General features: G+C 37.3%; 10 protein-coding genes across 18 annotated transcripts in view; 6 read left to right on the top strand and 4 right to left on the bottom strand.

Annotated features, from left to right (window-relative positions):
• The window catches only part of ebf1a (EBF transcription factor 1a), a 125,082-nt gene extending 119,364 nt beyond the window's left edge, over window positions 1-5,718 (top strand). The window contains exons 15-17 of one of the 2 annotated variants that reach the window (XM_084429813.1): window positions 362-556; window positions 1,593-1,664; window positions 4,735-4,863. In XM_084429813.1, coding sequence (XP_084285939.1) covers window positions 362-556; window positions 1,593-1,663 — 266 coding nt within the window. In that variant the 3' untranslated portion in view covers window position 1,664; window positions 4,735-4,863. Of the gene's footprint in view, window positions 1-361; window positions 557-1,592; window positions 1,665-4,734 lie in introns of both variants that reach the window. The other variant, XM_084429812.1, reaches the window with a different exon arrangement.
• Window positions 5,719-53,740: 48,022 nt separating this feature from the next.
• Window positions 53,741-69,525, top strand: clint1a (clathrin interactor 1a). The gene is made up of 12 exons (XM_084429804.1): window positions 53,741-54,051; window positions 58,026-58,130; window positions 58,277-58,373; window positions 58,452-58,560; window positions 58,673-58,837; window positions 59,852-60,035; window positions 60,280-60,496; window positions 60,730-60,814; window positions 62,842-62,919; window positions 64,663-64,934; window positions 66,710-66,890; window positions 67,841-69,525. The coding sequence occupies exons 1-12, from the start codon at window positions 54,011-54,013 to the stop codon at window positions 68,173-68,175; spliced, it is 1,869 nt and encodes a 622-aa protein (XP_084285930.1). The 5' UTR covers window positions 53,741-54,010; the 3' UTR covers window positions 68,176-69,525.
• lsm11 (LSM11, U7 small nuclear RNA associated) lies at window positions 69,439-72,181 on the bottom strand. The gene is made up of 4 exons (XM_084429805.1): window positions 71,690-72,181; window positions 71,412-71,551; window positions 71,215-71,298; window positions 69,439-71,048 (listed from the first exon to the last, which is right to left on the bottom strand). Exons 1-4 carry the CDS (start codon window positions 72,141-72,143, stop codon window positions 70,749-70,751), a joined length of 978 nt encoding a protein of 325 aa, XP_084285931.1. The 5' UTR covers window positions 72,144-72,181; the 3' UTR covers window positions 69,439-70,748.
• A 725-nt stretch (window positions 72,182-72,906) lies between these two features.
• Window positions 72,907-77,479, top strand: zbtb3 (zinc finger and BTB domain containing 3). Its single transcript, XM_084429620.1, has 2 exons — window positions 72,907-73,346; window positions 73,512-77,479. Exon 2 carries the CDS (start codon window positions 73,525-73,527, stop codon window positions 75,238-75,240), a length of 1,716 nt encoding a protein of 571 aa, XP_084285746.1. The 5' UTR covers window positions 72,907-73,346; window positions 73,512-73,524; the 3' UTR covers window positions 75,241-77,479.
• A 585-nt stretch (window positions 77,480-78,064) lies between these two features.
• Window positions 78,065-79,656, bottom strand: rnaseh2c (ribonuclease H2, subunit C). Its single transcript, XM_084429623.1, has 5 exons — window positions 79,492-79,656; window positions 78,821-78,974; window positions 78,626-78,738; window positions 78,414-78,533; window positions 78,065-78,290 (listed from the first exon to the last, which is right to left on the bottom strand). The coding sequence occupies exons 2-5, from the start codon at window positions 78,972-78,974 to the stop codon at window positions 78,267-78,269; spliced, it is 411 nt and encodes a 136-aa protein (XP_084285749.1). The 5' UTR covers window positions 79,492-79,656; the 3' UTR covers window positions 78,065-78,266.
• A 165-nt stretch (window positions 79,657-79,821) lies between these two features.
• On the top strand, window positions 79,822-82,684 carry trmt12 (tRNA methyltransferase 12 homolog). 2 transcript variants are annotated; one of them, XM_084429622.1, is made up of 7 exons: window positions 79,822-80,061; window positions 80,290-80,458; window positions 80,553-80,751; window positions 80,923-81,073; window positions 81,148-81,257; window positions 81,347-81,504; window positions 81,735-82,684. In XM_084429622.1, the coding sequence occupies exons 1-7, from the start codon at window positions 80,009-80,011 to the stop codon at window positions 82,110-82,112; spliced, it is 1,218 nt and encodes a 405-aa protein (XP_084285748.1). In that variant the 5' UTR covers window positions 79,822-80,008; the 3' UTR covers window positions 82,113-82,684. The 2 variants fall into 2 exon arrangements, with proteins under 2 accessions (XP_084285748.1, XP_084285747.1); XM_084429621.1 differs by lacking the exon at window positions 79,822-80,061 and having other exon boundaries at window positions 80,118-80,458; window positions 81,735-82,461.
• An 827-nt stretch (window positions 82,685-83,511) lies between these two features.
• sytl4 (synaptotagmin-like 4) lies at window positions 83,512-91,585 on the top strand. 7 transcript variants are annotated; one of them, XM_084429528.1, is made up of 19 exons: window positions 83,512-83,706; window positions 84,574-84,656; window positions 84,875-84,947; window positions 85,250-85,387; window positions 85,777-85,992; window positions 86,197-86,306; window positions 86,537-86,651; window positions 87,519-87,653; window positions 87,732-87,828; window positions 87,941-88,037; window positions 88,451-88,551; window positions 88,659-88,760; window positions 88,963-89,141; window positions 89,317-89,407; window positions 89,839-90,000; window positions 90,103-90,214; window positions 90,298-90,406; window positions 90,495-90,706; window positions 91,252-91,585. In XM_084429528.1, the coding sequence occupies exons 4-19, from the start codon at window positions 85,272-85,274 to the stop codon at window positions 91,392-91,394; spliced, it is 2,097 nt and encodes a 698-aa protein (XP_084285654.1). In that variant the 5' UTR covers window positions 83,512-83,706; window positions 84,574-84,656; window positions 84,875-84,947; window positions 85,250-85,271; the 3' UTR covers window positions 91,395-91,585. The 7 variants fall into 7 exon arrangements, with proteins under 7 accessions (XP_084285654.1, XP_084285651.1, XP_084285652.1 ...); XM_084429527.1 differs by having other exon boundaries at window positions 83,658-83,706; window positions 84,625-84,656; XM_084429525.1 differs by lacking the exon at window positions 84,574-84,656.
• Window positions 91,586-91,985: 400 nt separating this feature from the next.
• On the bottom strand, window positions 91,986-99,438 carry srpx2 (sushi-repeat containing protein X-linked 2). Its single transcript, XM_084429532.1, has 10 exons — window positions 99,174-99,438; window positions 95,762-95,842; window positions 95,482-95,673; window positions 95,152-95,328; window positions 94,883-95,006; window positions 94,681-94,802; window positions 94,160-94,339; window positions 93,787-93,920; window positions 93,578-93,699; window positions 91,986-92,354 (listed from the first exon to the last, which is right to left on the bottom strand). The coding sequence occupies exons 1-10, from the start codon at window positions 99,241-99,243 to the stop codon at window positions 92,174-92,176; spliced, it is 1,383 nt and encodes a 460-aa protein (XP_084285658.1). The 5' UTR covers window positions 99,244-99,438; the 3' UTR covers window positions 91,986-92,173.
• Window positions 99,439-101,908: 2,470 nt separating this feature from the next.
• LOC311303775 (protein phosphatase Slingshot homolog 3) lies at window positions 101,909-117,918 on the top strand. The gene is made up of 16 exons (XM_084430420.1): window positions 101,909-102,089; window positions 107,100-107,215; window positions 108,210-108,247; window positions 108,353-108,536; window positions 109,169-109,284; window positions 109,808-109,876; window positions 110,339-110,404; window positions 110,707-110,983; window positions 114,527-114,655; window positions 114,746-114,792; window positions 114,977-115,123; window positions 115,359-115,559; window positions 116,502-116,658; window positions 116,770-116,862; window positions 117,006-117,104; window positions 117,219-117,918. Exons 2-16 carry the CDS (start codon window positions 107,168-107,170, stop codon window positions 117,351-117,353), a joined length of 1,806 nt encoding a protein of 601 aa, XP_084286546.1. The 5' UTR covers window positions 101,909-102,089; window positions 107,100-107,167; the 3' UTR covers window positions 117,354-117,918.
• Window positions 117,919-120,853: 2,935 nt separating this feature from the next.
• On the bottom strand, window positions 120,854-122,317 carry mrpl18 (mitochondrial ribosomal protein L18). The gene is made up of 4 exons (XM_084429483.1): window positions 122,048-122,317; window positions 121,554-121,722; window positions 121,150-121,384; window positions 120,854-121,042 (listed from the first exon to the last, which is right to left on the bottom strand). The coding sequence occupies exons 1-4, from the start codon at window positions 122,142-122,144 to the stop codon at window positions 120,971-120,973; spliced, it is 573 nt and encodes a 190-aa protein (XP_084285609.1). The 5' UTR covers window positions 122,145-122,317; the 3' UTR covers window positions 120,854-120,970.
• Window positions 122,318-144,179: the final 21,862 nt, after the last annotated feature.

Genomic DNA, 144,179 nt, shown 5'->3' with positions numbered 1-144,179 from the left:
GCGGTAGAGACGGGGCAGGGGAGGGACCAGCGCTAATGTTGTTCTGAGAGGAGAAGATGTTGATCTGTGGATCTTGTGCAGTCAAAGAATACTATAAAAATATATAATTTGATATTAAATATACGGTAAATGTTCACATTTTCTTTTTTTAAACACTTGCTGAAAATTGCTACTGTTCCCCCCCCCCCCCCCCCCCCCCAAAAAAAATCTTCTAACATTTTCATCAGTGCCCATTATATAAATATTGGCCTATACTACACGAATATTTTTCATGGGTCTGTGTTCGGTCCCCTAGGACTATGAGGTTTGCTCTGACCTATCCTAAACCCATTTCCCTCTTTCGCTCATTCCTGTCCCTCAGTTGTTCCTTCCAGTCCCACCATGGCCTCCTCCACCAGTCTTCCCTCCAACTGCAGCAGTTCCTCAGGCATCTTCTCTTTCTCCCCGGCCAACATGGTGTCTGCAGTCAAACAGAAGAGCGCTTTTGCTCCCGTCGTGCGGCCTCAGACCTCTCCGCCCCCCACCTGCACCAGTGCCAACGGAAACGGCCTCCAAGGTGAGTGGAGCAGCAGAATATAAAGCTTGACCTATCCAAGAAAGCGCTAGCACAAATGTCAAAAATTAGGCTTAAATCTTAAAATACACAAATGTGATGAAGAGAAGGGTGCATATTTCGGTTTTGTGTATATACAGTTTTGGGTCAGTAAGAAGTTGTCATTTTTTCTGGGGGGAAAAAAATTCTTATGCTCACCAAGGCTGCATTCATTTGATTAAAATACAGGAAAAATGGTAATACTGTGAAATATTAATAAATAAATTGTTTTCTATTATTATATATTGTAAAATGTATATTCTTGTAATGCAAATCTGAATTTTCAGCATCATTGTTCCAATCTTCAGTGTCACACGATTCTTCAGAAATCATTCTAATATGCTGATTTGATGCTCAAGAAACATTTCTTATTATTATGAATGTTGAAATCAGTTTTGTTGCTTAATATTTTCGTGGAAACTGTGATATATATTTTTTTCAATATTTATTTGAAATAGAAATCTTTTGCAACAATCCAAGTCTATACTGTCACTTTTGATCAATTTAATGGTTTCATACTGAATAAAAGGAATAATTTCTTCAAAATGTACAAAATCTTACTGACCCCAAACTTTTAAATGGTACTATCTATATATGAACTGTTTTCATAGTCTTTTTAAATGGTGTGCTGTGCAGTATTATGTCTAAACGCTCTGTTCCAAATACTTTTTTCAAAAGTCTTCCATGTTTATATGACGTAAGGAATCTGTGCCTATGTAAAGCTTTCCAAATAGTCACTTATGAGGTTCCATTCCAGTTAAAAGGCAGCTGCCTATGTATGCGGTGATGCAGCTCACTTGTTTTGAAATAGCACTCGAGTGTTTGATCTACAACCTTCTAACACATAGACAGTTGTTAGTTTGCCCTAACTTGTGGTAATCTGTTTTTATATTGGCTTCTCTGACCCAATTCCGCTTGTTGTACTTAAAAATAATAACTCTCTCTCTCTGTTTCCTTCATCTTCCTTCCCCTTCCCCCTGCTTCCTCATTCTGCTTCCAGTAGATCAATCTTTTGTGGACTCTAGCAAGTACTCCACCGCCAGCTCCCTGCAGGGACTGGCCTTTTCCTGAAGTATGTTACACCTGTCTCACACTCTTTCTTCATCATCCTCTCTTTCTATCCATTAAGCCATCCATCAGCATGACTGTCAGAAGATCCTCTCCCTTCATCCTCCCTCATTCTCCTCGCTTCTGCTCGGTCACCAGGGGCCTGCTGCATGTCTCGCAGGGCATGCCATATGTGTTTTGTTTCCTGTCTGACTTCCTGTTTCCTGTGTCAAGTCCTGCTTAGAATTGCTTGTGGCTGTGGAGTGTAGAATACAAGGGTTAGTCAGTTAACTAACCATAAGTTCATCAGTATAAAAATATATAAAAATCCAAAAGGCGAATCTCAAGAAGAAATGTGCAGATGATATTAATACCCCACATTTTTATTAAGATATTTTGCTTTGTGACATTATTTTGAAGAATTAAGCACATTTCCCCATAAATTCGCATTACTGTAATGCAACACAATATCATTATCTTCACTGTAATATGAAGAAACTCAGAAATACAGTTAACCTGGGCATTTGGTTAAATAAAATAAAATAAAACAAAATAAACGTATGTGTATATACAGTATACTATTTATACTAAGGTGAAAATGTCAAATGTGCAGTTCAAACTAAATCTTAGTGATCCTAAAAATAACATATTTATTTAAAAAAATCTATATTTATTTTTATGAAGATTTTTTGGGACATTTCTTTAGCTTTCAGCTGTAGCCTGCTACATAAAAACACTCATGTGACGTCTATAAAGACATATGTTAACTGTTATCTGAAACAAAGCCACAATCAGCTTCCTCTGAGTTATGACAATTACTCTGCGTAGCATTTGGCCCTGGGTGTTGAGCTGAAATATTTAGACATCCACAGTGAGACAATATTAAAGTAATTGAGCGTTTGAGGCAGACATCTCTTATCTGCAAGCGTGGAGTGCTTCCTCTCCGTATGTTGATATGCACTCAGCACTCTGACCCGATGACCGATTGTCGGTCACCACTCATTTCTTTTCCATTTCAAATGAGGCAGAGACACTCAGGAAATAACCCAGGAATTAGAGATGAGAGACCAGGGAGAGGAAATCAATAGGAAGCCAATATGTTACATGAAAAATCTGGTGCGGTGATGTGGCCTGCTGAATGTGGAGAGCGATGGAGAGAGAAACCCGGCTCGGTGCTCATGGGACTTCCTTCCTCTTGGCCAATAATGAATAGAAGTGATACTAATGTTTGACTGAACATTGTTTAGTGTTTGAGAACAAAAATTATTTATCTAAGCTCAAGCTATTTTTGTTTAAGTGTCGGCAAGCACGTTAATTTGGGTCAGACTATGTATACTCTGCATGCACTTTTTATTAGCATAGCTGTTTGTTTGTAATTTGTCTCGAAAAAATGATGTCTGCATAAATGTGCGTCGGTCCCCATAGGCAACGTGGAATAAACACTCAGTCGCTCATCGAAACGCACAGTCAAATGAAAACAGCTTTAAATGACCTGTTTTTATTCAAGTCAGGTATATTATTTAAAATGTCTGGATTGGATTACACCAATGAAAGTCATTTTTAAGAGTATAAATAGCTAACAACAGCATGCGTACTCTTTTTAGCGCTCTGAGTTTGTCCTCTACGCTCTTGATGTAAATGAAAAGTCCCTCCGACTGTAAGAATATCCTGAACGTCTCCTCCGAACCCGTGGAGCTTTGTCCTCATGGGAGAGAAGCATTAGCTAATGCGTCGCAAAGCCGTCCTATAGTGTTATCACTAATTGGATTGATGAATTGTTCATATAATGGCTCCCTGATGGGGAGACTGATATACAGCCTGTAAAGCAAGTCACTATTTATCCTGACAATGACTCCAATTAAACACGGACGACCTGCAACCTTAGGTGGATCATACAGAATAAAGATTATCCTCACCCACTCGCAGGGAATTGTACATCCTTCTGATTAATGTACACCTTCAGTGTGATCGAAAGCACAGTGAATTATGGGATATACTTCTGCATTCGTTTAGTCTCTCTGTCCCTCCTTCAGCTGATTGAAGCCATGTTTCTACCCGGTTGTTTAGATGTGATCCATGTGCTTTTCTTAGCATAGATTTACTTTAAAACTATTTCAATCACGGAGTGATTTCAAACTCTCCGAGTGAATTATTTAACCAGCAATTATTGGCTAAGAATTAAAATAACATACATAAAAGACATGCTGCTGCAAGAATATATATATATATATATAAACAAAGCAGATCTTTAGGTGGTGCTGGGGAGGGAGGAGGAGGGTTAAACAGAATATTTGATAATGGGCGATCGCAATATATGGTTACATGGATTAGGAAGTACGTCTGGTTGGCTAATGTCACAGTGGACCAATCAGAGCTTGGTTAGAGTTTCATGACTGAATTATTTATTTAACCCTTAAACATGTATCCTGTTGTGCACGTTGCATACTGTTTAGTCCTCTTGTAGGAGGCATGAGAAAGAATTTTTAATCCAATAGTGTTATCAGTTTGCAGTATGTGGGTCACATGACTTGGTTCAAATTTTCTTGTGCTCGTTTTGTCAGTTTGACCTACATGTCCCAACATGTCCGCCCATGGTGCTGGACATTCTGACTTTGTAGAAAGTAGGCAAAACTAAATGAAAATTAAAAACAAGTAACTGAAATAAGTTTGATAAGTTGAAGCACTAAAATGACTAGAAATAAAAGTAAAACTGAACAAATAAAAATAAAAAATAAAAACATTATAACATAATTACATTTTTTTTGTCTAAAATTAAAATGAAACTCATATTAATAAACTATAACTGTGTATAAAAATAACACTGAACTTATTGTAATTTTCAGACATATATTGAAAAGTCAGCACAAAGCAGTACAGTATTTCAAACACCCTCTTTCTTTCTTTCTTTCTTTCTCTGTGCCAGGTTGACTGTAACACAAGGAAACAGTCTTATTTGTTCATATCGTTTGAATAAGACATGCTCTCCAGATGCTTTTCTTTTGGGATTGTTGCATGACATATGAAACCATGTCTTACCCTCCTTCTCTCTCTCTCTCTCTCTCTCTCTCTCTCTCTCTCTCTCTCCTCATGACTAGTGATCCCAGGGATGATTGTTCCTCCCATGTAGGGGCTCCTGGGCTGCTGAAGAGGCACATTTGATTTCAGCTCTCGCCAGAGACTCTACGGTCTGAGCTGAAGGCAATTTCTGGTGGAGGAGACATGAAAACTGAACTTTTAAAACTCAGGCCTTTTGACAAAGGAATCTCATTTTATGGGAAGAAAGTGTTTGTTTGCTTTTGTTTTTAAGCTAATTTTTGGACTGCTCTACCGAAGGACTTTCCCCCCCTGTGTTTTACCCATGCATAAAGGAGGGATGGATTTCTTTTTCATTAAATGATCACATGCCTTTTTTACAGACTGTATCACACAAACATGACACTTTGGGAGCGGGTGAATCCGTAATGTTCCTGAGAACAGTGACTGGCAACGGCACAGATCTCTGTTAATACTGACCAGTTTTTATACAAACAGACACATTAGTGCAAAATCCAAATGAGAACATTTAGGCCAACTGCTTGAACACAGAAAAGAAGAGGGGAGGTTTTTTTTGTCCCAGAGAGAAGCCAACAAATAGTTTGCCATAATCTTGTTTGTTTTCTTACTAAATGAAATAGTAGCGCCATACTCACTTCCCTGTTGTTATTTTTTGTGAAGAGTCATATGAAGCATCTGGGTACCAGCCGGTTTGGATGGCTATGATGTAGGAAAGTTATTTAAGAGTTATTAAATGCTGTCATGCTGTAATTTTTCAATGTCCAGATCCGTCCTCAAAGAGAAGAAAAAGCAACCTAATTACCGCAACAAATCAGTATTTATGTTCATGCAAATATTTGCTGCTAAATAGAGCAGAGATATGCAGTAAACAGATGGACTGAAGGAAAACGCCCTCAGTTGCCATGCCATTTAATAAAATAAAACAACGTTTAATTTTATGTGCTCAAAGAATGTGATGATTTTTTTTTTCCTTTTCTTTTTGTTTTTGCTTTGTCTATGAAAAAATGAAACTGTGATTATATCAATTTTACCGTGTTTGGTTTGCTGTGTTCACGAGTGAAGGATATAGGTTAAATGAAGTGTAAGAGCCGACTGTTAGAACAACCCGTATTTTTCTTTTTCTTTCAGTGTGTTTCTTTGGCTTGTTTTGGGGGGACATGACTTGAATTAGCAAAGTATTTTCATGTTTAGACAGCACTGTATGAAGAATGCTTTCCAAATGTGTCAAACACCCAACATACAGCAGTTTGATTGGCTAACTTTGGTAGTCGTCTATTTTTGTACATATACTTTCTGTTGCCAAAGTCTTTGTTTTATTTGTATTTATCTCAGAATGGCTTAAGGCAGCTCATAATAACACTGATGATCGGTTCATTTCACAAGTTACACAAAATCTCTCAAACTTCAGCAAACACAAATCAAGGATTCTGGACAAAAAAGAGGGGAGTCTCTGTAAAATATCCATATAAATAATGTATGTATATCCAGATTTTGTATATTCTTTTCTCCCCAACGTTACTTTGATTGTGGAAGGTTTTTAGTGATTATTTGTCCATATGTTCGCTTTAAACGCCGGCCTTGTGTTTATTGTCAATGTTTTTGTCTGCATTTAGGTCCATGTTTGTATCATGTCAAGCTTCCAATTTTTTAAGTTCCATTCATAAAAAAGCCATTGTCTATTTTTGTATAATTTGTAAGTTAAAAAGCAATTGTTTTCCTTATGGAATTTTTAATGTATGGCAAAAAAGTAGCATCTCACAGCATTTAGTTATGTAGATTTTTTTTTTTTTTTTTTTTTACAAATTATATATATATATAAATATATAAATGATGAATATATAAATCTATATCTTTTTCTTTAAAGGCTTACAGAACCTGTACTATTGTAATAATATGCATGGGCTCTTCTCTGAGAGTGATGGTTTTATTTTGCGTGTCAAACCTTGGAGGACGTCTTTGATGAAGTTTTAACCTACGTTCTTTTTCGTCTTTTCTTTTCTTTTATTTATGCCTGCTTATAAATCTGTCTATTCCATTTTCTCTCTCTCACGCTTATCAGTACCAGCAGTATAGATGCCTTAACAATGCAAACCCATAAGCGTACAATCACTTGTACAGACTTCACAACCACCATCACCAATAACAGTGACCACAGAGTTCCTTAAGGGATTTCTTTCCGGAAAAAAAAGCACAAATCGGTCTGTTTTACCTAAAGCGAGGAGGGTTAAATGAATTATTTGTCCTTTTTCTGTTGTTTGTTTATGAAGGAAAATGAAAGGGAACTTGAAGGAATATAAAGAGAGATTATATGATTCATATTTTATGTGTTTGCTGGTGGGATGGGTTGCACTTTCTCATTAATTTAAAGCAAAAGTCTGCCTTTTTTTCATTCGTTTATGTCTGCTGCGTTCACGAGAGGGGTAGAAGCTCAAAGCCATATTCTACAGTGTCACCGTTGGCTCGGAGGGGACGTTCACTTTAGCTGGAGGTGCATGTGAACCTGCATGTTCTGGGTCGTGGTATGTTGTTCGTGCTGCAGCACTCTGTAAGGTACCGTTCACGTATTTCTCGCCCCGAGCAAAGTGACTCGATACCAGAGCACAACGCCTTGCCCCCAGAGCTGACGTGCTGCTGACTCCCAGTCTAACGCTGTGTCTAAATCTACTGTCAGCCGAATCGGCCCTCGATGATCGGTCTTCAGGGCTCTTTTATGAATGGTTTAAGTGCTGTCTCCTGTAATGTATGTCTGCACTCTGCCATCTAACAGAAAATGGCTTTTAATATGCTGATTTGGGGTTTGTGTGAGGACTTTTTATCAGAAATGACTGATGATTGAGCTTTCATGATGTTTTTCTTTCCATATGTGGCTGTTACACATTGGTTACTTTGTCAGCAGCTCCGTCGCAATGATTAAGATGGACTTATTATAAAACGACAAGCATTTGTAGGACACAAGACTCGAACCAAAAAGATGGTCTCCTTTTTTCTGCCTCCTATTCTTTTTTTTTTTTTGACTGGATACACACTGAACCGTTCTGTTGATAGGCAAACTCAAGACAAAAACTACTGTATAGATTGTTATCATTTTTGATGAAAGCTGTAAAATAACTTTTCAAAGTTCACAATATTAAATTAAAGTTACTTCTTGTCTGTGATTCTTTTTGTCTTCCTTGAGCTTTTCTTCCAGAAGCAGGTGTTTCGGGGGCATGTTAGGATCATAGACGTAATAAACGTAACCCAGCATGTTATTTTTGTGCCATCTTATCGCCAACAGATGTCTGATTGTTTGTTATCTCCGGGGAGCGATCTCTCATTGGGCCCAGCCCACTTTCCTTCTACCCCAACCCGCCGATTCCCCTTAAAGTAGCACATTTTAATTAGCCCCATTCATTAAATTATTATATACCTGAAAGCATAATGAATGTAGGAAAACATGTTAATGATGGGCTCCTCAACTTATTAATTGAACTGTGCATTGCATTTAATTGACTCATCATTTGCATTTGCAGTCATCAGCAAAAATTAATATCTCTTTTTTTTTTTTTTTTACTTAGCATATTTAATTTAAGATGCTCTTGATCTGATTAGCTTGTAAAAGTCACTGAGAGGATTCTGCTGACCCGATTGCATGAGGGCAAACTCCACCTCAGCACAGGGCTTGAAAGAGAGCTTCACATGACCCTGAAACATTAGTGAAATGCAAGATTGAATCGTTAATATCATTAGCCATTAAATCAAAACACGGCCTGTTGTTTCAGTGGGAATCGCTGGTGTTTTAAGGCCTGAATCGTTAGTTGTCTGTTTGCTGAAGTAAAGAGAGGACCACAAATGAGCTGAAAGAGTTCTGTAGATTATAATTTATGATGCATTATAAAAGTGTTTTGTCATGTAAAAATGTGATTTATGTGAGGGCATTTAAATGAACTGTTTTATGTAATGTGAGTGAATACACCTCAATATATTATGCAAAGAATAATTTAGAAATATGTCAGATCAAGTAGGAATAGCTCTTGAAGTAAAATAAAAAAACTTAAATCATGACAACTCTCTGAATAGTTTTAACATGTTATTGAATATAGCAATGTTAATGTATTTGGTCTTGGTATAGGGGCCTCATTTATAAAATGTTACATAGAAAGTGTCCTACATTTTATCTTACGATCATTTCTCAAATGTGCGTATGTGTGATTTAGAGAACCAGCGTACGCACAAAAAAACATGCATACGCGCCGTTATCCAGAAGTGAAATTTATAAATCTCAAATGATCTTGAAATTGTGCGCTGCTGAATGGTTTGTCATTAATGTCATTAACATATAACAACGTCCAAATCCTTTACTTGACAATGTTGAGCAGCAAGAATTGCATAGATTTTCAAATACCTTCAGTACTCCAACGCTCTGCCACAAGTAAAAGTGCGTACGTCTGCTTAGACCCTATACTGTAAAAAAATTCTAACCTCCCCAACTCAAAATTTTCTAGTGACTGGTCACATCTAAATTTTTCAATTGTCGCAAGTGAAATTCTGTAAATTATCAAATTAAATTTACAGATTTTCACTTGGGCCAAATGAAAAATTTAGATGTGATCAGTCACTAGAAAATTTTGAGTTGGGAAGGTTAGACATTTTTTACAGTGTGAAGTGGCGCTTTAAGCACTTTTCCACGTCACAGACCAACGCTATCTCACGACCAATTCGTACGAATTCGTACGAATGATGAAAAGTTGGCTAATTCGTACTAATTCGTACGACCTCACTCGTACGAATTTGTACGATTTGTCTAAACCCACGTGATGGGTAGGTTTAGGGGCGGGTTCAGGGGTATGAATTCAAACGAATTGGCCAATTCGTAAAATATCTACGATTTTGCAAAAATCTTACTAATTCGTACGAGTCAGGTCGTATGAATTCGTACGAATAAGCCACCTCGTAGAATTTGTACGTTTTCCCGTGAGATCGGGCTCCACAGACCGTTTTTTATAAATATGAACTTTGGCGTGGATTTTAGCGTACGCACAGATTTGATCTTAGAGTGTTTTATAAATAAGCCCTTAGATCTGCTGAACTTGCTACTGCTAACAGAAATACAGACACACTGTTGTGAGAATGTAAGACATGTTGCTGCTGCTGCATAAATAGACATAGGCTACGTAAATTCCAAAGCAGGTGGAGCTGGGGAAGGTGGAGGGTTTCAGAAGAATTTTGATAGCACATCGTAGGAATATCTTACAGCAAACCATTAACCAGACTGTTTAAATGTTGAGGAAGCAATCTCATTGGCTGCAGGAGTCCAATCAGCTTGTGACATGCGGTAATGCTGCTTTATAATGAGGCCTATATGTATAAGTCTGATCTTTGAATTCATTGAATTGCCACCTGGTTCCTAATGTCTCAGTGTTTTAGAGTCGCTAATTATCAGTTTTATGTCAGTATTTTTGTTCAGCCAGTTGCCATAAGATGGCAGAGCTTTGGATAGCCATTAGCTAATGGATTATTGAGAGACATGGCCACCCCCCTCGCCCCAAACCTTCAGTCCACACCCTGCAGTGAGGCACTTAGCAAACAAAGCCCTCTTTGAACATTAAACATCACAAGTGAAGGATTGCTTATGTCCCCTTCTCGTTCTCTCTCTCTCTTTCTCTCTCACTGTGTCTTTTTCTCTCTTTCCGTCACTCTGCTCACTCTCTCTTCGTCACTGATCCCGGGGGAAGACTGTCTGGAAGCTAATGCACAGGAATGAGTGATAGATGACAATTTGAACAGAGGTGTGTGCGCATCTCTCTCCACTTGTCATTGTTGACATTCGCAGACAGAAACTCTATAGAGCAAATCAGCCTCTTCCAGTGTTAATGAGTGAGCTGATTATTTTTATATGGCACTTATAAAGCTGACACATCAGAGCATGAGTACTTAGCACCCAGAGGAAAATTTATATTTCTCAGTGGTTGCCCTTTCAGTTCGCAGTTTTGTGTCATTTAAGTAGCGCCTTGCTTCTCTTAAAATTCATTGGAAGAAATATAAATGGTCACAAATAAGAAAACTGTGGGTGTACAATAAGAGCAATAAAAAGAATGTGGATACCAAAGATCAGATCATGTGGAGAGTTTAAATAATAATAATAAAAAAATATCCATCTATCTATCCATCAATCCATCCATATAATTTGTTATTTGTTAGTTTGTATATGAATATATAATATTGTAAACATAAGCATTAGTGCATGTAATTATTAGTCATGCAGGGAATGTTCTTTACTGCACAGATACCTGCTCAAAAACATTTCAGATTATACCTTGAGATAAAGACTAATACATGCAGGATCTACCTCAGCCCAAACCAAATAAATAAATTAATAAATAAAGCGGATCGTCTCCAGCTCTTCCCATGAGCAGGGATAGAGGGGGAGAGGAGAGCTGAAAGGCATCTTTGAGAGGGAAAACAGGGGTCCCACTGGGGAGTTTGGGGAGAACGGAGAAAAGGAGAAAACAAGGAAAGAGCAAGACAAAGACGGCGAACTGAAAAGAGGAAAAAATTTGAATGAATAAAAAGCCACAAGAGAGAAGGAGAGGACACAATACAGAGAGAAACGGAGAGCGAGCGAGTGAGAGGGTCCTCATAGTCCACAGAGAGATACCAGAGATCAGAGAGGGATGTTCGAACTGATGCGGGAAGGCGTCAAAAGAGAGAAGGAAATGCTGCCTGGTACCTGAGCGTGGGGGTACAGGTTGGGGGGTGGCCCTCCTGGGACACGCAGGCCTGTCATCGCAACACAAAAACACTGCAGGCCGAGCCATGGGGATAGTGGGATGTGGGGAATAAGGGGCAGGAGGGGTTGGGACTGTGTTTCAGCCCAGGGGCCTCTTCAGGCACAGAGACACTTCACACACAATAATGCAGCCAATGCAAACTCAAATGTCCTTTACATGACTCCACTGTTGACTCATAAAGGACATGCATTGTCAAAACATTTGGCTCCAAATGATGAGTGACAATTCCCTTTTGGAGGTAGAATTGAATTGGATGCAGTATCATGGCTGTGAAATAAAGACAGCTTGAAATCATTGTTCAAATGTTTTTCAATATGAAGTTTCAGTTTCAAGCACAAAGTCAGTGTTTGTTACATTTTATTAGCCTATATATTGTTGTATGTTATTATATACCATTTTAATAATCTTACATTTATGTTATAATATTTAATAACAATCCGCCCAAAAAAACACCAGAAGAAGATGAAGACGTCCGTAACACTGTCACAGTTGAGACGGCGCAAGTTCATCCGTCAAATCTGAATTAACCGACAGTGTTTTGCGTGCGGACCACACAACTGACCAAGACTCACTGGAAAAAACGTAGCTTACCTGTGGCAAAATTTAGGCAAAACGCAAAATACGTACCAATATGTAGGCTATATCACTGCAGTTTCTAAGGGGAATTCATAATTCACACACAATTATGATTACTGGGGCAGATTATGGATTAATAAAGACTTGTTTTACACAAATGCGTTCACACAGAATGCAATTTTGCTGTTAAAAAACCTAGACGCAGGTCAGTGGAATAAAATAAAAAGGTCTTGAGATGCATTTTTTAAACCTTGAGCTTCTTTTAACTTGAGCGGCCTTGTCATTGCGTGGTTCGCTGAAATGGATGCCAGACAAGAGCGCAAAAGTCAAACTTGTCTGTCTAGATCACATTGAAAAGCAACCCAGTAGAATTAAAAAAACACTTTCTCTGAGACTGGCCCCTTAGACTTTTAAAAATGTGCTGCAAGAGCCTGCGTTCCTTGCCAGGACTGTCAACAGTTTTCTTTTGCTGTGTGAACGTGGTTATAGACAATGACTGTTTACATCATTTTAGAGTGTTTATTGTCATTTTCATTTAAGGCTTTCTATGTTAAGTCCTAATATAACAATGACTAGTGAGAGGTTATAAAATGTGTTTTTCTCTAGGTTAATATTCTAAACAGTCATATTCATACTGGTGCATGTTTGTCTATAATGGCTAATTCTGATATAGGCTTGATTTGCAAAAGCCTTTCAGATTTTTTTTTGCATTGTAGACAGTTCCCTCTAGACATGACAGGAGATTTACTGCTATTAACATGCTCTCGGATAAAGGGCAAAAGCATAAATCAGGATTTACTTCATATCCTGCACATCAGAGTCCATCTTCAGCATTTTGAAGTCTGAGTCGCATCCTCCACCGCGTCACCTACGTATGTAATCTGTGTAGTTTTATACATTTTAAGAAATAATTCACCCAAGAAGGAAAGTTCTGTCATCATGTACTCACCAACGTGTTTTTAAAGAATGTACTGGTCGGGCTTCTGCATATTATTGCAATAAATGCAGGCAGAAGCTTTCAGGCTCTTCTGAAGTCATATGATAGATTTGTTTGAGAAATTTACCGATTAACTTCCCCTAAACTTCTGCTCCCTCCACTGCAAATAGATCATTGAGTAACCCAAGAGCTGGATCAGTCCAAATTGCAAAAGAATCTTGAAGGGGTCATTCGCACAGAACGCTGCTTTTCCATTGTTTTCAATGCAAGCACACGCTAGACGTGTTTGATCATTGTGCTCACGTCGACGATCATCTACGGTCAACTATCATATACTATACCATTCAAAACTTTATATTCAGTAAGATTTTTAAATGTTTTTGAAAGAAATCTCTTATGCTCACCAACAGTCATTTTGTGAATTATTATTACAACATTTTAACATTTTAATTGAAAAATATAATTTATCTAAATTTCCAGCATCATTACTCCAGTCTTCAGTGTTGATCCATCAGAAATCATTCTAATATGCTGATTTTCTGCCCAAGAAACATTTATTTTCAATGTTGAAGATAGTTGAATTGCTTTTCTTTCTTTCTTTTTTTTAAAGAAATGAAAGATGTTAAATTAAAGAAGTTAAACCCAAATTTTGAACGGTATGTCTTATGATCTTACGAAAGACTTACGAAAGTATATTGAAGCACCAAAATATTCAATGAGTATATAACCAACAAAGACTTGCAATCTGATTTGCTTATGTTCTGATTCAGAATCACTTTATCAGAATTTACTTTTCATACTCTTTTACAGTTACTGATCTGGTACTGGCTTGTAAAGGGCAGTCTATGGCTATAGTGATTGCAACTCTACCGCTTTCATTTTACTCACAGTCTCTGTGTTATACAATGCAAAAGGTGCAATCCTAACTGCACAGAAATACAGTGGTGGCACTGTCCATTTAACACTGTGGTTTACCTAAGCTCCACTGTGGGGCTTTGATTTAAGTTTCACCTTAATCAGAACACCCACAGTAGGTGTTCCAGCGTGAACCCGAATGTGCTGTGGCCGGGGCTCGCGGTGCCGCTTGTTGTGTTTGATATTTATTCTAATTGCTGCGGGTAATTTGCTGTGAGTAGGACTAATGAGAGGGTCGGAGGGACCTAATGGATGACGGAGGCTGCATTTAGCCGTTTAGATATCACAGGTGGCACCACAGAGAATGAGGCAACGTGAACTCTGTTAGACAAACCTGCATATATTACTGTTCGTTTGATTGCTCTGGCTATTCTCACCTCCTGCTGCGGCTGCCAATTGGCTGTGATTCAGTAAATTGACTGCAGAGTGGCAGAGGAGTGAGATAGCTGAATTATGAATGTGGAGCCATTAGTACAGGTATCGGTGTGTTTAGCTGTTTATTCCATGACAGTAATTATTTATCACAATGTGTGGTTATGATTACAACATCATAAAGGAGATAAATGGACAGGGACGCCACGATAAATCCACAAAGCTAATAGAGCATGTGCATTTACAGGAGTGCATTACGCATCGGGGATCTTTGGATTTTCTGATAACTGATCGATCTAAGTGACCTCTTATAACCTTCATCAACAAAACATATTCCATAACAGCTACATGTGATGACAGAACTCTTAAAGGGACAGGTCACCCAAAAAATAAAAAATAAAAAAAATTTTAATAAAAAAAGTCATAATTTTCTCTGACTTTCTTTCTTTTGCATACAAAAGCAGGTATTTTGAAGAATGTTTTTAACCATAAAATGAAAGTCAATGGGGTCCAAAAGATTGAAACCTCTTCAGGGTGATTCAAAACCCCACTGTGAAATTTCCCCGCTACTTTCCAAATAAGTAGACAAAATATTAATTTGACATATTTTATTACCTCAAGATGACTCGCAGTACCTGCTTGAGCTGGCGCGATTGAAGAATCAGAATTGAGGATTGCATGGAGCCGTGAAAAAAATATAAATGAATGATGCATGGTTCTGCACTAAGCATGGACAAGTTTGTGAAAGGACTGCCAGTGCCAGGTAAATGTAAAACAATGAATCTGCTTTAAACGTCACACCAAACACCTGTAGCAAATAGAACCCATTATAATCATTGAAGCTGCCGGCTACACCGGATACGGCGCTGTGCGATAGGACATCATTTCTGACAGTAAACTGATGCCCTGTTATATTTCTGACGTACTCCAAGCGCTCACTCAACTTCTGACAGCCAGGACAAATGGATTTGCAACATTCGCTTTGCCACGTCCAGTCTAGACAACCTCCATACAAAAAAAAAAAAAAAAGACTGAAGCGTATCTCGCCCTCATAGACACCAGTACAACGGTGGGTAATGAAGAGAGACCAGTGTGTTATGAACTGTTGTAATACTGTATTAATTATAATGCTTTAAATAAATCGTATAGGATTTTGCAAACAAAGTCACGTCTGATAGCGTCTTTATGTGGGTGCATGGAGGTGAGGGGCTTCAAAATATTTTTCTCTTCACTGTATAAACCAATAAAACACAGAGACATACACAATGACTGAATTCTCATGAGAGAACTATCCTTTTAAACTTAGACAAAAATTGTTTACTTGTGTCCTGTCCGATCCTATGTGAGCGTCCCAATTGAGCACTATATTGGCAAAATAAATGATCACTGTCGTGTAGAGCACTGACTCTTTGTGACGTTTGGACATGGACCAAATCAGCCCTTGATTTGTTCTTAATGGGGTCAGAATGGAAGTTTGTTCATTTGACAGGATTCTCCATTGACAGAGACACATTGATTGATGCTTTGTAGTGATTTCCCATGTTATGTATTCTTTTCTTTTAATTACGTTTCCCAAGCATCATTAAGTGCCATTATACTATAATGACAGAACTGCAGAGTCACAAGACAAGCTAATTGGTGATTAATGTTGTGTATCAGTGATGGAAGATTTGCAATTTAATGAAACAGTTCTGTATTTAAATGCTGAATTCGTACAAACGTAAATCTCAAGGACAGATATAGTGAATGTGATTCTGTCGTATCTATCTACGAACCATGACATCAAGACAAAACATGCCCCAGCTGGTCTTGTATCAATATACAAAACCTTGCAAAAGGAATTATGGTTTATTAAAGCGGGCCGGTTTTCGTTGTTTTATAAATACGGTGAGAGGAAAATAAATACTCGCGTTTGTTTTCTCTTCCTCGTTGCCCCTGTTTCTCTCTGTCTGTTTTTTTTTTTGCATCTTTATACAGGCCTCATAGTTTACATGTCCGTCCATCCATCTCCGCTTCATGTGTGTGTGTATGTGATTGTGAAATATCTATCTTTCCATCCACACATCCATCCTCGCCACCACCCCCGTGCTCCGTCTTGGCGTGTTCATACCCCGCTCCTGGCTCATCTCCTCTGGGCTGGAGGGCTTGTGAAAGCCTCCTGTTTACAGGCCCTGTTGCCCACTAAAATCAGCTACAGATTCCCATTAATTTCTGCTTGTTGGTGTTGTACCCCAGCCAATGAAACAGTGTGTGACCACCGCACAGCCCTATCCACTTTGGAGCGGAGGCTGCCAAGGCGCCGTTTAACCCTGTGTGCTTGAGAGGGCAGGCACATATAACTCTTCCTAATGTATTGTCCCTCGTATGGGCTTCGACAGCCCCTTCTACTTGTGCGGCGCTATTCATTACCGCTAATTTGACGTGTTTACGGCCAGCCTTCCTTATATTAGATACTTAAAGGAATCGATTGGGCTTAAATCGAAACACCTCCAGCCGCACAAACATGTCAATACGGAGATGAGTGCTTAATCTCAAGGACCAAGGAACTTATGTCCGGGGGGAGGAAACTCTGCAGATCTAATTTATGTACGTATCCCAATTACGATCAAGTGTGTGTTGGTGTGTTGAAGAAGCTCTTGCTCGTGTCCTCAGGGCATATACAGTTCTGTACTGTTTCGAGGTAATGCCTTCCAGTCTGTCCGCATGCACAGTGTGATATGGACCTTTTTGTGAATGAGTTCATCTGCGGGGAGGGAGATAGGATAATGGGGATTCTCCATGACTTTGGAGCTCTGGGAATCATTATATGAAGACATGAATTTGGCATTTCATAACCTCAGTAAACAGCGAGGTGCGATGTGGTCGCTGTGTGCTTGTTTATTTGTGTGTATAAGGGTGCATAACGGACAGAAGGTGAGAATAATACAACTGTTATTATCACACACTACAGCTATTATCTGTTAGGTCACTGACAGATTTTAAACACACATGCAGGTAACCCTGACACAAAGAAGGGCCTAAAATATAATGAAAAAGGTGGGAAAATATGATATCGAACACCCACGGCTATTATGGAGGCAATAGCGGTCTGTGTGTGGTGTAGTGTTGCCTCAAACTTGTCTAATGGCTTCCAGACCTGCAGGTCAACTGCGTGTTTCTCCATCATTCTGACGTCTTGGCTGTACTATTGGGCTCAATCTAATCATGGTGCCCAAATGCCCTGCGGGCTTTACAGTGTGCTGTTGATGCCCTTCACCTTCATTCTGAGTTCCAATGAGCGGGAAGCCAGGTTCGAGTCTCACAGGCACTATGCAGTACAGTTGTAAAACTACATACTCGTCGCCACGCTGCTGTTTGGCACTTTTTTGTGGACCGTTCATTGGCTTTTTTCATCTTGGAGTGAATGGTGAGTGAAAACGGTGCCAAAATGAGCCGATTTTACATGGTTTATGGATTTATTTTCATCAAAATGATGATAAACGTTAGATTCTTTCCACCGCCGATTCACAGCATGAGGAAACTGCTCAGAAAGGCAAACACTCTGAGCTGAGTTTTATAATGAACTCGAGGGCAGTAACTCTTCCACCTACCCCCACCCCCGAGGCCAAGCTTTCTGTAGCCCACTTCCATTCTGTGTTTTTCTTCTTCATTCTTTCTTTTTTGGCTGGGTGGGGGGCATCCAGAGGAAGCAAAAAAAAAAAAGGAGAGCGCAGCACATATTTCAGATTTATGAAGTTTGGACACTCCTCGCGTTCCAACATGAGAAAGAGAGAGGGAGAGAAATCCTCATCTGGAAATAATTAGACTTTTTCTTTTTTTTTTGTCGTCCTCTCAGTATTAACGCAACATGACAGCCTGTAAGCATTTTTGTGCCATATTTCAAAGTTATGGTTTATAAACATCTGGTGAAGCTCTCTCTTGCGCACTCTTGGGAAAAGGGGATCTTTTTTCCACATTGCGCTCTGTTTGTATTGGGCTCAGGAAGGTGAGAAAGTCCAGCGATGTAAGAGGCCGTTGTTCTGCGCTGGATAGAGAGATGGAGCAGGGGGCATTGGGTGGGAGGCAGGTATGAAACACTCTGGCCTCTCTCAGACCTACAGCTTCCTCAAAGAGCCTGTAACAAGCTGCCACACGCACATTAACAGCCACGCTAAATGCCCCCAGTAGTCCTGAGCTTAGCCAGACCACTGTGTCGTATGAAGCAGTCATCTGTCATTCTGCCTCCCCATTTTTCCTCACTTTTTTCGGAATCATTAAAGATTGAAGATTAAAGAAAAATAGATTGCGTAGCAGATGCATTGTTCCGCCAATGCAGATGAAATATCATACTAAAACTCTCTGATTGAGTTTTCCTTCAGTAAAGAATTGATGAACAGTTATTTTTACTGACTCAAAAGTGCAACCAGTGTTCAGTTTGATTCCTGAACAAATGGCTCTTATGGTACATCAAAACACCGTAGTCCGTGTCCCGTACGAATAACTCTAACAAGTCAGTTTTCTTTTTAGTGAATCAAAAATATAATGCATAGCCAGTGTGGTTCAATTCCAGAATGTATGACTAATGAGTTTGATGAATCAAACACATATCATAAACAGAATCGAATTCCAATATTTATTCCTAAAATAACTAAAAAACTCGTTAATGATACTGTTACAGAACCAGGATCGTTAAACACGTTACGATTCTCTATTTCGCACAACATTGGGTTCAGTTTCTCATGTATGTCATAGTATTCTGTGTATCATTTTCTTGCTTCTCACATAAAAATGCAACCCCTAGATTGACCGCTTCAGTTTCACATTTTCTTGTGCAATACGAAGGTTTGTGTTTCGTATGCATGATTTTGCCAGATGCTCCGGTGGTCCTCGCCTGTGAAGTAGTACTCGGTCTATTTTTGAACCTCCATCTTGTAAAGTGCTCATGGGAATATTTTAAAAGTCATGCTTCTTGTAAAAAAAAAATACCCTATATGTATTTGACAATGCTCTCTTTCCTTTCACCAGCAACAAAGGATACATTGATTATCCCTCTAAAAGAAATTCTGTCCCGCCGCGGACCAGTGTCTGATGTGTTTTTCTTGGCTTGCTCAAGTTAAACTTTTGTCATTCACTCAGCATATTTTAACAAATTAGAAACATTAGAAACCCAAACCATGGTGATGTTTTGGTTTCGACATTTCAGTTCCACAATTACATTTTAAAACACAACCAAATTGTTTGACAGCAGAATTGAAAAACTTAAAACAACTATCTATATTTGAAACACATGCTTTTGGAATTGAAACTCACAGCGCCATTAAGGTCATGTGAATGCTTGCTGCTTTGTCATATGACCGGTGTTATGTATTTTTCCCTCTGTAATAAAGATAGCTGTTACAGTGCATACTAACGGAGGGGAATCAGGCTCCTATTTCTATGCACTTTTGCTGAACTAACTTAAATGTACTTCCTTTATGAAAGCTGCCTGGTATCACTGACACAGCCACTCGCAGACTCAACTCACAGTCTGATCACATAGAAATCGAGTGAAACAAAGCATTGCAGTCTATATTGAGGAACAATATACTAACAAGCAGTGAAGCGCAATGAGAACGCTCTTTGTCAGTGCTGTTTTCTCATCAGGAGTGACCTGTTTTTCCTGGCCCTTCTATGAAGTTTGTCTTGTATTTCAGCCAGATGGACAGAGTTGCCCATGGTCAGCGCGCACACAATGGCCAATAGGATCAATTTCTTGTGGGCTGCATATTTAGCCTTTTGTCTATCGATAACTCTCTCCATACCTCTTTAAATCTATAAAGTCCATAAGTTAAACTTCCTTTTGATATGGATGTGGAAGTGTTTGTTTTTATTTTTTGTTCTTCCTCAGGATGCTTGTCCTGATGTTGATGTGCTCTGGAGACAGTCTTTGTTTTTGTTATAGACTGTTGAGAAATTGTATCTGAATGGGGTATTAAGATAACAGCAAATACATAAAACTTAGAGATGGACTTACAGTGAGTGGCCCCAGAAAGTATTTAGGACACTTAAAGGGGCATTTCACCCATTTGAACATTGTTTTTTATTTAAAGTGGGTCATATATGTAGTCGAAATGTAAAAGAAATTTTGAATTTGGTGCCTTTGTGACCGAGAAAAGACAAAAAATAACTTCAGGACGCATTTGTATGAAAGACAACAACTCCCACAATGCACCACATTGCACAGCTCCGCAAGCCACTCCCACTAATCCAGAAAGCGCATATCTGCCTATAAGAGAAATCAATCTTCCGTCTACAAGGATAGCTACCACCAGAGCTTGAAATTAATTTCACACAAAATGTCTAGTTAGTTGGCGAACTCATTAGTGCATTACTCCTCGTTTGTATTTCTTTCGAAAAGGTGAATTATTGCATGGTACCTGGATGTTCAGTCAGAACATATGCGGTGCGAAACTAGGAAACTAGTTCACAACACAAACGTCCGTGTCCTCGTCTGATTCAGAGATTTCGTCCAGGAGAAATTGTCATCGTTGAAAATCTTTGCCACAGACGGACTCTATCTCTGTGTTCGTAGCGGTTCGTAGTTGCATAGTGAGATCACCGGCGCCACCAGTCCGCCCTAACTCGAGCCAGTCCGGGCTCCTCGTCCGCGGCAGGCAGGTCTTCTGCCTCGGCTGCTCTTCGCTACAATGCGGCTTGTAAAGGTAGCCACAAACACCTGATTCAAGCATCAGACTTCCGAAATCCTCTTCCTCTAGTCTATATCATATTGAGTACTCTCCTCCGCTATTGTCATAACTTTACATCTGTCTCCACAGCGCCTGTTAGCTTAGCTTCAAACAAGATGGAGGATATTGCTTTCAGTTTCAGAGAGTAAAGTCCCACCCACTGATCTGTAATAGGTCTGTAGCGTGAGCGGGTCCCGCCCCCTGGGAAAGATGAGGAACGAGTGCTTGTAGTCTCAACAGAAATCCCCCCCTCTTACACTTCCTCCTACAATGACGCAAAATGGCGATTTTTGCGTCATTGTAGGAGGAAGTGTAAGAGGTAAATAACGGATTTCTCCCGTCTCAGGGGAAAATGAGAGAGTGTTGCACAACCATTCAATAGTATGACTGGGTTTCTAACAATGCAAAGCTTAATGCAAATGGGTGAAGTGTTAGCCTAGAAATCTAGACGCACCCTAGCGGCAGCACAATTATTTTGCAGCCAGGGTGGGTCTAGCAACTCTCAATAGACCTTTTTGCTGCAAAAACCTAAATTGGGTCAGGCCAATCACGTCGTGTATAGAGTAGGCGGGGGTGGGCTTAACATATGACGACAGAGTTGCGACGGTTCCTGCCACTTGAAAACAAAGAATGGCTGCTGCGGATGAAGAACAACGGTCTTTCGAATCGGCTTTGACTGCAACTCTGGAGGACTTGGAGTTAAGTTTTTCTTTGAGAAAAGAACAAAGAACGGCACTTAAGTCATTCTTAAAAAAAGGAAGATGTGTTCGTAGTTTTGTCGGCCAGATTTAAAAGTTGAATCTATCAACTAACGTTAGCTCCGCTGTTGGGAAAACGCTCTGGTTGGTTGAAGCGCTGTCCTATTGTGTGCAGAGGGAATTTGAAAGACAGCCGTTTATCCCGCCCATCAGATTGACCGTGTCTATGGTGAGTTGCCAGACTAAACATCTTGATGTACGTCTGGCTTGCCAGGCTAGTGAAGTGTCCCTTTAAGTCACTCGTGAAATGTTTGAATTTCATTGCAATAGATAATAACTTTTCTGAACTTTTCCTTTCTTTTTTAAATGACACATTTAAGAACCAATGAGTGTCAAATACCTTATATATTTTGAAAGCATACAAACTTATTAATATTTAGTTATTTATTTGTTTGAAAGTGTGCTGTTTTTATTTGAAATACATTGCATGGGTTTTCCATTTTGTTGTATATGTCTACTGCAATAACATTTAGATACTTTTTGGGCCACTGTACCTAAATTTTTTGAAAATGATAGTTTTCTGTTGCGAACAGTGATTTAAATGTGCACAATTTGATCTAGCGCTGCTGAGTGAGATTCCTAGTGTGCTAGTGTGCTAAAAACTGTGCTTACAGACAGCTCAGCCAAATCCCCTTCTAAAACACATTTCAGAACTATATTTGATATTTACTGATTTTTCCAACACTACATAAATCTGTGAGCTATAATTATGATAGTAACACGCTATATTAGTCTGTCACTCAGTATGTTCTCCATACGCCTCACCCTCCTTCTCTCTCTCTCTCTCTCTCTCTCTCTCTCTCTCTCTCTCTCTCTCTCTCTCTACTGAATGCCAAACAAAAGTACCTTAATGTGCTGGGAGAGAGAGATTATAGCATTTTTATTGAGAACATGTGGAAATAATTCTCTTGTAATCTCCTGTAATTGTAAGTCTGATATTAGGACGGGCTGGAGTTCATTTTCACTAACATCTCAACTGACTGAGTTATTATATCACATTTGTGGTCCAAGCAAATGATGTAGCCATTTGTATGAAAGGTCCATTAAAGTGTTTTGTAGGAACTGGCTAAGATGTTCATGTTGAACAAGTTAACATGTGTTGAAAAAAAATATTGTCAATGTACTTTGTCAACTCGCTGTGCTATTTTTTCTCCCTCTCTTAGAGTGATAGAACCCTCTCTGAGCTCAAGGTTAAAGTGAAATGTCAACTAATCAGAGTTTGTAAAATAAGGACCTCTTGGCCAGGCAAGCCAGGTGACAGCTGCTCATAAACCTACAGGAATAGTTTACCTAATAATGATTCAGTGAACTGGACTAAACAGTCTTTAATTGACAACAACTCATTCACAAACAGGGCATTGCTAATTAACATGCAGAAGAAAGATTCTCAGTGATAAACATTTTTATTATTTAAAAAAAAAAAGAAAAAAGAAAAAAAAGAATCTAATATTCATCTAACATGCACTGCTAAGATGACTTACTCTCGCTGATATTGCGTAATATTAATGGCGCATGAAAATTGCCCTTATTTTGCCTCTCCTTATCATGGTCAATTTGCAATTAATGCATTGGAACACTTTACTATGAGAATAATGTAGACAGATAATTACACAATATCTGCCCTTCATTACTCCACCTTAACCAGGACTTAATGAGAAATTCATTACCCATTTCCACATTTCCCTGCTGCCCATGTCTTCAAGGCATACACTCAGCATACATTATCTCTTCTTTTGCTATCAACAGCAAAATCCTCAACCTCTGTCTTTCCTCAGTAAAGATCAGAGGATTATTTGCCAGCATGAATACTAAACACGAGAACAGAGAGTTCAACTTTATCCAAAGCAAAGATATCACACAAATTCTGATGAGCTATCAAGGAATAATCTACCAATCCAGACTCTCAAGCTAAACTACTGCGTGCAGATCGTTTTTGTATTTGAAATCAGCATATTGTCATATTGGTGAGAACGGACAATGAACAGAACAAAACACAGGGCTTAAATACCAGAGCAAACGAATTAATGAAACTGAAACACAGGAAACTGAACTAAAGCACATGTCAAACCCACCCAAAACATAAACAGACATAGATTACCTGTAAAATGAATCCTTTTTTATTGCCTGTGTGTGAAGGGGTTGTAATCTCACATTAAAATGATCCACTTTGCGGGTTTTGCTATTACCTCGGAAAGCAAGTATTCTTATTTTTATGTGAAGGTGCCGGGTCGGATTTACCGCGAAATCCAGTGACGTGACCTGCATGCGCGCTCCCGAGCCTCTCGCCTCGTCTACTGACTTTGCACTCAACAGCGACGACACTGCAACTTATGACATGGACTTATGACTTATGCAACTCATGACATGTCTGATAACACTAAGAAACAACCTGCTCCCAGCACAACACAGACTCCAACACAAACTCCACATATTGATAAAAAACAATCTGCTGAAGCTCGTAAGGCCAGACGTGAATCGGATCAACTTCGGACGAAAACACGGATCAACATCGGCAGGGCATTTGAATCATGGAGAAACCTTATCTACAAAACTAGAATGTACATTTCCTGAAGAAAATGTGAAGTGGTGCTTGCAGTGGCAAAATTCGGCACGGTTGCTAGGGTTCCATACTTATCATGGTACGAGCATGGAGCATTAGTTCAATGTCAAGCTGATAAAAGCTGATAAAAGTAGCCTATTATTGTAACGTTGCAGTGGGAGTTTACCTGAGTTTCCAGCATGTTGTGTGATGCTTTCTCCTGTTGCGTCTCAGTCTGGCCGGTACCCAGAGTGCTCGCTCATGAGTTCGAGCACGCGCACGAGCACTCGCTTGTAAACTTATTGGTTGCAATCTGAAACGTCACCGCTAGAGGCCGCTGAAAACTACATATAGCCCCTTTAATAGCAGACATCAAAAATACAAAGAGTCCAACAGAGGAGGGGGGTGGGGACTTAGGAGATGAGCGCAGGACTGGACCACTGAGCAACCATAGGAACCAGGGCGGAGACAACGGTGGGAGAATCCAGGGAGGAGACGGGCGGCCAAGGAAGTCAAGGAAGAGTCAACAGGAGGAGCCCGGGTGGAACCCCCAGCAGGAATCCCAGGATGTAAGCCCACGGAGGAGCCATGGTGGACTTGACAGGCAGAACCAGGGGGACGACCGACCGAGATGAAGCCCATGGTGTTGGAGACCCAGGCGGAGTCGAGGAGGCAAAGAGACTGGGCGACACAGAAGCTCCTGGAGACGGGAACGAGTGGCAGAGGCGAAGCCAAGGTGCCGGAGGACTGAGGCGGAGCTGGTGTGCCCAAGGACTGAGATAGAGCCAGAGGGAAGGTGTAGCCCGACAGAGCCAAAGAGGTGGAGGGACCAGACTAAGGCCCGTAAGTCCATCGCAACGGCAGAATGACAGCTGACCAAGGCAGAGCCGGAGGGACGAGGAAGCCTGGTGGAGCTGTAGGAACGATGGTCCCAGGTGTGGGACTGTGTTTTTTTTGTTTTTTTTTTTTTATCAAATAAATGCAGCATAGGTGAACATAGGAAACTTCTTTCAAAAACATTAAGAAATCTTACTGACCCCATATATCAAAACAGTTTAGACCTAGGATAATAGTGCCTATACAGTTGCAGGAAAAAGTATGCAAAGCTTTTCTGGATGTCTGCTGAAATTGGTCTTAAAACTACATTTGAACTAAATCACAACAGTTGACAAACAGTCTGCTTAAGATTAAGAACTGCTGATTTGCATAAAGCAAGAAAGAGTTACAGAAATATCCGAGTCTTTATGTCTATGGTAAGACAAACTATACATAAGTGGAGAAAGTTCAGCATTGTTGCTGCTCTCCATAGGAGTGGGCGTCCTACAAAGTTGACTGATAGATCATAGTGCAGAATACGTATGATACCAAGTCCAAATCATAGTCTCTGCTGCACCAATTTAACTGATATAAATACTAGTGTAGAATATTGCATAGAAACCGTGTCTATTCCTCGTTTAGTGAGATCAAATAATAAATCTACTGCAGGATCTAGGAAAAATCTAATTGTTATTAAAACAGAAAATGTTGCTATTAGTAAACAAAAACAATTTCTAAAGCTAGGTCTTCTAAACATTAGATCACTCACACCTAAGGCAGTTATTGTAAATGAAATAGTCACAGATAATAGCTTCGATGTACTTTGCCTAACTGAAACCTGGCTTAAACCAAATGATTATTTCGGTCTAAATGAGTCTGCTCCTCCTGGATACTCCTATAAGCATGAGCCCCGTCTGATTGGTCGTGGCGGTGGTGTTGCGACAATTTATAGAGATATTCTCAATGTTACTCAGAAAGCGGGTTATAAGTTTATTTCGTTTGAAGTACTTGTACTAAATGTTACGCTCTTAGATGTTAGAAAAACATCCCTATTATCTCTAGCCTTGGCTACCGTATATAGACCGCCTGGGCCTTACGCTGATTTCCTAAAAGAGTTTGCAGATTTTCTCTCAGACCTATTAGTCAATGTCGATAAAGCATTAATTGTTGGAGATTTTAACATACACGTAGATAATCCAAATGATGCGTTAGGGGCTGCGTTTACAGATTTATTAAATTCATTTGGGGTCAAGCAAAACGTCACCGGACCAACTCATCGTCTTAATCATACACTCGATTTAATTATATCACATGGAACCGATCCAACCGATATAGATATTATACCGCAAAGTGATGAAGTCACTGACCATTACATGGTAACTTGCATATTACGTACTGCTGTAATATGTCATGCGGCGCCGCGTTATCAACCAGGCAGAACAATCCTTCCATCCACCATAGATAATTTCTCAAATTGCTTATCCGATCTGTCTCAGCTGCTGCCTGAACCCAAACAAACAGATGAACTAGAAGAACTAACTAGCACTATGAGCACTATTCTCTCTAGAACATTGGATGTTGTTGCACCTATTAGATTAAAAAAGGTCAGAGAGAAAATTAAAGCACCGTGGTACAACAATACCACGCATGTTCTAAAGAGAGAAACCCGTATTTTAGAGCGTAAATGGAAACAAACTAATTTAGAGGTCTTTAGAATCGCGTGGAAAGACAGTATGTCACGTTATAAAAAGGCCCTAAAAGCAGCCAGGGCTGAGCACCTCCGCAAACTAATAGAAAATAACCAAAATAATCCAAGGTTTTTATTTAACACCGTGGCTAGACTAACAAATAAACAGACATCACCCGAACAAAATATCCCGTTACAGTTTAGTAGTAATGATTTTATGAAGTTCTTCACTGAGAAAATAGAAAACATCAGAACCACAATTGTAAACGTTCAATCTTCAGTTGCGCCTTATAATTCAGCCTTAATTATCACCCCGCAAGAACAATTACAGTGCTTTACAACTATAGAACAAATAGAGTTAAATAAACTTATCACTTCCTCTAAAACAACAACATGTTTATTAGATCCGATACCAACTAAACTACTGAAAGAAGTGTTACCTGTAGTGGAAGAGCCTCTCCTTAATATTATTAACTCGTCTTTATCTTTAGGTCATGTTCCAAGAACATTTAAACTGGCAGTTATAAAACCTCTCATTAAGAAACCACAATTAGATCATAATAACCTAGCAAATTATAGACCCATTTCAAATCTTCCATTTATGTCTAAAATATTAGAAAAAGTGGTGTCCGCTCAATTGTGTTCTTTCTTGCAAGAAAATGATATCTATGAGAAGTTTCAGTCTGGTTTCAGGCCGCACCATAGCACTGAAACTGCGCTCGTTAAAATCACAAATGATTTACTTTTAGCTTCTGACCAAGGCTGTATCTCAATACTAGTTTTACTTGATCTTAGTGCTGCGTTCGATACTATAGATCACACAATACTCTTAGATCGACTACAAAATTATACTGGTGTTCAAGGACAAGCATTAAGCTGGTTTAGATCATACTTATCTGACCGCTACCATTTTGTCTATTTAAATGGAGAAAAATCGATCATAACTCCAGTAAACTATGGAGTGCCGCAGGGATCTGTGTTAGGCCCTCTATTATTCTCAGTATATATGATGCCACTTGGAAATATTATAAGGAAACATGGAATTAGTTTCCATTGTTATGCTGATGACACTCAAATATATATTTCATCACGGCCAGATGAAAACGATAAATTATCCAAATTGACAGAGTGTGTTAAAGATATAAAAGATTGGATGACGCGTAATTTTCTTTTATTAAATCCAGACAAAACAGAGGTACTACTTATCGGTTCAAAAAACCGCCCACAAAACCTCTCGCAATACAACTTTAATATAGTAGGATGTCCTGTTACTTTATCCTCTACAGTAAAAGACCTGGGTGTTATACTCGATTGCAACCTGTCTTTCAAAAATCATATTTCATATGTTACAAAAACCGCCTTTTTCCACCTTAGAAACATTGCTAAGCTACGTAATATGCTATCAGTTTCTGATGCAGAAAAGTTAGTTCATGCATTCATGACCTCGAGACTAGATTACTGTAATGCTTTATTAGCCGGTTGTCCTGCATCCTCAATTAACAAGCTACAGTTAGTCCAAAATGCCGCCGCTAGAGTTCTTACTAGATCAAGAAAAATATAAAGGATTTTATGTTTTTTATATTTCAAGTATTCTGTGGATAGATGAAACCAAAGGTTGTTTTATAAAAGAAAAAGGCTCAGCACACAAACATCTCATCCCAACTATAAAGTACTACAGTAGATGGAGGGGCTATGATGGTTTGTGGCTGCTTGTTGCCTCAGGGCATGGACAGCTTGCTATCATCGACAGAACAAGTTTATCAGGATATTTTGCAGGAAAATGTAAGGCCATCTGTCCACCAATTGACACTCAACAGAAGTTGGGTGATGCAACAAGACAGTTACCCAAAGCACAGGAATAAACCAAGTTTTGTAAAAAGAAATGGTGCAGAAAACCCTCCTGAATGATGCGCAAGTCTGACCTGCAATTACAGGAAACGTTAGGTAGGCTAAATGTTATTGTCGCCTAAAGAGCGCCAACCAGTTATTAGATCAAAGGGTTGACATGTTTTTGCACTGTGAATCTTTACATGGTGTGTTCAATAAAGACATGGAAATGTCCAGAAATTGCTATTTGTTTTAGCAGACTTTGATGAAGATTAAATCAAATTTGTGAACTAATCTTTCAGAATGGTTTTGTAAACAAACAATTGATTCAGTGTAAAGATTGGACAAATTATTCATTCATGAAATCAGACACTACTACTTTTCACTCGCAAATGTTTTCAGTGAACATCTTTGAATCTCTTCGATTTTTTTTAAAGCCTATTATACAGTGACCGAGAGAACCGCTGCAACTGAAGAAAACACATGCAAATAGAAAAAAACACCAGTAAATTAAGAAAACATCTTCATCAGTTTGACAACACATGTGCTGCAATTGCTCACAACGCAACCAAATGCAGAAACACGCTGCACACAGTGCACAGACCGCAATGGAAATGTTTCAGGGGGACCCCAAAAAGTGACGAATCGGGCTGGGACGTGCTTATTGTTCAATGTCTACTCATCAGTGGTGTTGACGATCACCTGAAAGGTGAGTTTTTTGTTTACTTTAACCTCCCGATCGTATGTGCGTTGTGAGTATCTGCAGCGTGTTTCTGAATTTGGTTGCGTTGTGAGCATATATATATGATATATATCATTTAACATCAACTCTCTTTGCCACCGTATATTACACCGTATTTGCATTCCTTTTGAAATCCTTTTTATCCAATTTATATAGAAATGCAGGTAAATCTAAAGGTTCACTTACTTTTTCCTGCAACTGTAGCAGGAAAACCAGCCAAACCAGGCGCAGTCAATCCTCAACCTTGGCCAAAACTTCTGCTCATTACAGTAAGACTCCAATGCAAACCACATGTTTCATATTTTTTTATTCGGTCTTCTCTTTATCAATTTTCATCTGACTGATTGGATCAAAAGCAAAGAAGAGTAAAACCCTGATCTTGGATTTTGAACCGTTAGCCTGTGAATGATAGGCCAAACACCTTCCTTAATTGCATTTTTTTTTTTTTTCTTGTAGTGTCTCAATTTATTTCTGAAAATCCAAAGCACATACTCTGCTTTTTTATGATGGATGGTGCCGCAGAAGAGGTTCAGCTCCAGGAAGGCACGAGGTGCTGTGATTAACGATGCTGCATGGAGTCCCACCGGAGCCCAAGAGGATGATACAGTTGTGTGAAAACAGCTGCTTCTGTGAGGAGATAGAGGGCTCCAGGCAGGAGGCACAACCCTCCGACTCACACCACGGACCTGTCAAGATGGAAACACAAGCAACGAGGGGTGGGCTGCAGCGTTAGAGAATATGAGGAGGCTGAAGGTCACAGAGGAAGAAGAGGCACGATTTGATCCAATATTAGACTAAGGGCGATTACAGTGAGAGGAAGCAGAAGGATCTCAACACAAAAAGTTTAAAGCAACAAACTCAGTAATGACTCTTCAAAAGAGTGCCCTGCAGTGCACTGGCCAGGTATAACTACTGTTTATACTCTATTGTCAAGGTGTTTTGTGCACCCCGTTATATTTTTCCGATTATATCCAATCATCCGTCACAGAGACAGGGCAGGTGTTATTTATGTCAGACCTGTATGTGCTGCAGAAGTGGGGTGACTTTGGCAAGAAAACTTTTCATAAGCTTCTTCATCTTAAAGGGTTAGTTCAGCCAAAAATGAAAATTCTGTCAGTAATTACTCACCCTCATGTTGTTCCAACCCCGTAAGGCTTTCGCTCATCTTCGGAAAACAAATTAAGATATTTTTGATGAAATCTGAGAGCTGGCTCACTCCTTCATAGGCTGCTAGGTAATCGATATCTGCCATCCCAGAAAAGTTAGTAAAGGCATTGTTAAAATAGTTAAATAGTTAAAATAGCGACGAGAATACTTTGTGCGCAAAAAAACAACAACAAGTGAAACTGAGTGAGTTAACGGAGTGTAACCGCAGCGCTTCTGGGTTGTACGTCAAAACGTAGGCTCACTATTGGCCGACGCTGGTCATGTGTTTGATGCTGGCCAATAGTGAGCCAGAAGCGCTGCTACACTACGTAAACTCACATCAGAGGCCCACACAGAAGAAAATGAATAGTTGCATAAAGTCGTTATTTATTTATTTTTGCACACAAAAAGTATTCTCGTTGCTTGATAAACTTAAGGTTGAGCCACTGTAGTCACTTGGACTATTCTAATGATGTCTTTACTAACTTTTCTGGGCTGGCAGATGCAATCACCTAGCAGCCTATGAAGGAGTGAGTCAGCTCTCAGATTTCATCAAAAATATCTTAATTTGTGTTCCGAAGATGAATGAAAGCCTTACGGGGTTGGAACAACATGAGGGTGAGTAATTACTGACAGAATTTTCATTTTTGGGTGAATTGACGCTTTAAAGTTCAAATATACATCTAATGGGCACTAAGAATTTATTAACCAAACTCATTCTGAATGACACCTTCTACATTAGCCAGATATACTAACACACTTAAGGCCCATTCACACTACGATAACTATAAAGATAACTATAACTATATTAGTATCCACACCAATGCACATTAATGCTCTGTTTATTACTGTTGCAATTATGTCATCTGCTGCTTTAAATACTCAAGCTCTTTAAAGCCAGGTATACATTCTGATTGGCTGTCAGTGTTTTTATTTTTCATCAGCTGGAAAAAAATCATTCTGAGAGTGATTCCAACATCGTTCCTCTGTGCCATTATCATAATATTTTTGGTGTGGACTTTCCTATTCTCATAGAATTTGAATGATTATTAAAACATTACAGCTATATTTCGTCTTTGGGGTGAACAGGCATTTACTCCATCTTGATGCCCTCATCCACAGCCAAAAAGATGTGTCAATGCATGATGCATTATCGAGGTTTGGCTCATTAGATGCTATGATCTATTACTACAGATTTCAGCAGTGAATATTTGATCAAAGTTAGCAGTCAATATTATTGCAGAACAGTCTTGGCCTTTAAAAAATTTAAGGTCACGTAAAATATTTCTTTCTTAAAATCTATCTTTCTCTCCAACTCTTTTGCTCAAACTCCTAATGAGAAATGTGTTGAAATGAATTTCTCATACTCATATTATTCAAATACTGTATATATAATTGTGCAGTTTCATAAGATTATATTATATTAGACTAGATTAGATTAGATTAGATTAGATTAGATTAGATTAGATTAGATTAGATTAGATTAGATTAGATTAGATTATACATACTCATTAAAGTCCTCTGTTGTGTGACTGTTTAATGTCTTGAATTGCATATCAGTAAATTCACTTCTGTTTATTCTTGTTCAACATCCTGTGAGGTGTGGCATATTCAATTCCCACTAAAGAATTGCCACTATTTCAGTTAATAAATTCTGTATTTTGTTCATCCCTCATAGACATGATCTCTTGTTACCAAGCTGAGAAAGTAGCAAATAATTGGAGCAAGAGGGAAAGGTGTAGTTTATTAAAGAAGGTGCTTCGGAATTGTGAGTCTTCCTGACGGAGCATGCTTAGAGACATGTAAATGAGAGGGTAATGGTTGTCAGGTCCTGACAGCTTTAAACAGCCTTTTAGTTCACTGCGCTTATCTGTCATAAAAAAAAATATTTAAAAAAACATTTAGAGAGCAGGCACAGACAGCTGAGAAAATACAGCACATCATTATCAGAAAATGGTGGGATTCTCTCTCTGCATTTGCAGGCTTGTCTGAGTCGGTCCACGCATCTGAGTCTCACCCCCGGCCGTGCAAACAGTGCTCTGGCTGTCAGGAGAACAAGACATGCACTGCCACGACCACGTTTCTTTATTGCCAATCACATACTCGCTACATCACCTCCACCCGGGGAGCATGTGTTAGACCAAGGTTGATTTGGACTTATGCAACACACAGTCATACAAATGCCTTATCAAGATGTGATGTTTGTCAGTGCTGTTTTATCTCCTCCTTTATGTGATTATGTTCATTCCTTTTTTGCTCTCTCACATCTGTTTCCCGTTTTCCTTCCTCTGTCTTGTAACTTTATTGGAAATGTGGTATGTGTGAGGAGGAGTGTTAAACTAAATCAAAAATGTAAAAAGACTATAATCTATATAGATAGATAGATAGATAGATAGATAGATAGATAGATAGATAGATAGATAGATAGATAGATAGATAGATAGATAGATAGATAGATAGATAGATAGATAGATAGATAGATAGATAGATAGATGGATATAAATAGATAGATAGATAGATAAATGGATATAAATAGATAGATAGATAGATAGATAGATAGATAGATAGATAGATAGATAGATAGATAGATAGATAGATAGATAGATAGATAGATAGATAGATAGATAGATAGATAGATAAAACAAATTTGTGTGGACAAAATTGTACACAGAATTTATTTATTTTTTAAATGCGGGGGGCTATTAAGTTTAATATTCTAAAAATGCAAAACATTTTTCTTTTATGGGTATGATGTGAGGTTGAATCTATGGTATGCACTCGATTAGATAAAAATACGTCGATTTTTATGCATACGTGTGTGTGAGTGTGTGTACATTAGATAAACCAATCTGTGCTAGTGATCCTCACAGACAAGGAATAAACAAGCAAGATGTGACATTTTCCCGTTTTCTTTACTTTGTTGAACTATTACACACAGACCAGTTACTAACTGACTAAAGTTCAAAATGAGTTTAATGTGTTTACAATTGTGCCCTAAGCATATTGTGATCAGTTCCATCTAATAGTCTGCATCACTCCAGTCCCACGGCCCGACGACTTCAATACCAGATGCACATAAAACTCCCACAGGTCCCTGAGGTCCAACTCTGTAAGATGCAGGTTGTTGTGCCCTCTAAGGTCACTGCAGTTAACCTCTGTTCAGTGTCTAGTCTGCAGAATCCAGCTGTCCTCATGGGAACAACAGGAAAGGCAGGAGAGACAGAAGTTGCTTGCGACACCTGTCCATAACTCCACTGGCACTGGCCGGATGCCCGGCCAATGAAAACACAGTGTGAACGTCCCACATAAATGAGAAGCGGGCTGATGTTATTGAATGGGAGTGAATGACATGGAGGCACCTGAATGAACTTTGTCAGGTCATTTAAACTGCTTTGTTTCCCAAAAAAGTCCCAATTTACAGCAACCATAGTAGCTGCAAATCAAACACGGGGAATGAGAGATTTGGAAACAAAGAGTTAGTGGAAACAAAGAAAGGGGGAGGGGCGAGAGAAAAACAGAGAAGGGGAGCAAAAGACAGATTTGACTTTAATGGAAGGAATTCAACTGGGACATTTTCTCGCTTTGTATTCGTTTCAGTTCATCATACATCCACTTCGTTTTACAGAATACATCCAGTGTTTTAATGAAAGACATTGCGTCTAATTTTGTCCGTCGGTGTTTCATCTGCCTCTTCAGAATGCTGATTGCAGTTTGATGAATGTTTAAACTGTTTAAACCGTATTGAAGGGCCCCGGGTTAAGGGCTTTAGAATAATAGAAGCACTCTGGTGGGTTTTGCGAGGTCCTCCATTAAATAAACATCTGGCTCTTCCATTCAGCAGCATTATTCATGCCATAGGACGGAATTGAGATCTTCCTCTGCTCTCGTTCCGTTGCTGTTCTGCCACGGGCAGCTCACTGTATCACCGCACAATGAAGTCATGTATGTTTCTACCATTCAAACACAACGCAGCGTATGCCAGAGGCTCACTGCCACGGTAACAAGAGAAATAGGCATTACTCCAGATTGCGAAGGAACCATAAATTGGCTGCTTAAGAGCTTTGTTTTTACAGGAAGCTCTTGCCTGAGATGTTGTAAAATCCACTACTGGCCCTGTCAACACATTCTAGTGTAGGCCTCACCTTAACAATACATCACTGTATCGGCAATGTCAGGTAGAGTTACATAAATGCCCACATGACCCCGACTCTCTGCCAACAGAGACAAACATATATTGAGAGATTCATACCAGAAGCTTGGAATGTTATTCTCTTGCGATTTCGTCAAATGTGCATGCAAGTAGCAAACCAGAAGTAGATGAAGTAAACCAGGGTTGTGTGAAATTCAGAAGAATGAGTGTGATTTTGAATTGAATTGGGCACAACCCCACAGGGAGTTGTATGTGAATGACCAAAAGGAATTTTCTACCTTGCAATTAAAAAAAATCATGACAGGTGATGCATTCTGATTTAAATTTTACATTTTATAAAAAAAAAAAAAAAAATGATCAATGAATAAACGAAATAGAAAGGGATATATAGGTGGCCGCTCAAACTATTCATCCATCCATCCAAGATCTTGATAAACTTTGCTTTTCCAGTTATGAATTTCTTTGAATCTCTGTTTTCAACCTCTTCCTTAGATTCAAAAGTGAATTGCAATTCTCATTTCTGCTACCTCAATTCAAATCATGTTCACCAGTCAACAAATGTTTCAAATTTTAGTGTTTAGTGCCATTCAGAATTGAATTGAGAATGCCTTTTAAATTCAAATTCAATCCTGTATGGCGCACAACCCTAAAACTAGCAACATTTGTTAATTGGTGAACTTGAATGAAGGCTGTGCTTGTTGTCATTTGAAATTCTTCATGGCCGTGAACCAAAATATGTTGGTTTAAAATAAAGTTTAAGTTCTCCAATAAACAAGTGATCCATGTTTACCTTCCAGAATCATACCAGTAATAAGAACCTTATGATATTGGTTTTTTTCCAGTGTCAAAGAGTAAACATTGGCACAAGAACGAAACAGAGAGAAAGAGACAAATCTGTTATTGCTATATATGCTATATATGTTATTTAGTTGTTGTTTTTTTTAGAAATGTTGAAGTCACTGTAAAAAATTAACGCTTGCCAAGCAGCAATGCAAGGTAAACAAAAAAAAGTAAAACAGGCTTCATTGAGTAAATAAAACATTGCATGATCTGAGTCAAATATGCTACAGTGATTGCCAATATTACTTGGAAATGGAAACTCATGATAATGGATTAAAGCCAATCCCAGAGTGCCATGTTCTGCATGTTTTTTCTCTTCCCACTTTTTTTTACCCTATAGTCATTGCAGTGGTATAAGAGAGACAGCTGCTTTGAAACACGTCATGATGACATTGGCTGTCGGATATAAAGTATGGGGGCTTTTGGGTAATGTCTTTGTCATGATAGCTCAGTCACCACTTGCACATAGTTTGTCAGTGGCGCAGAGACACATGTGGCCTCACTACTCCAAACAAAGTTTTAAAAAGAGCGGTTCTTGATAGCTGGCTCACCGTGAGGGCACAAATGAAGGGGGAGCAAAGCTAAATCCTGCTCTGACTGACAGGCGAATAGCCAGCCTGTCAAACATGGCGAAACCCTGTACCAAGGGACATCTGCTGGCAGCATGAGAACACACAACTGTTGAGCAAATACGTCTCAATTAGCCTGATAGGGGTGTTAGGGCTGCCTGCATATACAGGGGTTGGACAATGAAACTGAAACACTGGCCAATAATGTTGGAAGTTTCATGCCTATATATGCACGTCCCTGTGGCCAATCTCCCCTGATTTTACATTCCACTGGAAAGAGCAGAGTGTGAAGGTTGAATTAACAGAGCAATAGCACAGCTGTACATAAAATATTGCAATTCACACAACATAATGGGAGACATATCCGTCTCGAGTTCGAAAGAGGACAGATTGTTGGTGCACATCTTGCTGTCTCATCTGTGACCAGGACAGCAATCTTTGTGGTGTATCGAGAGCCACGGTATCCAGGGTAATGTCAGCACACCACCACACAGGACGAACCACATCAACAAGAGTAACTGTCGACACAAGAGGAAGCTGTCTGAAAGGGATATCTAACCCAGATTGTATCCAAATAACACACAAAAAAAAAAAAAAAACAGCTGCCCAAATCACTGCTGAACTAAATGTGCACCTTGACTCGCCGGGAGCTCTACGGAGTCAGTCTTCATGATCAGGCTGCTATAGCCAAAGCTTTGGTCACTCGTGTCAATGCCAAAGTTGATTTCAATGGTGCCAGCCGAGGAAATCTTGGACAATGTTAAAAGGAAGGAATTAAAATATATAAACGATTCATTGTCCTCTCATGAGTCCACCTCCACTGTCTTTCCCACATCCGTGGGAGTTACTGTATGGAGAAGCCCCAAAGAAGCTTACCACCCCAACTGTTGCTACCCAGAGTGAAGCACAGGGGTGGATCGGTGATGGTTTGGGCTGCAATATCATGGCATTCCCAAGGCCCACTACTTGTGCTAGATGGGCGCATCACTGCCAAGGAAAACCAAACCAATGTGGAGGACCATGAGCACCTAATAGTTCAAAAATTGTACCATGAAGGTGGTGCCATGTATCAGGACGATAATGCACCAGTGCACACAGCAAGACTGGTGACAGAGTGGTTTGACCAGAGTTGAACATCTCCCATGGCCTGCACTGTCACCAGATCTGAATATTATTGTTTTATAAATTATTATAATATTTAAAAAAAAAGTAATTAATTTGAATACAACTATGTACTGATTGTAAATATATATTCAATGTGCATATAGATGCATCATAGCATTTTGCTGTACTATATAGATTTCAAAACCATTTAAATAAAAATGTTATAAAATTAAATGATTATTATATAATATAGTGATTATGTGTAATCACTATATATATATATATATATATATATATATACGTGATTATTAATACATTTTAAATGTAAATTTTACTGTGAAACTTATTCTGACATGCATAGTCTCTTCAAAACCATTTTGATTCTTTAAACCACACAACATGCTTATATGCATTGTTACCACACAAGTAAATGCAGGTGGGCTTCAGGGACAGACTTGTAAGGGCATATCAAATGAATTAGTAAGCATTAATACATTATGAGCGCTGTTCTGGCTCGCTACAGCATGTTGGGGCAGGGAGCTAATGGGCGTAAATGATTTCCATGTTTCACCGAGGGTACACAAGCACTCCTCCTTGTCAACTGGGAGCGATTTTGTAACCCATACTGTTGCAGGGCCGTAATGGGATATGACTGGGTGAAACCTTGGGGTCCACATTAACCTTTAAAGTGTTGGCCCAAAAGTGTTGAGGAGAGGCCGTGCAGGACCAGAGTTAATGTACCAGCCCCTATGTCCTGGCCCGGGAGGGGTCTGCTGAAAGACTGTACACACCAGCTGCCCCCTGCTATTTTTGAAGGGGCATTTGTCCCATCCTTATCCATTGCTGGCTGACTCAACTGAAAAACATCCATAACTGTGCTGAGTCCAGCCATTACCTGTGCTTGTAGCACAGCACCTGAACCTGTTGACCTTGTTAGCCTTCACTCATATGAGAGAAATACAGCACTTAGAGAGAGTTTTGCAGGGGTTTTTTTTAGCTTTGTGTTCATCTCAGAGGACAATACCTGCTAGTTCTAGTTTATATCTGTCATAAACTAAAATATATGCATATGCTTGTGTTTTTAAGATATGAATATAAAAGATAAGATCAACTATACTGTAACAAATTACTGTTGTTTTAACTTTAAAAAAGTAACCTGGTTGCCTTCAAATTTTGAGTTTAGTTAATACAATGAAGGAGATAGGCAACAGATACTCAAAATGTTATGTAATCTGAACCATGCATGAATTATCTAAATTGGTTTGACAAAAGAAAAAATGTTGTAACAAATCATGAAAATATATATATATTTTTTTTATGGTGTATAGGTTTTAAATTTGAATAGGCCTATATCTGTACAGTGCGTGCATTATTTATTCAGACACTATTTTTATGTTAAGCTACTTGACATTATGTGGCATTAGGAGGTCACATGAGGCTGAGAACAGATATCGTGGCATAATCTTGAAGAACATTTTAACCGAACCTACCGACCTACAGCTACCGACAACCAACAAACCACAATTTGCACTACATGGATCTCTGGTGGCGCATGGGCACTTAAAATCTGTCAGCGTTCTGAAATGCCAGCGATTATGCCGTGGCATGATTGCGCCATTTTTCAACTAAAAAGGTCCAGTGCACGTAAATAAATAGCAGAACCCTGGCTGGAATTATAAAAATGTCACCACAAACCAACAAGTGCCGCTGATGCATATAAAGCCGTTTCGTTTCGAAAAGAATGGGGAGGAAAATGTGATACTTAAGAGTCATTAAAATTGTATGATGTTGTGCTGCACGCAAGTCAAATATGACTTCTCTGTTCGCTACAGAGGGAGAACATAAACAATGCCGACTGCCACACACGGTCCATAAATGTCTCCAGAATAATGTTTACATCTCGACTGATCTGTCATCTGCAGGAGCCCCTGCCCCATCATGCCCTCACCCAGACGTGCCATAGGCTAACTAAAGATGCTGACATGGGATTCTTTGTCTCTGCACCAAATATTTCCCTGTTTTTATTAAAGCGCTGAACAAAACATCAGGAGTAGATTTATTTCTCCATTTGAATAACAACATATTTTAGACCTATAATTCACATTATTGCGGTAACAAATAAATACTTTTCTCAGATGATACGACATGATCGTTTGTTTTGGTTTATTTCAGGGTTTGTTTGTAATAAGCTCTCAACTTCACTTAGTTTAGTGGAAAATAATGGAAATGAAATGCTAGGAATATTGTTTATTGCCAATACACTTATATATACAAAATATTTTATTGGCTGTTATGTGACAATAATATTAAACTCAAAAAAGTGCATAATATATTTTGGATGTTGTGTAGGCTAAATGTAGACTATCAAAGGGCAACATGCTGCATTGCAAAGGCTGATCTACTCTTCTTAAAAGTAAGCTGAAATGATTTTCATTGTGCAAAAGGCTATCACATAAAAAAAAAAGTGTTTTTGTTTTGTTTTTTGTTTTAGTTTTTTGTTTGAGACATCATTTTACACCATTGTTGGCAGAATATGTTGAAACGTGTTAGGACATTTATTGACATTGTTTCATTATATTATATGTTTGATTCTTATATATATATATATATATATATATATATATATATATATATATATATATATATATATATATTTGTTTATTTTGATTATTCAAGTCATTGAGTAGGCTATTAGCAATTAACATGCACAATTTTGTTGCAGTAGGCTGTCAAGTGTCCGATACACTCACAATTCACCTCAGCGTGTAGTAAAATCCATTGATGAACTACCACAATTGTATTCAAGCGCTCTGATCAGACGATGACGTTTCCCAGTGGCTCTATGCTGCCCTCTTTTGGCTTGATGTGATCATGTCATCCAAGGGTCAAAGAAAAATAAAAGATAGTGGACAGTAAGCATTATTTATTTATTTATTTATTTATTCATTTATTTATTATGAATTGATTAATAAATAAATAAACAATGTTAACTTTTCAGACTTTTGGATGACGATACATTTATAAATGTTAGATCAAACTAAATAAATAATGCTCTCTGCTCAACATTTATTTATTTATTTAAGAATAGTTTGTTTATTAGTAATATAATATATTTTTATAGTACAATTTTATTAATTTTGTATTTTGTATATAAGTTTATTTTATATAAATGTTACTATCTACTCACTTTTCAGCATTTTTTATCTTTTTGTGTGACCCACATTTATTATAAATATTATGTAATTATTTAAAATGAACAAACAAACAAACAAACAAACAAACACACACACACACACACACACACAAACACACACACAAATAAATAAATAATGCTAACTGTTTAACATCTTCCAGAAATCCCTACAATTTATTTATTTATTGTTTGTTTGTTTGTTTGTTTGTTTGTAAGTTAGTCAATTTGTTTGTTTTTTAGTGTGCATGTTCTAAGAATTAGTTCAGTTTTGTATAGGGGAAAAATAACATTTACATAAGACTAAAGAAAAAAAAAACTTAGGTGTGATAACTATATAGTGCTTTGCATATTGTCCAGTTTTGGACATTTGAGTTTGTCTTTCAAATTCTTATTTAATCAAATACATTACCCTCACTTATTTAAGCCATCTATACTTTGGTCTTTCTATAGTTGTGTTCCCTCTTCGATGGGGCTAATCTGTGCTGCTTTGTGAAAGGAGGAAAAGAGGGGAATTTATTCCTTCTAGGGGGCTGGAGCCTGTCCCAGTCAACCTTCTTTGAGCGGTGACAACCACTGAGCCCTTTGCCACCAACTGCCACCGGGGACGACACTTGTTTAGAGGCCCCGAGTCCCGTTGAGGACATAAGGAGAAAACGAAAGAGAGTGTGTGTGTGTGTGTGTGAGAGAGAGAGGGAGAGAGAGAGAGAGAGAGAGAGAGAGAGAGAGAGAGAGTTGCTGATCCGATTTTGCACTTGTATACTTATCAGTGGCATTTAGGGGCCAGTTCCTCCTTGGTAATACAGATGGACAAAAACAGCATTAGCTGGGCTGCTGTTTGGGAGGAGTAGCAGAATAGCTAATCATGACCCGGCAGCCTCTCCCTGTGTGTTCTCCAAAGACTGGAACACAGAAGGAGTGTTCAGACGGCCCTCACAGGAACAATGGCGTTTGTCCTGCTAGCATATGGGTGCAGTGGGTAAATTATGTAAATAGATATGGAGCAGCTTGTGGGGCTGCATTCAACGCGCTTTCAGACATGCATGCATGGCAGGTCACCACCTCTTCCTCACGTTCTCAATCTCTCCATTAATGCCACAACAAAGGCTTGACACAATTAACAATGGATGTTGACTGATCTTTGATGTCCACATCAGTTATTTGAGTACATTAGATGTTTCAGAAAATCTTCAGAAGAATTTTGCAGGAAGAAATAGGAAACTTTGATGGTAGAAAAGTGTATTGAGTCAGTCAGCATGCAAGTACACACTATCATTCCAAAGTTAGGGGTCAGTAATGTTTTTAAAAGAAATATCTTTTATGTGCACCAAGGCTGCATTTATTTGATCCAAAATACAGTAAAAACAGTAATATTGTGAAATATTATTGCAATAGAACTTTTAAATGTCATTTATTCTTGTGATGGCAAAGCTGAATTTTCAGCATCAATACTCCAGTCTTCAGTATCACATGATCCTTCAGAAATCATTCTAATATGATGATTTGGTGCTCAAGAAACATTTCTTATTACTATCAATGTTGAAATCAGTTTTGCTGCTTAATATTTTTGTAGAAACAGTGATACATCTTTTTCAAGATTCTTCGATGAATAGAAAATTCTATTATTTTAAAGAAATCTTTTTTGTAACAATGTAAAAGTCGTTATTTTCACTTTAAACAATTGAATGTATGCTTGCCGAATATTAATTGCTTTTTGAATGGTAATGTATATGTCAGTATGTGCAGTTTCCTCAGACACCTTTGTTTATTCCAACAATCCAAAATAAAAAAAAAAAAAAAAAAAAGCTTATGTATATAGTCTTTAGGGCTTCCTAAAACAATAAAAAGATAATCCAGTCCTATCATAAATATTCACGCTCAGTGGTCATTCAGGCGTAGACGTCTCTCAGAGGTCTTTTCAATTGCTAAGTGTTAAAAAACCCCAGAAGAAAGATGAATTGATTAAATTTCCCATGCTCACAACATGACTGCTTGTTGATGCGGAATGTGTTCACGTAATTGTATGCGATGGTTTTTGTACTAATTACCCCTATGCCAGATAATCTCCCAAGATTACTGCAACCTGTCACAAGCATCTTTCCAGTCTGTGCAGAGTCATGGGACAGAGTTTTGTCATTTTCTTTTCTTTTTTTGTGACAATGATTAAATATGAGGTTAATTTCTTCTGTCCCTTACATTTCATTATGTCCCTATTAATTCACCTCTTCCTAATTGAAATCATATTTGTTTAATTCAGAGAGCAGATTGCTCTGATCATTGAAAACCAAATAGTCTGCAAAACCTTTGGTCTGAGGTTTTGTCTTTGCTGATAATTTAGGATTCTTCAAGTCCAATAGCCTTAGTTGCTTCTACATGTAAAATCAGCCTCATATAGGCCTGAAGAACACCATCATCAGTCACAGTCAGCATGCATGCCTTCATCTGTTTCTTTATTGGTGTTTAAGGCTTTTTCTCCATCTTACTGTTAGCAGAAAGAGTGGAGGTATAGCAGTAAACAAATAGACAAGTTGAAGACAATTAAAGTCATTCAGAGAGCAGAAAACCTAACAAACAAATCCATTCCCTTGTCTGTAATGAGAAGTAAATGGAAGCCAATTGTTTTCCACAGCTCAGAGACTACTGATATAAAGTGAAGTCTGGAGTTATACGATAACATTCTGATGCTCTTATATTGATGCGTATTATAATAGATGTGATATGATCAAGCTGGGAGATGAGGAGAATGCTTGCATGGTTTGATAAAGAAAATATTGGAAAATGTTTACCAGAAAAAAGTAATACACCATTCATATAAAGATGTCACCCTTTATATACATATGTGACCCTGGACACAAAACTAGTCAATTGGGTCAATATTTTGAAATTGAGATTTATACATCATCTGAAAGCTCAATAAATTGATGTATGGTTTGTTAGGATAGGACAATATTTGGCCGAGATACAACTATTTGAAAATCTGGAATCTGAGGGTGCAAAAAAATCGAAACATTGAGAAAATCTCCTTTAAAGTTTATGTTTATTTTTATGTTTATTATTCTCCTTTATGTTTGCGATTGTTCTGCATTCACTTACAAAAATAAATGTTTTATATATTTACGGTAGGAAATTTACGAAATATCTTTATGGAACATAATCTTTACTTAATATCCTAATGATTTTTGGTATAATAATGACCCTTACAATGTATTGTTGGCTATTGCTACAAATATACCCATGATACTTTGTTTTGTGACTGGTTTTGTGATCCAGGGTCACATGTATGTTTAATTGACCAAAAATCGACAAAACATTTATTTTTATTTATTTATGCATAAACCTCACTTAATTAGATTTGTGCTTTAAAAAATGTTTTACTGAAAAACAAGGCAAAATACCTAAAGAAAATATACATAATTATTTCTGCAGTGTATAGGAAATACTATATTTCAAGACTCTCAAAAAATGTCTTTTAAAAATGCATATTGAATTCTGCATTAAATATGGTGGTGCCAGAAGTCAAGTACGTAAACATGAATCAGCCAGCAAATGTGTGTCATTGTGAATGAGTGAAAATTTATTTGCAGACACAAAGGCCTGGACCTCTGCGTGTACCTTTACATACACACCACAGGATCATGATACGTTGTCATGCGACATACAGTACATAATTACATAGCTTTTTACCTTCCACCTGGGACAGTTTACATTTCTCCACTCTCCCCATCTGTGCTTGAGAGAGGCAGTACAGTGTGTTTAAAATGAGGGCGTTTAACATCGCTGTGCCCCTAGAGCCCTGCCTCTCCTCAGGTCTGACCTTGGCTTTGACTGCCAGACTGACTCACAGCTTCATTGTGACTACAGACAAACAATGAGCGCATAGAGACAATGCAGCTCTCCTGTCCCATGTGTGCCTCCACACAGACTCCCCCTGTTTACCACCTCGCCAATAGGCCCTTAATTCCTCTTTTGTTTGGAAAATGGGAAATGCGCAAGGATCTTCTTAACGAAAGGCATAGGATGAATGCATTCATGGGATGGGGTCTCTTGTGGAATACAGGCGAGCTCTCTCTGTCTTTGGCCATGACACTTCTCTTTAATACACAAAAAGCAATTACAGCCCAGTTTCCCAAATGTCAGCCTTCTGTAAGCTGTCGTCCCAAAGGCAGGCGGAATGAGAGCTGTAACTTATTTCCCACATCTCCCCTGTATCTTTTCCTGCAAATCAGACGGGATGGGATTAACGGAATGACTGCCAAATGGGGCCTGTGAATTTAGGATTATGGTTTGTGGAGGACTAGTTGTTTGAAGACTTCAGTAGTCAAAACCACTCTGGATCGAGATTCTCCACACTTTCCTCTCTTATACAATGCATTTAAGTTATCTTAATTATTGTCTCTTGAAGAATTTGTACATGGATTTGTGGCGTTTTTGTGAGTGTGTGTGCATGTATGTATACAGCTGTCACTCCTCCATGCTACTCGGGTCTATTAAGAGGAGCAATTAAATAGAGAATATCTTTCTGTAAGCAGTTAATGAGGTTCGGTCCCTGGAGGAGGCGGCTGATTGGCTGAGACTGTGGACTGGGGGAAGTCAAGGGCACCGTACTAAGCAATGCATTGTGGGAGACTGTGACATTATGCACCAAGGAACCAGAGGACTTAAATAATATTAGTGCCTTGCCTTTTTTCCCAGACACAGATTTTACATTAAAATGACAGAAGACTCTGGAAGGATGATCTTAGACATCTAAGATTGAAATCAAAATTTCTACAGTTTTTGTGAGCTCATAACAATACATCTATCACTTCAGTACATGAAAAGAAGTTTCAGTGTCATACTGAATTGTTCTGCTGAATTCCTACGGCCTTATTTTACATTGATCCAAATAGACATTCCAGTTTTATTATAAATAAATGTAACACACTACTTTCCGTAAAATGTAACTTAGCAACACAATATTGTAATGCATTACTTTTAAAAGTAACTTTTCCCAACGCTGACTGTATCTATGCCTTCAAACACATATGTATATATGTATATATACATATACTATTTATTTGGGTTTAATTGGCTTTCAGTTATTCTCTGAAGGTTTGATTAAGTGAATTTGTGAATTTGGAAAAGGTTTACACCCCTATTAACTTTATTCACTTACTTTTAATAGTTGTACCAAATAAAATCAACTTATTGATTTTCAATTCACAATACACATTGTTTCAAAGCAGCATTATATACATTTTTTATTTGCATTTAGCATTACATTTTGCGATGATACAAGCAATCAAGCAAATGAGATATGCCATACACTAAATAAACTATCTATCTGATCTAACATCTTTCAGTTTCTCAAAGAGCTGTTTTTATGTGGCAAGAACAGTGAATTATTTCTGCATCACATATCGAAACTGTTTATGTTTTGGGGTTAATTTATATTATTGCATTTCTGCAGTGTTTGTCTTTCCATTTTTTGGTTTTAGGTATTTGACCTTGCCTAGGCAGACTTTTGACCCCAGCATTTATTCTCTTTTGATGCCTCGGATGCTTGCAGTGTTTGGGGGTCCCCACCAATCTATATCTCCAAGTTCGAGTTTAATTGCCCCTGTAATTGCCCTGCACTCTGTTGGACCTGTAATAGTAGTAGATCTTGGATATTGGCAGGGGCTGCTCACTGTAGCATGGTTAAAACAACCTTAATGTCTCCTCGTTCTGGAACTGAGATGGTCTACTTACAATGGGAACAGTATTACATGTTTGAATGTAATCATCTGATACTTTCCCATTCACCTTTTAGCACCTTCCACCATTCAACATTGTCATTTACAAAGAGTAAACGAGTATCCACATTACAGAACTACATTAAACTGAATTAATGTTTTTTTTTTTTTTTGTAATCACGGGTATAAATGGAACGATAGTTTGCCTCATTATCTCATTTTTCAAGCTTTGTAATTTTGGCCCAAGTTCAACAAATTAAATTTTTTACTTCTCATTCCCACTTCTTCCATGCACTCGGAATTCCCAAATCCCTTCCCTCTCTGATTACCATATCATCTTAGCCCTTTCTCACCCACCCACCCACCCCCTCCCTCTCTTCCTCCCCTTCCTCTTCTCTGTCAGTAAAGCTGCCCCATTAGCCCCTTTGCAGGAGTGTTAAGAGTAATGGCCCTGCCAATGTGAGAGCCAACACAGGGGAAATAACGCTTCCCTCGCCTGGCCTGGAAATCTCAGAGCAGGGTAATGAATCCTTATGAGAGCAAGGCAGGGGTATATTGTTCCCTTATATGGGGGAGGGAGGTGCACGGCAAATTGAAGAAACTCACGAGCCACTGTTGTTTTTGCAGGTCATTAAGTCTGTGTTAATCATCTCGGAGCATTTTCATAAGTTTGCAGAGGGAAATGAAGACCAATGAAGGGATGTGCTGATAACGGGAGAAAAAAAAAGTTGGAGAGGGATGGTCAAATTCAATGTGGCCTAAGCTAACTCTTTGAACCTTGAACCGATCAAGTCACCATTATTGAGGTGGTGCTAGACTGTGCATCCATCATGCAGTCTTGACTTCAAACTTGACATCAAATTTGCTTATTCGTGATGATGAAGGTGGAATGCTATTTCTCAGACTGTTTCTGACACCTTTGCAAGTGCAATCCACTGCTAAAGTGTGGTCTTCTTAGAAAAATACATAGATGTAGGACATGTGGATGTGTATATTATAGCAATTTCAGAGAGGTCAATGCAGAGAATTACTCCGAGTTCTGTTTTATATACTTATTAGCAGCTGCATTACAAATTGAAGGCCTAATTTACGGTGCCAACATTGAGGAAAGTGGATACGGTATTCAGAATTAACGAAGCCTTCCAACAACACTTTTTATATGCGAATTCATACTAAATAAACATAAACTATTCATGAATAAAGCCCCCCCATGTTCTTCGCACTCGCTTTTAAATATTTTCCGTGTAGAGAACATGTCTAATTGTAGCCTGGCACAGCGTCTCCAGTAAACCTAGCTCAGTGAACCCGTATTTCCTAACTGCAACTGACTATCTTTATTTCTTTGGCTCAATAAAACCCTGCCGTTTATGTGAAACCAACAAGATTCGAGTGACATCATTCACACTTTTCCCGTGTGTCTTTAACTCTGTACTCAATGTTTGCCACAAAGCATTGCTCAAAATCTTTATAACATGATGGAGTTCTTATTTGTGGTACGTTTCCCTTTTGTTCTGCGATTCATTTGTTTAATGCTCAAGGATGATAGAGATTATGCATTCATTGTTGGATAGGTGTAATATCACCTTATGGACTAATTAACTAATGGTTGTGGGTGTAGATGAATTTCTCCCCATCCTCTCTGGAGCCTTGCCAACGGTACCTTTCCACAGCTGGGTCTTGTTTGCTTGCCTTATCTCAATTCCCCTTAGTTTTTCTACTATGAAATCTTTCCTTCTCCTCACGCCAACAATACCACAGTCTGTTGGGTTTTCTTTTTTTCTTATTTTAGTGAATGGGGGTGTCTGGGGGTGTGAGAATGAAAGTGATTTCACATCCAAACCCCATACACCAGTTTTCTTAATAATAGTATTTTTGTAGGTTGTCTTTCTTCTCTGGGGTCTCTATAAACATGACATCTCCCATTTAACCCTTTCTTTACAGCTGAATAAACTTTTGGCATGCAAAGACGTATCGCTGATCCCCAACGTCCTTGAACATTTTACACCGCAATACTCCCCTATCTTACCTTTTTTCCAGTTTATTACATTAACATGTAACGGCTCCAGATGTTGACTTCTCTTTTTTATTCAGCTTAAGTACTAATTGAATTCGCCCATAAAAGAGCAGATGCTTTCTGCTTCAGAGCACAATGTGTCATGGGCACAAAAATGACAGGAACATGTTGGGAATTGGACTAAAGCACTGAGTGAATTTTAACTCTTTCTATGCCAGGACTTTGTATCATGCTGCATGCGTAAGAGATAGGTGTTTTACAATAATGAGCATGTGTTTGGTTACTGTAATACTCAGGAGTGACACAAATATGTCGATTACAATGATTAACACCCCTTAAAAGACATGTTATGCAATAATATTGACATGCAGCATTCCAACGGTCTATCACTCCTGTTACAAATGTTAAACAAAATGCTGTCGATAATCACGTTGCAGGCTCAAAAATCCAGTGAAAACTGCCTTTAATAAAATAAAACCTTGGGACAATGATCACTAGTTAATTTCCACAGTTTATGCTGTAGCGTTTCCCATGAAAATGTGGTCAGCACATCATTTCAGAGTGGGAGTGGGAAATCTAACATTTCTATTTATTTATTTTATTCACCACACATGTTTCCAATCTGCAGAAACTCAGCATAGTTGGGTTTTTCCCCTTTTACAATGCCATTACAAAACAATGTTCATTGTTTGTGGCATTTGCTCTAATTTTACAGCTCTTGCTCCATTTTGTACTCATTGCTTAGTCCTGCACTGGACTGACTATGGGATATGGGGACTCTTTTCATGCTGTTTTATTTAAGGATGTTATTGTTGGCCCTTGCACAGGCCACAGTCAGCCCCTGGGTCTTTTTCCCAAGCGATAGAACCACCCACACGTCATCCATCATCTGACCTCTCTCTGCATGACAGGTCACTTCTGCTTTTCCACCAGGATGCACTTGTGTGTGTGTGTGTGTGTGTGTGTGTGTGTGTGTGTGTGTGTGTGTGTGTGTGTGTGTGTGTGTGTGTGTGTGTGTGTGTGTGTGTTGTGAGCCAGTTTTGGGACAGTAATTATAAGATGAAGTTGAGACAGAGCTCATAATGCAGATGATACTCTGTTAAGATGGTGTGGTTTATACAGTGCCGTAAAACCTCATCTAAATACAGTTCAGTGTGTCTTGCCAAGCTCTGCAAACATTGTGCTAATTATATGCTATTATCTATAATTACAAATAGGTAGGCTATTATTGCACCTATTCACCAACTATTATTGCACCACCACAGTTCAGGGTGTTTATAATTATAACAACCTGAAACATACTGAATGAAATATGACTAAGGCTTTACATATGATGATAAGAAGGTAAAGAGAGGAAATGTTTATGTGGTGTGACAGTGCCCCCTACTGGCAGTTTGGTTCACATCATGCCGTTGTTCTGGATAATGATAAGAAAATGCAATTTTCCTCCCATCATTTATTTTTGGCATAATTTCATCAGTAAAAACTTTCTTTTCAAATTTGAATGTTGCTTTTGGGACATCAAATATCATAGTAAGAAAGGCAAAACATTCCATGGACCATTTTAGACAATGAGGCCTTAAAACACTTACAGCCAAAATAAGTCCATGGAATTGACATTTCCACTGTTTCTGCTGTAATATTTATTTTAATTTCATTAATATCACTTTGCTTATATCTAGAGCCAAAATAAAATCAACAACCATAACATATTTACCCACTTGCAACATTTCTCAGTAGTATAGTTTATATGTTAATAATACTTTTACAGCTATTTTTAAAGGAGACATATTATGCTTTTTCAACTTAAGTTAGTGTGTAATGTTGCTGTTTGAGCATAAAAAAGATCTGCAATATTACAAAGCTCAAAGTCTACTCCAAAGGGAGATATTCTACTTAACAGAATCCACTTTTCAAGAACTACAACGAACGGCTCGTTTGGACTACAACACACTTTTTCCGGTTCTTATGAAGTCACAATGTTCCTCATTTAAATAATCCCCGCCCACGGAATAGCTGCGCTAAAGAAGATGAGGAGTGTTGTCGCCGTTTTTTCCACCCCGGAAAAAGTTTGTCCAAAGGCTGATGAACTTTGAAGATGAACAATGTATTTTTAACACTGTTCCTGAACATTATAACCTCAACGTTTGCCTGTACGCTGCACATTTTACGGAGAACAGCAGACAGACAGAGTACAATGCAGGCTATACGCTCAAAAGCTTACTGAAAGACGTAGCCATTCCCATTTTGTCTGGACAATCTGTTGTTTATAGATAAAAACTTGTAAGTATGTCTTATTATTTGTAGTTGTGTTTTCTATTAACAGTTCCAATTCTAAGCTTTATGTAGTTGCTATGACTGCTATATACAGAATTGATAGTGTTTACTGTAGCTTTTGTAAGCTCTTGCTTTTGTAAGACTTCACCGCCCCTTAGGAATATTATCTATGATTTTTGTGATCGATTACTGTTTGTATTACCATAGTTTTCCGACAAATATGATTAAATGGTGGATAACATAAAAACGTCTGAAACGTCCTGTGAAATCCGTGCTCGCAAAGTCTGCGCATGACATCCGTTCAGCACAATCCTCTTGTTTGTTAACATTGTCAGGGTCTGAATCAAGCCCGAAATGGTTTGAAATTGACGCCATCCTTAATATTTACGTCTGAGTAGAGCTTGCGGTTATGGTGACATTTCCATAAAGCGCTGCCAATCACAAAACACACTGGGCTAACCAATCGCATCACATTTCGTATTTCATAAGGAGGGGCTTCATCTAAAATGACGAGTTCAACCAGACTGGAGATAGAGAGGAGCTGTATAATAATGTACTGAACAAGTGTGTGTGAGAAATAATGCGTTTTTTTAACAATCAAGCGTGAAAACATATGTGACCCTGGATCACAAAACCAGTCACAAGTAGCATGGGTATATTTGTGGCAAAAGCCAACAATACATTGTATGGATCAAAATTATCGATTTTTCTTTTATGCCATTAGGATATTAAGTCAAATATGTTCCATGAAGATATTTTGTAAATTTCCTAACATAAATATATAAAACATTTATTTTTGTGAGTAAATGCAGAACAATCGCAAACATAAGTGGACAACTTTAAAGGCGATTTTCTCAATGTTTCGATTTTTTTGCACCATCAGATTCCATATTTTCAAATATCCTATCCTATCCTATCCTAACAAACCATACATCAATGGAAATCTTATTTATTCAGCTTTCAGATGATGTATACATCTCAATTTCAGAAAATTGACCCATGTGACTGGTTTTGTGGTCCAAGGTCACATATTCTAGTATACCCCAAAAACAAAATAAAGACTTTGTGAAAGGGCATAATAGGACCCCTTTATTCAACTGATAATGACATGCACATTGCATGCAATTGACTATATCAGTTTATGAAAATATAGATGACTGCATGTATTCATACTGTTGTATAAACATATACATAGGCCTATATTACATTCAACAACACTTAATTTTTTAAGTACAATCAACTTTAAAATACATTTTTTACTTTAATTACACGGATTTAAAAAAAATCTGTGAATCTTGTATAACAAAAAAGTTGAAATTGCTTAACTGATGAGTTAAAGCAACTTATTGACTAATTGATCATACACACACACACACACACACACACACACACACATATATACAGTGCAATGCATAAGTTAATACACCCATGCTAAAGTTGACTAAAAAGAGGAATAAAAAATCATATTTTGGAAATTGAACTTAATGCTTTAATTTAAAAAATTAGGAAAAATCCAACCTTTAAGGACACCAATTTTCTTTGTGAATGAATAATGTATCGTAAATAAATAAATGTTCTTCCTTAAAATACATGGTGCATAAGTTAGTACACCCCTATGTTAAATTCCCATAGAGGCAGGCAGATTTTTATTTTTAAAGGCCAGTTACTTCATGGATCCAGGATACTATGCATCCTGATAAAGTTCCCTTGGCCTTTGGAATTAAAATAGCCCCACATCATCACATAGCCTTCACCATACCTAGAGATTGGCATGGTTTTATTTCAGTTAGCCTAAAAGCTAGTTTGATTTGCATTGCTCTCATGCATTTGCATTGCATTGATTTGCATTGCATTGCACTGTATATATATATATAATACTGTCATGTTTAACAGCTGTTTAATACATATAAAATAAAATTTAAAAATGAATTAAAACTAAGCTATTTGAAGCGCCTGATAAAAACACTTTAAGGTTCTATAACCTTTTCTTTTAAGAGTGTTTTAATTAACATGAACTAACAATGAAAAACATCTTCTAAAGCATTTATTAATCTTAGTTAATGTTAATTTCAGCATTTACTAATGCATTAGATTTATGAATAGTTGTATTTTCATTAACTAAGGTTAATGTTAAAGATACAAAAACACTGTAACAAATGTAGTGTTCATTATTGTTAGTTAATGCATTAATATGGGACCTAATTGTAAAGTGTTACCACTGTCTAAGACGCATCTTAGTGTCCCAAGGAAAATGTTTTCTGAAGTATTCGGTTCTGAATGCATTTCCTTCATAGGCTCGATCTTTCAAATAAAGATAGTCAGACTGCCTGTGGTTTTCTTCATTGAACTTGCAGCAGTAATTGAAGCAGTTCCCATGGGTGTAGTGCATTTGGGGACGTTAAGTGCTGTCTCTTGTCATGCTATGTTTTTGTAAAATAGGTTCTTTTTGTCAGTTTCCTGTGATGTTCTTCATTGTTTTTTTCCTCATTTATTTATTTATTTCTTTAAAGTGTGCAAGAAGCCCCTAATGCTTGTTTTCCATGAGAGGCTCTCCTCTATCCCAGGGGGCTGTCAGTTGTGGAAGGGCCTCCATTTTCACCCGTCACTAAGATGGCCCATCTACCAGAACACACAAAGTCTTGGCATCTCAGCTCCTGAGAAATGGATTACCTATTGGAGCTGACACCCAAAAACGTACTCCATTCTACCATGTTAATGTCTCATACTTGACTGATGTGACTGATAAAACTAGGCAGTGCCATACAGATATACATATGAACATATTTTCATACTTTCACTTGAATATTTTTCAGTTTTTTGTATTATTATTTATACTGTGTTTGCATCTTTATTAAGTTTAGGTAGGCTACATAAAGTCTTGGCTCCAAAAATATTTTCAGCATTTCAACAGTGTTCAGTAAAGCCTTTTATAGGCTTTTCAGAGTAATTTAAATGACACATAAAACAATACATAAATCAGCAAATTTTTTGTAATTTATATAAATGTATATGATTCATTTATGATATGTTTCATGACATTGTGACAACGTACCTCTTTTAATTCTACCTGCAATTCTGTTTTGGTAGGCCAACTTCAATTCACATTTGAGAACTGAATCACAAGTAATTTTCCCAATTTAATTCTGAACTGAAAGGAGTAGGCCCCCAAAATTATTTCCCCCCCCATACAATGGAAGTCATTGGGGTCTATCAGCTGTTTGTTAACCATGCATCTTCTTCAAAATATATATTTTTTGTGTTCAGCAGATGAAAGAAATTCAAAGGTTTGGAAAAACTTTAGGGTGTGTAAAATTGACAGAATTTTCTGTGTTTTTTGGGTGAACTATTCCTTGAACATTTATGGTTTATTTATCATTTAAAACTTTATACTCATTCACTGACCTCTTCTGGAAGGTTGTGGTTCATGTGTCATATCCTCATCAAGGATGTAACGTTAGCGTTGTGCTGAAGCAGTTTACTTACGAAATTTCCGTAGGTGACGGAGCATTTCCGTAGTAACCTGTCTGGCCTGCTCTCCTTCATCGCTGCCTGAAGCAGCGGAACTTTAGAGTTCATGCTTTGGCTGTCGTGACAGCTCGACTGGCGCGACCAGCGGATTTCAAGGGCTGGAACACCTTTTTTCGCGACCGAAAGACACAACAACACAGCCAAGATGTTGAATATGTGGAAAGTGAGGGAGCTGGTTGATAAAGCGTGAGTATTGTGAATGTTTTCTTAAGTATTTTGGTGTCTTGTCTCATACCTGTTGAAAATGAGACACGTACGCACTCATTGACGTCACACACTCTCGAGACAGGAGCTAGCACAGTAGCTAACTACAGCTTTGTTGTCCCCTTAAAAGTCGACTGTGTAACGTTATATAGAACAGTAGTTTTCCAGTCGGTTACTATACTTTATCAAACGTTTTCACTTGTTCATCACGGCTTTGTTTTGTTTACAAGATAAACGATTCCCTCAAACTTCGTTTCTTTGAACTCAGTGGCTAATTTTATGACAGTTGCTAAACTTGTGTTGGCTGTCAAAACACGGTGTTTGTTTTTAATAGTGCTTTTCACATCAAACTAACGTGTCGTCTGTTAACATTATGAAAGAGAAAATTATATAAAAGTAAAGTAAGAGCACACGTTTTACTTGCAATGGAGTGACCATAACTTTCATATTTGACAGCTATTTTAAGGCATTGTTTAAGCTAATCAGTTAGCCTGATATGATAAGCGAATAATTGGCCATATTTGTGTGGTGTCCTTTGCTGATTAATTGTCAAACTGTTTACACTTTCTGGTTGTAATCCTGTTAGAAAGGCTGTAAGTATAAAGATGGATGCGTAGCTGCTATATTGGAGCCCATGAGTTTTATGGAAACTCCTGAAGTTAGACTGAAACTTGAAGTTAGACTGAAACTTGTATTTTAACAAAGGACAGGAACTGGAATTTTTTTTTTTTTAAGAAATTTTTTCCAACAAAATAATTCAGTGTTATGTTTCTGTTAAAAAATATGAGTTTATTATACATTTTACAGTTTGTTTGTCCCATGAAAATAACATAACACTTAACATTGTAGAATCGAGTCTTTTTTTTGTGTGTGTGTGTTCAGGTGGCAAATTTAGGAAAAGTAGCCAAGTCTTGTACCGCTCAGATTAAGGAAAGTATTTTTAAAAATTAAATAAAAAAAATATTTTGCCCACATTTGTCCCCATTACGGGGTTAGGGTTAAAAGATAAGCATTTACTTCGAGGTTAGTGGCATTCTGCACTTTCAGGGATTTAGTCCAGTAAGACATGCTGTCATGTTTGCTTTTACATAAAAATTTTAGGCTGATGCCACTTTCTATACTAAGTCACTACTTGACCTAAGTATTTTCTGGAACCCTCTTTCATGAAATGGAAGTTGCGATCATTTTTTCTTCCCTATTGAGACACATATCCAAGTGAATTAGCTTCTCTGACAAGAACAAATTTAGGGCAGAACTTGTTTTTGTCCATTGGGAATTGATTGAATGGTTGTGGTTTGCTATTGTTGTGATCTCATGTGAGTGACAGGTTGTCCCGCCCACACGCCAGTAAACGCATCATCAGAGAAGAGAAGAGATGCCACTGCAAGAGGGAGGGGACATTTTGATAAAATAATTTTTATAGAATTTTCTATTTAGATATATATTTTTTTTTTCTCAGGAATTAGGCCCATTCACTATCTCAGAAACCATTTAAAGGTTAAACTCTGTTCTAGCTGTGCTGTCTGTCTTGCACACAGCCCCAACTGCTGTCTTATGAAAAGTTTATGAGGTTGATCAAAAGGCAAGTACAGCTATTCAAAATTATGTTTGTCTTGAGAAGTGCCGCGGTCAATGACAAATCAAATCCCCTTCATAAAATGAACTGCTGGTCACAGTCACAGACTACACTTTGATTTTTATTTTTGTAGACTTGTGTGTCTCAGAGTTGGGCTGTCTGTTTACTGCGATTGAAGAACCAAAATGGCTTTTGCAACTTTTATTCAACAGAAAATTGGTGAGAATGAGTTTAGCTACAAGAATGACATGCAGTATGATGATCATTAAAGAGGTTATTGTGCAACTCTGAACCTGTTTTTTTATTTTATTTTTTATTATCCTTCTCTGACAGTACAATAAAATGGTTACTGAAGGCTTTAATTCACAAATATGAGTTTGCATAAACGTTTGGGTGTTGCCTAACTGCGTACGTCCCTGATACTGTGTCATTCACACGTTCTTTTCAGCTTTGAAACTATGTGATAATATAATAAATCAGCTGATGTTGTTGTAAGTTGAAGGGTGTAGCTACTTAATAGAGACTACAATTAATTATTGGAGAAGCAAAAAGCCTATATCTTATATGCTGGATGACACTGAATATTAAGCAAGTATCAATACCATCACTCATCATGACCTGCAAGAAAAAAAAAAAAAACATTGTCATTTCTTGTTTTTACAGAGTAACTTTGAAAACAATGTAGCAAGCTGTTGCCTCCAAAATCAGTCTGTCATCTCCAACAGTCTGACCTTTTTACAGACGATTTGCCAAGTGTACCCATGGGTGGTCTGATGAAGTGTGTGGAATTTAGCTTCATGCTGGTAAAGCAATGAACAGCTTGTTCCAAAATGGTGTGAAAGTTCTGAGATGACACAGGAAGACTTCAGTGCTTTAGTATTTAGCATATAGTGGATAGTATTTATCACTTACCACAGGGATCAAATAACTGTGGAAAGAATTTCAGTAGTACCTGAAATAAAAATCAAAGCATTATCCTCAAGCTGTGAAACCACCAGTTAATTTTAAAGCAGTGTTTTTGAAGAATTATGACACTCTTGTTTTCCCCAAATTTTTCTGGAGGAGTAAATGATTGCACCCTGCAAGCATAAGCAAACGGATGTCTTGACCTATTTTTTATCAACTCAAACTATGCCAAAGTTAATTACAGTATTTATCTGTTTTACTCTTTCTTTGATCATTTTTATTCTATCTTTGTCTAGGTGATTGTGTAATCTATCTGATTAAACCTTGAATAAACAAGGAGAAAAGAGTTTTACTCTTCCATTGAGCAAGACAATACCCAGGTATTTTTTCAATAGGCTGTAAACTGAGACATTTTCTAGACGTGGTCTTTATTAAAACCACAAACAATCTAGGAGTAGGAAAGATTGAGGACCTCATATGGTGCTTTTTATTTGATCCACCCTCTATTCTCAGAGAGCCTGTCCTACACCCCTCCCATATACTGAGATCTCGTGTGTCTTGTATAACCACTCTTTACTCTGGTAATGTCCCTCTAGTACTAAACTGGTTTCACATAATAAGAGCTTTTGGTGCCCTGCTTTGCTGCTTACCACCATCTGGTATTCGACTGAAGGTGTGGTCTGAGATTTGATGATTTGAATAACTGTCCTAACTGTTCTGTTCCTTTTTGAATAGGTAATGAAAAGTTTTCACTAGTTATGCAACCATAGGGGATTTTTAAAATGGTTACTCACTATATATAGTTTGAATAGGATGTGTTTTTCTGTTTATTTATAATCACTGTTGATTTAACAATAAAAAATACGTGCCGGGCAGCGCTGCCGACAACTTCCGTAACTTGAACGAAGCACGTTGATGGGCTTTGCTCTTGCTCTCGCTCTGGTTGATGTGTGTGCCCGCTCTTCCGGCAGAAGTGCCCAAACAAGGAATTCCGCCCTTTATTATGTCATACAGGGCCAAAACTTTCCGAAACCAATATGTACCCTGAAGCTAACTTTGGTTAGCATGATAATCCAACTATTTAACAGTGTAAATAAGTCAGAATGCATGAAATAGCATTAGACATCCCCTTTAATATCATTTCCATCTTGTTCAACTAAAGGATTAAACTAGATGTGAAACAGAATCAACTTTATGGACATCCATTTAAAGTACCTATAACAAAGATCACCTAATGCAGATGATTAATGAAGGCACCTGTGCAACAGTCTGCTCAGTCTCACAATTTTTTTTTCAGTCTCAAATAATTTGTACTACTGATTTATCAAAATGTTGTTTTTTATAAACTTTCTGCCATTCAAGTAATATTTAGCCTTTGCTGAAAGGTTCTTTCCTGCAGATTATCACACAATCTGAATAAAGACTTAACTGAAAGGCTTTTTTCTATTTAATTTTTTTTATCTCTTTCTCACAGAACCAATGTTGTGATGAACTATACTGAAACTGAGTCTAAAGTTCGAGAAGCCACCAATGATGACCCATGGGGACCCTCTGGACAGTTAATGGGGGAGATCGCCAGGCAAGTGGGGTTTTTTCATGGTTTATTTGTGACTTCTCTGCATGCTTTTTGTTAACTTTATCTTGACTCTGAACCTGTCAGCAGTTACACATTTACGATATGGAGAGTGCTAAGCCAAGCTTTGCCTATCTTCGGTTCCAATTCAGGGCTACGTTCATGTACGAGCAGTTTCCTGAGGTAATGAATATGCTGTGGACTAGAATGCTGAAAGACAACAAGAAAAACTGGAGAAGAGTTTACAAGGTATGCTTTACTGATGACGATACAGAAGTTTTGTTTTGCTGTAATCGGTCCTGAACTTAACTGTCCTTTCTACCTCAGTCTTTACTGCTGCTGGCGTACCTGATTAGAAATGGATCTGAACGGGTGGTCACGAGTGCAAGAGAGCACCTGTATGACTTGCGTTCAATTGAAAGCTATCATTGTGTAGGTGAGTGAACTGCACAAAGGCAAGAGCTTATATAATTTTTCATCTTCCATGTACACTGTTTGATGTCTCAAAGGTATTGCAAAGTGATGGATGAATGGGCTTTGTGTTTCAGATGAGAATGGCAAAGACCAGGGTATCAATGTGCGTCAGAAGGTAAAGGAGATGCTAGAGTTTGTCCAGGACGATGACAGATTGAGAGAGGAGAGGAAGAAAGCCAAGAAGAACAGGGACAAGTATATAGGCGTGTCCTCTGACAGTATGTCGGGTTTCAGATACTGTAAGTCCCTAACTTCCTTTTCTAGGTCATTTACATGTACACACACACTGTCCTGCCTATCATGTTTATAAAGGTATACAAGGTGTTTTATACCACACAGCAAACACATTTATCATAAGGAATTTATCTAAAAGGGACTATCTGAAAACAAGGATGTCCCCTGTCTCCTCTCCACTGTAATTATCCCTGAAGGGTTTGCTTTGCCCGATGAGTGAACTGTACTGTAGCTTTATTTTGATACCTGGCATAGCTGCTTTTTCACATGACAGCATCAATTATAGTTTTGATGTCCTTGATTGGAAAGGAAAAAATGCAATGCATGATTTGTAATGGCTGTTTCAGATTTAATTTGGTATCTTGTTTTAGTTTGACAGTCGTTTTACCTTTTAAAGTTGAATGAAACTTGATATATATGTGATTATATATGTGAAATATGTGATTTTGAGATGGTGGCTTGCAAATTTATCCAGTAATGTAACCACAGTACAGTCACAGAATATACCTAAGTTGAAGCTTTACAGCCTCATCTCTCTTCTCTTCACATTGATATCGAGTGTTTGTGTGTGAATCTTATACCGGGTCATATTTCACCCCACCCCCTGAAAATAACTAAATTAAATTTTATTTTGCATAACAACATTAAGCCTGCATTTTTGCATTATTTTCATGACAATTAAGCACCCCTTCATAAAAAGTACAATTAACAAAAAAATATATATTATACAAATATTTATTGTATTAACTTTCATTAATGCTTATTAAATAATTTAATTCTAATAAGAATCACCATTTAGAATAATGGAAATTACAAACAACCTCAAAAGAAAACATAGTAAGTTGAATTGGGTCGGGAAAATGTGCTTAAATATATCAGTGAGTTTGGGTGGAATATGACCTAGACATGAGATTCACCCTTTTATTCCTTATTGTCATATATTAATTCTAAATGAAGCTTGACTTTATAATATGTGTATATAGCATAACACACTGCTATCCTGTTTATGCATTCTGCAGCGGAGGACAAGTTTGATTTCAGAGAATCACGCTCGAAATGGGATGAAGACTGGGACAAAAGCAAGGGGGCTTTCCCTTTCAGTGAGAAACTGGGAGAGATCAGCGATAAGATTGGAAGCACCATTGATGACACAATCAACATGTTCCGCAAAAAAGACAGGGACGACTCGCCTGACAGATTCAGGTCAGGACCCCCAGGCTGTCTCACCTTCCCGTCTCAATCACCTGGAAACACCTTTTCTCTTTTTTTGAAACACAAATAGCATAAATGTTATAACTAATTAAATGAACAAATTGTTGACAGCTGTTTATAACATTTTGAACTGATTGTGTCATGGACTGATTGTGTTTTGTCTACTTGTTCTCAAAGAAAGAAAGCATTTTGTTAGTAATCTTACACAAGCGCATGCTTTATCTCCTCTGTATAGTGAGGCAGATGAGGACCGTCGGGGAACGCGAAACGGGCAGACGGGGAAATCCGAATTTAAAGATGAAGAGACGGTCACAACAAAAAGCGTCCAGATCGTCCAGGCCACGGAGACCACTGCCACTCGTAAGAGAGGTGTTCCATCCAAAACGATAGACCTGGGAGCAGCTGCGCGTTACACTGGCGATAAACCCTCCACCGACTCAAGCACAAGCCAGGTAGAGAAACACTGCGATGAAACAATAGCTACTAGCACTAGTCTTTTTGCTGTATAATTAAACCTCTCTGGCACTTGGACTCGTCAAATATGCAACTTCAACAAGAGGTTTGTTAGTAAATAGCACAAAAATTAAATGTTAAACTTGTATTTTAAAAAAACGTAGACTCTACACTGACATCTTGTGGTAGATGTTAAGAGTGTTTTCAGTTTGTCCTCTCTTTGTTGCTGTAGACCACATCAGCAGTGAACCAGCCCAGTTCTGGTCTGGTGGACTTGTTCTCGGCTGATCCTGTACCTGCTCAACCAGCCTCCAAAGGTGACAGTAGTAACATCTTTGGGTTTTAGCAGAGGAAAATATCATTTATTTGCTTTGTGGTTCAGCACTACCTCAACAATTGAACATGCAAGAACAATTCACTGTGGGATGCTTGGGAGGAGTAATATTGAAGGGTTCATCCCTAATGGAAGTAGGGTTGCACCAACTGGTCGATTAGTTCTGCCTCAAGTCACTAAAGTAAAAATAAATCCAAAGAGTGCTTTATGTTCACAAAACATGTTGTAAGCAGACCACACCAATGCTGCTGACAAATGAGATGGTCTGTGTTCAAGACAAACAATTTCAAACCACCCTGAATGTATGCTCAATTATCGCCCTAAAAGACCTGACAGAGACTACAGGCAAGCAGGACATGACTGTTTTTGCAACATTAGCAAACAGCATGAATCTTGCACTATCCTACAACACATAATTGGACTTTTCATGAATAGAAGAATATTATACATATTATGAGTCATTTGCATAAGGTAAACATTTCTGTCAAACTACTTTTTTGTATTAATACTAATAATGAGTAGTCGTTAGGGATGTGACTAATGAGGATATTTTCCCACCGATTAATCGACGTGTGACAACACCGGTAATACCGGTGTCGCCGGTGGGTTTTTTAAAATCGCTAATTTAAAGGCAAACGTAAAATGCGCGCGTCCGCACTGGAAATCATAATGGTGCGGAGGAGCACTGTTTTGTTGTTGTGTTTTTCATTAAGAATAATAGGCTAATGAACTAACCAATAAAACAATCCGCCCGAATTGGCATTAATTTGAAAACAAAACTAATATTCGAAGATCACTGGGTATTATTCGATTATTATTAGAAAATCGCACCCCTCCCCCACATGCACGCACACATGCATGTATAGGCTACTGTGAGACAATGTTTCTTCTTCTGTTGTCTGAGACTTGATTGACAGCTTTTAGATGCGTTATTGGCATCTCGCCACCCTCTGGTTACGTGAATGTGTCACCACCGCATCAGAACCGAAAACATGGGATTTTTTTTTAAAGACAATAATCGCACAACCTATTCGATATTCTATAATAAAATCAACTAATCGAATATTCGAAAATCGTGACTCATCCCTAGAATAGAACAAGCGTTTTTCCATAGGAATGAACTGAAAACGCTCGCACCCGTGGACACGTGTGGTCGTGCGCATTAGTTTCGTTTTCAAATGAATGGTTAGTTCATAGCCTATTATTCTTAATGAAAAACACAACACCAAAACAGTGTAATGACAAATTCGTTAAAACAGGCGCTTTTACACCAAATATTCTGCAGTCACCTTGTTAGTCAGCTCCTCACTCTCATGTGCTGCGATTCTCGTTCGGCTCACTATTTATTAATCTGACACGTTCAGTTTAATAGTGTCTGTTCTCTAACTGAACTAACGGATTTTATATTAAAAAAATCAAATCGATGGTGGGAGTGGTGCCACGGTGGGCAAGTGATGTAGCCGGTGTTGCTTCTGTACACCGGTAACACAGACTATCGTAGCAAGCCTAGTAGTCGTTCAAGCTGTAGTTGATGTTCATGAAGAATGGATGAGGAGATAAGTGAAAGTAGAAAGAAGCGTTATGCCATTAGTTTGGCAGCGTGGATGTATCCCGCTGAAAAGGAGGGGTGCACAGAGAAGTTTAGCATATGCACTCTCCTGCGCTCCTGCTGCCTGCTGAAGCATATAGTCACTGTGGCCAGATGTCAAAGCGGTCCCTGGTGGGTGTGTAGTGCCGAGCAGATGTTTAGCTCTCATCCTAACTGTCCTGCTCCCTCCTCCACCATTCAAAGAGCTGCATCTTTCCTCCTCTACATAACTCCAGCCACAGGCTGCTGGAATGTAACGTGAGTTACACACTCAGAGTGTGTATGTCCATTACAGACGCCAACAGATGTTTCTTATTTGTATGTTCTCCATTTTTGTCTTTTTCTTAGGAGATTAGTGAGGAATTGATATGTTTTGCAAATCTAGAATGTTGTCATAATTGAACCACTCTCTTTCATTCTAGGTTTAAACTCTGACCTGATTGGAGGTTTTGCTGATTTCTCTTCTTCTGCAGCTGCAGCCACTCTTCCATCATCAGCTGGTATGTTTATATAACCTCTTAATACACTATCAGGTCAAAAATTCAACCTGAAACTCTTTCTTATTTTTACATCTTCTTACTACAACATACACTTACTGTTCAAAAGTTTGGGTCAGTAAAACATTATTAGTTGTATTCAGCATGGCCTCATTAAATTGATAAAAAGTGACTGTAAAAACTTTTCAAAAGATTTCTATTTCAAATAAATGCTGTTCTTTTGAACTTTCTATTCATCAAAAAAATCTGACAAAAAAGTATTATGGTTTCCACCAAAATAATAAGCAGCACAACTGTTTTCAACTTTGATAAGAAATATTTTTTTGAGCAGCAAATCAGTTTATTTGAATAATTTCTGAAAGATCATGTGACACTGAAGACTGGAAAATTCAGCTTTGCATCACAGGAATAAATTACATTTTAAAATGTATTCAAATGAAAAATTAATTTTGTAATAATATTTCGCAAGTTTACTGTTTCACTGTATTTTTGATCAAATAAACGAAATAGCCTTGGTGAGCATGAGACTTTTTTTCTTTTCTTTGTTTTTTAAATGTAAAAAATATCTTACCAACCCCAAACATTTGAATGGTATTTTCAAAACTGACTAGTCAGTGTGTTTCCTAAATGACAAGTCAGTTAATTGGTCTCAAGAAAACTGTATAATTAGGCAGGTTTTGGGTTCACATGACCCCAATCAAACATGTTTCTCAAGACAGAAACAGCTGGACATAGTGGAACTGAATGGAACTGAGCATTGAGGTCTTGTTTTAAAAGTTAGAATATCTTAAACTTAAGATATTCCAACTTAAAAATATGCTATGTCCAAAGACATCCGTCTGAATGTGCATAGCTTTAACAGTAGAAGGGGATGAATTTAAATGCATAACTACTCTGAGAAGGTTTTATTGTGCAAACTGTCTAACAGTCTAGCACAATATTTAAAGCACCCTTACTAATAATATCAGAACTAGTAACCAGAAAATCTGGATACATTTTGTAGAACTTAGTTATTGAATAGTCGACCTTCATGACTGTAACCATAATGCTCTTTAAAAGATACGCCTACAGAAAAAGTTTTTTTTTTTTTTTTTTGGCCAAAGTAAGTCTCTATATTTTTTTCTACTTAAACTCGCATTTTAAAATGAAAGCCTTAAGGGAGACAACTTGAAGGACACAAAGTGTGTGTGTTTTTTATATGATTATTTAAATATAGTTCTGGGAATATAACAGAAGGCTGTTTTTTTTTCCTGCTGGACCAGAGTTTGCCATCCTCAGCTGCCTGTTTATGAAATACTCCAAGCAGAAAGCTCTTAAATAGTGAAAGGAGGAGGCAGCCATATGGTGGGCTGCTGTGCTAAAAGCTAATGAGTAAAGACACATTTCAGCTCTTGTTGGGTGTGACACATTACCCTCTGCATTTCTGGGACAGAGCTGAAGTGACTGAGAGTCTGAGATTCGTTTGATATTCATGCATCTTCAGTGCCCTGATCATTTCATTACTGGTTCTCTTACATTTCTCTATATTTTGTGTTGCTCATTTGCATGCAAATCCTCTGTTTTATTTGCTTGATGATAAAGCCTGATGTGATTGTGAAGCAATATTTTGGATTTTGTATGCACAAATATGCCTTTTGATCAAAAAGCTTCAGAACTATTACAGCTTCCTCCTGTGATACTTGAGCTCTCTATAATATTTGCGCTCCTCTGCGCACCATTTCATCAGAGACTTTTGTGTTTCCTTAGCCCCAGCGTCTAGTGGAAATGGAGATTTTGGGGATTGGAACGCTTTTCCTGCAGCCCAACCAGCCGTCCCGGCAGCCCAGCCTGTCAACTCTGTAGGAACAGACCTTTTCTCAGGTCTGCAGGTGGCCCCTGCTCCTGCATCCATGGCACCCTCATCTGACCTTTTTGACCTAATGGGCTCCTCCCAGACCACTAACTTCAGCACCTCCCAAAGCATGAACTTCTCCATGACCAGCTCTCAGACCATTGGCATGCCAACGTCCAATTCACAGGTGCCTTTGAGATTTCCCTCAATGCATCTATCTATATTATATGAAGAAAGAGTACTTGATACATCATACAGTCATGATCTTTCAGTTCAGGACTCCATGAAATGCTTTAAAGAGCACAGTTTTCTTTCCCACTTTTCTTTGTTATTGAAGCTCCAGTTGAGCTTGTTAATTTTTTTTTTTTAATAGTAAGTAGCTTTTAGTTTACATCAATATATATATATATAATTTTAAATTTTATATTTTTGTGGAAACCAAACCATGATACATTTTTTCAGGATACTTTTACTGTCACTTTTGATCAATTTAATGCGAAATTTTATATATATATATATATATATATATATATATATATATATATATATGAATCATTTCGCATTAAATTGATCAAAAGTGACAGTAAAAGTATCCTGAAAATTTTTATCATGGTTTGGTTTCCACAAAAATATTAAGCTGTTTTCAACATTGATAATTAAAAACTGTTTCTTGAGCAGCATATTAGAATGATTTCTGAAGGATCATGTGACACTGAAGACTGGAATAATGACGCTTAAAATCCAGCTTTGCCATCTCAGGAATAAATAACAAAAAAATGTATTCAAATAGAAAACAGTTATTTTAAATTGTAATAATACATTTAAATTTTACTGTATTTGATCAAATAAATGCAGCCTGGGTGAGCAGAAGAGACCTCTTTCCAAAACATAAAAAAAACATACAGACCCCAAACTTTTGAATGGTAGTTTACATTTTAAATGTCTATATTGACTGGAAGTTTATTTAGTCAAATTTTAGGAGTACAAAAATTGCCTCAGTGCTAATAGACTAATAAAACCCCACAAAAATAATACATATAAGCCATAAAACATTTGATTAGGCAGAGTCATTAACTTACAAATCTGTACCTATGCATTTTATTAGGTATCACACCCAATTTAATAGACTTTGGTGTATTGCCATCCCTCACCGTTATGTTTACAGCACAAAGAATCAAGATGAAACCTAGTGATGTAGAGCCTGTATTGCACATAGATGTGGTTTTCATTCAGATCCCCCATCTGTGGAGTACTTAATGCAGCTCATCTAAGTGGAACTGCACACTAAACACTATTTACGCAAGAAAAGACAATTCTGGCCAAGGTTCAGAGCCAGCGGTTTAGAGAGCAGGCAACATGAAAGCGAAACGAGCGAGGGTTAACACACAGCATCGGCACAATTTTCCACCCGCCCCCTCCTCATTACCCATCAACCCCGTCCCCTTGGGACGCCCATCACAGAGAATGGCAGAATGAGGAGGAACAAGTTTAAGTCAGAAAACCATTAAATTGAAACAAAAGCCTTGCACAAAGATAATATTTGCATGCTAAAAGCCTGACCTACTTTAAAATGGCAAGTTTTGTTTGGCTAAAGAAAAAAGCACCCCCACCCTATAATTAGAGGGACTTGAGATGCATTTTAACATGCTGAAATAATTTTAGGGGAAGACAATGCCTCTCAACCAGCATTTCTGTCTTGTATAGCTCAAGAGTCTTGATAACCCTGACAGACCACAGTGCAATGTTCTGGAGTATTAATACTGCCTTTCATCTTCTCTGACTTGTGTCATTCTGCCATTGGCAAACATTCATGGCCATCGGAGAATTTTAATTACCATGCTTGAATTGCAGCAGAACAGTATCATCTCAACAAAATCAGAAGAAACATTGTTTTTGATCATATGGGTGCTGTCATAAATGGTTTGTCCTAAAACTGACTGACTTTTCTTTTGGTCTTTGCAGCCACTGCAGACTATGGGGGGCCCACTGATGCCCCAGCAACCGATGGCCCAGAAGCCCAATCCCAAAGTGTCTGTGCCTTCCACCTGGTCCAACTCTAATGTAGACATAAGCTTGGACTTCCTTGGCCCTGGCATGCAGCCACCCAAACCTTCTCAACCCACACTTAACATGATGCAGCATGGTAAGCATATATACCTGGGCCAATCCTGCTCCTGAAGGGCCACTGTCCAGCAGAGTTCAACTTCAACCCAGATTAAACAGACCTGATCCAGCTAATCATGGCATGATCTTATTAGGCAAACTTCCAGGCAGGTTTGTTGATGCAAGCTGGAGCTAAACTCTGCAGGACAGTGACCCTCCAGGACTGAGTTTGGACACCCATGATATAGACACCGATGTTGAGTGTCTGCGAAAGGATTGAATATGGAGTTCAGTAAATTAAATTAGTTAAAAAATTAGGAGTCTGTATGGGATGAGGAAAAGTTAAAATGAGAAAGCAATGATATATATAAACTAGAATGAGATGAAGAAAGCAATCTGCCATGTTAATTTTCTCGTTCTATTTTTCCTCTTTAGGTTTTAAAAGGTTTTAAAAGGTGCTATATAAATAAAGCTTTATGCTATAAAAATAAAATGTAGGAAATTTGATCAGAATCAAGAACATTACTGTTAGTTTGAAACCGTCTTACGCATTTTAAATTAATATGTTTACATTTATCCAAATAAGATAAAAAATAAAAATCATACATAGCAGCAATGACAGTAAATACATTTTAGAATGTTACAAAAATGTTCTATTTTAAATAATTGTTGTTTTGTTTTACTTTGTATTCAAGAAAGAATCCTGACAAAAATCAGTTTCTACAAAAATATTAAGCAATAATATTAATAAAATTATCTGTTTTTGACATTGATAATAATATTTGTTATTACTGTATTTTTTATCAAATAAATGCAACCTTTGTCAGCAGAGGCTTCTTTCAAAAACATTTTTAAAAGTCTAACCGTTCCAAACACAACACATTTAATCAGTTTGACATTTTATACACCAAAAACAATTGAGGACCTAAAATAAAAAAATGGATTGTCAGCCCTTATTTTAATTTTATTTTTTTCTGTATCCTGCAATAGGAGTTCCGACTCCTGTCAATATGATGACTCAGGGCTTTGCTGGAATGAACCTGGGCATGCAGGCTGCCACTACAATGGTCAGACCGCCCACCAACATCATGATGGGAGGAATGAACATGGGCATGCAGCCTGGCATGACAGGTAATGCCATGTCCATGCCACCCATGGGAGGGATGCCAGTCAATCAGGGCATGATGGGAATGAATATGAACATGGGTATGTCTACAGCTGCCATGGGGATGCCAGGAAGCATGGGTACGGGAATGGGGATGAACCCTGCCATGGGACAGCCTAAACAAGATGCCTTTGCAGATTTTGCCAACTTTGGGAAATGAATTGCAAAGTATTAAGTGAACAATCTTTCAGGAGATGTGACCATGAAGAAGCTATGAAGAGCTAGAAGACAAAGACTACTTGAAAGATGTCAAATAAAGCCTCACAGGAAATGTTTGTTCAAATGATGCTGATGTTCAACTGGATGATTATATTATTTTCGATGTTCTTCTGATCAGCTGTACCAAGGAGCCCTGTTGAGGGTGGCTGGTTTGTTCTGAGAATCATTTCAGTCATTGCACACACACACACACTCACGCACGTCCCACGTTTCCATGGCGTCGGGATATCGCTTTAAGGAGTGTGATGATAGTGAATGACTCTGATTGACCTTATCCTCTTATATAGCTTGTTAATTTAACCCAGGAAATATATGGGTTTCTAATGCTGTAGAAAAATCCTAATAATCAATTCTGGCCTTTCCTCTACTCTGCCTTAAGATGATAACCTGTAAATATTTTTGCGCGCAGACAATAAGTTATTGAGTTCCATGATTAACGAATTATGACGGTGAGGATTTTTGTATGGAGTAAAGCTTGTGATCACTTTGCCATTTTGTATTTGATTTTAACCATTTTCTGAAGAGAAATGAAGTACTCCAACATCAAGATGATAGAATTACAACTCCAAATCAAAACCTTTGTGGCCTTAAATAGTAAATGTGTAATCTGATCTACTTTGCATCTTTATGAAAATGCAAAATCTGTCGTTAGAACACATGGTGCCTGTCAGCCTTACTAAAAAAAAATTCTTTAGACAATATGAAAAGTACAGTATTTATTAAAGGTACTGTTAAAGAAGATACATATACAGTGGTGTACATATATGCACACACTTTATTTTATTTTATGTTTTTGCATGGTTAACTTATAAGGAAGAGTTTGGGTAACTAAAGGATATATATCTGAACCTGATATGGGTTCGTATTTTTATGCAGGTCTGCTCATGCTGAGTGTAGGGTGAGGCTGTGTGTTTGTAAACCCTGGTAGCGCTGAGTTGGATGCTGTATCCAGAGGACCATCACTGTATTGTCAATATCATCTGTTTCTGTCCGGTGTCTGCTGACGCTAACCGAGCCCCTCTCTTCCATTCTGAGGCGTTTTACAAGCAGAATGACCAAATTCTTCCTTTCTTGTTACTTTTGTCCCCCTGACGGGTTGGTTTAGTTTTTTTGTAGTCAGGTCTGTTTGGTTGGGGGAGTGTTACTGGAAACACTATATGTTTATGCAAATCTACAGCAAGCAACAAAAGACAAAATCTTTCTTCCACTGAGAATGTTTAATGTTTTCAATTTCATACAATGACTTGATTGTACTTATCTTTTATGAATGACAATAAAGAGTTGATTTCCATTTTCATTGTTTTGCTTGTTTTTATCCCCTAATCAATCTCATGTCTTAAAAATAGTCTGTTTTTGGAGTCCTCCTAGGACCTGACTTCAAATGTTAACTTTGCATGCATTAATAGGATGAAAGCAGTACAGCCACATGTCCCATTTCCACTGGATAATTTTCCAGTGAACTTTTTAATTGGCATTAAATGAATAAGTCACATTAAACTAATAAGGAACTTGATCTTAATGTAGGACAAGGAAACTGGCTACAGTTCCGGTGTCTATGTATTTATTTTTAAATGCTCAGTGCAGAATAATTCTGTATCCTACCGTTATTTTCTATATGTATTTCTGAGTCATTATATCTACTTTCCATCTGAAAACATGTTCCCCTAGCCAGTGCCAATGGTGATTTTATAAATATGTAAGAAAATGTTGGACTTTGGACTACATAAATATAGAGTGGTTAAAGATACTGAGATTTTCATGGCTTGATTAGTTGTATGAAGAAATATAGAACATCAAGTGTTGTAAAGCATAACATGATATAAAACATTTTATATGTACATGTAACTAAGTAAAATCACAAGGAACTCTAAGATTTAAAGTGAAGAGAAAGTGTTTTTATACTTTCATGATATGAGTAATGTAAGGCTAAAATATGCAGAAAGGGAAAAATAGCATTCAAACATGTCAAGACAAAAAGCCTTGAGTGCCACATGCAATTTCCAACCTCAAAAAGCTCAATTATACTATTTTATGAAATCCATGGAGAAATCCAACCGCAATTTTTTACATTAAAAGAGATAAATGTAAAAAAGAACAGTCTTTCAGTTTGACATTAAAATAAGAGTGTATTGACGGGCCTAGAGTTTTAGTGAGATTGATAAATTACTTTAATTTTAACCGAGCAGTGAAATGAATAGCAGTAATGATTTGTTAAATATATTTCCATTTCCCACTTGATTTATAAAAATGTGTAACAAAAATAAGACTAAATGTGCAATGTCAAAGCTTGCAACGAATCAGTGTCTTACTTCCCCCTAGTGGTCATTGAAAGCAAAAACAAATAGTGTGTTGAGTATGTGACATCAGCTCATAAACCAACCAAAATTGAGGAGTTTTTTTACTCTATATTTTTAACATATTCTTTTCACATATCAATATGATACACTCATATTAAGAAACCTTTCATGGAGACTTCCAAAAAAAAAGTAAACTAATATTTCATAAGGACAGTATTTAGTCCTGTTGTACGTTTACAAGAAGAATGTTTTCTCCTCGTATAAAAAGCTGATTGACATGACGCGTGTGCACGCTCCCAAACTTCACTTTAGGCTTGCTTTCAGATTGATGTGTCACTTTTGATGTACTCCTGTCTTTCTCAGAGAGTTCGGATCTTTCCTGGGTATGTTTGGGGTCGGTTCTCCTCCTGGTTTGGTCTCCGAGTTGAGAAGGGTCTGGCTTTAAGAGGTTATGTCCTCCTTTCCTCTCAACCGCACTGAGGGCCACAGTCTCTTGAACTTTCAGTTTTTCAAATAGCTGTAATAGAAAATTTTGTTAATAATTATATTGAAGAGTGTAAACATACAGTATAAAGTAAACCACAGAACAAAAAAAAGTTTATTTTTCTATTATAACGTCAATCAAGATTTGACGTCGTTATTCGTAATATTCATGTGTATATGAAAACATTAAAATGAATTACCCTTGTGAAAGTAAGTGCTTTCTCGTGATAAAGAGCTTGTCCCAAAAGGGGCTCCCTGTACGTTTCATCCACATCCACCATCGCCTGGCACCAAAAGAATCCAGAGGATAAAAAAAAAAAAAAAAATGGGATAAACATTTATTAGTAATGATGATAATAATAAGAATAATAATAAGTAAAGGTGCTTTAATACTTACCAGGTTCCAGAACTTATCAAATGCCACCACAAAGCCAGAACACACTCCCCGGAGCCCTTTAAAGGTCCTGATGTGAACTTTGACTCTGATTTTCTCCTGGACGCACCTATTGAGCTCTCCTAATGGACTGCCTGTATGCACTGCAAAGATAGACACAACCTAGTGAGCTACCTACCCAGACAACACTACGAAGAACTCACCTAGCACTTTTGGTTGAGAATCCACAGTTTAGTGTTTACTATTGTCTTCTAACATAGACAGTAAAGAGAGAAACGTACGTGGCATTCTGGTAAGCACATTTTTGGCCGCTTTTCGTTGTCGAGGCGGTCGCTTGACACCGCTTCCCTCTCCCTCCTCCTCCTCAACCGGGTTGTTCACCATGAGTTTCTTCAGCCTCTCTATCCTCTCCGGGTCTGCTTTACCTTTCTGTGCTTTTCGGAGTCTTTTCTCCACATTTTCGGGTTTCGCTCGGCCTCGACCACCTTTCATAAAGCTCTCATATTCTGCTATGTTGTTAAAGCACTTGATATTCGGGTAAGGCAATGGCACTTTCGGGGAATACAGAGCGAGTAATGGGTCAAACTTATCCGAACTGATATCCAACTTAGTTTCGACATCCTCTTCGCCAGTCTCTAGCTTTTGGCCGGAGGTCTCGGTAGCGGTTTGCTGTTCAGATGTTTGGGAAGGTGCTGAACAGCGCTCACTTTCTGACTCTCTCTCACTCTCCTCCATTTTTGAATGAGCGGCAGACTGTGCGGAGAATCATGGGTAAGTTAACTTATCAGTGTGTGAAGCTACCGACGAAAACCATCCTTGACTCTAAATGTTTCCTGTAATAGTAATAAAAGTAATAGTCATAGTCATACTAATATATTAGTAAAATATTTTTACTGGTGAAAGGGTTAATAGTTAAAACTGGTTAAAACTAAAGTTTATAGTTAAAACTAAAAACATTAAATAATTCCGTTACTTAAAATAAAATAAACATTAAACTTAAAAAAAAAAATTATCTTGTTTTATTTAAGCTATAGTTGCCAAGGCAACATTTCTCATTTTTATTTAGTTTAACTACTAGACTAAAACGGAAATAAAAATTTATAAAAACTATAGATATAGATTAAAAAAAAAAACAATAACTAATAAAATGACTAAAACACAACAACATTACTAAAACTTTAACTAAAATTAAAATAAAAACGGAAACTATAAAAATAAAAGCTAATTCAAAATATTGATAAAAACTATACTAGTAACTCAATTAAACAAAAATAAGACTGATTTGTGATGTGATTTTTTTCCTCCTATGGGTAATACAAATAAATAATAATAATAATAATAATAACAACATCATGTTAAACATCATGTTAATTTAACTGCCTAGAAAATGTTTTCTTTTACATGTTTTTTTGTTTTGTTTGTTGCTGCAATCACAGAACAAACGCTGCTTCCTCTTTCGTCTTCCTCCTCGTCAGTAGGTGGCAGAGCACGCTTGTACATACATGCTGAACATACTACATGTAGAAGTGTGTGTTCGTCATGTATTGTCCTAAAGGAAAACACTCCCGTATCGCGTATACGTTTTAAAAATTCACACATTGGTCTTCACTTACAGAGAAACAATAAACCACTGGTTGTCCTCTTGGCTAGAAGATATTTTAAGGATATGTGTCACGCTTTCGATGTTATCTTCGGTGCTCCGGAGAAGGTTTGCTGTACTAACCCATCATAGAAAGATGCTGTGTGAAGAATACACGAAGATTATGAAGTAGTTTTATTCCTTAAGGATTGAAGTATATACATTTACTGGCATGGATTAGTGAACAACTGTTGATATCAAGAGAATGTCAGTGGATCAATAAAGCAAACATGATGGTGCGTCAAAGCAGCAGATGTTAAAGCGGACGTGGGGACTTTGTCATCACTCTGGACATTTCTGTAAGAAACATTTCATCTTAACTAGTAGATGCTAACATTATGAATTTAATCATATTATAATGAATATTTTAAGATATTGTATCGATATATGCACTGCATAAACTGCTTATTAACAATACAATACATCTTCTGGAGAATAACATTTATGAATACTATTATTACTAGGTTGTCAGTAGAAATGGAGTTCCCAGAACATGGTCAGCAGCTCTTGGCCAGCCTGCGCTCTCAGCGTCTGCAAGGTTTCCTATGTGACTGCACCGTGCAGGTCGGCCCGACTCGTTTCGGAGCCCACCGTGCCGTGTTGGCCTCTTTCTCCCCTTTCTTCCATATGTTTTACTCAGATCAGTCAATGGGAAATACCAGCACAGTCAACGGAGGGCCACACAGAGAGACCGTCACTATTAATGGAGATATCGTGACCCCTCAAGCCTTTGGACTCCTTCTTGATTTCATGTATGAAGGAGTACTGCAATTAGCAACCCACCCCCCTCCTGAGGACGTGCTCGCCGCAGCCAGCTTCTTACATATGAATGATGTGGTGCGAGTTTGTAAGAGAAGACTTCAGGGTCGAGGATTGGCTGAGGCGGATAGCACAAGAGTAGAAGTTGGAGCAAATGAGTCTGCTAAACCTGGAGGGCTTGACGGCTCGCCTAGAAAAGACGTACCTGGTGCAGAAACAGGAAGAGATGGAGGACTAGAACATTTTCATCAGTCGAGCCAACAAATGTCACTTTATCTCAATACCAAGGCTGAAACACAAGCAGGGATGGCTAACCTCCTCACACACAGCGTGGAGAGGTCAGAGATGGCAGACACCACCCAACCGGGAATGGACTCGCTACCAGCTGTTAGTAATTCTTGTTCAGGACCATCCACATATCGTTCATCGCCTAGACCTGACAAAACCAGAATATCGGCACGGTCTGCTAGCCTTGAGTCTGCACTTTCAAGTCCGTGCAGTACGACAGAACTAATTCAGACAGAGACTCAACCTGTTGTAGCCACTGCCGTGGCTCTGAGCAATGTGGACAACACCAGCGCTGCCCAAGTACATGAACCTAGTGTTTTCATGCCGACTCAAATACTAAAACCCCAAGTCCAGAATAAAAGTTCTGGGAATCCAGGGTCATCACAGCACATTCAGAGCCAAAACGAAAGGAGACATGAGAACACTTCGTCCAATACAAGTAGAATGCAAAATATGCGTAAACTTTCGCGAAACTTTAGGGGAGGAAGTCTTTCACAAACGTCAGGGGAGGAAAATGAAGAGAGCTTTGAAGTGAAAGTAGAGGCCATTGTGATTTCTGATGAAGAGTCTGATGACACAGAGGAGACGGTGGTCATGGATAATGGCCCAAGAATAAATGAAGATTTAGACGATGGGGACGATTATGACGACAGCAACCATGATGTCGAGGAGCTCACTGATACTCAATTTATAACAGCACACCCATTAACTCATCTTCCCCATCAAGAACCCCTTTCTTTCCCTCCTTCACCGCAAGGTCCAAATCCTTCTGCAGCCGAAACCGCTGGCTTGCCGTCATCCCTTTTTCCTGCCAATTCCCACCCGGAGCAACAGACCATGTACCTCGAGGATTTTCACGACTCCCTTGGGAGTTACATGGAGGATGTGCCTACTTGTAACACTTGTGGAAAGACCTTTTCCTGTGCTTACACCCTGAGGAGACACGCCATTGTGCACACCAGGGAACGACCGTATGAGTGCAGCTACTGTTACCGCAGTTACACACAGTCTGGAGACTTGTACAGGCACATCAGAAAGGCACATGATCACGACCTGCCAGTCAAACGCAGCAGAGTTGAGTCGGACCCTCCACCATCACCGCCTCCTCATCCTCCTCCTCCTCCTCCTCATCTTCCCCAGACGTAGCCATTGATTGTGGTCCAATCTTCTTAACTGGTCATTTAGAAAATTACACAAAATCCTGGTGAAGGTTTTGCAAATGTCACAAAAACATAAATTGCCACGTCTATACATTTGTGGATCATCCCTCAAAACAGTAAACGCTTTGGAAAGGAATCCACTTGACTGCTTCCATGCCACATACAAACAGAACCAATGTAACAAAAACAAGGTTTTTGTTGTTAATTCACTAGTTATACATGTCCTTGATATTTGGATTGTTGCACAACCTGGTTTTAATCTTCATTAATTGTTTTTATAAAAAAAAAAAAAGTAAATTCGACTTGACCAAGATTGGTTCCAGCACACAGTCCTAGTATATTAAAACCTTTTTAATAGTTAATTGCCATTCATGATGGTGTTTTGCATTTTAAAATGTTATGTTTTTGTCTCTTACGGCGTACTACTGTAGCTGGTATGTCAAGAAATAAGCATTCAAGTCCCCCTATTATGCTTTTCAAATATTACTTATTAATTCCAGTTTCACTTTCTGTTATATACCTACGTAACAATGTAACATTTTCAGCCTATGGTCTTCATTGGCTACCTGTGAACGACATCTTCTTTGTCCTGCCCTCCAACACTGTAGTTGTAGCTGAGGCCTGGAAAAGTTTGGTTTGTGTTGTCGACATATCGAGAAGACGCTGTTTTCAGCTCTGCAAATCCACTTTACATTCACTTCAAAAGGATCAGGTCTCACACTGGAACTGATACAGAAACAAGTAATAAAAACTCAGTGAGTGTTTTAGCGCAATTTTCTCACGTCATGGTATCACAACACTAAGAGATAGTAAATGAAAGAGAAAATAAGTTGCTCGAGAATATAACTTTCTCTTGAAATTCAAATGAACTTTCTGAAATCAAATCAGCAATGGATAATAAAAAAGGCACAATCACTTGACTAGTTGAACATCATTTTTTTTATTAGCTCATTATTTTTTACATCTTGTGTTCACTCAATATCCTCGATTTTCTCTGTATCAGCTTCCTTTTCTGCTTTGTCCTCTTCAGATTATTCCTTCTTTTCTGCTTGACTATTGGCTTGTGACTTTGTAAACTCTTCTTCTGCTTTCAAGATATTTGCCAAAACATCCTCTGAAAGCCACGAGTCATCGTAGAAATCAGATACGCCTGATGAGGAAGCCGTTGGTGTGGATGTCGCCATCTTTTGTCGCTTTGCTGAACGTTCTTCCATTTATTTTGCAACAACCTCTTGTCGTTTTCTCATATATTCTTGCTCCTTCTCCAAATCTTGATCGATACCTTCATTGATTTCTTGCCGTAATTCAGTGGAATTAATTGTGCTCATGACTCTTGTGAATACCTTCCTTACGTATTTCTGTGGAACAATAGTTTTATAGGTGAAAAGGCAATATTTTTCTTATTTCCCTTCATATAGTTTTAATTAATTTTTGAAGCATAAAGGAAAGATTTTTGATCAATTCTTTTTTTCTAATATTATTGTAAATTTTAGAAGCTATCGATTGCAATTTGTTTCAACTCGATAGCTATTATGGTTGCTGAGAAATTTGCAAAAAACGGAATTTTTTCTGGAATTTCCAGGAAATCCAAAATCTTTTCCTGGATTTTTTTTTGTGCGTTCCCGAGATTAGACCTTCCTTAACATAATGCCGAAAACCCGAAGTCTCTAGGTGGTCTGGTTGAGGAGTAGATAGAAGTGCAAGATTGGTGCGCACAGACAGAACAGAAATCATGAGTTAACAATTGCAATTTTGTCCGGTGGAAAATTGCGCTAAAAACAATGCCATTGTTCGTATCACTGTGTATCAAGCCCTGAGGAAGCCTCCAGAGCTGAAATAAGGATATGGCAATAGGCATTTCATTTTGGTAGGCCAATCACAACAGACTGGGCCGTCTGGCCAATCAGAGCAGAGTAGGCTTGTGGAAAGGAGGGGTTTAGAGAGACTGAATCTTCAATCAAACCATTTTCAGACTCTTTGAGAAATGAGGTGATGTGCAACGCATATAAGAAAATTAAAGTGTTTTTTTTTTACCTTGGATACATGTAAATCTATTGTAGGAGACCTCCAAAACAAATTAGGAACCTTTAAAATAGCATAATAGGGGCACTATCTCACTACAAGGAAGAGTTTGTCTGTGTATGTGTTCTGTGCATTTTTGTTTGAGAGTGAAAGATGGTGAAACATTTCTTGCAGGTACTATAAATTAAAACCAGCTTTCAGTGCTTTTGGGATCGGTCCATTTATTTGTTGTAAAAAAATGTAGAGAACTACATTACCATTCAAAAGTTTGGTGTCAGTAAAAAAATTATATTTTAATTAAATTCTTTTAGTCGTGAAGGACACTTTAAATTGCTCAAGTGACAGTAAAGACATTTATAATGTAACAATTTGCAATAATTTCTATATTAAATAAATTGTTTCATTTTGAACTTTTTTTTTTTTAACTATTTTTAACCAAATCAGCATATCAGAATGATTTCTAAAGGATCATGTGACTGAAGACTGTAGAGCAAGGATGCTGAATATTCAGCTTTGCCAAAACAGGAATAAATTACATTTTAAAATAAAACAGTTCTTTTAAATTGTAATAATATTTCACAATGTTACTGTTTTTTTATGTATTTTTGATAAAAAAAAGAAAAATAAATAAATAAATGCCTTGGTGAGCATAAGAGACTTTCATCAGAAACGTTAAAAAAATCTTACCGACCCCGAAATTTAAACCGGTAAGGTATTTCAGATTAAAACATATCAGTTACTGATAAATAATGGACAAATATATGACGAAAGTAAAAGTTTGCACAAGGTAAACAATAAAACAAAATTTTAATAGTCATAATACATTGTGACATTCATACTTCAGTATCAGTTTGGTAAAACGGTGGTCAATACCACAGCCCAGTGAGTTAGTTGTTCTGACTTCCAGCAAAGAATAATTTTCACATTTGTTTAACTGTAACAATGTACTTGAGAAGAAGCAGGTATCCAGAATAAAAAAAAATTCCATTATCATTCGTCTACTGGTCTGTGCATCTGCAGAAAGAAGTATTGATTTAGAAGTGAATATTTTAGAGATTTTAATTCAATTGAGAGAAAATGTTTTTTAGTCCATCGGATTCTAATTATGTAAATAAGTGGTTATCAAGAGTTACTCACCGCTTCTGCGAGCTGAGGCCATGCCATAGCCATCACAACTCCATCATCAGATGTGGGAGGTGTCTCCAAGTTCCAGTATGTGAAATTATGGAACACTGAAGAAACTTTAACTATTCTGTCCTAAAAGCAAATGCCAAAACAATTTCTGTTAATAATCTGTTATTTAGAAGTTCATATTTGTGAATTCCAAAGAAAGGTGCAGGTCAGGTCACCTCTTGATCGGACGCAGGCTTTTGGACCTCTTTCAGCACTAGTCCTGTGTATCCTTGTGGACAATGCAATTCCTGACCCTTCAGCCCTCGACCTCTGAATGACACTGTTGTTTCTGCAAAACACAATGTCATTTTTATTGGGTGGAGAGCTTTAATGCGTTTCATTCTCGAGCCGTGCACTGGTATTTGACTAACCGTGTTTGCGTTCCTTCACAGTGGGATTAAAGAACTTGAAGACTTCAGCAGGTCCATCATGCTCTATTTCACAAGGTAACAGGTGGATCTCTGGTTTGTCAGCTTGCTTGAGGGAATCAAGCCGGATAGACGTAACGCAACTGTTCACTGACATCTAGTAAAACAAAGTGTGTTAGGCACAGGTGACTAGGATTGAACTGTCTTATATAAGAGAGACCAGGGCATTGTAACTGGAAGGTTCAACTATGTTGTCAGGACAAGGGTATTTTCTTTCATTTTTGGGAGGCCAAATTTATATAATGTGTTATTAAAAAAAAAATGTTGGCCATAAAAATGGTTTGTTATTGTTGTACGTTAACGTTACCTAACATTTTACATTAGGACACCCGTTTCATTAACTGTTTTGTGTTTCATACTTTGCTGAAAAGCCTATTGAAAACTTCAATGACAAGCCAGGTTCCATTATATACTATTTTGAGTTTTTTTTTTTTTTGAAATGACAATACATCAAATGCCAGGGGAAGAAGGATTACCAATTAATTATGATTAATTTATACCGCTTTATTATTAAAAGTAGTTTATATCAATGTTGCCCGAACTGACCCTCTGTAAACCTATAAAACGGATATATAATTTCCTACATCTATAACTTCTGATTGCAGATATCTTACCGTGCTCGCTTCCCACAATGTTTATAAAGTGTCACATGGGAAAGATTCGTTTACTGTGATTGGACGGGCTGCATTCCTTCGCCACCAGACGGATGTTTTTCGCGGTAAAATCCAAAGTATTGTGCCATCTACCGTTTCGGTGGTGTAACATTAGTCGGATGATGACTTAAAAGAGTCTTTTAATGCTGTCTTTTAAAAAGACAGCATTATTTAATAACTTTTACAATTACAACGCATATAAAACAATCCGAGAGAAACAGATACACAACAAAACTTTTAATAACCTCTGTTAAATCACATCATATGCACCATTTCCACCATGATTTCAAAGCGCTCTACAAGTGCAACACTCATAATGTTCCTACTAGGAACTCACAAGCGACTAGGAACGATATTTCTTTAAGGCGAATGTGTGTCCTTAGGTTAAAATACGGGTTTGATGAACCCTCATATGAGTTTGGTAGATAATTAATTAGATAATATATTTTGATCGTTTTTCTAACGCATCCTGTGGAAAATGTTTGTAATTCCGTGTTTAAAAGTGCCGCAACGTCATGCACAACTGTACAGGTAGGCTGCGAACAAATAGTTGCTCTCTGTGGTATATTTTCCCCTTACGGAAATTGACCATGGTTTTATTATAGTAAAAGTGTAGTAACCGTGTTTGTTTGGCGGATTAATTACCATTTGTTTAACCACAGTTTTACTACAATATGGTTATAGTATGGTTAGTTTAGCAGTATACGTTTCTGTGTCTATTTTGATATCTTGCTGGTGTATTAACATGCATTGTTTCAGAAAATACCTACTGTCACAAGGTGTTCTGGACCGCATGTACTGTGCACAGAAACACTCAGATGGGACTGTAACCCTTCCAGTCGTAGCATCTGTTCTGGCACAGCTTGATCTGGTGGCACTAAAGGAACATGTTGCACATGACAGCTTTTGTGAAATTGTTGATATCCAGGTACATAAGCACTGACAGTTATTTAAGATATGTTTGCTCCCAAGTCACTGAACATGAACATCTGAACCTCAGTATACTGTATACCTGCTTTCAGGCTCCTCCATTATCGAAGAAGGAGAAAGTGAAATCTTTCCATAAGAGGCTTGCAGAGACTGCACAGTCCTTTCTGGTTTCTAAAGGGATAACATGGAGTGAGGATCTGGAGAGAGACATTCCTAGCCGATGGCAATGCCACGGAGATCTTGTCCTGTTTAGTGAAGGCTGCTTCTCTAATGCAATATGGAAAGAAAATGGTGGGTGATAATGAAACTCAGACCCTCTGTAGGTCCAGTTTTTTTTTAATAAAATGATTAGATTGTATATCCTCTATTAACATTTAATTTATCCCAGAATAATATTTTATAGCAATGAATTAAAATGTCTGATTACATGTAAAATATGTTCTTACTTTTTATTTGTTTTAGGATCTGAATTCTGGACTGCTGTTGCCCTAACGCTGGGAGTCAAACGTTTAGCGCAAATTAAAAAAATTTCCCATGATGGTTACCGCACACCTATAGTGACAATGCTTTTAGGAGACAGCAGCTATGTGACACACATCGATAACCATATTAGGTAACCTATAAGTTGCTACTTTATCTGAAGAAATAAATGAATATTAAAATGAATTAATCTGTCTGAAATTTCAGGTACGAGTTTGATGTCACCAAGTGCATGTTCTCTTCTGGGAATATCACAGAGAAGCTCAGAATAGCCTCCTTTAACTGTATCGGAGAGACTGTGGTTGACTTGTATGCAGGTAAAAGCAATGCTGTGTGTTTACCATTTCAGAGTTGGAATGGTTTTTATCACCTGAGATGTATGACCATATTTTACTCCATTGTCCAGGGATTGGCTACTTCACTCTTCCATATCTGGTACATGCTAAGGCTGCTCATGTGCACGCCTGTGAATGGAACCCAGATGCAGTGAAGGCTCTTCAAAGAAACCTACAGATCAATGGTGTGTCCGACCGCTGCACTATCCATCAAGGAGACAACAGGCAGGTGAGGATAACAGCTTGTACACTGAGATACAAAAGTGCTGATTGTCATTATCTTAATTTCACCTACTAATTTTTCAGATAATATTTCACCTACTAATATTTTTGTTGTTGTTGTTGTGGAAGAGAATCAGTTGATTGGGCAATAGAAAGTATATATATATTTTTTGTCTCATTATGTGATACCACAAATCTGGGCAGTTGAATAAATAAACATTTGCACATCCTTTTTAGCTACCTTTAAGTGATCTTGCTGATCGAGTGAATTTGGGCCTCATACCAAGTTCAGAGGAGGGTTGGCCGGTGGCGTGTCGTCTGCTAAAGAGAGGCACTGGAGGAATACTGCATATTCACCACAATGTCACAACACCTTTGCACCATAAACCACCTGAACATACATCTGCTATAGATACTGATAAAGACTCTTCCATCCAGAGAGATATGCAAGCATGGACTGCTTGGGCTTCAGGCGCAGCCAGACGCATCTGTACACTCTTGTTAGACATCACTGGAAGTGAATGGAAGACAAATATCAAGCACATAGAGCATGTCAAAACATACGCACCACATATCAGTCATGTGGTTCTGGACTTAGAGTGTAAACCTCTCTGATAAACACATCCACTCATGTATAAAGTTGAAAGACCCTCTGTCTGTAATTAGCTCTAGTCAATTTAACCCTCTGATTGCTGATTTTTCACCATCTATTTTTTTTGTGTGTGTGTGTTTAAAATGCAAATTGTTTTAAGTGTTTTGTAATCATTTTAAATAATAATAATAATATTTAAAAAAGAAAAAACTTTTAAAAATCTGGTGACAGAAATTCATAAAGAGCAACATCAATTATTATTTTACAAGAAACCTTCAATATTTATATGGAATTTCCCCAATACTAATAAATAATTATATAATATACACTACCATTCAAAGGTTTAAATGTTAAAATAAAGTCTTTATGCTCACCAAGGCTGCACTGATTTGATCACAATACAGTATTTTTTTTTTTTTTTTTTTTACTGCATTTTGAAATAATAGTTTTCTATATATTATATATCTATATTTTTATATGCAGCCATTACTGCAGTGTACAGTGTCACTTGATCCTTTGGAAATCATTTCTTATTATCAATGTGGAAAACGGTTTTGCAGCTTGATTTTGTTCTGGAAACTGCAATTCTCTTACGGATTATTTGACGAATGTAAAGTTCAAAGGAAATAGTATTTTTATAACACAGAAATGTTTTGTAACATTATACAAGTCTTTACTCTCACTTTTGTTCAATTTAATGCATCCTGATTAAGTATCTTAAAAAAAACTAACTGACCCCAAACTGGTAGTGGTAGTGTATGCTCTTTCTTTTTCTATCCCAAATCCCATTGAAATATAGGGTTATAATAATGTATGTAATACATTGTGATTGTGTGTGTGTGTGATAAATATGATTTTATTTGTCCTCAAAGTGACTATAAAATGTAATTCACTTTTCCATTGGTTTTAGTGAGTGACAGAAAGTGAATGTGAAATGAGTGAATACACAGCAACACACTCCACATACACTGATGCATTGATAATGCACACAATCATATTTATCAAATCAACCAGCAAGTACACACAGACATAGATTCACCCACTGCAAGCAACAAAAAGACTCAAACAATATTTCATCCTATCATCTTTTTTCATATTGCATTATCAAAATCTTCGGAACGAATTAATATAATGTATTTGTTTAAGCTCTAGTTCATAAGTAATATGATGTATTTTATGTTGCTTTAGTCCTGGTGTCCATTTTAATGGACATGAAAATAATTCAAAAAATAGCTGTGCATACTTTTTTGGTTGGTTTTTAGGCAAAATTTCTATATGGGAGAAGATTAAATATCAAGTGTTTTTTTTTTTTTTTTTTGCTTAGTGGAATAAAAAATCTGGTCTGAAGGGTTTTAAAATCTTAAAACGCTGAAGAACAATAATCTCGCTCACGAATATGTGATTTTTGTCCATGGACTCCACGCGGACGTCTGCGCGCATCGTGGACGCGCACCTGTTGCTTGGTCTTCCAGTTTCTCTGACGCGCAGACAGAGCTGCAGTGACTGAAAACTTTTGTTCCGGGACGCGACGTTTGTTTGGCAAAGCTGGAAGTCAGTGAGCTCGCACGGAGAAGGACACGAGAGAAAGAGCTAGTGTGGGAAAATCCTGCGCCATTGGTAAGTGAACATTTGAAAACACGTTTGAAAAGATGTTGCTAGAGATGTTATAGATCAATTTAATATGCGACAAACTGTATTACACTCTTTGTTTATATTCTACCTTAGAATAACACTTCCCTATAAGATACAACGAGAGTTTTTCAGTTGTTGATATTGTCACGAGCGATGTTTATTTTATCATTTCCCCCTAAGATCTTAACGTGTGGTAACATTTGTATTTTATTTTCCTACTTGTTTGTTTTAACAAATTTATGTTTAATATCGGACTCTTTTTACATGTAATGTTGGATTATTTAGTTCAGTGAATTTAATGTTCTTGTGTGTGGTCCATGTGTTAGAGCAGCGCAGATCCTTCAGGGCTGCATTTCCCAAAAGCATCGGTTCTACGATCAACTTAGGTTTACGATGTTTTTGGGAAACGCAGCCCTGCTCTTTATAAGTAACGTTATAGCTGGAGGAAGTTGTCATTAGTGGTGCTTACTTTAATCCTTTCTATTTTCCTCAAACATTTAAAGAATGAGGAAAAATTATTTTGGATACAGACCAACCCAGTTGTAATTGAAGGTTATTGAATTTTTTTTCTCACTCTTCTACCATCCGTTGAGCTCAAAGGGCATTTACAAGGCTTCCGAGTAATAATCATCATAAGTGTCTCGTTTAAAAAAAGGTTTATTAAAGCTCTCCACCCATGGTTGTGTGTCCTTAAAGCGTGGTAACTCTTGTGATAAGCTGGCTGCCTGTTGTTTTCCTCTTTTCCTGATGACATTCCAATGCTTGGGCCCCTTTTCCCACACCCGGTTGGCCTTTAGCTATTTAATCTCAAACAACATAAAATTTATTGATTTGCTGTCCATAATTTTACAGTGACAAATCAAAACAAGGTTCTCATGCTCTCTGGCCATGTCTTCCCACCAGAGAATTATTTTCGTCCTTTCAGTAAGAACATGGTGAGAAGTACCAATTTATTTTTTGCAAAATAAATACATTTGCTTGGCTTTAAAAAATGATTTATTAATGTTAATATGCTTATACTTGATTTATGTGGTAGATACAGGGATAGGAATATCTCTGCTTCCCTGTTGTGATATTGACTCATTGGTAACTAACTAATTTGCATGTTGAGCTGCATGTCACAGTGTGTCCTTGTGCTTGTTTAATTACTCAGCTTCTGCAGAGAGGTGTTGAAGAGCCACTGACACACTGACACTGGCAGACACTGCGTGAAGGCACTGAGAAAGGTCACTCCCTTTATTTGTCAGTTCTGCCCTGTGTCCAGGTCTCTTCCCTTTTTACAAACAGCAGGGCTTCCTTTATTTGTGTAACACTCTCATTATATATATATATTAGTCTCTTCTCCTCATCTCTGAAAAGCAAATGTCTTATTCTCGGATGGGTGAGCTTCTGTCTGTGTGCAACACTGGTATGTTCCTTAGTAAATTGTTGCAGGTGGTTCTACGAGTTTCTGTAATTTGCATTTGTGTTGACATAATATATTCTGTTGACTTAATGCATCCAAAGTCTTATTTTTACTATTCCTTAGAAGCAGGGCTTGACTCTTGAGGATGGTGCAGAACATGGAGATCAACGTGTCTTTCCTGACCGACTCGGAGCAAGAATTTATACTAGAGGTCCTTCGGCGGGATGAGGAGCTCAGGCGCTTGGAGGTTCTGCGTGTGAAGTGAGTGTCACTGTTGTGTTCTTGAAATGCAGACTAAAATAAAACTATTTATTTAAAATAAACTGTAATCAGTTTTTTTTTTTTTAAATAGCAATAAATCATTTTCGGGTCTTAAAATATCACCTATTGACTGACTGACTATATTGCGTGTTTTTGTACAAATACTTTTATTCAGCAAGGACATTAAATTGATCAAAAGCTACAGTAAAGACTTATATTGTTACAACAGATATTTATATCTGAATTAATATAGCTTAATTTTTATGTTTATTTAATGTGTACTGCTAGAAAAATAAAATCATATACATCAGAAATTGTAGCCTATTTTGTACCCGATTCTATGGAAGGATGTTGGTCAGGTAAATAATTCTTAATTTGTGTACTCTTAGGAAGCTGAAATCCGAGTTGCTGGAAACCAGAAGAAAGGGTGCGAAGCGTGGCAGTGGGAAATACAGTGAACGCAGCTGTGGCCGCTGCCAAGAGCCCATGGGTCTTCTGACCGGCAACGGCAGCCAATGCAGAGTATGCAAACATCAGGTTTGCAGAAAATGCCAATCGGTTCGACCCAACGCATCTTGGGTGTGCACAGTGTGTGCCAAAGAGATGTGAGTGTGTACCCCATGCCTCCCAGCATCCTTCTCTTTGGCCTCAGTCCATTAAAAAAAAAAAACCTGTCATTAAGAGGCACATTAGACTGGAAAATGAGGCCCTTGCTTAATGGAAAAGGTTAATGTTCAACAGAAACTCAACTTCAGTTTTTATTTTTTTCTCTCTCTCTCTCTCTCTCTCTCTCTCTCTCTCTCTCTCAGAGATCTGAAGATGAGCACCGGAGACTGGTTCTATGACGAGAGGGTTAACCGCTTCTCTGCAGCTCCTGGACACGACTTAGTCCGAGTTTCCCTCAGGAAGAGGCCTCTGAGTGAGTACAGGAAGCAGATGCCAGACATTCGGATAGAGCAATGTGAACCTACTCTTTCTGTTTTTATAAAGGGTGGAAAGTAGATTTTCTTTGTCTGTGTTCACAAAGAGGAAAAGAGAGAGGAATAATGATCTGGTTTACTTTAGAGAATAATGGCTGGCAGTGTTTTGAGATTAATCATTATACACCTCTTACTTCCCCATTTTGAAATTTACATCTCTCTGTTTTAGTTAAAAAGAACGAGACAGCTGGGGAAATGCTGTTAAACAGAGCTGACTTGAATTCCAGCCAAGCTGTACCTGTGCCCAAACCAAGACTAAAGGACATCGCTCTAGCAAATAAGAGGTGTGTCGTCATCAACACTATTTATACAGTCTCATGTTTCTACTGATCGAACAGTGTAATGTTCTTCTTTTGAATATTTACAATTGCATACTTTTTTAAAAAACTATTGTGATATCACTCTGGTCCATTAAAGGTCACACAGACTATTTCTGTGTTAATTATTCATCCTTATATAAGTACAAACCTGAATGCTGTTTCATGTTTTCATGTTTTATGGGGACTTTCTATAGATAATGATTTTTATATTGTACATTCTGTCCCCTTACTCTAACCTACTCCTAATCACAATCCTCACAGAAAACGTTCTGCATTTTTACATTTTGAAAAAAACATCAGTTAGTATGATTCATAAGCTGTTTTCCTCATGGGGACCAAAAAATGTCCCTATACGGTCAAGGATTTAGGATATTGGTATCTTTGTGGGGACAACAAGATCTTCACAGATCTTTTCTGTACAAGTCTCCGCAGGCTGTCAAACTCCAATAGGTGCAGTTTTATTTAATGATATTTGGTTACGAGACACACAAAAACAAATGCATGTGATAATATAAATGTCCAACCTTTGATTTGAGAACTTATCAGTTAATATAGTCATATGGACCACTTTTATGGTGCTTTTAGCGTCCTTTTTGGAACTTGACGATAAGGACGTTTTTTTTGTGTGTGTGTGTTCTACGGGAAAAATAAAAGCAAATCAGTTTGTAATGGTGTTAGGATGAGTAATTCAAAATTCTATTTTTATCTGAGAGTGTACTATTCCGCTAACCTTTTGATGCCAGTATCACAGTGGTTGAGGTGTTTGAATGTGATTTATTAGGATGCCAGCTCTGTCTAGCATCTGTGCTTGATCCTGTTTCTTTCTCTCAGCTCACCTCTTGAGGCTTATGAGGGACTTGATGTGCGAGAGCAACAACGAAGCGACACAGAATCAATAGAAAAAGCCAGTCTGGGCAGCAGTCGCACTGAGACTGAATCCTCCCACAGTACCCCCTCAATGCAGAGGTAAGATCTTAGCCAGAGGCACAGAGATCCATGACTTGTGATGTAGCAGTGTGATGCAAGCCTCTGATTTGCTTCTAGAAAAGAGGAACTGACAGCCAAGACTAGTCCCACAAGCTCTGCTGTGTCCATCCTGATGGCCCCCAGTAACAGTGAAACCCCCGCTACCATTGAGACAGTAAGTGTTTATTCATACTTTACCCAGTTTAGCCATGTGCTTTTTCTCTTCTAATTCTGCTTATGTGTCACCTATTCCCATGAATTTTCCACCATCGTCCCACCAAAATAAGGCCTCATTAATTCATCACATGAACTCCTGCTCTGACTCTTTGCGTGACGTGGATGGGCTTTTCAAGAAAAGTGTCAGAAGAGTGCACAAACTGTCAGGTAAGGTTATATTTTGAGTATACAATACTTTTCAAAAGTCTGGGGTCAGTTTTAAAAAGAAAAATAGATTTGAATAAGAATTGAAAGTGACAGTTATAATGTTACAAAAGATTTCTATTTCAAATAAATGCTGTTGTTTTCAACTTACTTTCATCAAACCTGAAAAAATATACTGATGCTGAAAATTCTGCTTGGCCATCACAGGAATAAATACCATTACAGTCATTTTAGATTATAATATTTCACAATATTGCAGTTTTAGCTGTATTTATGATTAAATAAACTGGTGAGCATAAGAGACTTCTTTCAAAAACATTACAAAATCTTACTGACCCCAAACTTTTGAATGGTAGTATACATACATTTATTTTTCCACTCTGGCTCTTAAATGCGCAAACACTGTTTTCTCATAGATATTAAACCAGCCTCCACACTAGATTTACATGAAGATGAAACGGAAAGCGCTGCGCCATCTATGAGAGATAGAAGCAAGTCTGTTCCTGGCCTTAATGCTGTGAGTTAATTACGAATAAAGTTCAAACCATTTAAAATATTTGCACTGTATTCTTCACATGTGCAATCTAAAGTGACCTGATTGGCATGCATGAATTGTTTTATCAGGAGGAGGAGGAGGAGGAGGAGGAGGAGGAAGATATTGATAACTTGGTGAATATACACAGGCAGAAATTTGGTAAAAGCTTGGGAAGTCTGGGAGGCTCAAGGGTAATCTACCTTAATTTAAATATTCGTTTAATTATGAATATTATTACATTTTAAAAGAAATTATTAATAATAAACTTGCATTAATCAAGATAAAGTGCAGTTTATTTATAGTTTAAATTTGTCTTATGTACAAACTAAATAAAATGAAATATTAGACACTTGAATGTGCTGGGCAGCTTTTTGTTTATTTCTTATTCCACAGAGCACTCTTGGCAGTATGATGAGTGTGTACAGTGAAGCAGGAGACTATGACCGTGTGGAAGTGAGTGGAGATATTGTCTTCTCTCTCAGTTACGATGAGTCCAGCCAGAGCCTGTCTATTGTGGTCCATGAATGTAAAGGGCTGGCTTATGCTGATGCAGCAAAAAAGAAGTGCAACCCGTAAGTGGGCCTCCACACAGCCTATGAAGTGATTTCTTAAGAGGGTCTCAGTTCTTTACTGCCTTCCAAGAATAATAATTTTCCACCCGTGAATCATTCCATTGGGTTTCCCCATTACAGAGGGAAAATTACTCAGTCTGCTAAACTCCCTGAATTGGTTGATTCCTTTCCACAGATACGTCAAGGCTTACCTCCTCCCAGACAAGAGCAAGAAGAAAACTTCCATCAAACATAACATCAACCCCAGTTTTAAGGAAACACTGAAGGTATTGTTTCAATTTCTGTCAGATAGTATTTTTAAAAAAGTGTCATTTTAAATACACTGATTCTCTGCTAAACTAAACTCCCTAAAATAAAAAATTGTCATGGCTTGGAACAAGAAATACTATCAGAAACTGATACCACTGAGTAACACTTATGTCTATATGTAATGCTTTAATGGCAGGTAATTACAACACTGCACACTAACATCTAGTTTCGAATGGGCTTGATATTGACAGAAGATAAGTACACTTATCAGGGAGTCACAGCGAGACAAATATTAGTTTTTATGCTTGCCTTGTTTTAATCTAGAATAAACAACATGTGCAGTTCACACAAACAGATTAAACAAACTAGCTAAAGCTCCATCATGGCAACCTCTTACTTTTAAATAACATTTCATCTTGACAAACTGTCTTGTGCTCGTTTGTGTTAGTATTCCATCAGCCGCACCCAGCTGATGACTCGCACACTACAACTCTCTGTTTGGCACAATGACCGTTTTGGCCGCAATGCCTTTCTGGGTGAGGTGGAGGTACCACTGGATAGCCATGACATTGACTCTGCAGTTGTAGAGTGTATGGCTCTTAGAGGAAAGGTAATACACTTTCATGGTTGTTTTGATGCCACAGAAATGTCACTGCTCTAAAATTGTTTCGTTTCATGTTCCCTTTATGTTTTTTCCTGCGTGTCTTCATAGGCAGCTGCCCATTTAGCATCATCTCCATTCGATCAATACAAAGGAGAGCTGGTGATTTCACTTAAATATGTCACAGCAAATAAGACGCATACAGATGACTCTAATGGAAAAGGTGAGGAAACACACAGTTAACATATCTATTAAAATCTTTAGCTTGTGGTACATAGTAAATTATGCCTCTTTTCTCCAATAAAGGGAAAAAGACCAAACCTGCAGATGGTGCTGAGCTGCATGTGTTGATCAAAGAGGCCAAACATCTGACAGCCATGAGAGCTGGAGGCACATGTGATTCCTTTGTGAAAGGGTTTGCAAGCATCTGTTTCATTCCCTCTACCCAATTTAAAAGGACTTTTTCGTTTTTGTTTATTTTTGCCGATAATTCTGCCCCTCAGGTATCTGCTGCCATCAAAGAGCAAGTCTTCCTCAAAGAAGAAGACTCCAGTTGTGAAGAAGACAAAGAACCCAAATTACAACCACACATTTGTGTATAAAAATCTGAGTCTGGAGCAGCTGAAGGACATGTGTCTGGAGCTCACTGTCTGGGACAGAGAGACCCTGTCCAGCAACGACTTCCTGGGAGGAGTTCGCCTCAGCTTGGGAGCAGGTAGGAGAATCCATTGCTTCATATTCCTTGAGTTGAAATCAATACAGAAGCCTTTAACGTTGATTAAATGATTGGATACACCAAATTAAGAAGTGTCCCTGTTACACCATCCAGGTGTTTTTTTCAGTCAATTTTTATTGATATTAATAAAACTTTCTGTTTTAAATGTATTTTAAAATGCTATATTTTTTCCTGTAATTGCAAAGCTGAATTTTCAGCATCATTACTCCAGTCATCAGTTGCACAATATCCTTCAGAAATCATTCTAATATGTTGATTTGGTGCTCAGGAAACTTTTCTTGTTCCTATCAATGTTGAAAACGGTTGTGCTGGTTAATATTTTTGTGGACACCATGATCTTTTTTCTCAGGATTCTTTGATAAATAGAGTTCAAAAGAACAGCATTTATTTAAAATAGAAATCTTTTGTAACATTATACATTACAATTTGTAATTTATAAAAAAAAAAAAAAAAAATGTTGATCAATTGAATGCATCTTTGCTGAATACAAGTATTCAAGTCATCTGAAACTGATATTTGCACAGAGACTGTCAAGGAAGGAAATGATGAGTGGGTGGCAGACTCCACAGGGGAGGAGATCTTGCTGTGGAAAAAGATGATGCAGTACCCCGACTCTTGGGCAGAGGGCACTCTTCCACTGCGCTCATCCATGGGAAAAGCCATATAAAGATATTGTGCAATCCCCCCCAGGCCATGATCAGGACAGAGGTTTACACATTCCACAACGCTTGTGTGTTTCTGTTACAGCTGTGCATCCCTGTAACATTTTAAAGACTTTTTTAGGTTAATGCATCTTTTATATTTTAAACATTCAAGGCAGTTCAAAAATAATGATGTGGAAATATGCAGTGTGTATATGTTAATTGTATTTATTTCCTATAAACATTGCAGCTAAATGGATGTTTTCAAATACATCATCATTTTAATGCTGTCCAAAAAAATGAACCTTTGGACACAGTAAATGTTTTATTTGAATAACACTTTGGTTTTAAATGTGCACTTGATGTATGGCCCAAAATGTTTCACATATTTTAACACAATGTATTTTAATGACATAATGCAGATTTACTCCGTGAGCACATTATTTTTAGGAGCTACATAGAAATACTTGCATTTAATAAATATTAAATATTTTTAAGAATCTGCATTGTGTGCTGTGCACTCGATTATAGATGGTTAAAATTATTTTTCCTCAGAATGTGTATCTTTTGCAACCCTGCCTGGCAGTTTTCCCACTTGCAGATTAAAACCTGTTCCATATTAAATCACATTTCCAGCTGTGATTCTCTATTAATAATGGCTACAATATGTGGTTTCAAATGACTATTTGTCTAGGAAACAGGCTCAGGGGGTGCATGCATCCTGATGACCAACCGCAATAAGGAAAACTCCCACCCACAACATCACCATGCCCCCCACGTAGATCTGGAGTTGATCAGATCGAGGTTAGTCACAGAAGTCCCTGTTCATCTCCAGTCTCTCTCGCTCCTCCTCAGTGAGGAGGTACTCCTCTACATACGAGTAGAGCTCATCAGAGGTGGTGGGGTTAACAAAGCGCTCCCGGTCCACACCGTATTCATCCAGCAACACCATGGTGAAATAGGCTGTCGAGATATACAGTGCCTGCCTGTTACATACAAAAAACAAACATTTACCTCTTTTAGATTGAAAGAATACATTCATAGTACAGAGCATCAGCAAAATGATTTCCTTCAGTATAGAGTCACTGGTGATGCAAAACCTTGCGAAAGTGTCTTGTCCAAAACTGTTATGTGGCTTGTATAAAAATAAGATCACAGCGGCCGGTTGCATAAACATAGCCATAATGTTAAGACAGTGTCTTAAGTTCTAGTATGACCTACTAGCAGTTAGTCAGGGGCAGTCAGTCTTAGTTTTCGTTATCAAAGTAGGCTTATCTACGTTTTTTTATGTAACTGATTTAAAAAAGCTATGAACCATCTTAAAGAAAATAAATTGATGTCTAACTTGTAAGACTAGTCTTAGAGGTTTATGCAACCGGCCCCAGGTCTTGAATAGAAATTAGACTGGCCAATATGTCTCTGCCGGAACATAAAGTCAGCATGAAATCCAGTTTGCACCCCATTTTATTTGAAAAAGGATATTCAGTGACAAAACAAGTAATGGGATCTTGATTGTATCAACTGGAAATTGAATGATAGTGTAAATCGCATTGCAATCATTTGCCGAAATGTAATTTGGTTGTACACAAGCCAGAGACGAGACTTGCTGAAGATGGACGCAAAGAGCACTGGAAGCTCACTGTTTGTGATGCTCAAAATATTGGAAGAAAAATATAAATCTTGAATTTGGGGTGGGGGTTTATATGAATGTATCTTCGTAAAAGTTGATGGCATTTTCTTTTCCTCAATCTCCATATAATCCTATTAAACTAAGTAGTGCGTATAAGTGCAGCGCTGCTTTGTGTACAGCGGTAACCAAGAAAACGCTATATAAGCGCCACCTACTGACAGAGATAATTTGAATCTTAAATCTTGAAATTATATAATCCAATTTAAATAAAAAACAACTGCTCATGTTACGTGTGTAGCCTCTTTGTTTAGATTGTGATTAAAATGCAGTGGTTGCCTCTAATTTCAAATGGCTACAGATATCTTTTTGTATAAAGTTAGTTTAGCCTGTAATAGAGTAAATAAATGACAAATAAATTTGCTTAAAGAAAGAAAAAGAAAATCGGCCATGAAAAATTATGATCGGTGCATTCCAGATTCCATGTTGACCTTTTTTTTTTGTAATATTGCAGTTGCAAATACAATAGTTAAATATATAATGGTATTTAACATGTAAACACTGCTGTAGATAGTGAGTTACCTAAGACCCTCTATGACCTCAGGCTCTAGACGCTGTTCTTTGATGCGCCCCACTGCGCGAGGTGGAGTCCCTAACAGCTCAATCACGGTCACATGTCGCAGATCCAGACCACACTCAGCTTTCTGTCTCGGAACATTCCCACAATCATATAGTTGTACACTCTTCTTTCCTCTGATTGTTTGTTAGAGTGAAAGAAGTATCCATATTACCTGTAGCATAATGTTCTGAAGCCTGTAGTTCTGGTTAGCATTATCTGGAGTAGATACAACAAGAAGCTTTCTCTTTTCATAAAACTGGTCAAGCAGAGCACCAGCAGACCTGACATCTGTTTTTATCGCCATTACTACAAGAAAAAGCAAACATTTCACATACTTGTAAATGTTTTACAATCAAATATTTAATATGTAATTTCAATCACTATGTAATGAAATATAACTTTTTTTTATATCAATTATTTCTAAACTACCGTTCAAATGTTTGGGGTTGGTATACATGTGTGTGTGCATGCATGTCTTATTTTACGATTTGAATTTATATATGCATTTCAATTAAAAACACACTTAAGCTAAACCACATACTCACATACACACTGAGCAGCCTCATCGGACCAGCTGCGGTTGAGCTGACAAACACGTGTCGCAAAACCTGTCCTTTCAAAGCCAGGATCACAATGGTATTCACATATAGCCCCATAATTATTGCCATCAGATGAGCATATCAGGTAGCCATGCATAGGCGGCTTTAGCTTTGGACACCTTCTCACTGAAGGAAGGAATATTTCACTTTAAGGAATTTACCACTGTTTTTACTTTTTCTAGTCATATTTTAATAATATTGATTATAGTTAAATGGATAGTTCACCCAAAAATAAAAATTCTGTCATCATTTCTCATGACTTTTTCCTCTGTGGAACACAAAATTTAGAAAAATGTCTCTGTGCTTTTTGCTCATATAATGAAAGTCAGTGAGGTCCATTCTTTTTGTTCCACAGAAGAAAAACAGCAACAAGAGGGTGATTAAATGATGACACAATATACATTTTTAAGTGACCTGTCCCTTTAACTGTGAAACAGAAGCAAATCAAAGTTCTATGCTGGCTTTACCTTCAACATGCACAGTAAACTTGCAAGTCGCTGAGTTGCGAGCCTGGTCGTAGGCTTTATATCGAATCACATGTATTCCTTCTGGAAAGTCGGACCCAGACTCCTGTCCATTTCGCAAAACCCTGATGAGGGATGACAAAAAGGTAATTTATAGGTACAGTAGAGGAAGTTGGATGGCTTTCATGAAATGTGATACACATACTGTAGTGTTCTGTCAGCTGTATCCTTAGCAACAGGACGCTCCCAGGAAACCACGACAGTTAGTTTTCCTGGTTCTGCTACCTTCACTCTGGACAAAGGACATTTCAGTTTGGGGGGGTCATGATCTGAAACAATGCAATTTTTATTAAATATTATAACGTCTTCTCTATGATTTGGGAGAACTGGAGAAATTGGCCTACATAATGACATAATGGCATTTGGAAACTAAATACATTAGACTAGATTTCCAAATAGATGACTTTGCTGTACCTGCACACGTCGGTTCTGCGCCGCTCCATTTCCCCTCTTCTTGGCACATACGGTAGCGATCTCCCTCAATCTGGTAGCCTTCATAGCAGGTATAATCACACCTGGAGTCTACCACAAAACCACGGGTGCAACTGTACATACCGTGGTCAATCAGAGGCAGAACATGACAACGCACCTCTGAGAGATTCAGACATAATATAAACACACAGTGCAAGTAAGGACAGATTTTGTCAGGTACTCTGCAGCAGCTGCCTAATAAATGTTTTTTTTTTTTTCTGAATCAAAGGACTAGTGTCTGTGGTACAATTTTGACACATTTTAAGTACTTACTTCGGCAGACAGCGGTTCCAGACCAGCGGCGATTGGGCATGCACTGCACAGATGATCGCCCCAGCCGTTTATATCCTCGATCACAGGAGAGCAGACAGCGAGTTCCAAGCGAGCTCTGGTAGCGCCCGCCTCGAGGGGAAGAACAGGACACGTCCCCGTTGGATAGCTTAAGTGTATGGCACCACTGTGGATCTGATGGCAAAAAAAACAAAAAAAAGGTTTTAAAGTAACTGTAGCATTTCACTATTAGTCATACTGTTTCATTTGTGAAAGTACTTACGTTTGTAGTCCAGCTGAGGGGTGTAGTAAGTCTCGTCCTCATGCACAACTTCATTGGTGTCATGGTAGGCAGACGCTGAGCCTGACAGCAAACATAAAATAAAACCTCAAGTAAAATTAGATTTTGGGCTTTGATCTCTAAACATTTCCAAAAAGTCACCTTCCAAAAGATTGAGTCAAAATATTGGCCGGCACATCACAGCAGCAAATCAGCTGCATCATCAGTATCCTGCAGTCCCAGCGCTACAGAAAAAGATCCCCGACCACCCCTGTTTTTGTTTCCATGCACCACAACCACCATCATCATTCTTTCCTCTCACACACTTTTTTTCCGGTTTCACATACATAAACCTTTAAAACTCTATATAGTCTATAACTGTGAGCATTCCCTAAAAATGAGCTTATTACAGGAAAAAATATACTGAGAAGCAACCAAAGTTCAATACTGTACACTACAGTATGTATCAGCATCAACTGAAATCTAGGCCAGAACTGTTTCAACCAATGCCAAAAACATGTTTGCCAAAAGTTGCTGCGCTCTGCGCACAGAAAACTGAAGATTCAGCCAATTCAGGGTTTCCAAGTCTGTTTACTGGATTAGGATCTTTGAAAGTCATTTTATAAAGATTGTCTTACTGGGAGTAAAATATTTTGGAGGGGCTCAGTTTTATTTTAGAACTTTAGTATTTACATGTATACTATTACAGTATGTGTTAATGTTTCAAATTAGCTTTTGTTTTTATATTTTCAACTTTCATTTTAAATTTACTTTTAGTAATTTTGTTGTTTATCATTTTTATTAAAAATATCCCTGTTTACCTTTAATTTATTTTTTATTTTAGTTTAAGTTTTTAATTTATTATTTTATTTCAGCTATATTCCAAATACCAAAGTTTTAGTAAACACTGGAGTGGCTGAGTGTATGTGTATATATATATATATATATATATATTTCTTACTTTTTTTTTTTGTGATAAATTCAAATAATAAAACCAAATGGAATCAGTATAAAGAATATCCATCTTTCCCTGCAGAGGAAACACAAAAGCTGGTCAGAAGCAGAAGCAAAATACCACAGTATGTTTCTGTTTCTGTGAGTTACTTTGCATGTGTGCTTGAATTCATTTGTTTTGGTTTCTTTCTATTATCTATTACCAATCGCGTTTACACATTGAATGTAATAAAATTAGAATCATTCTTGCCCAAAAAGTTTTGGTGGTTCCCTAGCAGACAAGTGTTAATGTCGAGCACTGTATGGAAATATTTCCAAGAATATTCTTGCCCCCTTTTTGAGCAAGAATGATTCTAATTTTATTACATTCAATGTGTAAACGCGATTGGTAATAGATAATGTATTGACGCTAACAAGTTTGCACCAGTTGAAGCTTGCGCAAGCTGTATCTGTATGAGACTATAGAGGAGAAACCAAAACAAATGAATGGAAGCACACATGCAAAGAAACTCACAGAAACAGAAACATACTGCAGTATTTTGCTTCTGCTACTAACAAGCTTTTGTGTTTCCTCTGCAGGGAAATATGGAAATTCTTTATACTAATTCTATTTGGTTTTATTAATTGAATTTATCAATAAAATGTAAGAACTTTATATAAAAGGTGACACAATTAATAAGGTTAGGGGAAAAAAATCCCTTTATAAACGTAAAAAATGCCAAATATCACATACTGATTTAAGTAGGCTAAGTAAGAGCTCATAGAACACTGATAAGAATATTGCTTCAGAATAAAATTACATTTACACCACACATACAGACAAATCCTTTTTGTTTTCCCGGAAAAGTAACTTTTTTCATTCAGACAAGTAAATGACTGATATACAGGCTGAATGTCGAGCCCTACCATGTATGAAAAAGTTTTAGGCCTAAAATTCCCACATATTTCCAGGTTATCCATGACTGTGAGAACTCAGCAAGAAGGTAGTAATTACTTTTTAAGTGTAATATTCAATTATTGAGCTGGCCACCCTGTCTAGGGTGTTTCCCTGCCTTTGGCCCAAGACATGCCAGGAAAGACTACAGTGACCATACCTAGGACAATAAAAAGTACTCAATAAGTAGTTCAACGTACTCTCCCTGATCCCAACAAATCACTGTTTTCTTCTACGTGGTAAAAACTGAGACATGTCTGAGCAAAAGAAAAACTCAATCTAAGCCAATGATGTGTATGGAAAGAGGATAACAGTACGCAAAGTTGTTGCCAGGCCTAGGGGGATCTCATTTCAAATATCCATCCATCCAATTTCCAAACTGCTTGTCCTATGTTGCCGGGATGCTGGAGCTTATCCCAGAGTCTTGGGCCATAGAGAAAACACCCTGGAGTCCTGGACAGATGGCCAGACTTAAAATAAATTGTGTTAAATATATAAATGTAGAATTCATACTCATGGAGACTGACTGCAGCTGTCTACAGTCTATAAAGTTGTATCATACCAAGACTGTGACTCAGCATTTGTCAATACCCAGTATGCCTTACCCTACCTGGAAAACATTATGTAGTGGCCCTCAAAAAAAAAAAATTTCTCAATTTTCACAAACTATTTGGAACTGCGCAGAAAGCCAAACCACTTTACTCACATTACCCACTTTTAATCACATAAAATAACGTAAATATGCAAAATGGCAATACATATTTATGAGCATGCTATTTGTTTCGGTTAATAAGTTCACATGCATAGCATATACATGGCAAGACTTTTATTTATTTATGTTTTGGGGGTTTTTTTTGCCCCCACAGTGGGACAATCAACCCATAGGTGACATATAGTTAAAGTTCTTCCTTTAATAGGTCAAATTAGGGCCCTGTCACAGATGGTGAGCTCACACTCAGTCATTTACTGGGTCACATGGGTTATAATTACAACTGCTTAGACAGTATGGACATCATACATCAAATAGTGAACGTTAATCATATGTTTCTGGCTACATTAAACGCTTAATGGATGAAACAAAGTATGTTTTGTCTATGTTTTGTTCAAACAGCTCATTTGACCAAGTACGTCAAAATTTCATTCACTCTGGACTGGAGTCTGAATCATTTATGATTCTGAATCATCCAAGAAATCTAGTGCGCAACTGAATGGCATTTGAGCTTTGATAATCAGTGGCTAGTGGGAAAACGAGCACGGCTACAACACACAAATAACTTTTAAAAAGTTATTTAGTTTGACAATTTAGCCTACGTACATATACTATCCAATTAATTCGTTCCTAAAAAATAAAATCTCCATTTTTCAACAAAGACCTGATAGTCCGTACGTAAAGTCAAATGTAAAGGTAAACAAAATCACAGCTGTTCTTCATTCGAACCCTACTGCTTAACGAACGAAATACAGGTTGAGAAAGCACAAGTTATGTACAAAAATAACGTATAGAAAGAGAAAATAAAGATCTCTCACCTTCAGTGATATCACCCAGAGTCTGATAAATGATGCACAATTCAACAAAAAGAGTAATAAATGTGATCATTGCATTGGATGTCAGATGGAAATATGAATATAAATGTTGAAAGTAGATCTTTACTTGAGAAAAAAAATCTGCTATTTCCAAAGAAATCGTTCGGATAACTAACTCTTGACAGAGTTTAGTCTCAAGCAGTGAATCCCACGCAGCCTTTCAGAGACTGGCGTATCATACTACAGCTCAGCACAAATTTCTTCCACTAGTCGGACTTTTGCAACTCTTCTGTTAAGCATTTGGACGGACGGTGGCGCTGCTGTTCAATGATCTTATTTCTTGAGGTTGGTATTACCAAAATATTACTTTAGGTCTGTGAATGTTTGCTAATTTCTTAATTGAAAAATGTGTTTTCCACGCTGTAATAGAGTGACGGAAAAATAAACAAACATACCTCAGTGTTGGTAAGATAAAGTAATTCATTTAAATGTATAGGGTAAAATATATCGTCTTTATTTAGAAAATAAATAAATAAAATGAGACCCTTGAACTGAGACAAAAGGCCCCCACATGGTGTTTTCATGATCTAATTTAAGAATTCACGCAGTTATTATTTACTAATTTCATGAACTGGATAGACCTACATTTCAAACATCTCATTAGGCTACTCATGCAGTCTATTTGACAGTAATCAACTATTCACGCCTGAATTCAGTTCAGTAGGCCTAGCCCACAGTGAGTGGCGTCATTCCTGAATGAATCAGTGTTGAATAAGTGAAACTACTTAGAAGTTATTTTTTGTAGTATAAATAATGTGAATAATCAGTGAAAAACGCAACAAGACATAGTGTATTCCACTTGGATGTCTGCAGACCTTTCACAGACTGCGATTCATGACGCCATTTTAATGTCAGCATCCTAAATCCTGCAAAGTTTTTTATATTTTATAAAAAGAAGAAGACCCAGAAGTGCAGTGTTACTCACTGCAGTCAAATGACTTTCAGCTCCTCTCTGGACGTCTAATGTGGTGGAGGGATAGAGTTGTGGATTTGGTCAGAGCTGTTCAACAAAATTTCATTCGCAATACCAAATTGCATTCGCTCCTCCTCGCTGGACGTCTAGCGAGGAGGAGCTAGACGAAAGCTCCACCCATTTGTTATGTATCGGAAGGGGCGGATCGTTACCTGGCTGAACAACACTTCTTAAATTAGAGAAAATAACAAAATGTCAATTCAGTACTTTCATCATCATTCGTTGTGTGTGTCTATTTGTAAAGGATGATATCATATTTCAAGTAGAAGTTTGGAATTGTTAAGTGTTCGATTTGTCACAATACACTTTGAATATTTGTCACTATGAGTGTATTACCCATAGACAGTATATAAACTGGACACAGCGACCCCATTGGATTCAACGGAGACAAGTGAAGTCAATTAGAAGCTCTTACTTCCTGGGGGTCGAGCGTACTGCGCAGACTCAAACTGAGCTTGACGATGTAGATGTGACGTGAGCAACCCGTCTGTCTTCTAGTAGCTGTGCCAAGAGAAATCTAAAGCATTCCCTTACAAAACTTGCAGAGACTGAGAGTGTGAGTAGGAGGTGTCCATGAGCTAGGAGCAGGAGAAACTTTTGCTATGTATTCTGATTAATTATTTTGTCACTTTGCCTCCACGTCCCCCCGATTGCCCGTGAGCTTCTCCTCCTGTCCATACGGTAATTATCTACTGTGCGACAGAGAGTCGCGTGGTTATGACGCAATCGTTAACCTATTTTTACAAAAATAGTTTCTACGGGGCCATATATACAAGGTAATGGAGCCTTTTATACATTTCCGTGTTTCTTTAGAAATAAATAATGGACAAATGGAGTCTTTAAACGCCTCAGATGTAAAGTTATTCGCTGTCAAAGTGACGCCAAAATGAATGGGAGTCAATGGGATGCTAACAGCAGGTGGGGGTCCGCTAGCCAATGGCGGCGCCCGGGGAAACTTCAAAATAATATGAAACCCTGCCCCCCTGGTATTACCAGTACATAATTTCAGCTAAAATCACGCGCCACCTACTGGCACATGTAAACTGTTGAAATCCTCACCACTAACGCACAAACTGACATTTTTTGCCAATAAAATTCAATGTCTGAAAATAACTGTTGTATAAAGTAGCCTATTATAGACTCTGCAATAGAGAATTTATGACATTTACACAATAGAGATTTTGGCAGCAAAATGACGGCAATTGCAAGATGAGGGGTGTTGTGTTAACAATAAACATTTTATGTAAACACTTCTTGTTAGTGTTTCTCCCAATATTTCACAATGTTGCATTTATGTTAAAACTGCTGTGCGACGTGACAAATGTTCTATAGATTTTAAAAAAGAGATTAAAAAAGCAAGCTTTCAACATTTAGGCTACTTAGCCAATGGATTTATACATTTTAATGTGGGAATGGCGAAGAAATAATTAGCTGAAATGTTATTTCTTAACAGAATATTTAGTCAACAACGTATTTTTATTTAATATGCAGATCTTGTAGGCTACTGCTGCAAAACCCCTCTGCAGGCTAACCAAACCATGACTTGAACATATAGATTTTTATCTCTTATTTACCGACCAAATTGAAGGTTGAATCAGTTCATGTTTTTATTTTTTATTTTTAGTTATCAAGAAATAACTATGTCACTGTCTCTTTAATAGACGAATTACTCCCGATCCGCCTCTCCATTTAAGGGCACATTTACTTTTCTCGGCCGAGAATATGTCTTCCTGGTTTCGTGAAACAGTGCTCTGCCTTCCCCTTTAAATGTATTTTGGACCAATGTAAAAGTTGTGGTCATGGGATTAAAATAACTAACACGATTTATTGAGAAAGATTCATTTAAGAGGGAATCCTTGTAATTCCGAAGCGTTTCAACGCGGCAGGTAAGCGAACTCTTCATGTTTAGTCCGCCCTCCTTTGCTTTTCTTAAGGAACTGGCAATGACAAGCCTCGAGTCTTGTTGTTTAAAACAGCTGTGTTGGAGCTCCATAAGCATAAGCATTAGTCTACAGACCGACAAATCAGCGGTATATTAGGTATGTGGCATAATTTATCGATTCATTTTTCAAGGCAGCGGTGAAACTGAAATATCTATCATGCATAGATTCCAAGTTTGTCTCGTAAAACAGTATGTTAAATGCGTGAGCATTGCAGACTGTATCAATATGACGCGCACATTACGCTATAATTACAGCTTCATACACATATTCAACACTTCGAGCAGATATTTTGATATCTTGTGATATTTCAGAGTGTGTGGGTTTACATGAGCTTTTTTGTGATGTGTCAAGGATATGGCAAAAACAATTTCACGGCATGTCTCCATCTTAGACCGCAGAACCATTTGGCTGTTTAATTTCGGTTATCTGTTCAATTACATGATTTAGTTATGTGTTGGGAATTTATGGCACATTCCACGAATACAGTACACTTGGGAGTCCCTCGATTTTTTTTAAAAAACATTAGAAGCACAAATCCCAGTTGTTTATTTAGTTTTAAGACTTTAAGACGTTTTATTGCCTATCAACATTTTATGGTGATTTTGGCCTGTACCACTTTAGATGTCTTGACCTTCTGACTCAATTCTCACATTAACAATTAAATACTACAATGTCATAATTTGGACAGTCAATTTAATTTACATTCAATTAATTTTAGTAAAAACTTTAAATTTAAATTCTGAAATTGTTTTGATTAATTATAATTGTAATTTATGAACTTACCTAGCTGTGTCCCACATTTTCCGTTTCAAAATTTTCATTCGATAAATAATAATAAAGTTATTTTCATTTTCAGAATTTGCACAGAAGTTGCAGTGCTAAATTTGTGAGAAATTTGTCATCATATCAGTATCTATCCACAAACCAGTATTTGAATCCAAACTAGCTAGCCCCTTCTAAGCGACATCTTTTTTAAAATCTGAATTTGTAACCATGTTACATAACTGCAAACACTATATGAAGTGAATGGAAAATACACAGCTCAAATAAAATTCCCTTGGGTTGATAATAAACACTTTCTGAAGGTTAACAATCTCCTTTCTCTAACTTGAATAGTCTGCTTAATGGACACCCTGCAGCCAATCAGAATCGAGTATTCACCCAGACCATGGTATAGAGCTGGTAAGTCCCGCCCCTTCCGTAAAACCCCGCTGGACCTCAAAGTTGAAAAACCGTCAATGCAAGTGAATGGGAGAAAATAATTATTTTCTGGTCCCGTTTGAATTGTGCCATGAATGTGAACATATGTTGTCTGTGAATTTTTTATATAATCTTTCATGTTACAAGTTTGACAGTAGGCTATATGGTATGATTCGTCGGCTACCAGTTGTGGAAAAGACATAACGAGAAAGACTACATGTCGCCTATGTGACGTCACCCCATAAAGTTGACTTACCCGTGGTTTTCACCAACCTCAACGATTTTGTCCTCTCCCTGAAAGAAGGCGGTGAAGTGCACCAAAGACACAGTCATGTTTAGCGGGATCCGTGAGCTAGTGTCCGTGTGCTAGTGGTGGTGACGTTTCAAACGCGTCGAAAGCAGCGAAGAGTTGTAGTCCACAAAGTGCTTTCACACAAAGTCTAACCGTATCAAACTTCTACCCACTAAATTGTAGCATTCTTTACACGAAAAGTTCTATAAAAAATTCACAGACAACATATGTTCACATTCATGGCAAAATTCAAACGGGACCAGAAAATAATTATTTTCTCCCATTCACTTGCATTGACGGTTTTTCAACTTTGAGGTCCAGGGGGATTAGCGGAAGGGGCGGGACTTACCAGCTCTATAATGAAGGTCGATGCATTTTTACTATAGAGCTGGTAAGTCCCGCCCCTTCCGTAAAACCCCGCTGGACCTCTAGGTTGAAAAATCGTCAATGCAAGTGAATGGGAGAAAATAATTATTTTCTGGTCCCGTTTGAATTGTGCCATGAATGTGAACACATGTTGTCTGTGAATTTTTTATATAATCTTTCATGTTACGAGTTTGACAGTATATGGTATGATTCTTCGGCTAGCAGTTGTGGAAGAGACATAACGAGAAAGACTACATGTCGCCTATGTGACGTCACCCCATAAAGTTGACTTACCTGTGGTTTTCGCCAACCTCAACGATTTTGTCCTCTCCCTGAAAGAAGGCGGTGAAGTGCACCAAAGACACAGCCATGTTTAGCGGGATCCGTGAGCTAGTGTCCGTGTGCGAGTGGTGGTGACGTTTCAAACGCGTCGAAAGCAGCGAAGAGTTGTAGTCCACAAAGTGCTCTCACACAAAGTCTAACCGTATCAAACTTCTACCCGCTAAATTGTAGCATTCTTCACACAAAAGATTATATAAAAAATTCACAGACAACATATGTTCACATTCATGGCACAATTCAAACGGGACCAGAAAATAATTATTTTCTCCCATTCACTTGCATTGATGATTTTTCAACCTAGAGGTCCAGTGGGGTTAGCGGAAGGGGCGGGACTTACCAGCTCTACAGTAAAAATGCATCGACCTTCATTATACCATGGTCTGGGTGAATACTCGATTCTGATTGGTTGCAGGGTGTCCATTAAAAAGTGATAGAGGACACAGATTTCTGTGTGAAACTGTTTACCGTTCGAAATTAATAAATAAATGCGCTGGCTACATCAGCTGTGAGTAACCATAGCAACAGGCAGTCAAAGTATCCGTTTACACTTTAATGTATCAAAACAAACATCTAGTTAGCCCAGCCGTCATACACTAACTTACCTGTGTGTTTTAATTATAGGTTAAAAAAAAACGAAAGTGTAACGCCCATGGCTAGACAAGCCTAATTTACATAAAAAAAAAAAAAAAAAAAACGTTTACTTTTTGGCTCGTAAGTTAGCTAAACTGAAGGGTTCTACGAGCTGAGCGGACTATAAATATCTCTGGTTGCTAAATAAACCGTCAGGCGTAACCAGGGAAACCAAGTTATTGTTTGTAAAAACTTTAGATTTCGATTGTAAAACTAATTAAAATATTAACTAATGTTTTAAAAATGTGTTATTTGGCAAGTGACCATGGTATAAGCGGGTTAATGCCCTTCGAGGTGCCCATTGTCAGGTATTAATGGACTTCGGCGGAGGCAACCGCGCAATGGACACCTCGTCGGGCATTAACCCTTACATATTTATCGGCCGATCTTTTGCGTAATCCAACATTTTTCTCGGGGTAAAATAATTAAATACTTGCTAAAAAAAAAAATCACATCTGAACAAAAAACAGTTGGGCTTGACAATAAGGACTGCCTGGTGACCAGTGTGAACAACGTGAGCAATGTTTGGGACAATTGACAGAACTGTCACTGTCCCGATTGGGCCAGTGCTGCATCTTCACGAAAGTTTATTCTTTGCACATGTTTTTAAGACATGCAAATTTAAATGTTCAAGCAAAAAAAAAAAAATCAATTCTTTTTAGACAGTACGCAAATACTGAATTGAGTTCTCTTTCACTACTTCCAATTCACACAAAATTATATTAAAATGCCCATCTTGGTGAATATCCTTATTAACATAGTTTGTTATGTCTTAAATTAATGTAAATAGTTGAGAAATAAAACGCATGTGTAACAGTATACTGAATCCGTGCAGTTCTTAAAGGGATACTCCACTTTTTTCGCGCTGCGTCATATCATTACGCCTGCTGCACTCATGGTACGGCAGGAACGTTTCTTGATTATTACGCAGGAATGAGAGTATAGTTCCTAGCCATATCAGCCTAGAAAATCGCAACTTTACATTTTCCGTCGGTCTTAGTACACGATGTAACTACAGAAGAGTCAAGTTTTAAATAGGAAAAATATCGAAACTCTTTGGTCATTTTTTTTGAGAGAGATGCTAATGGTCATGTCCGATTCAATGATCTATGCTAAGCTATGCTAAAAGTGGTACTGCCAGAGCCGGAGATCGGCTGAATGGATTCGAAAACGGTAAAACTCAACTGTTTAACTCTGGGGGAGTTGTAAAATGAGCCTATTTCCAAAAAAAGTGGAGTATCCCTTTAAAGTGACTGCAGCCTAATATTCCAGTTGCACTGCTGTCTGTTTTAATGTTATCAAACATCTTTGCTCTTGACTAAATTACTTTTGTAACTTTAATAAGGATTAATGTATATTTAATTAATACAATGAAGAATATATTTTACATTTGCTTACTTTATTTCTGTACCTGAAAAGTACTGTTAGACCTGCCTGAAAAACAGTTTATTTTATATGCTTCTTTGTTCTGTTGTATTTATTTATTTGTGTTGGCCTGTTGAATGTTAAATGGATCCACTCCATGTTCAGTAGAATTTTTTTTTTTTTTATGATGCAGCAATAAACTAGTAGGCTATACCTTAATGCATGCATTTTTTAACTTTGCTAATTTAAAGCATGATCAAAATAATAATCTCAATGACTCAAGTCAAGTAACCTTTAGCGCTTTAGGCTATACAATACAAATAGTTTCAAAGCAGCTTTACAGTGATAACAGAAAAATAATGCATTGTGGCTCTTGTTCAGCTGAAGTCAGTTCAGCGTTGATTCAGTTCCATTGTAAAGATCATGAATTATTAAATTAGTTCATTTCATCTAAAAGCAGTTCTGCAAAAAAAAAAAAAATTAATTGTCTGGCTCAGTTCAGTTCTCATACAACAGCGTCAGTGCAGTCAGATCAATAATATTGTTGAATATAAAAGTTAAAATAAGAGAGCAAGTGACAAATATCGGTATCAGAATCAGCCAATAGTTGTTTATTAAAATCGGTATCGGCCCTACTTTATAGTAATTCAGTCTAGTTGCACTTTAAACAGTCTTGATTCGGTATCACATCTTTGCACTTGGTACCGTGCATCATACATTGTGTCATTTGTTTTTTTTCTTCTTTCTACTCAACCCAGTAAACTTTCATTCAGTTGAGCTGCTCTGACTCGTCTGCCGGTGTTAAAGCAGGATACCTGGCTGTGGAATGGCTTTGCTGACCTTGCACAGAACGCCATCTATTTGCACGACACCAGTGAGTTTTATTGCGTCTAAAAACAGAAGAAAATTTTCAGTTGCAGTTCTCCACATGTTCTTTAACCGTACTCCCACTCCCTCCATGTGTGTCTAGTTACTCCACACCTTTTTCTGCACACAAATGTATGTATATTTAGGAGGAATGTCTTCTTGATAGCATTCCAAACGCTTCCCAAACTTGCTGTGAATCTGAAAATCCATTCCAAAAAAAGCCCCAGAATTATGTGAGGATTCTGCTAAAGAGCCAAGAACCAAGTGCCTGATAACTTTTATTGCTGTCCATTAATCATTCTGTCTCTTTTGATTGTGTGTTAGGCGTTGTATTTATTATCTAACATAAGATTCCTTTTTCACCCATAACCCGTGCATACTATGTATCTTCTTCTATAACACCCTATGTTCAGACTATTTCGAGTAAAGTCTCACCGGATTTTTAATGTACAACCTCATTGCTCCTCCTTTCCACCCCCTCTCTTCTTTTTCTACTTGTCTCTGTCTGGACACGTCAGTCACATAACAGGTAATGTTACTGTCTCCTCTTTCATTCCATAGAAACACTGATAACAGCCTCTTTGGTGTCCTTCTCTCTGTCTTCTCACACTCTATCTGTTTCTCCCTTAATCATCTTTAGAATGAACTTCCTCAGTGTCTTATCATACTCTCACTGCATTACAATTTGACAATTTTTGTCAAAACGCCTTGTCATTGTGTTTTCCTTTTTTCTATTTCCCCCAGTCGCTCATCTCAGAATGAGTTATGGGTGAGAAAAAAGGCTTAAAAGTGGCCATTTTGGCAAATAGCACTTACTGTGTCAGATGATCCAAAGGAGTCAAGCAGAATCTACCGGTCTCTGTTTGCAATTAAGTGCATTACTTAATCAATTCACCCACCACCCATTTTTAACATCACCGTTCTCTGGGTAAATCTTAGAGTTATGATGTTCCTTTACTTCTAGTTTAATCTATTGTAATCCACTTCATTTTATTTTCAAGGATGAGCCTATCCCAAGACAAGGAAGACTTCAGAAAAGGTGAAGGTTCCTGATACAGCTTTAATGATTCATGTGTATTTTAAGTGTATATAGTGTTTCCTCTAGAAATGCGCTGCTGATTAATTTTTCATTTCCGCACACCAGAGAAAGTTTCGCCCTGGTCAAGGGGGCAGTGCTCCTGGTGGAAGAGGGGGAGAGGGAGGGATTACATGAAGAAACCGTACCCCCTCTACTTGGTCCTAGGCAAGGAGGCCGAGCCTCTGACACTCAGCGCAGACATTTGCATGCAATGATTTCGTTACTACGACCAGAGGACACAGTCAAACTGGTTAGGATCCCCCAAACGACACTTGTTTTACTACACTGCCTTTCTATGCTTAGGGTCTCTATGGTCATAGAAAAATTATATAGATTACTATTTTTTTTTTACTATATAGAATATGAATGTCTTTATATCATCAACTAGAAATTGCTCTTTGTAAGCCCAACCTATTTTTATAATCTCAAATGACTGGAAAATAATGGAAATTTGTTGATGAAAGCATGCATTTACTCTATTTATTGTCTGTTTCAGACAAATTTATAGAAGTGCTTGTTCTTACTGTCCGTGTCTATTCGACACTATGTTTAGCATAAGTAACGTCACATGTTCTGCAATTTGGTTTCTGGAGAGACTTCTGTTTGTTACATCTTCTGTTACGCAGAAATGACAATAAACCGCTTTGCTTTGACTTCGTTTTTGAACACGGTTGCACAATACAATTTACTGAGTAAATCTGTTTATCAAAAAACAGCATGTCTTACATAGCCATGCATGAGTGCTGTGCTTGAATTGTAATGATGGAAAAAAATCTAATTTTAATTGCTGTGTAATTTAAAATGTTTCTAATGAATCCAGCTCAGACTTCTGTGTCTCATTTAAATACATTAACCCTGAAGTTCTCTTTTTCCCTGCCTCAGGCTGTGCGTTTGGAGTCGTCGAGCCCAGTCAGATTGAGATATTTGCTTATAGTAGGCACGCTTGACAAAAAACAGGAGAGCCTACTACTTGGCATGGACTTTCCAGGCTCAAACAGGTAGGTTTATGAACCATATTATCAAGTCATCATCAGAAGCTTTTATTTCATTAGAGATAAATCCATAAATATTCAATTGTATGTGTGATGTGTTAAATATTTGTATATCTCAGATTTACAGCCTAAATATTATTGCATTTTTGATAACCTCAAATGATTCAAGTAGGCTGCTTTTTTTTTTTTTTTTTTGGAATGGGAATGTGCAGATTTAAAAAAAAAAATGTTTAGTTGCCGTTTTAATGGGATAGTTCACCCCAAAAAAATGTATTCTGTCATCATTTACTCACCCTCATGACATTCCAAACCTGTATGGACAAAAACAGTAAGGCATTTATTTTGTGTCTCACAAAAGAAAGTAAAATTGTTTTGCATCAACATCAGGACGAGTAAATAATACGTTTTTTTCATTTTGGCTGAACTATCCCGTTAAATATAAACTGTTTTACATAAAAATTTACATTATATTTCAGCAAGGCTGTTACGATATGTCTCTCACTCATTGTTTTTTTTTACTCTTCCTTAGTGATGAGTGCACTGTTGGTCTTGTCTTGCCCATATGGAGTGACACACAGGTTTACCTAGATGGAGATGGGTAAGACCATAAAACTGAATCATTCTGACCAGACAGAAACCATAAGTGCAAACATATGATAATAAAGGCATAACATGACATTTACTGTATGGGATTTTAAAAGTTGAATTATAGTACTATGAAAGAGTAATCTTGAAATCATTATCTTATCATCAATCTCAGGTTTCACGTTTCATGCGGTTGGTTTGTAAGGTGAAATGAGCTCAAGGACAAAGGTTTTGTTTCTTTTGAAAATTAGGAATCTGTCACCATTTCAGACATTGAAGCATGGCTGTTATTAGCAATGTAAATGGATATAAAATCATAAAATGTAAACAACATTTTCAATCAAAAGTTCAGTTTGACTGAAAAAAATCCACTTTATATTTTATCTGCACAGTTCAGCAGAACTGTATACACAGTTAAAGCCTGAGCCTCAGGGTTCTGCTTTTCTGACAGTTTGCTTCACTCGTTCTGTTACAGAGGTTTCAGTGTGACGTCTGCAGAAGTGACACGAATCTTTAAGCCTGTGTCCATTCAGACGATGTGGTAAGTTTTAAAGCAGGAAGTGCTGAGGAAACTACCAATTTCCTCAACTAACAACAATATGCAATGCAACTTTGGTCTTGCAGCCTACACGCACTTAATTCTTTGTTTTCAATTATAATGCTATTTTATATTCTATTGCTTTAACTGTCTCTCTTCTGGCTATTAGTAAGTCAACACATGCACCCTGCTAGACATCTGTATAAAGTCTCCCAATTTGCTCTGTGAACGTTGAAAATGTGTTTGTGGTTTGTCGATAGCTTGTTCACAACTCTCTGTCCTGTGATACTCTCACTTTGCACTAGGTCAGTGTTGCAGGCGCTGCATGGCTGCTGTGAACGGGCCGTGCGTGGAGCTGTCATACCTGGCTGCGGGCTGGAGTGGGCACAACATTACAGAGAACATGTGGAATCTGACCAGCACTGCCTTAATGAATGGGGGGCTATGACTGGCCTGGAGTCAGTCAGGAAGCACACCGTAAAAAATTCAGCGTCCAATCGGGAGTCAGTGGAGAGGGAGATCAAAGCCCAACTACGAGATATCATGAGAACTGAGGACTTGGAAAACATTACCTCAAAGCAGGTAAAATGAAAGAGAGCGTCTTTTCTCTGCCTTTGAAACATCATCCCATGATGATCTCCCTCCAATCACCTATAGACCCATTTTTATGATCCAATCAGTTCCACCCTATATTTCGATTGTATTATAACTAACGTTAGTGCTGTCAACGTTAACGCATGCGATTAAATCTTTGTCCAGTTTAACACGTTAAAATATTTAACGCAGCATCCGTATTTTCTGCCATCCTTTGGCTAGCGTTACATTATATGATCACGCTCTTATTCATGCAGATGCTTTTAAACCATTCAAGCGATAAGACAAAAGAGAATGCGCAGGCCAGAATCAAGTTCTCTTTCGCTCTTGAACGAACAATAACACAAACATTTATGCCAAAATGTCCGCTTTGTCGAGTATCCTCAAAAGAGCAGTCTTAAATGGGTTAAATAAAGTCGTTCAAGAGTTGTGAGGGAATGAGACGCGTGTGAGATCCTAGTAACGGCAGACTTATGCTGTCTGTCAGTAAAGTTAATCAAAGAACGAAGTGAACAGAAAAAATTACTCCATACTCTCGACTAAAGAACTTTTGTAGCTTTCATAAGGATTTAATTTATAATTTATGCAGCGCAGACTGTTTGATAACTTCACAGGTAAATATGACATTTATTATTGGTTTATGTGAGGATTGTTTTAAGTTAATTTAAATTAAAAGTTTATATATTTTTGAAGCTTAATAAATGTAAAAAAATACATTTTACATGGGGGGGGGGGGGGGGGGTGAATTATTTTCATCGAGACATTAGTAACTGTATTAAGTATCAGTGATAATGGCCTTGTTTCTTAAAAAGATGCCGGTAAACAATTATTTAAAATATACTATCTTTATGTTGTTTCCACATTAATTTGGCGATTATATTATATTAAAAACGTGTGATTAATGTAGTTTTGTTTTTTATTTTATCGATTGACAGCACTACAAATAATAATAATAATAATAATAATGGGTTGTAAACGCAATTTCATGTTTACTTTAAGATCTTATGTATGAAAATGACATCTGTTATGATTGGTTAACCTATTGCTTAACCTCTTTGCATATGTATTCAACAATGTTTACTTTACGGAGTTGTGGGTTTGCTGTCCATCTTTCAACAACAGCTGCTTTGCAAAGCCAGGATTTCATTGTGACATTGTGAGCCATATTACATTGAAATGTGCCACACAGTATGTAAGCGCTGTACTGAAATGACCAGAGACCTTGGTAAAATAGTGACGTCACAAACATGACGATTTCTGAACGACACTTTTGTTTTTGTCTGCTTGGACTTTGTTTAATATGGCCTCTTTAAGGTTATTCAAAGTACACTACTGTTCAAAACTCGTTAAGATTGTTTTTCAAAGCAGTCTCTTATGCTCACCAAGGCTGCATTTATTTGACCATAAGTGCTGTCTAAAAACAGTAATATTGTGAAATATTACAATTAATTTTTTTTCATATACACTCACCTAAAGGATTATTAGGAACACCTGTTCAATTTCTCATTAATGCAATTATCTAATCAACCAATCACATGGCAGTTGCTTCAATGCATTTAGGGGTGTGGTCCTGGTCAAGACAATCTCCTGAACTCCAAACTGAATGTCAGAATGGGAAAGAAAGGTGATTTAAGCAATTTTGAGCGTGGAATGGTTGTGGGTGCCAGACGGGCCGGTCTGAGTATTTCACAATCTGCTCAGTTACTGGGATTTTCACGCACAACCATTTCTAGGGTTTACAAAGAATGGTGTGAAAAGGGAAAAACATCCAGTATGCGGCAGTCCTGTGGGCGAAAATGCCTTGTTGATGCTAGAGGTCAGAGGAGAATGGGCCGACTGATTCAAGCTGATAGAAGAGCAACTTTGACTGAAATAACCACTCGTTACAACCGAGGTATGCAGCAAAGCATTTGTGAAGCCACAACACACACAACCTTGAGGCGGATGGGCTACAACAGCAGAAGACCCCACTGGGTACCACTCATCTCCACTACAAATAGGAAAAAGAGGCTACAATTTGCACGAGCTTACCAAAATTGGACAGTTGAAGACTGGAAAAATGTTGCCTGGTCTGATGAGTCTCGATTTCTGTTGAGACATTCAGATGGTAGAGTCAGAATTTGGCGTAAACAGAATGAGAACATGGATCCATCATGCCTTGTTACCACTGTGCAGGCTGGTGGTGGTGGTGTAATGGTGTGGGGGATGTTTTCTTGGCACACTTTAGGCCCCTTAATGCCAATTGGGCATCGTTTAAATGCCACGGCCTACCTGAGCATTGTTTCTGACCATGTCCATCCCTTTATGACCACCATGTACCCATCCTCTGATGGCTACTTCCAGCAGGATAATGCACCATGTCACAAAGCTCGAATCATTTCAAATTGGTTTCTTGAACATGACAATGAGTTCATTGTACTAAAATGTCCCCCACAGTCACCAGATCTCAACCCAATAGAGCATCTTTGGGATGTGGTGGAACGGGAGCTTCGTGCCCTGGATGTGCATCCCACAAATCTCCATCAACTGCAAGATGCTATCCTATCAATATGGGCCAACATTTCTAAAGAACGCTTTCAGCACCTTGTTGAATCAATGCCACGTAGAATTAAGGCAGTTCTGAAGGCGAAAGGGGGTCAAACACAGTATTAGTATGGTGTTCCTAATAATCCTTTAGGTGAGTGTATAATAATAATAATAAAATAAAGTGTGCGTGTGCGGACTTCAACCGGAATGCACACAGACTCGTGTCACAGTGGGGACCTAATTAGAGGTTCCCATGGGTAAACAAGCTTATAAATCATACAGAATGAGTTTTTTTGGAAATGTGAAAATGCAGAAAGTTTTCTGTGATGGGTAGGGTTAGTGTAAGGAGATAGAATATACCGTTTGTACAGTATAAAAAATAATAAGTCTATGGAGAGTCCCCACAAAGATAGTGAACCAGACATATACGTGTGTGTGTGTGATATTCTTGTGATGCCAAAAGCTGGATTTTTTTTTTTTAAGCAGCCATTACTCCAGTCTTCCGTGTCATGATTCTTCAGAAATCATCATCCTCTTTTTTTGCTAAAGGAACATTTCTTATTATCAATGCTAGAAACAGTTATGCTTCTCAATTTTTGTACATTTTTATTTTTCAGGATTCTTTGAATAAATAGAAAGTTTAAGTAAATTGAATGTGTCAGTGCTGAATAAAACTATTAATTTCTTTCAAAGAAGCAAAAATAATCTCACCGACCACAAACATTTGAACGGTAGTGTAAGCCTGAAGACACACCTTTTAAAGACTCTCTTATTCTAGAACTTACTCAAGGTTAATGTGTCTGGGCTTGCTGTCTTATCCAGAGAATCTTCGTGGTATGAACATATAACATTCAGGCATCTTTTAGTGAGCAGCTTGATTTGATGTTTGTAAGCATTGTACAGTATGTCTTGTAATATAATGTATAACACAAACCCATGACTTTAGGGTTGCTTGCGCCCAACAATAGCCGGTGAGCTACAGACACTTTTTCTGTGTGTTTGTAGGTGCGAACAGCCCTGGAGTCCAGAATAGGCATAGACATGAAGTACTACAAGGAGTATATTGACAACGAGATGATGGTCACGATGGCACAGATGGACAAACCTTCCAGAATATTGGACTACCTTTACTTGGTGAGTGATGACATTTGTCTTCCGTCTAATCCACTATCCTGTTGTTTCAAACATACACTGTCATTTATTTGTCTTTTTTCCCCCCAAAAGGGTTCAGAATGGAATGCTGCCAACTCTGAAGAACTACAGAAGAACAAGTATACAGATTAAATTGAAATATGATTAAAATACTTTAAAATAATTCAGTAATTTAAAGTAATATTTAAATTAAATAATGATTAAATGATTATATTTGTACTCATTTAAAATCATTTAGTTATTCTTATTAAATTAAGATTTTCTGCAGCAGATGAATAAAAATACCTTTTTTCTTTTTGGTAGTGTGGGCTACATCCTGAATGTTACCATGGAGATTGACAACTTTTTCCCAGAATGCTTCACCTATATGAATATTAGAGTTTACGATGTGGAGGCGACTGACCTACTCTCACACTGGAATAACACATACACGTTCATCAGTGAAGCAAGGTGCTCAACACACACACTTCCTTATTTTGGTTTATGGTTGGCTTGCATTTAGTTTTTTTCTGTGTGCAGACCTCCTACACTGATACTTCTCTTAAAATGCATTAGTTTATATTTAGACACATGTACAGTATGGTATACTTAACCCCCTATGAAAATTATTAGAGTATGTCTTTGTGCGCTATCTCTCCCACACTAACGTTTTATATGTCATTGTTTCGTACTGATGATGATACAGGAAGAGTGGACAGGCCGTACTGGTGCATTGTAAGATGGGCGTCTCTCGCTCTGCCTCCACAGTAATTGCTTTCCTGATGAAGCAGCAGGGCTGGACTTTAGACCAAGCCCTCATCCACGTGAGAGAAAGACGGCCTATAGTGCAGCCCAACGAAGGTTTCCTCAAACAGCTGCATACGTATAGTGGCATCCTCAGTGCCAGGTGACTTGCGCTTTCATTATGGTGCTGTACCGAGATTGGTGCATTCATGCAAACAAGCATTCACACAGAAATACAGACACTTTCCCACTTGTGTAGTTTCTCAATGGATGTTCCGGTACAGACAAGTCAAGTCAAGTCTGGTTTATTGTTGTTCAACCATGTGTGTAAATAAGGGAACTGAATAGTGCAGATACACACTCCTCTGAGAGAAAGAAGTCTCTCACTCACCAAGGTTGCATTTATTTGATCAAAAATACAGTATATAATATTACAATTTAAAATAACGGTTTTCTATTTAAATATATTTTAAAATGTAATTTATGCCTGTGACTACTAAGCTGAATTTTCATCAGCTAATACTTCACTCCTCAGTGTGTCACATGATCCTTCAGAAATCGTATTATTATCAATGTTGAAAACAGTTATGATGCTTAATAATTTTGTGGAACCAGTGATGGATAAATAGAAAGTTCAAAAGAACAGCTTTTTATTTGAAATAGGAATCTTTTGTAACATGTATTTACTCTCACTTTTTATTTATTCAATTTAATGCGTTCCTGCATAATTATTTCTTAAATATTTTTTTTTATTTTTTTTTTAACTCTTACTGACCCCAAACTTTTGAATGGTAGTGCATATATTACACGACTCTCTGGATACTGGATCCTGAAACATACTGAAGCATAAACAGATGACTACATGACTATATATTTACACAATAGATTTCCTACAAGTGTTTAATATACCCATTCATAGACACAAATTTGTAGAGGCTTTTTTGCAGCATATTATGCGACAATTTAGTGCATTTAATGTGACCTTCAATTTCCAATGTGTAGAATGAAATGGCAGTAATGTCAACTGCAGCCTTTTTTATTATTCTTATTTTGAAATAGTTAGCAGTACTATATTTAATTCCAAACATTGCAATGTGCCTTACAGTAAACAGCGCCACAGTGCCCTCTGGAGGAGGAAGTCCAAGTCAGATGTTCGTCAGCCGTCTGTCCACAACGAAACAGCCACAGGGAGTGAACTTGAACAGAAAGAGGAAGAATCAGACAGCCCAGAAGAAGAGCAAAGCAGTGAAGAGGAGACGGATGTAAGGGGATGTGTTTTATAACAGTGACTTTTGATGCTTTTCAGTATCTCTTTAGTTTTCAAATCGGTTTAATCAGGGGTATGTTTATTTCTATGGCTGTGCCATTCTCAGGTCTTTGAGCAGTTTGACGAGAGTGTTCCTGATACACATGGGGCAGAGACAGCCATATCCAACCCACTTATTACCATTCAAGAAAGTGATAAGGTTAGACCAGACAGAGGCAGACAAGTTAAATGTATTACACTTGACCATTTTAAAGGGTTTTAAATGTCTATGTGGATTTATTTACTATTATGAATGTTTTTTTTGTTGTTGTTTTTTAATGTCTGCAAAACTTAATTTCCTAGGTGTCATCCAGCCCCAGCAGAAGTGGCAGGATGGATTTGTTTTCTCTTATGCAGTCTATTCAGCTTGACGATGAAGACAGAGACAGGATCGAAAAAGAGGTGAGAGGAAAAAGTCTGGAATGCAACGAACATTTATTGATATCGATATGTGGGAAAAAAAACAAGTCAAATCTCATGCAAGCAATCATTAACTAAAGAATTCCTGTTTGTCAGAGATATTCTCCTGCGCAACGAAGGCGGAGTCACGGAAGAAGGGGCTTGACTCATCAGAAAACACATGTTGATGTTTCCCCTGGACCAAGCTGCAGACAGTCACAGAACACAAACCAGGATGAAGCCGGTCTCTGAAGCGCTTAAAAAAGGGGTCGTGTTAAGAAATATGGAGAGGCAGGAATAAAAAAGTGATAAGGTGAGGAAAAGGATCACAAATAGTGATGCTAATATAAAGGACACTCTTGCACACAAGTCTTAGCCTTCTGATTGTATCATTCCAAGTTCTTTGAAGACTCAGAGGGAATCTGTTCATATCGTTGCTGTATTTTTAAATAACTTCGCTTGGAGGCAACGCATACAAAAGCACATGGTTACATATCAATAGATATCTTACCAATTTTCCCATACCTGCCCATCTAGCCCAAAACTCTTAATCTGTGGTCAGTTTCAGTTGGATTGTTTAATATCTGCAACAGCTGGTTTCTGTCAGCCACCCATTGTCAAGTGAGTATTGATCAAGGAACCGTTTTAATTGTCACGTTGTGCCTTTTGATATTTCTGTATCCTTTGCACCTTCATACTGAGCCATAAAATTCAGTTTACTTCACAGATTTTAATATGGAATTATAGATTGAGTGGACTTTTTTTTTTTTTTTTTTCTGTTATTTCTCATTATACAGAAACACGAACAATCCTCTCTTATATCGTTTCATTTTGTTCTTAAAAAGAGTGATGTCACTCATTTTAGGAGTCCTATGCAATAATCCACTTTATAGCTGTTTCCTCTCAATGAATGTGAAGCTTTATATTGCCTCTGTGGAGATCAGTAGTTGAAAAAGTATTGAGAAAGCAATCAAGGATTAAACGTTTTAGTATTCCATGTAAACTACCATTCAAAAGGTTTGGGTCAGTAAGATTGTTTTTTTTTTTTAAAGAAATGAGTACTTTTTAGCTTTTTATGAAATAATTTGAAAGTGACACTAAAGACATAATGTTACTATATACTATATGTTACTATACTAATATATATATATATATATATATATATATATATATATATATATATATATATATATATATATATATATATATATATATATATATATATATATATATATATATATATAAATAATATATTTACTCCACTCCACTCTATAGATAGATAGATAGATAGATAGATAGATAGATAGATAGATAGATAGATAGATAGATAGATAGATAGATAGATAGATAGATAGATAGATAGATAGATAGATAGATAGATAGATAGATAGATAGATAGATAGATAGATAGATAGATAGAGTGGAGTAATGAGGCTGAAAATTCAACTTTGTCATCACCTGAATACATTACATTTTAAAACGTATATAAAAATATTATTTTAAACATTACTTTAGATCATAATAATATTGCTCAATATTACTGTTTTTATTGTATTTTTGATCAAATAATTGCAGGCTTGGTGAGAGACTTCATTCAGAAAAAAAAAAATATATATCTTACTGACCCCAAGCTTTTGAGTTGCTAGACAGATGTCCGGCATATTTTTAAAATTTGGAGCTATTTTTCACGTCTTTTTCAATTAAACGGATGTTGTCTAATATTTGTTTTTTAACCTGTATAGTATGCAGGAAACAAAACCTGAGAAGAGACCTGAGTATTTTCCTTAAAAATGTTAATGTGCCACACTTATTTGTTCTGTTTATTCATTCTGCATGATGGTTCAGAGCCTTTAGTTTATAGAGGTGGACCAAAATAACTACTTTTGTTGGTTTTAATATTCATGCAGTTAAAACTAACACAACTAACTCCTACATAATACGTGTCTTTAGCTATAGGGGTGGTTGATTTGTGTCTTTGCATGATGTCTCATGACTGTATGCATGCTGTTTGTTCTGTATGTAATTACGCCTGTCTTTGTGAAGCACAAGTCCTGTATGTATAAAGTATATATACAATCTGCTGTAAAACATTTGTTGAAACGTGTATAGTCATTGCACAAAGTGCCAATGTTGTGAAACCAAAGTTATGTTGTGGGAATGTTCTTAGTATTGAGACACCACTGGTTTTGCAGTTATTTTCCACAAGAATGTCTTAAATTGTGTGTTCGTGATCGATGAAACCCACAGCCTTCAAAGTGCTGATTTTCCTCACCTAATGTATAATGTGCCATGCCTTATCAACATCAAAAACAGTGATAATTTTATTCTAATGCAACTCACTTCCATTGTTGGTATCAGATGGCGTTAAATATCAAGTCAAAGTTGCTGTTGCTTTTTTTCTATTTATGACCTTAACATGTATCTTTTTGATTTGATATACAAGGTTGTCTGTGCTTTAAAAATTAAATTGAATTTATAATGGGAGCTTGAGACATATCTAATTGACAATGTCATTGTTTTTGCATCAATTTGTGTTTCAGGTTTTAAGATATTTCTATTCTTCATAATGCTACTCTAAAAGTATATATAAACTAGTTTTTTACAGATATTACTGGAAATATCTCTGATTATGATGATTAGAACATAATTATGTGTGAATCTGTCAGTTCAAGCACAAGACATGAAAGAGAAGTCAATTTAATAGGCTAGTTGCGCACTGTCTGGGAAGTATAGCTTTCTGGACGTGCGCTTCAGATATTTGCGCACAGAAAACGTCTTGAAAACTTGATTACTGTACCACGTTCCTGTAATAATGTAGGAACCACTTGTTATACATAAATCACGTAATAGTTATTGTTTTTAGTTTTAATCCAAATGCACTGAGTGAAAGATCAGCAATCAAGAGAATGTGACAGAAACAATAGAACTAAGCTGTAAACTGTGCAAAAAAACTTTTTTTGTTTTGTTATTTGGACACATTGCATCCAGGCAAAAATCGGAGGTGGTGGATTGATTACAATCTAGCAAGTACATCTGCACATCCATCTTAAAATATAATAAATAATTAACTGTTTGTGTTGGTCAAATGGATGTGCAGATTTATAGTACCACACATTATTTTAAAATATGTAATTTAATGTTTTTTTAAACAAGTTTTTTGCTCACTAAGGCTGCATTTATTTGAGCAAAAATACAGTAAAAGCAGCAATGTTGTGGAAATATTTTTACAATTTAACTGCTTTCTATTTTTATGAATATAATTTATTTCTGGGATGGAAAAGTTGAGTTTTCAGCATCATTACTCTTTCAGTCTTCAGTGTCACATGATCCTTCAGAAATCATTCTAATATGCTGATTTGATGCTCAAGAAACATTTTCTTATTGGCAGTTGAAAACAGTTGCCTAACGCTGCTTAATATTTTTGTGGAAATCGTCCTATGTTTTACCCAGGATTTTATGATGAATAGAAAGTGTAAATAACATTATTTTAAATACATTTTTGTCCCATTATAAATGGCTTTCCTATCATTTTAGATCATTTTAATACATTCTTGTCAAATAAAATAATGATTTCTTATATATATATATATATAATATATTTAAAGAAAATGTTACTGACCCAAACATTTTCATGGTAGTATACAAATGACATTACTAAACAGTATGCCATTCTTTTTCTTGCGCAACCGAATCATTTTTCAAGATTTCAGATTTGAATCAAACTAAAAAATCAATTGCTCAACTATCCAAATAGTCTGATTGCTGCATGGAACTGTAAATGACTCAATGAACACACAGTTTGAAAGATGAGAATATTTATATTTACAGACAAAGCCACTATTCAGGATAGTAATAATAAAACAAAAAAATTAAATGAATTTTCGCCTTGGTTCACCAAGTGCGACACCACCCTCTTTCATGGCCGTCCAGAACGTCTGATTCTGAAGTGGGAGAAAAGGCATATATCAGTCTCTGCACTTACATCAATAACAGGCCATCAATATATAATATTTGAAGACTCAAAGCAGAAATGCATTCAATGACTCACCGCCTCCGAGCGAAACTTCCACGGTATCTCACGGTAAACAATACGTGTGATGCCTGCTTCGCGACACCGCTGAGCAAGCACATCACCTACGGCACGGCAAGCCGCTACAGACCGTGTGGAGCCCAGCTCGCGCTTCAATGCCCACTCCTTCGTGGAGCAAGACAGCACAGGAACTATTGAGTCACTTGAGAACACCTCAGCTGTGATGTGATGCTGCGTGCGTCTGAACACCAACCTGAGGAAGGTAAGGCATACGTTTAATATACATGTACAGTGTACAATTATGTTTGTATCTGGAAGATACTATTACGATGCTGTTAGTAGGGATGTGCTCAGCATGTTTTACTAATTACATCTAGGCCTATTCCTTTAAACCATGTCAAACAATTGGGATGCTTACAAACCTGTGATAATACTCTCTAGAGGGCCACACTGTAGCCCAGCCTCGATCCTTTACTGCAAGGGCCATCTGTTCCAGGTTTCTTGGGTTTCGGTTAACAAATGTTTTATTGATGGCTTCATTATCACTAACCACTGGTTCTGGATCAGGTGCCGCCTGACTGTATTTCCGAGCTGGTGGAAAGAGACACATAATGAGCATCATTTTTTAAATAAATCTTCAGATCCCTTGAAAGGTTCCAGCCATTCTTCTAATTCAGTCAATCAATATGTAATACAGGTGGTCACATTTCCGTCTGTATCACACGAATCTCCAGCTGTTTCCTTTAGTTATTTTATTTGCTTCTGATCCCAAACACAAACGACACTCCTTTTTAGAAAGCAGATTGCGTATTTCCACATCTACTGCCATTTTGTCGCCAGTATAGTTTAACACACACATCCAGCAGAGAGTAAATAATGAATTATTTGAAGGGTCAAGTTATTTACAGTTACTTACACGACTGACAACGAATCCACGCCGCTGCAGCCGCAGATCTCTGACATTGACCTAACAGCGTGCGAACACTACGACAGACATCAGTGAACAAAGCCATTTGACAACTGCAAAAAAGTAATAATAATAAAAAAATACCTTCAATTCTGGTGACAAATTATAGTTGTTTCTATACAAACGGAGATACCATGACCCTTAGTTTTTTTATTATTATTAGAATTTAACCACTCTCTAGTGCGCAGCCATTTTGATGTCACACGAAAAATGTTCCGTGTTTCCGGGAAAAAAGTTGGGCTTCACATGGGTTCCGCTTAGAAATGAATGAAAATAACAATGAAACCATTTTTTTATTTTTTTTTATTTTACATAAGAAGGAAAGTTAATGTATTACAATGAAACATTCTTTCACGTCCTAAACCACAATTTATTAAAAATGGTAGGGTATTCAGATATTATCATGCTGTCCACAAGATGGCACTAGTACACTTTATCCTGGAAAATAAACCTTCATCCGGCGTCTACCGGGCCATCATATGGTAATATCATGGTATTCCTGTCTTGGGGTAACAGGTTGGCTACTATTGCGTATATTAAATATACATGTTAAACATGTAAATAATGTATTTGACATATAAAATTAAGTTGAAATCAAGGTTAAGTAGGCCTACATTCACACGTCTCATTTAATAAATGATAAATAAAATATTTATTCTTTAATTTTGATTAATAATAATTTGTGATTAACCGTGTGAATCAACATACTCTTACACCTGTTGGTGAAGATTATTTAAAGAATATAGGTCAAATTAAACTATTTTTCGCATCGGATCTCCACAGCTTCTTGTAGCCCCCTCCTACATTTTCAGGCAGTGGTGGGCTCACCTCCGGACATTAAGGGATTTTCTGCATGGCTTGCCATTTTAATTTGGCCAATTTGTTTGTGCTGCACTTTTAGCATGCTGTAAAGAGACTGTGCCCCAATATAAAATAAATGGTTCTCTAGCTAATTGAACAAGAATGTTCCTGTGACCCAAATTCTTGCTCTCAGCAATGAGCACTTCTTTGTCCATATTCTCCTTCAGGCCATTAGAATCCTTTTTGGGGAGGGGTGTGCGCAGGTGTGCAAATCACGACTGTACACTCCTCTAAATTGTTTTCCCCCCTCCTTTAATTAAAATGCATCCCCTTGTCATACACCAATAGAGATTGTTAATGAAAGAATATTCCTCTGTCCCATATAAATTAAACCTACGTGAATATCCAACCCAAAGGACCAGACACAAACACTTTACTACTGCACATTCAAAGCAAAATAAAACAAAACTCACTATTGTAATAATGTTGAGAGCCTAAAGTGGAAATAAAAGAATAGAATGAAATATTCCTGCATTCCAGGGCTGGGTTTCCCAAAAGCATTGTGAGCTAAGTCGATTGTAAAGAGCTTGGGTGGCAATGGCCTCACGATCCACTTGGGCTCACAATGCTTTTGGGAAACACAGCCCAAGTCAGTAACCTGGATGTGATGTGTGTATCCATATCCAGAAGGCTATTATTCACACAAGCACAAACCTTGTCTGCTACTTGCTCCACTGCTTCATATTGACAGAACTAAAACTGAAAATCAATGGACTCATTAGATACAAAAATGTCAAGGTTGGTGCAGAAATAATGAAAGATTGCTGAATACAAACTTTCTTTCAAGTGCTTTTGAGCAAAATTGAAAGCAACGTGACACAACACATTTTATTATAGGATTTAAAATATTTATATTTTTTTACAAAAACATGTTTTAGAACATACCTTCGAATTAAAGTTGCCACGTCATGAGAAATCAAATTTTCTTTAAGATAAAAGTACTTGATGTACTGGTACACTACCATTCAAAAGCTTGGGGTTGGTAAGATTTTTTAATGTTTGGTTTCTTTAGTCTCTTCTGCTCAACAAGGCTGCATTTATTTAATCAAAATACGGTATAATATTGTGAACTATTATTACAATTTAAAATCTTTTCTATTTTAATATATTTAAAAAATGTACTTTATTCCTGTAATGGCAAAGCTGAATTTTCAGCAGCCATTCTTCAGTGTCACATGATCCTTCATACATCACTCTAATATGCTTATAAGAAAGTATTTATTTGAGTATATGTTTTGTAATAATGGAAAAGTCTTTACTGTCATATTTGATCAATTTAATGCATCCTTGCTGAATAAAAGTATTCATTTCTATAGTGTACTTTAAAAACATACATTAACTTTAAAAACTCACTCACATCCCCATTCCTGTACAAAAATACTTTTTTTTTTTTTTTTTAAATAAGCTTTTAAAAACATCTGGTCTTCCACAATTTTTTTTATGTTAGATCACCATGACCATCCAAGTCAATGATGATGATCAGAAAACTGGCTTGCTCAGTTACTGTGACTTACAAAAACAAGCGACTTAAAAGAGAGACACCTGGATCATTCTAAGGCACCTGATCATTCCAGTTTGATCCCTATAGTTTGCGTGGCACATTTCAGCTTGGATTGTTTTGATTGTGTCACAGTGTAATGCACGCTTTGCTAAGAGGCTGTTATTTAAGGATGGGGGATTTAATATTGAATCTGACAGCAAACCCACAGACAGTTCGCTAGCAGAGCTGGAGAAAGCACTTCCATTTCAAATAAAATAAAAAAAGATTAAAACTATATATACAGTGGTGGACAGAATTAATGGCACCCCTGGTAAATATGATCAAAAAATGGCTATAAAAAAATAATCTGCATTGTTTATCCTTTTGATCTTTCATTCAAAAAATTCGCAACAATCTAACTTTTCATTGAAGAAAAAGAATTGAAAGTGGGGAGGAAATCACATTATGAAATAAATGTTTTTCTCCAAAACACGTCGGCCACAATTATTGGCACCCCTAGAATTTTTTTACGAGTAAAATATCTCTGAAGTACATTCCCATTAATATTTACCTTTTTTTAGCACACCAGGGTGACTAGGAACATGAAATTGTCTAGCTATGACTTCTTGTTTCACAGGAGTTTAAAATTTAAACACTTATATTAAAAGTCCCCCATGCCTACGGTTAAATATACTGCTGGATCTTATATGTTGTGGGCCTTTTTTTTGCTGGAGGTCCTGGACATCTTGTTCAGATACATGGTATTATGGATTCTAGCAAATACCAACAGATAAAAAATCAAAACCTGACTGCCTCTGCTAGAAATCTTATAATGGGCCGTGGTTGGATCTTCCATCAGGACAACGGTCCAAAACAAACATCAAAATCAACACAAAAATGGGTCACTGAGCACAAAATGAAGCTTCTGCCATGACCGTCCCAGTCCCCTAAACTGAACACTATAGAAGATGAGTGGGCTGAACTGAAGAGAAGAAGTACCAACATGAACTTGTGAATCTGAAGGATCTGGAGAGATTCTGCATGGAGGAATGGTCTCTGATCTCTTGTCAGTTATTCTCCAAACTCATCAGGCATTATAGAAGAAAACTCAGATCTGTTATCTTGTCAAAAGGAGGTTGCAAAAAGTATTTAATAACAGGGTGCCAATAATTATGGCCAGTGTGTTTTGGAGAAAAACATTTATTTTATAATGTGATTTACCCCCCACTTTCAATTCTTTTACTTCAATGAAAGGTTAGATTTTTGCTAATTTTTTGAATGAAAGATCAAAAGGATAAACAATGCAGATTATTTTTTACAGCCATTTTTTATCTTATTTACCAGGGGTGCCATTAATTCTGACCACCACTGTAGATAGATAGATAGATAGATAGATAGATAGATAGATAGATAGATAGATAGATAGATAGATAGATAGATAGATAGATAGATAGATAGATAGATAGATAGATAGATAGATAGATAGATAGATAGATAGATAGATAGATATAAAGCTATCTAAAGATATGTACCAAAGTGTCTGAGAAAAACAAATGACAAATAACACACATCAAAATTACTAATGCTTTACAGTAAAATAAAAAATAATAAAAAAATTTACTAAAAACAAATACTGTCGCAATGATACAAAAATAACACTGACACCACTGTGGGGGACAAACCAATAATACAATTATGATATAACCACTTTCAAATCACCTCCAGTAAGAAATTAAAAACACATGCTAAATAGACGGACAGATAGATAGATAGATAGATAGATAGATAGATAGATAGATAGATAGATAGATAGATAGATAGATAGATAGATAGATAGATAGATAGATAGATAGATAGATAGATAGATAGATAGATAGATAGATAGATAGATAGATAGATAGATAGATAGATAGATAGATAGATAGATAGATAGATATCTGATGAGCACTCTCTGGCTCTCTCAATGTCTCCCTATGAGACCACATGCCTATCTTGATATAAATCAACTTCAGTCAGTATTAGGAAGAATGAGATAAATAGCAAAGTTATTCACAACAAGGTCACACCACACTTGCAAGTGCAATCAGTGTGCCTTAAATGCCATTCATTATATTTGATTGACATAATGAAATTTGTGGTGAACCAAGGTCTTAATGTTTTCTTGTTAAAGTGCTCAGCATTTCATCATGCCTACAGTGAAAGAACGAGCGATACCGAGGAGAGACTTGAACATGGCAGCTGCAAAACAGAAGTAACACTTGTCTGGAATGTGTTGGAGATGTGTTGCTATGCAACAGGGATTCCACAATGGTTACCCAGACATGGTTCGACTGTGTAGATGATGATGGTGTGGGTGAAGAAAAAAAAAAGTGACACAGCCTCCCACATCACCACACATCCTCAGCTCTGTTTGAAATGTCAGAGCGCACACCTACACACACAAAACACAGTGTCACTTCAGAAAAAATGTGATTCATATTCTGCTTACAAGAGAAAACATGAAGATTTAAAAAATGGAGGTTAACCTCTGCATATTCACCCATCAGCATGCACATACAAATACACTCCGCAACCTGTCAAACAATGCAAACATATGTCCTATCGTATAATGTGGATAATAAATCTAGAGGTGTTCAACGATCAATAACAACCTTTAAAAGACAACATTCAACTGACTCTTGTGAACATTCTAGCAACGCCCCTGCGATCAATAGATGAACAAAGCCCAGGTTTGCCCATGTCCTCTGAGTGGCAGTATGTCTCACTGAGTGCCTTTAAGTTAGACCACCTGTTTGAGGATTTCTTTCTCTTTCTCTTTGAACAAAGCTGTGATGTTTTCCTCACACTTTTTAAGTTTAGAAACTTAAATACAGAAATCTGCTACGAATAAGATTTAGGGTGAAAAGAGGGAGTTTTAAATAGATTTCCTCTTCTAGAATTTAAATGTAGGCTAATTGTCTACTAACTAATATATAAAAAAAACTGAAATAATTTTATGAAATTATTCTCATTATTCTAAAAGAAATAAGCGTAATTGTTTACCCAAGTTTAAACAACAAAATTTGATACTGTTCACTTAGCAGACAGCCTACTAAAGTCAGAAACTGAAAAGTAGACTTTGAGTGATTCAAGCACTTTCCAGCTCTTTCCAATGATCTCCTCTCCAATTAGTAGAATTAGAACACAATGTGTTCGTAAGTGAATTATATTGTGACTACTATGTTTGTGAGAACGGAACTGAAGAGTAGGCCTAAACAAGATGGATGAAGTTTGCTACTCCTGTCTCATGTGCTTTACTAGCTTCCGACAGATACCACAGATAATATTTGTTTTCTTATTATTACAGTATTGTTTCCAATTATTTGAATGTTCTTTAAAAAGAGAAGTTGATCATTTGTTACCTACAAATAGTGTTGATAAAGATTGCTGTTGCAGTACATGGAATGGCCACAAGGGTCAAGAAAAAAATCTGGACTGGCTTTACACTAAGCATGGAGTTCAGAAACCACTGAAAGAAAGAAAGGTTTTTCATGGCATCCAAAGATAATGGAACTGTCTGTTGAAGAATAAGATTGACGTAGCTAATCACATTTCACAATCCCAGTCGATGAATCAATCTATAGGCTAATCAACAATGTAGTCAAAACATTCACAGGTTGATTGTAATAATAGCATGTGAAAAAGACGCATGCACACACTGATGCACACAGTCATTAATGTTGGTGTGTTTTCCACATTTTAATCTTTTGAACTGGGAATCTTGATTTCACAGATGCTGTGTTCTGTGTAGCCCTAGGCTACATATGACTTCCATTATTTATCATCCTCAAAAGCCCCTGAGAGAAGGAGAGGCAGAGAGAGAGAAAGAGAGAGAGAGGACAAAGAAAAGCTCCACATCGCTCCTCATCTCTGCGAGCCTTTGATCAACCTCTAGAACTCAAGTTTTAAAAGAAGGAAGGGATTCTGATTGCTTATACGGGGCCGTTGAATGCTTGATTCTTATTGGTTGACGAATGTTCTAAGGTGCAATTATTTTTTAGGGAAAAGTATAGTTCCAGGCAGGTCTTTACCGCATTACAGTTCCATATCACTTCGCCAAATGATTTTATTTATTTCAAAGGTCATTACATCCTACAACAGCAAAATAACCAAAAACCCACTGACCAAGCAAATAAATATAGAAAACAATAAAACCGACAAATTATTTCCAAGTTTTTTGTATGTATTATGCATTTATTAGTTATTATGGATTATTGCAAATCTTTTTCTCTCTCTCCCACTCAAACGCACACAAACACAGTACAGACACAAACTGGCGTGTTGTCAGCGCTGCTCTGACAATTCTATCAGTAAAATATAGTTTAGCAACTTAAAAGCTACATGACGTTTCTCACTATATGCAGATAAACGTAGTTTCGCTATTAGTAGACGCTGGTGCTCTCTCTCTCTCTCTCTCTCTCTCTCTCTCTCTCTCTCTCTCTCTAGTAACTGCATAACAGACTGTTACCAGTGGCTCAAGTCTCTGTTACTAGCTCTAAAATGACGTTTTGGAATTAGCAACGGAGGCTTGGGATGAGATGCGTAAGAAATTAGTCCCACACACAAGAGTGTTTTAAGGACAAAAACCTGACAAACGTCTTGAAATACAACATCTGAACAATGTTTTGAGGTGTGGTAATTGAATAAGTGGTATAATTGACTCCGGTCCAATTAATTATTTGAAAAATAATGCACACCCGAGGTGTAACGTCCAATAATTCAATGGCCCGTCGTCAATTATTCCTTACATGTTCCACACTAACAATAGGGGCTTTCGCACCGGATAGTTACCAGGGTGGTTCCCCCGAGAACTAATGGTTCCCCTAGGAACATTTTCTGGTTGCATTCGCACCACCAGTAGGAACTCTGAAGTGACGTAAGCCGCGCTTGTTGTTGTGACTTTTATTTTGACGGCGCCCAGAGCCTGAGCAAACAAACAGTGCTCGCATTCTCCGTGTTCATTAGTTTACGATCTGTCTAACAGTCCTGTCTAATATGTGATTCGATAGAACTATTATACATAGAAAGTAGACAGTAATGAAAAGTTAGTAGCATATGCCGTGTGGTTGATGTCCAGGGTTTCTGAGCAGAAATACAAAATCATGTTTGGCTTGGTCCCCTCGAAGTTGCGTTGGATTTTCTCCTCAGCATAAAGGTTAAGAGGCCCATCTATCACTATTTTCCATGTTTGAAAAGGTTCCTCCGGTGCGAAAGCCCCTAATGGTTTGAGGTACAGTAGTCAGTAGGTCTTCTTTTATTCTTCTTAAAATGACCAATAGTATATGAAGATTAGTATGAAGATTTCATATTTTTCGCTACCACAGTTTGCATAAAACACAATATACAGACAGTCACACCAGGACTAACTTGTAACTTTTTTGTTCAAAATTTAAATAACGAGTCAATACATCATCAATTCTTCTTTTCAAAATGTGATTCGCTATTGTAAGCCTACTATAAATGTTCATATTTTAGACCTTTCTGGATGGTTTTCTGTGGAAAATGCATACATACGCCACTCACTCATGCATGTCTCGATGAGAAAAATAAAGATAAATAGAGTATGTCGTAAATAGAGAAACGTTGTTGAATAAGTTGAACCTCCACATTCGTTCTCTGTTCAGTCACGTTCCCATTAGGTGTATTTCTCTGCCCTTATTGGATTATCTTGCCTATGGATTTATTAAACTTTGTGTTGGAATGATGTTCATCTTCTGAGTCTTCGTCTGTTTGTCTGCCTGCTACTCACACTCTGTTCTGCAACAGTATTAGGCTGATTTCAGAATCCTTACAACTTATTTCCCCTTTTCCCCTTTATTTTACAACTTGCTTTTGACTGTCAATACAGTGTTGTGGAAGGGGAAAAGAGAGATGAACATGAAGGCTCAAAAATGAGAGGGAGCTCTAATGAGGTAAGTGGCCACTTGTGCTGTTCCCCGTGGAGATGACCCAGTTAAGAGTTTGATCATCCAGGTGTTAGCAATGCTGCCAAGCCAGCTGGGAGGAAAGGAATACTTCATCACTGTCATACCTCTGCACAGAGAATACATTTACCCCCCAATAACCACTATTACCAACAGTCACTGTTAAATGTTGCACATTCAGGGTTCGTACGTTCATGAAAAACCTGGAAAAGTCATAGAATTTTAAAATAGCAATTTCCAGGCCTGGAAAAGTTTTGGAAGAATAAATAAACTCAGAAAGTTTTGGAAAAGTCATGAAAATTTGTTTCAAATTGTTATATAATTGAACATACGCTTAAGTGATAATATTGGTTACTGTAACAAAAGTTATAATTACACTGTAACAAACATAAATACACTGTGACAACAACGTATTATTAGACTTCATATACTGTAACAAATGTCTTATTACACTGTAACAAAAGTTTTAATTACACTGTAACAACTGTATTATTACACTTTAACAAATGTATTTTTACACTTGAACAAACGTATAACAAATGTCTTATTATAACAAATGTCTTATTACACTTAATTAAACTAACAAACATAATTTGGGGAGAGTGGGGCACAACCTAACACTTTTTGACTTTGTCAGTTTGTGTAAATCTACTTGTGGTTCAGAGTATTTATTTTTTCCCACATTAATTTCCCACATCTAGTACAATTATGTGGTTTTGTTTTATTAATACAGTGTATACTTTTTTCTTGACATGCCCAGAAAGAATAGAAGTGAAATGTGACAACATGCCCCATAAGTGGGGTACATTGTAACATGTGTGGGGCACATTGTAACATGACCCTATGACAGCTTAAAATGCTATCTGATCCAATAAAAAAATATATACAAGACAAACTAAAATATATTCTCAATAAAATACAATTCTTAACTTTTTCATATAAAATAATGGCGTTTTTAATTATTAAAAATGAATTCATTTTTGAGTTTGACAACGAACACACTGGAAAACACAGCTATACAACATAGTTCAAAACATAATAATAATTGATAATTTCTGAACATTGACTCTCAGTCTTTATTCACCTTTTTCTCATGTTTTCTCAATAGAATTCATAAAAGTATAGAATAAAATGGCATAGTTCTAATAGGGGCACATTGTAACGCAGTGTTACAACATGTCCCACCTGCAAAAGTGGGATTTAAACCCTGCTAGTGTCTTCTGCTAGTTAGCGAAGCATTAAAGAACCATATCAACTGTTAAATAACATATTGGAGATTAAAATATCAGATTTGTCTAATTTAAAATAAACACCAAAAAAAGAGATGAAAAATTAAGATAAGAAATTTACTTTTGCTATGTAAATGCTCAGTGTTTTGGCGCAGTTTTTTCTCTTTATAGTGTTGATATGCCAACAAGTAAATACACTAAGTTTCGTCATGCTAGCATCTGTGGAAGTATTTAATACAAGGGTCTTAGAGCTGCATTAGGTTGTGACCCGCTCTCCCCTACACTAAAAATGTTTAATTACACTGTAACAAATGTATAATTACACTTAATTAAACTATAACAAATGTATAATTACGTTAAAAATCTATCGTACTTACAAACGTATAATTGCACTGATAACAAACTTATAATTACACTGAATTATACTGTGACAACAAATCTATAATTACATTTAATACACAGTATTAAATGTATAATTACACTGTACCAAATGTCTTATTACACTTAATTAAACTGTAGTAAATATATAATTACACTATAATGTATAACACTGTAATAAATGTATAATTACGCAGTAAAAATGTCAAATTACACTTAATACACTGTTACAAATGTATTTATACCAAAAATGTGTAATAACACTGTAACAAATGTATAATTACATTGTAACACAAGTTATAATTACACTGAATCAAACAGATAGTTACACTGTAACAAACGTATATTTACACTTAATTAAACTGTAACAAATGTATAATTACACAAAAAAAATTTAATTAACAAATGTATAATTACACTATAACACATATATAGTTACACTTAATTAAACTGTAACAAATGTATAAAGTTGATTAAACTGTTACAAATGTACAGTTACACTGTAAAAAAGTTAAACTGCAACAAACATATTTTTACACTGTAACAAACATATAATTACACTTAATTAAACTGTAACAAATGTATAATTACACTGAAAATGCAATGTTTCATGGAACGTTAAGTCATAAATATTTGCCTCAAAAGTCAAGGAAAAGTCATGGAAATGTATTGGTAGGAATGTGTATAAACCCTGCAAAGTGATTTCTGTATACATGCACTAGAAAAATGACATCACAATGCATTTGTGTAGATAAGATGACTGCATAACTTTACTCAAAAAAGCTGTACCATTACTTAAATGTGAATCTACTGAAGTTAAAAAGTATGGAAAAGTTATTTGAATAATATAAAAACTATTTCTACTTTCCAGTTATGCAGATGTTGTCACATATTTCACCACTTACTAACAGACAAAGAATGTAAAATGTTCAGGATACAAAACATATTTGTTGATATGTAGTTGATTCTTTTAAGTTTTTTTTATTCATTGCTTCCTGTTGTTTCTGAATGTAAAATACCATTTTAAGTCAGATGAGACATTTCAAACTCATCAAAAGTTGTGCTTGCCATGAGTACATTGTTCCTTAGCAGAGTTCCTTACCATCTGAATCCATTACCAAACATAATAAGTGCCTGTGATATTAAAACTTTTAGAGCTCAATGTTCCCTAAAACAAAGAATCTAAATTTAGCACAGATACTGTTTAGATGTAGCTGGATCAAAATGTTCATAAAGATTTGCAGAAGGATACTGCAGATATGAGTGACAAAGTCTACAATTATGATAAAAGTGTAGCTTCTAGCAGTGGTACTGTGCCTGGTGTCTTACTTGAGCTCCATATCCCCCGAAGTAAAGAGGGCAGGCATATCTCTGGATAAGGTTGTGTAACAATACTGGCACTGAAATAGCCAGCGGCTGTAAAGCACAGCTGATGCCCTGCCAGACTCAGAAATGCCTTTGGCAGGGAAGAGTGAAATAAAGCCTTTCATTTTAGAACTCTATTATCCAGACTGCCCGATCAATCTCTCATGGGCAGGGCAATATAGACAGAAATGTCAATCCATTCAGAAGTGGCATAGGCAAACAAAAGAAATATTCAATCCATTTTGAAATCCCTTTTCCAGTTACTAAACACGGATTGATTAATGAGGGAAGCACTTGCATTTAAATAGGATTTCAGAGAAGAAAGGATCACAGCTAACATGGTCATAAAATTGTGCTTCTATAAAGTCACTCTCTTCCTAATCTGACCGTATTTTTATGTTGTTTATTCATTTTTTATATCTCATTGGACTTAAAATGTTCAACACTGTAGCACTCTGAATTCTACTCTAAAACCAACTGATACTTCCTATCCTATAATACTTTTACGTACCTCCCTATGAATTACATTTAAATGCTTTTGCGTTCACTTGCGAATGGTTTGCATTCCCAGAGAAACTTTATGTTTGCTTAGCCGAGTTTCCACTGCCAGGCCAAAAGCGGGCATGCTAATGTGTGCCAGGGCCAGTCACGTTTCCACTGTCCGGGGCTTGATCGGGCCTTGTCCGGGGCTTCCTCTGGGCCAACGGCCTTGGTCCAAAGCGGGCCAGCTCGGGCTTGATGAGTGGTTATGAACAATGGCGGAGTTTACCTGAGTCTCCAGACAGTAGCGCAGCAGATGATTTTATATACCAGCTAAAATCAGCATTAAAGTCTTTTAAAATCATTTTAGCTCAAAACTCACTTTCATACAGCAGCGAGTGTTTGAAATAACTTCTGTTTGTTATCCGATGTGGATTCTGATCACCAGAAATATTTATATGCGATGCAAAAGACTATGTGCTAACCATCACCATAGTAAACATAGTAAATACGACCGCTTGAAGACATCAGACAAATCAGTGTATTTATTTTATCTGTCAGTACGTCTCGTCTCTTTATACCGGACTGTCTGATATCCATATTTAGCTCTGCATATGTCATAAAATAAAACAACTCCGGTTTTTCGGGAGCTTCCTATATTTCTCTGACTGAAAATATAACTGTGTTGGGACTGTCACTGGAAAGAGTGCTAAAGCTCCTCAGGTCGTATTTTTGGTGGAAAATTTGTAGAAATGATCATCGTCCTGTGACTACAAATAAAAAGATGAGACAGATGTGTCCTCTTATTTCTTTTGTGAAATAATGGTAAATACCACTTCATGTCTGTGCGACTAATGTGCAATCTGGACACAAATTAATTCATTATGATCAATGTATCACTTATTATTGTAAAACTGTTGTAAAACATTGATGCTTGCATTTTAAATCTTTAAGTAAATAACAAAAATGCTTTTATCATGTTCGTTTTTCCATCTCGCTAGAGTCCAGTGATTTCTTTATGATTCGTTTTCTGATAAATCTTCCATTTGTTGGTGAAATGAAGGTCTTGTGTTTTAGTGAGGCGCTACAGAGCTTCTGGCCCGACGGTGGAAACGCAGCATGGTTTTGGGCTCGGTGCTACAGGTCCAAGGCTATTAGCCCAGCAAGGCCTGTGGAAAGCCCTGGATCGCACTGACCCAACAGTGGTAAAGCGGCTAATGGGGCCCATCAACTGCTTAGTTACCACCATTATGAAATATGTTCTACAGTTCTTTTGTGTTAAACAAAAGAAAAGGGTTTAATTTTGGGGTGAATTATCCCTTTAAAAGGTTATATACTCACTAACCATAAAACCATGGTCAAAATCTGGACCACCAATATAAAATGTGCTATACTGTACTATTGACATCTGACACTTATTCAAGAATTAAGACAAAAATAATGGGAGAGCTGCTTTCATTATTGACCTTGGACTGAGACAGAAGACCTTATCTGACTTATTCTGTGTCTGCCATTCTAGGCTTCAATTATGTGCACCATAATTGCCACCTTAAAGATGTGCAGCATCTATCTGTCCATCTGCCCCTATGTCAACTTACATATCACATCACAAAACATCTTCTACCTGATCTTCAGGATGATTTTGCAGTGTGTGATAATACTGTGTGATAGTATATTTGCAAGTAATGCCTTATGATTTTTAGGGCACTGATACCGATACCAACAACCGATACCACGCAGCGCATACAGTACAGTGCTTGTAACAAAGAAACAGACAACAGAGCAAACAGAGCAGAATGGATATATCAGAGAAGGATGTCTATGAATTAATAGAAGGATAAACTATTGAAATATTTAAGCCTATACAGCTGCTGTGCACGAGCTGATAAACTAAATGCAGAGTGGATTGAACGCGCAGCGGCACAGACGCACTAGCTTGTTGAGCCATATCCCTTTTTCACAGACATCGCTGGAAAGTTTGTAGTTTGGTCGGATATGTCAATAGCAAAGAAGGTAAAACGAGGCACATATTACTAACGTTAACTGATGGTATAGACACGCACATCTGTTGCATGCTCTTGATGGCTGATTCACAAATGCATGCCTCGTTTGGATTAAAACTAAATTGTTTATGTAAGTAAAAACTTGAACTGTTATGTGATTTATGTGTAACGAGTGGTTGCCTACATTATTACAGGACGTTTACAGGGCAAGAAGTTTACTGTGCTCAAACATTCGAAGCACGTGCCCAGAAAGCGCTTGAATACGCATTGATTTTTTTTCTTACACGTTGTCACGATCCTTGTATCAGGGTTCCTCTTTGGGGACTCTTATTTTGAAATGTATTTTCTGTTCTCCGTATATCATTACTTCCCCGTTCCTGTTAAGTTCCTGTTTAGTTCCTGTTTGCCTTTTGTCTTGTTTATTACCATAGAGATTAATCAGTTTCAGGTGTGCCTTGTTTACCTCTTGTTATGTGTACATATTCCCATGTGTTTTAGTCTTGGTTTGTCGGTTGTTGTCTTTGCATGTTGTGCGAAGCTGTTGTGTTAATGGTCTTTTACTATGTTTTATGTTCCTGATCCTGGTTTTGACCGGATTATCTTTGTTTTTGTCTTCAATAAATACTGCTGCAAGTGCATTCTCACCTCTCTTCGTCCCTGCCTAAACGTAACACACGTCTTCTTGCACTTGAACACCCGTCTTTACGAGTATCCGTAAACATAGGCTTGGTTTCACAGACAGGGCTTAGATTAAGCCACAGAATGTTCCACTAACGTTAGTATTTGGTTCCTTTTTGTTTTTATGAGAACCACATAATAATGTTTTAGGATTTTTTTTGGTTTTATTTTTTGCAACCATAACATTGGTTTTGTTGCAGGAACGTTGCAGGGAGGTTATTTTTGAATGGCATATCAGTATATTACAGTTAATAGGCCTGTTGTTGTGCTGATTGGTCGATTGTTTTGTTCATTGTAACTGTCTATTTTTCACTTAGCAAAAACTTTAACATACAGTTGTAGGTAATTTAATTATGCAGTTAATTTCACACAAGTCTGTGCTACTGCATTTATCCAAAGTTGTTTCATCAGCAACTAATGGTTGTATCTGTGACCAAAGACGCACACAAATTGACCAGCACTGTATAAAAATGACAGATTATTCTCTCACAGAGATTAATTTGGCTGTGCATACTTGACAAACTGCCCAGACTAGATTAAGCTGTGACAGATGAGGTTAATAATGTTGATCCAATGAGGGGTCATGAAGACTAGAGATTTATAAAGCTGACAAATTAAGAATAAAGCTTCCATCATCAAGTCTCATTAAATTCTAATTGTAAACTAATTGTATTTGTAAAGTTAATGTACTCACATTGAGTCAGTTTATGGAAACTGATATATTTACCACAAACCACAAACAAAATCCATTAGAATTAATAGGCATAGCTATAATAAAACAGATGGCAACATTAAGTCCCATAAATCCATAAAAACAACTGTGAAAAGAAAGTATTCCAAAATGAAAAATCTATTCTTCTGATATCTAATATTCAATTAAATTCATATTAATAGATGCATGGACTGTGAGCCTTTAGGTTTGAGCTACTGTATATGCATAAAAGGACAGGAATGCCAATCTAAATGAGTTGACCATTGAAGATCATACTGTAGGTTTGGCATTATGAGGGTTGTGCTGAAAAGAAATCATCTCCTTACTTAAAGTAGGTTCGCAGCTGCCTTTGAAGCAGAATCATTCATCTCATACTGAAGAGAGGGAAAGGAGCCAAGAGCCACAGGCGGCTAACTCCCTTCTCAAATCTCTAATCATACCTTGGACGTTCCCTTTAAAATAAAAGAAATAATTAGGAGGATTTAATGATACAAGGTTGGTAATTATGTGTAATCAAGATTTAACAGCCAAGGTATTTTTTCATTATCATTTTCAAGATATCATTCAATAAACATGCTCCATAGCACTGCATAGGCCTGATACAAAATAATTACTGAATAATTTAGTGAGATTACACTACTATTAGCTGCATCTTATGTTACAATGAGTGTCTCATGTTTTTGCATGTCTAGAATGGTGAGTTTTGCGTAATAAATTCTTTCATAGCATGCCCTTGGCTCTATGTTGCAAGGGATGCCTTATTTCCATAGCAACACTATCTTGGAGCAGACGTATGTGGAAGGTTGGCATGAAAGAAAAAATGGTGGGTGGGTGTGCAGTGGGGTTCTGAAATGAGGAGGCAAAGTCTATATATATATATTATATAATATATATATAAAATGTATATATATATAAAATGTAAATTCATTTCCCAGTTACACTTAATGTTTATTTTTTATATAGCCTATATTTTTTTACATAAACAATGTTAATAATATTCTGTTTATTAAAAACAAAGTATAAATCTCATCAAGTTGGTGTTCACATTTATTCCAAAATAATAACTAAAGGCAGTAATAATTTAACCCTTAAACGCATACCTCGGGTCTTTAGTGACCCGGGATGTCATTCACTACCCTCCTCCTCATTCATTTTTTAAAGTTAGACGTCAACCTTCTTAGTATTCCTCATTCAATTCTTTATAAGCAATATAAAAAAGGCTGTTTTCCCATTCCTTTTTTGTAATATTTTAATAGGGTCGCCACGACCCGAGTTTTGTAATAATAATAATAATAATAATACATTTTATTTAGAGGCGCCTTTCATGGCACTCAAGGACACCTTACAAAATTCATAAAAAAGACATTAAACAATCAAACCAGTACAGCAAAAACATTAAATCACATAAAAGCCTGCCTAAACAGATACGTTTTAAGACGAGATTTAAAAACTGAGAGACTAGAACTGTTGCGAACTTCTACTGGAAGAGAGTTCCATAAATGGGGAGCAGCATAGCCAAAAGCTCGTGAACCCATAGAAGTTGTCCGAGTGCGTGGCAGAACAAGTGAAAGTGCAGAAGCAGATCTTAGAGTGCGGGAAGGAGTATGTATATGAAGAAGATCTTGAAGATATGAAGGAGCCAAGTTATTAAGTGCTTTGTAAGTTAAAAGTAAAATTTTAAAATTCACACGGAATTTAACTGGAAGCCAATGCAACATCTGTAAAACAGGAGAAATGTGTTCAAAGGTGGAAGTTTTGGTAATGACTCGAGCTGCAGCGTTTTGTACCAACTGTAATTTATGAAGAGATTTGGAGGGAAGCCCATAAAACAAAGCATTACAATAGTCTATTCTTGATGTTACAAGAGCATGCACAAGCGTAGCAGTACTCTTGAGTGAAAGGACCGGGCGCAGACGATTTATATTGTGAATATGGAAGAATGCAGAACGGGTAACTCTATTAATGTGAGATTCAAAAGACAGAGTTGTGTCAAAAATGACACCCAAACTTTTGACCTGATTCGACAGAGGAACAGAACAGTTATCTATTTCCACAGAAGAGATATTCGACTTACTTAATGTATTTTTTGAACCAACAAGAAGAATTTCTGTTTTACTGCTGTTCAATTTTAGAAAATTACTTGAAAACCAATTTTTTTTTAATTCACTTAAGCACTCACCAAGAGCAGAAGAGGGAAACTTTGAAGAAGGTTTAGAAGACAGGTAAAGTTGGGTGTCGTCGGCATAACAATGAAAATGGATATCATATTTCCTAAAAATGCTGCCAATAGGTAAAAGATAAATAATAAACAGAAGAGGTCCTAAAACAGAGCCCTGGGGAACACCAGTGACAACATAAGTGGGTTTTGATTTAAACTGTTTAAGTTGTACAAATTGAATGCGATCTGTGAGATAAGAACGAAACCAGCTTAAAGCCATACCAGTAATTCCAATAGATTCCAGCCTGCTCAGAAGTATGGGATGTGAAATGGTGTCAAACGCTGCACTAAGGTCAAGTAGTACAAGTATTGATAGAAGACCAGCATCAGCCGCTAGTAATAGATCATTAGAAATCTTTACAAGTGCAGTTTCAACACTGTGGAAAGCACGAAACCCTGATTGTAACTGCTCATATAAACTATTGCAAGAGAGATGTTCGCGAAGCTGAAGAGCAACAATTTTTTCCAGAATTTTTGACAAAAACGGCAGATTTGAAATAGGTCGAAAATTAGCTAAATTCTTTGTGTCAGTCCCAGGTTTCTTAAGAATAGGTGTTATAACAGCAGTTTTAAGTGCAGTAGGGACAGTACCAGTAAGAAGTGATGTATGCATAATATCAGTGATTAAAGAGGAAAGAAATGATAAACCAGCTTGAACCAAGTGAGTCGGTAATGGATCCAGTTGACATGTGACAGATTTAGATTTTTGTACAATGGAACAAATGTCCCCAACTGTTGGAATTTTAAAAGCAGAAAATGAAAATAAGGGAGATGGCGCAAAGCTAGAATGAGTTTTGTTCCGATCAGGGTTTGGTGAAACCAATTGCTGGTGGATGTGTTCAATTTTCTTATTAAAAAAGAGCATAAATGCTTCACACAATTCTGTGGAGTTTATATGCCAGTTAGAACATTCAGGTGGCTTTAAAATAGTGTTAACCACAGAGAATAGAGATTTTTGGTTTCCTACACCAGATCCAATTAAACCTGCATAATAATCTGATTTCGCTGTGGAAAGTGCAGTCTTATAAACTTGCATGTGATCAGCATACAAATCTTTATGAACTACAAGTCCAGTCTTGGAATACAATCGTTCTAAACGACGCCCCTTGACTTTTAGCAGGCGAAGATCCGATGTAAACCAGGGTGCAGAGTTGACAAACGAAACATTCCTGGTTTTCAGTGGGGCACAAGTGTCAAGGATCATTTGAAGATTGTCATTGTATTGCTTGATTAAATCATCAAGATTCCCAGAATGGTCTTTGTAGGGAAGTGTGGACAAACATTCCCCAAGAATTGAGGGATCAATGTTCTTAATATTACGAAATGTGATTGTACGACTCAGATTAGGCTTAAACACAGATAAAGAGACATTGAAAGACACCAGCAAGTGGTCTGACAATGATAAGTCAGAAGTAGTGCAATTTCCAGGAAACACCCCTGAACAGCAGACCAAATCAAGAGTATGACCTTTTGAATGAGTTGGGACATTGATAAATTGCTGTAGTCCAAAACTATCTAGGCATGATAAAAACTCTCTAGAACATGAATTTTCAGTATTATCCACATGGATATTAAAATCACCAACCAAAACCACGTTTGGAGACAATGAACAAAGAGAAGTTAAAAATGTTGAAAATTCCTGTTGGAATACAGAATTGGCCTTCGGAGGCCTGTATACAATAGCTATGATAGTTGGTATGAATCCATTGATTTGCAAAGCAACAGATTCAAAGGAAGTATAATCAGTTTCAGGAAGAGTTGTAACTTTCCATTTTTCCTTATATAGTACTGCAAGCCCCCCGCCCCGACCAACAGTGCGTGATTTACAGATAAAAGTATATCCAGGAGGAACAGAATGATTCAAATGGTAAAAGTCATTACTTTTTTGCCAAGTCTCAGTAAGACAAAGAAAGTCGAACTTACGATCAAGCAGCAGATCATTCACGAAAGGACCTTTATTAGAGATTGATCGAATATTCCATAGTCCAAATGAAAGATCGTTCTTACCGTTGATAGAGGTGATCGTCTTTGTTGGCTTGACTAAGACACTGTGATCGATAGTCCGAACATGTTTCCTTGGAGGACGAGGTTTCTTAGACCAAATGGAAGAAATTCCACTTGGAGAGACAACCTTAAAACTCCGGCGAGATCCACGATGAACATATTTACGGCGTGGTGTAAAAGCAATATCCTGATGTAGGTTTAAAGCAGACGGAGGCTCGCCAAAGTGCACGCGTAGCTGCAACAATTCCGCTGCCGAGTAGTGATAAAGCGGATACACAGGATGGAAGATTGAGCAGAGGACAATCCACACAACTGAAATCCAGATAGACAGTTTGACGATCATCATTGCCGCAGCTGAAGGAGGATAGAAGAGAAGTCCGGCAGCCTCGAACCAAATTGACAGGTGAGCAGGAATCCAGCAGTGCCGGCAACAGTCTCAGGTAGCAGGTGAATCTCAGTGAATCTCGGTGAATCCAAAATCGTGTACAGACGTACAAAAAAAATTTATGCAGTCCAGGCAGGTGAATAAAACACAGTGAACTAAAAAGGTAATCTAAAAACTAGAAACGTTAAAAACGTTCAATCGTTCAAAGTTCCTCAGAGCAGCGGCTGCTAACAGCGCCAGCGTTCGCTCCACCGGAGTAGATCTGAAAACGTAACAGTAACAGTAACAGTGTAAGTATATTTTCCCTGCACAATAATAATTGAATCTTTGATGACTGAATAAGTGTAATTCACCTTTATTCCACAAGGCAGCAATGTCTAATACACAATGATGAAGTGACCTTTTACTCATAGTTACCGCAGGCAGAAAACAAACAATTAGGAAGTATTATCAACAAAACTTGAAATGGCTCAGCGATTTACTGCAGAGCAAGTACTGAACACAATAAAACATTAGTGTCACTGTCTCTTGATGATGGATCTGGTGAAGAAGCTGTGAGCGATCAAAATATTGATTTTGAAGATGTTGAAAATGATAGTTGTGGGAATATGTTTGAGATCGTGAATATGTGCCAGATGCTGAATGTACTAAGAAATGAGCTCTGACGAGGACAATGATAAAACATTATCACATTAACAGTATAAAACATCTGCTCAAACTGAACCCTTCCAAGCTCCAAAAGGTACCAAAATATGTTTTATTTTATTCTTCTGTAATTGTTACTGTTATATCAGGATAATTTTATATTATTGTGAGAGGTAGAGATCCACCCGTGTTAGATATAGGTCCGGGTCGCTAAAGACCCTAAAATGTATTAATGATTGGCAAAACTTTCATGCATTTAAGGGTTAAACAATATATTTTGTTTGTGAACGGATGTTCAGCTAAATAAATTTATTTTATTTAGTAAATAAATTTAGATTATAAATCTAAATAAAAGACTATTTCTTTTTAATAGTCAACCTATTGTCGGACACTGGTCACAGACACAAAGATGTAGACCTACCTTAAATTTCACAAAGCTGATTGTGACAGTCATCATGTTTTCAGGCCATTTCAAGTTTGATTTTTACAAGATATAAAGATATGAAATCTTAGGGTATGTTTACACATCAACGATATGCTTAAAACTGAGAAGTTTTTCCTTTGAGTTTTCAGCGTACAGACGACACCATTGTCAAAACGATCCCAATCTGCAAAAAACGTCTAAAAACGCTGTATTATGCTGCCAGGCCAGTAGATGGCAATGCAACACTATAGACTGAACCCGTAATAGGCATAGATATATATATAAACACTAGATACCTCGTACGTGCTGTTGGCCAATGGAGGTCGACGTCCGCACACGGCGGCCATCTTGCGACAGGGTGCTCGCTCACTCGTTTAATGGTGCATGTACTTTAAAATAACCATAACTTGCTCAATTTTCTACCGATTTTCAAACGGTTTGGTTTGTTATAAACGTCAGAGATGTAGTTACGACACTGCATACATAAACTGCATACATATGAAAAATTATAACATGCATGTTCAAGCATTCGGAATTATAGCCATGTTAATAACGTTTGTAAGAAACCAAACCGTTTGTAAATCCGTCGAGATTTCATCGAGATATGAGGATTTGTGTACGTGCTGATCATTCACCTTAATGCACAGAGCACTGCCGTAAGATGGCCGAACGGTGATGCCGGAAGTGACTGCGCCATAAGACATCTAGCGTTTATATATGATATCTATGGTAATAGGCATGTGCATGATGTCATCGTTTTCACAGATTCGCATTTTTAGACGTTTTTTACATGGAGACATGTAAGTTTGCGTTTTCAGGCACCCAAAACGCCGTAGACGTGTAAATTAACGGCCAAAATGCATAAAAAGTTTTACGTTTTTAGTTGAAAATGGTGTTCAATTTTGTGCATTCAGACTGTTTCGCAAACGCGTAACGTGTGAAATCAATTCCTTCAATTATCGCACAAATCAATCATATCCAATCATAACCTTGCCTTCTTGGAGGAAATGCCCCTGCTTTCTAGGCTACTCTGAGAAAACAGCATTGTTAGATAAACAGAAGTAACACAGAGTTAATGATTTAACATTTAAAAAAGCACTGAAATAAAACCTGACACTCTACATAAGCATTTGTAACCACAGCTCATTATACTTAATGCCTAACATAAGGGACTGTAACAATATCGCCATTTCCTAGCATTCTGTCATGCTTGGTCGCTTCTTTTTCTTCTCTCCTCCTCTTTGTCTTTCCTTTTT

This window comes from Rutilus rutilus, assembly GCF_951802725.1.
Source record: "Rutilus rutilus genome assembly, chromosome: 14".
Classification (NCBI taxonomy): Eukaryota; Metazoa; Chordata; class Actinopteri; order Cypriniformes; family Leuciscidae; genus Rutilus; species Rutilus rutilus.
Note: the sequence above shows the minus strand (reverse complement) of the source record. Positions and strands in the feature narration are given on the sequence as shown.

Excerpts from the sequence above, each read along its gene's own strand:
- clint1a (XM_084429804.1), top strand. The coding sequence starts at position 54,011 with ATGTTGAATATGTGGAAAGTGAGGGAGCTGGTTGATAAAGC. Across the intron at positions 58,838-59,851 it reads TATGTCGGGTTTCAGATACT|CGGAGGACAAGTTTGATTTC; the intron begins GTAAGTCCCTAA and ends TGCATTCTGCAG. Across the intron at positions 64,935-66,709 it reads TGCCAACGTCCAATTCACAG|CCACTGCAGACTATGGGGGG; the intron begins GTGCCTTTGAGA and ends TGGTCTTTGCAG.
- lsm11 (XM_084429805.1), bottom strand. The coding sequence starts at position 72,143 with ATGGAGGAGAGTGAGAGAGAGTCAGAAAGTGAGCGCTGTTCAGCACCT. Across the intron at positions 71,299-71,411 it reads TTGATAAGTTCTGGAACCTG|GCGATGGTGGATGTGGATGA; the intron begins GTAAGTATTAAA and ends TTTTGGTGCCAG. Across the intron at positions 71,049-71,214 it reads AAGCACTTACTTTCACAAGG|CTATTTGAAAAACTGAAAGT; the intron begins GTAATTCATTTT and ends TTTCTATTACAG.
- zbtb3 (XM_084429620.1), top strand. The coding sequence starts at position 73,525 with ATGGAGTTCCCAGAACATGGTCAGCAGCTCTTGGCCAGCCTGCGCTCT.
- rnaseh2c (XM_084429623.1), bottom strand. The coding sequence starts at position 78,974 with ATGTCAGTGAACAGTTGCGTTACGTCTATCCGGCTTGATTCCCTCAAG. Across the intron at positions 78,739-78,820 it reads TGTGAAGGAACGCAAACACG|AAACAACAGTGTCATTCAGA; the intron begins GTTAGTCAAATA and ends TGTGTTTTGCAG. Across the intron at positions 78,534-78,625 it reads AGCCTGCGTCCGATCAAGAG|GACAGAATAGTTAAAGTTTC; the intron begins GTGACCTGACCT and ends ATTTGCTTTTAG.
- trmt12 (XM_084429621.1), top strand. The coding sequence starts at position 80,216 with ATGGTTAGTTTAGCAGTATACGTTTCTGTGTCTATTTTGATATCTTGC. Across the intron at positions 80,459-80,552 it reads GTGAAATTGTTGATATCCAG|GCTCCTCCATTATCGAAGAA; the intron begins GTACATAAGCAC and ends ACCTGCTTTCAG. Across the intron at positions 81,505-81,734 it reads ATCAAGGAGACAACAGGCAG|CTACCTTTAAGTGATCTTGC; the intron begins GTGAGGATAACA and ends CATCCTTTTTAG.
- sytl4 (XM_084429525.1), top strand. The coding sequence starts at position 85,272 with ATGGTGCAGAACATGGAGATCAACGTGTCTTTCCTGACCGACTCGGAG. Across the intron at positions 88,552-88,658 it reads CTGTTCCTGGCCTTAATGCT|GAGGAGGAGGAGGAGGAGGA; the intron begins GTGAGTTAATTA and ends TTGTTTTATCAG. Across the intron at positions 90,707-91,251 it reads TCGCCTCAGCTTGGGAGCAG|AGACTGTCAAGGAAGGAAAT; the intron begins GTAGGAGAATCC and ends ATATTTGCACAG.
- srpx2 (XM_084429532.1), bottom strand. The coding sequence starts at position 99,243 with ATGATCACATTTATTACTCTTTTTGTTGAATTGTGCATCATTTATCAG. Across the intron at positions 93,921-94,159 it reads TGAGGCTGCTCAGTGTGTAT|TAATGGCGATAAAAACAGAT; the intron begins GTGAGTATGTGG and ends TTTTTCTTGTAG. Across the intron at positions 92,355-93,577 it reads GAGGTCATAGAGGGTCTTAG|GCAGGCACTGTATATCTCGA; the intron begins GTAACTCACTAT and ends TGTATGTAACAG.
- LOC311303775 (XM_084430420.1), top strand. The coding sequence starts at position 107,168 with ATGGCTTTGCTGACCTTGCACAGAACGCCATCTATTTGCACGACACCA. Across the intron at positions 108,537-109,168 it reads CAGAGGACACAGTCAAACTG|GCTGTGCGTTTGGAGTCGTC; the intron begins GTTAGGATCCCC and ends TCCCTGCCTCAG. Across the intron at positions 109,877-110,338 it reads GTTTACCTAGATGGAGATGG|AGGTTTCAGTGTGACGTCTG; the intron begins GTAAGACCATAA and ends GTTCTGTTACAG.
- mrpl18 (XM_084429483.1), bottom strand. The coding sequence starts at position 122,144 with ATGGCTTTGTTCACTGATGTCTGTCGTAGTGTTCGCACGCTGTTAGGT. Across the intron at positions 121,723-122,047 it reads GTGGATTCGTTGTCAGTCGT|CTCGGAAATACAGTCAGGCG; the intron begins GTAAGTAACTGT and ends TCTTTCCACCAG. Across the intron at positions 121,385-121,553 it reads TCTAGAGAGTATTATCACAG|GTTGGTGTTCAGACGCACGC; the intron begins GTTTGTAAGCAT and ends TACCTTCCTCAG.